Source organism: Cervus elaphus, chromosome 11, assembly GCF_910594005.1.
Source record: "Cervus elaphus chromosome 11, mCerEla1.1, whole genome shotgun sequence".
In the NCBI taxonomy this organism is placed as follows: Eukaryota; Metazoa; Chordata; class Mammalia; order Artiodactyla; family Cervidae; genus Cervus; species Cervus elaphus.
Window position 1 is genome coordinate 44,547,660 of NC_057825.1, and position 144,179 is coordinate 44,691,838.

At 43.3% G+C, this 144,179-nt stretch overlaps 1 long non-coding RNA gene across 1 annotated transcript; it reads right to left on the minus strand.

Moving 5' to 3' along the window:
- Positions 1-1,132: 1,132 nt before the first annotated feature.
- Positions 1,133-115,937, minus strand: LOC122703420. Its single transcript, XR_006343486.1, has 4 exons — positions 115,766-115,937; positions 109,718-109,968; positions 75,460-75,602; positions 1,133-2,952 (listed from the first exon to the last, which is right to left on the minus strand). It is a non-coding gene; the product is annotated as an uncharacterized LOC122703420 (long non-coding RNA).
- Between the last annotated feature and the right edge of the window lie 28,242 nt (positions 115,938-144,179).

Here is a 144,179-nt window from a genome sequence, read left to right on the forward strand (position 1 = left end):
ATCCCACATGCGACAACTAAGACCCAGCACAGCCAAATAATTAAATAAAATAAAAAACAAAGGTGACCATAAAAACTCTGCTACTCCACTCACTGAAAGGTAGAGTCTTCTTATTCTCCCCTTGCATCTGCCTGGCCTCAGTGACCAACTTGATCAATGGGCCACAGCGGAAGTCACATGGCATGACACCTGAAGCTACATCAAGACTATTCAGCTTCTAGCTTGGTCTCTTGGTCTCAGGAGAAACCCAGCAACCTTGCAGAAATCTGACTAAAGAGTTCTCAGGACTATATAAACAAGGACACATTGCATCTAGCCCTCCAGCTGTCCCCCTAACATTCATATTATGAATGCCGATAAGGAAAGACATCTTGCACCCTTCAGACCAGCCCAAGTTTCAGCTAAATACCACCAAGAAACTTCAGTAAATCCCACATGGAATCCCACAGCAAGAATCACTCCTCTGAGACCTGCCTAAATTTCTGACCCACAAAAATGAGAAGAAAAAAGTGGCTGTTTCTTTAAGTCACTAAGTTTTGGGGCAGTTTGCGATGCAACAGAACCAGAAAACTGTCTCAGCAGCAAAAGGGCACAGAGCACCACTCAGTCTTCTCCCTTTAAGGAGGCCTGCTACGTCTGTGCTCTCTCTTCTAGGCTGTGGTGGGGAGCAAGTTCCCATTCCTCCTCAAGTAGTGAGGACCAGCCATCGCCCCACTGGAAACTGCTTCCTCAGGCTCAGGCTGGGAAGCACTTACTAAACTTCTAGATGGGGGCTCTCTTGGTGGTCTAGTGGTTAAGAAGCCTTCTGCCAATGTAGGGGACACCAGTTCAATCCCTGGCCTGGGAAGATTCCACATGCTGTAGAGCAGCTAAGGCCCTGTACCCCAACGATTGAGCCTGTGCTCTAGAGCCCAGGGATGCCAGCTATTGAGCCTCCACACAGTAACTACTAAAGCCTGTGTGCCTAGAGCCTGTGCTCCACAAAAAGAGAAGCCACCACATGAGAAGCCTGCGCACCGCGATGACAAGTAGCCCCCACTCACCACAACTAGAGAAAAGTTTGTGCGTAGCAATGAAGACCCAACACAGCCAAAATAAATTAATTTATTTGAAAAAAAAACTGCAAAGAACACTCAACATTAAAAAAAAAAAAAACAACTTCTAGATGCCAGCTCTGCTCTGGCCAGACTTGGAGAGGGAGCCAGGAAAACCAGTGAGCTCTACAGAAGGAATGTGTTAGTCACAGGAAGCTTGAATGGCAGCTCCCAGGGAACACAGCAGAGAGGCCAGCAGCCACTGTGCTCTTTCCCTGATGGGACCAGACCGAGGGGATGGCCGGACTCAGTCTCTGTCTGAGACCTTCCCAGTCTCAAGGCAACTGTAAACTTGACACCGGCCGTGAAGCTGGCACAGGCCGCCACCCTGGTGTCCCAGAACCTCTGCGGTAGGCGAGGGTGGGAATCCCAGTGAGGGGCAGCGGTGGCTAGAAGAACCTGGTGGGGGCCGTGGTCAGTGTCACTCTGGCCCAGCCTTCCAGTGGCTCTGTGGCCAGCCCCTCTGGACTCCAGGAACTGTATATTGGGTCTCTTTCTGTAAGATGCTCATGATTCCATGAGGAGACACCCTCAGCAGTCATATTCAGGGGCAGGCTGTCTGTCCTGGCTCTGGAAAGGGTGAGGTCAAGGCCATCCAAGGGACAAGCTATGGCTCTGCCTCAGAGGGAGTCACTTGAAGACCATGGAGAGAGTAGGTGGTAACAACACTCCACCACCCGGAGATGCAGCCACCTGCAAAGGTGATACCGGCCTCCCTGGAGATGAGCCCAGCACTTAGCCAAGGCCTCGATGCAGAAGTAGGGGTGTCTGCAGGACCAGCAAGAATTCCGCAGAGTCAGCCAGACAGCTCTCAGCTTGGACACAGGAAAAGAGGACTTGGCAAGGTGAGAAAGCTGTGTGACGAAGGGAGAGAGATGTCCTGCCCTCCAAGGACTGCTGGGCCTCAGCAGCCACGCCTGCCCTTTATTCCATAGGAAGCGCGGTGTTTCACCAGGAAAGACTCTTGTCAGGACAGGCGTTTGTTCATTTGCTGGCACCCTCCAGGATTGCTCTTCACCTCTTGGGAAGGGCTGAGAGAAAGTGGTTGACTGATCCCATCCTCTAAAGTGCCTTCTAGGCTTCTCCATCCTACAGAGGAGGACCAAACTGTGAGTGGCTGCCAGGGAGCTTCTTATAGGAACCACAGTGCTGGAAGGGCTTCACTGGCTGAGGGCCTGGCAAGGCTATTTTCTCTGGGTTCTCTGGCCACCTTGGATCAGAGACGGCTGTTTCCACTGGGGCTGGAGCAGAGGCTGTTTTTCTAAAATCCTTCACATTTGCTTCTAGTGATGTGGTGACCAGGCTGTCATCTTCTGCAGGTTTGCTGAGGAACATGAAGAAGATTGTTCCGGAAATGCCAGATTTCCTCTCTGCTTGAGTTTATGGTCCAGTATTGCTAGCAGTGGGTTTGGAGGAAGGTCTCTGAAAAGGGACGAGGAGACTGTGATCGTGAGGCTTCACAATCCTTTGCCCTGAATCTGCTCTGGGATCTTGGAAGACATAACACTTCCCCTGGAAGGCCTCATCTCCCTCCTCGAGCACAGTGCTGAGACAGTGGGACCACAGGACAGCCAGAGCTTGAGTGACGTCAACATGCACCCTTTTCGTCCAACGGGCAGGAACCACCTTGCTTTCTGCCATAAGGGAGACCCCCCAAAACACTATCTTGTAGGAATTCACCCTATAGTCATCATTTCCTGTGACCATAAAGCCACTGACATGGACTTTGGGGGCCAGACCAGATGGTCCAGCTGCATCAGATGTTCTGAGGACACTGACTCTGCATCATCAGGTTGGAGAATTCACCCATCTAGCCTTTCAGGACAAAGGGGCATTTCTGTCCAAGAAGGTCCGAGTCCTGCAAGAGAAAAACAACCATGTAGAGGCACTGGGAAGAAACCCTGTCCAAATGAGTGCTCTGAGGAGCAAAGCTCATATTTTTCTTTTTCATACTTCTCCTGTGCCTGGCCTAGGAGACTAGCACCTTTAATCTGTTGAGGGGATGATATAAGGAGAGATTGTTTAAAAAATACGAGTAAAAAGACATCACATGCAACTTGTGGGAGATGATGCTCCCTTCAGCTGGCAGTCAGGACTGATTCCCTCAAAGGGGAGGGACATGGGGGGATTAAGGATGAAGGCACTCACAGGGGAAAAGCATCTTCATAGAAGACATTGCAAAGGCAGCTCTGGTACCTGCTCAGACTAGATGGGTGGGGACAGGGGGACAGGGATGCTCAGCATGAAGACAACCTGAGAAGTTATAAGGGCTACACCAAGCTCAATCATTTTGCCACCTGTGGTATTGTAATTTAAAATTGTATGTTTGGTCTTCCCTGCTCCTGGCACAGAGCTTCTAAAACTCTGGCTTTTAAGTGAAGAGACTCATACATGTGTCTTTTATATTAATAACATTTAGACAGCACCTAAGGATGGGGCTGGTTTCTAAGGGAAACCAACCAGGTGATTAGAGGAATGGAAATTTCAGTCCCACCACAGGAGCTCCGAGGAAGAAAGAGGGGCTAGAAACTGAGTTTAGTTACCAGTGACTTGGTCATTGATGCCTATGTAGTGAAGCCTCCAAGAACATCCAGAAGGATAGGATGCAGAGAACTTCTAGGTGAAGAAAGCCCAGAGGTGCTGGGAGAGTGGTACCCTCAGAGCTGGAAGCTTTGTGCCCCTTGCCCTATGCATCTCTCCCATGCGGCTGTCCCTGAGTTACAGTAACCAGGTTACTGTAATTAGATTACAGCAACCAGTAATCTAATCAGTAACCTTTTTCTGAGTTCTATAAGCCACTACAGCAAATTAATCAAACCTGAGGAGGGGTCATGGGAACCTCTGATGTACAGCCCGTAAATCAAAGGCACCAAGAACAACTTGGAGCTGTGACCTCTAAAGTGAGAGCAGATGTGTGGGGCAGAGCCCTTAACCAGTGGAATCTGATGCTGTCTCTGGGTAGATAGTTTCAGAATTGAGTTGAATTGTAGGCACTCAGCTGGTGTGGAGAATTCTTTTGTGGTGGACACACACACACACACACACACACACACACACACACACACACACGACCATCCAAAGCTCCCTAGCAGGCAGGAAGCTCTCTTAAGGGGTAGCTATTATCAGGCTAGTAGCTTCACTCCCTGAATTTCAGTTTCCTTGTCTTTAAGACTGCTGTTTCTGATATCCTATGACATCCCTTATATGTGGAACCTAAAAATAAATGATACAAATGAACTTAAATTTACAAAAGAGAAAGAAACTCACAGGCTAGAGAAGGGAGTTACCTTTCCCCGGGGGAAAGGATAGGGGGAAGGGATAGTTAGGGAGTTTGGGATGGACATATATATACTGCTATATTTAAAACAGATAACCAATAGGAACCTCCTATATAGCACATGAAACACTGCTCAATGTTATGTGACAGCCTGGATGGGAGGGGCATTTGGGAGAGAATAGATACATGTGTCGGAGAAGGCAACGGCAACCCACCGCGGTACTCTTGCCTGGAAAATCCCATGGACGGAGGTGCCTGGTAGGCTGCAGTCCATGGGGTCGCTAAGAGTCGGACATGACTGAGCGACTTAGCAGCAGCAGCAGATACATGTGTGTGGATGGCTAAGTCCCTTCACTCTTCACCTGAAACTATCGCAACACTGTTTGTTAATCAGCTATACCCCAATACAAAATAAAAGTTAAAAAAAACACAAAACTTTAAGACTTTGCAAGAAAAGCAAAACAACAAACCAAAAAAAGACTCCATTTCTGCTTCACAGGGTTTTGCTGCTGCTGCTGCAGCTAAGTCACTTCAGTTGTGTCTGACTCTGTGTGACCCCCGACGGCAGCCCACCAGGCTCCTCTGTCCGTGGGATTCTCCAGGCAAGAGTACCGGAGTGGGGTGCCACTGCCTTCTCACAGAGTTTTAGCCAAGGTTTAACCCATAGCATGATTTTCTATGTTCTCACAGCTGTTTTTATTCTATTGGGAGTGGATGTGGTGGGGGCACTCAGAGAAACTTAGCTATAGCCTTGAGAACACAGTTCAATTATGGGAAAATCATGACATTTATAAGGAAGAAGCTTATAAGGTAGCCTCTTATGGCCAATGTGGAGTTGACAGAAAGGAACCCTTCTGGGTTCTTATCTTTTCTGTGGGTGTGGAACTGCAGGAGGACAGAGGCCTTAAGACTAGAGAAAAGGGGGGCTCTAGTCACCCAAACTCAGAAGCCATTGTTGAGCCTTCTCCACCCCAGAGGAATCCATCCACCTGGCCTCTTGCTCCCTCCTTCAGAACACCTGGAATCAAACTACTTTTTACTTCTACCTCTATACCAGGTCCCTCACATGGATTATTCTAACACTTTTCTAACTTGCCTCCCTGCTTCTACTCTTATGGAATGGTCCATTCTTCAGAGTGATTCTTGTTCAGAGAGACACCACATCATGCAAACCTTCAACACCCTCCAGCAGGCTGCCCTTACTCCCAGGCAAGTCACCTGAACAGGATCAGTAAGGCCTTTCTTGACCCAGCCAGGTGTTACGCGGCTCTCATTGCTGATGTCTGCATATTAATGTCACCTGGCCCCACTCAACACCAAGTCAGTCAGAACCTCTAGGAGTGACACCCAGGCAGGGCCTTGATATTTTTTTAAGATGTGGGAGTTGGACCATAAAGAAGGTTGAGCACCAAAGAATTGATGCTTTCAAATTGTGGTGCTGGAGAAGACTCTTGGAAGTCCCTTGGACAGCAAGGAGATCCAGCCAGTCAATCCTAAAGGAAATCAACCCTGAATATTCATTGGAAGGACTGATGCTGAAGCTGAAGCTCCAATACTTTGGCCACCTGATGCAAAGAGCTGACTCATTGGAAAAGACCCTAATGCTGGGAAAGATTGAGGGTGGGAGGAGCAGGGGACAACAGAGAATGAGATGGTTGGATGCCATTACTGTCTCAATGGACATGAGATTGAGCAAACTACAGGAGATACTGAAGGATAGGGAAGCAGGGAGTGCTGCCTCACATGGGGATTACAAAGAGTCGAACATGACTTAGCAACTGAACAACAATAACAACTCTGAAAGGACACCTCAACCCTCTGTATCTGCCCCTGCAGGGTCACTGTAAGTTAAGAAGGGGTCTGCCTTCCTTAGAAATATGTCACCACTGCTTACAATTTCAAGTCAGATTACAGCCCGTGGGCTTCTTCACTGGATTGGGCTCTGCATTTCCCTGGCTCTCTAACTAGTGTAAACATCTTCTCCTATCTCTAGAACTTTGAGTCTCATTCTTAACATACTTCTCGAGGTTCTCAGGATCATACATCCTCATAGACACCAAAATGCTGCCCTGTTGAACCCTGGTGTCTCCCTTGGCTTTGTCTGACTTACCCGTCAGGACTTCAGACTCATTTTCCGGACAGTCTCCTAACTGGTGCCCTGATTCCAGCTCTAATCCCTCCACACAGTTTCAAGAGGATCTTCCCAAGATGCAAGACCAGGGCACACCCTGCTAAGCCCTCCCCTGGCCTGGCACAGAAGGCCTGGCTCACAGACACCTGCCTACCCGTCCTGGGTCTATCTCAGGCCACTCCTACACCACAGAAACCCATCCACCCACACCCAGCTCTCCCAAGGGCCTGCTCAGTGCTACACCCTGGACCAAGCAACTTCCGTGCTTGGGAATAATATACTGGGACAGCCAAAAAGTTCAGGTTTTTCCATAACACCTTTCCATAACCAAATGAATTTTTTAGCTGACCCAATATGTGTGTGTGTGTGTGTATGCTTAGCCACTCAGTCACGTCCAACTCTTTGTGACCCCATGGACTGAAGCCTGACAGGCTCCTCTGTCCACGGACTTTTTCAGGCAAGAATAGTGGAGTGGGTTGCCATTTCCTACTCCACAGGATCTTCCTGAACCAGGAATTGAACCCATGTCTCCAGCATTGGCAGGTGGATTCTTTACCACTGTGCCACCTGGGAAGCCCAATCCTATATCCTACATATATATATATATATACACATATGGTATATATATATATATACACACCAGACTGGTGACTCAGACAGTTAAGAATCTGCCTGCAATGCAGGAGACTGGGCTCAACCCCTGGGTTGGGAAGATCCCGTAGAGAAGGGAATGGCTACCTACTCCAGTATTCTTGCCTGGAGAATCCCATGGACAGGGGAGCCTGGCGGGCTACAGTCCATGGAGTTGCAAAGAGTCAGACATGACTGAGTGACTTTCACTTTTCACATATATATATTCCATCTTAACCATTTTTAAATGATGCACTCTTCATCCAGTGGCATTAAGTACATTTATAATGGAGTGCAACCATCACCCGGAGAAGGCAATGGCACCCCACTCCAGTACTCTTGCCTGGAACATCCCAAGGATGGAGGAGCCTGGTAGGTTACAGTCCATGGGGTCGCTAGGAGTCAGACACGACTGAGCGACTTCCCTTTCACTTTTCACTTTCATGCATTGGAGAAGGAAATGGCAACCCACTCCAGTGTTCTTGCCTGGAGAATCCCAGGGACAGGGGAGCCTGGTGGGCTGCCGTCTATGGGGTCACACAGAGTCAGACACTACTGAAGTGACTTAGCAGCAGCAGCAACCATCACCATCATCAATCCACAGAACTGTTCATCTTGCAAAACTGCAACTATACCCATGAAACACTAACTCCCTATCCCCCTCCTCAGACCTGACAACCACCCTTCTTCTTCCTGTCTTTCTGAATTTGCCAACTCCAGGTGGTTTGTGTGAGCAGATGCTCTGCAGCCTGAAGAACCCTCTCAGGCCTCAGTACTGGGCATTTCCTCTGCCTGCAACACCCTCTCCTGACTCAGATTTCCATCCACCCTGTAAGACCTGGTGTTTCTCTTCCTCTGAAGCATCCCTTGACAACTCAGTCAGGCACATCCTACATGCCCTCACTAGGCGTTCCCAGCTGACCTAGCAAAGCCTTCAGTTTGTACACATCAGCAGTCATTTACAAACACCAAGCTCTGGGAGGCATGGGCCCTGGGCCTTTACTTTCTCACCAAGGCCTCTGTTGGTGCTGGAGAAGACTTGAGAGTCCCATGGACACCAAGGAGATCAAATCAGTGAATCCTAAAGGAAATCAACCCTGAATATTCACTGGAAGGACTGATGCTGAAGTTCCAATACTTTGGCCACCTGATGTGAAAAGCTGACTCATTGGAAAAGACTCTGATGCTGGGAAAGATTGAAGGCAAAAGGAGAAGTGGGTGACGGAGGATTAGATGGTCAGACAGCATCACTGACTCAATGGACATGAGTTTGAGCAAACTCTGGGAGATGGTGAAGGACAGGGAAGCCTGGCGTGCTGCAGTCCATGGGGTCGCAAAGCGTCAGACATGGCTTAGGGACTGAACAACAATGAGGCCTCTGCCCTGCGCAGAGCCAGGCTCATTCACTGTCCGATGCCCCCTCCCTCTGTCCCTCAGCCCCATCAATCCAAGACAAGCATGTCCCAGGCTCCACCCAGCACTCCAAGCATCTGTTTTTCATTTCATTACATTGGCAAAAGGCAGTTTAGCCACTTCCCAGGAAACCTGCCACATATCCCAGTAGCTTAGACGGCTTCTTCTCTAACAAGTGTGATTGGTGGCCCAAATGTGTCCACTGGCCCGGGTCCTGGCCCCACAGGGGAAGTGCAGACAGGTGCCCATGATCAGCAGACCCTGACAGGACCAGCACGACGTCTCTGCCTAGCATAGCTGAGTGGAGAGCAAGCAAAGTACAAGAGTCACAGTTGTTAACCCTCTCCAAGTAATCATTATGGTTGTACATTTGTCTCCAAACACCCTGTGCGTGAATGCACCAGTGTGGGTGGGAATGGGTGGTCTTTGCACTTGAAGGAGGTTATAGTGGAAGATGCAGAGAAGGAGGCAAGAGGAAGGCAATGAGAAAGAAGGAGGCAATGAGAAAGAAAGGGAGTCTCTAGCAGGACGGTCGGACAAAGGCAAACCCCAAGCCCATGGCCCTTCAGCCTTCAGGGTCACAGAAAGTATGAAGGCTGAGGGGCCTGCCTGAGATGTAAGATGACACGCCACAGCAGGACTGGGTATCAAAAACACATGATCCTGAGGGAAAAGAAAGCATCACAGAAGAGGCATACGTTCTATTTATACACATTTTTAAAAACTAGCAAAAATAAATGGCATATTGTATTGGAATGCATACAAAGGTGGTAACGCTGTAAAGGAAAACAAAAGAATGATGTGCTGAAATTCAAGTCTCAGGGAAGATTTATTTCTACTCAAACCCAGTGTGGAAAGCTCAGGGGGACAGGTCTTCATTAAACACCCAGCTAAGAGAAATGCTTGGAGGTTGAAAATATTCTGGTCACACAAACCCCTGATTCTTGCTGGCACGGTGGCCAGTGTTGTGGCCAAAGATAGTCTACGTCAGAATTTCTGGCCCAGTGGTCCCCGGGCTACTTCTCTGAGAGAGGGGACCACAGGGGACTTCAAAGGTAGCAGTAACTGTCCTAAGAGGTGGGGGGTACTCAAGCATGGTTCTAGATACATAATACATATTACTTTGCATGTATGATATATTGAGGTTTTTAAACACACATAGGCAGTAATGAACAGCATGAATAAAACAAACCACTTGGTCATCAAAATCTGAAATACTAGGAAAAGGTGTCACCTTCTGGAATTTGTGGCACGTACAGCTTAAGCAAAAAAAATGAAGCCTCACTGACCAAGTAATTATGAATGTTCAGCACTTGTGTGGACTGACTGAGCCTCCAGGATAGCGATAGGCAGGCGAATGCCTGGGGAGCTGACTGGGAGAGGAAGTACCTGTCTCTTGTCCAGGGCTGAGAGCCAGCTCAGCACCCACCTCCACAGAGTCCTCTCTGTTCCAGAAACGGAAGTGGTTTTGGACCCACTAACAGAGGGAAAAAAATGCCGTTTCCATTTATAGGTGCCTTATTCATTATAGCCTTTGCTAAGCGTCTGGCATATCCTTAAAAGTTCCTTCAGAGACTTCCCTAGTGGCCCAGGGGCTAAGATGCCATGCTAACAATGCAGGGGGCCCAGGTTAGATCCCTGGTCAGGGAACTAGATCCCACCTGTCGCAACTAAGACCCAGCACAGCCAAAAAGATAAATAAAATTTTCCTTCAAAGTAAACAGGAAAGGATTTTATCTAAGAAAAGATCCTCTGAACTCTCCGATGTGACAGTGCTTCAGTGAACAGTTCAGAATGGGCAAGACAGCAAACACGCTCAGCTCCCTGCCTGGGTGGGGCTGGAAAACCTCCCCATGGGCCATGCCCATCATGCCTCTTCTGTTCCTTGGTGCCAGAATGGGATTTGCCAGCACAAGCCAGCACAACAACCCATCAGTTTCCACTCACTTGTCACTTGACAAGGATTTCCTTTCAAGTATGGTTTCCTTTCCTAACCCCAGAGTTCACAAAGGCAACAGCTCCCTGGTTCTCCCCTCTGGGAGAACCAAGTTCTCATTGCTTTTGCCCCATTTTGTGCAATTCACTGTACCCTGCTGTAGGACAGTTCTCAGGCTACTTGCCCCTCAGGTTATTTACTCCTCCCTTGCATTATTATTTTCTACGAATAAGAAACCAATAGCCAGCTATGCCTATGGGCACTTCCTGCAGATTTTTTGTAGGAAAAAGATTGTGCCAGCCCTCCTCCTAGCTCCTCCACCACCTCCTCCTCCTCCTTGGATGGCTGTTGGTTTAAATTATAAAGAGCACTTTCTAAACATTTCTTCTAAAATGACTTTTATTATCATCTTTTCTCTGACTTTTCAAAAAAGAAATTTGTTGTGTAAGTTTCCTATTGCTGCTGTAACCAACTTCCACAGACCTAGAAGATTAAAACAACACAAGTTTATCATCTTAAAGTTTTAGATGTCAGAAGTCCAGAACAGATCTCCCTGGGGTAAAATCAGGGTGTTGGCAGGGCTGAATTCCTTTTCCAGGAGAGAACCCGTTCTCTCGCCTTTTCCAGCTTCCATGAGTCACTGGCATTTCTGGGCTCCATGTTCCCTTCCATCTTCAATAGATGGTGGAGCCTTTCTCCCAAGACATCTCTCTTCTGCCTTTCTCTTCCACATTTAGAGATCCCTGTGATGACATTGAGCTTCCCAGGTAGTTTAGCGGTAGCAAATTCACCTGCCAATGCAGGAGATATAGGAGACACAGGTTTGATCCCTGGGTAGGGAAGATCCCCTGGAGGAGGAAATGGCAACCCATTCCAGTATTCTGTCTGGGAAATCCTGTGGACAGAGGAACCTGGTGGGCTACAGTCCATGGGGTTGCAAAGAGTTGGATATGACAGAGGCAACTGAGCATGCGCGTGATGACATTGGGCCCACTTGGATTATTCCATCAGCTCTCTGCTTCTCCAGGTCAACTGATTAGCAGTGACGACTTCATCTGCAAACTTAATTCCCTTTTGCCACGTAAGCTAACATAGTCACAGACTAAGGATTAGGATGCACATATCTCTGGACACTAATCTTCTACACGTTCATTGTAGAAAATTTAGAAACACACAAAAAAGCATACAGGAGAATATAGGAATCACTTCTAACCCTATTTCCCAGCGTGCGTGGGGCTCAGCCGCTTCAGTCATGTCTGACTCTTTGTGAATCTACGGATTGTAGCCCACCAGGCTCCTCTGTCCATGGGATTCTCCAGGCAAGAATACTGGAGTAGGTTGCCATGCCCTCCTGCAGGGGATCTTCCCAACTCAGGGATCAAACCTGGGTCTCTTGCATTGCAGGCAAATTCTTTACCACTCAGCCACCAGGGAAGTTCCCACTTCCCAGAGATAACCACAAATAGTTTAGTATGTATTCATTCAATCCTTTATTAAATGCATATGTTTCTTTTTCTTTGTAAACCAGGATTGAATAATACCATAACTCTATATATAGATACCTATCTATCTGTATATATAAAACATGGTGTTTAGTAATTTTCCCTAATAATATGCAAGCATTCTTATGCTATTTACTATTTTGCTACACTTCACTTTTAATGGCTACCTAGCATTCCACTATGTGGAGGCACTATAATGTACTTAACTAATTTAATTAATTGTTTATTGTAGGACACATAATTTATCTCTAACTTTTCTTGGTGCCTAGTAGCCCTGTGCTAAACCTCTCTGAAGCTACATCTTTGTAAACATTCTTAGGATACATTTCCCAAAGGTATCCCAAATGCTGGGTGGTCACATCACTGATCCCCCAAAGCAGGACATTTTTAAGAATGAAAAAGGGTAATCTTAAAATTTAACAGTAACTGATAACTCACAATAAGCCCGAAAGGACCTGGGCATGATACATATCACCAAACTGCTTTCATGAAATGTTGCCGTGGTTTATAGACAACCTGTGGGCAGCACCCTAAGAATCCTGCTCTAAGCCCTTATCAAAATTTCCAGGCCTCTCTGTGCCCCCAATTCCCAGCCTCCATCTTCCTAAAACTGAAAACCACACAGAGGCAAATGTCATCCTCACCCTTGCTGGAGAGGTGGCAATGGCAGGGAGGGGACGGCTACATCCTCCTTTGCCCTGGTAGCCAGTGTTTTGACTCTCAGTGAATCTATTAGAGCTTGTGATCCAGGCCAGACTGGGTTAGCTTCAAGGCAGCAGTGACCAGCCCATCCTCCCTACACACAGGCCCAGGTACAGGCTGAACCAAAGCCAAAGCTCCTCATAGGGACTTTCCCAGACCCAGGCAGGTGCCCCTTGTGGAGCGCTGTGACAAGACAGTACTGCCTGAGCAAACTGACCTGCCAAACATATGTGAGCAGGAGACACTTGGAGAGCCGGGAGGAAGAGCTTGGAGCTACAGTCAGCCCAAGTTTCCTAACACTGGGAATGTTACAAGGAGCAACTTACACTTTCTCATCAAAGGACTTCTTCTTGGCTAGAACCCTCTGAAACCATCAAGTGTCAAGAACACGCCCAAATAAAACAGTCACCAAAACCACAAAAATGAAAAGACTGAATTCACTGTTTCATAACATTCCAGTGGGCCTTTGTTTTGGTTTGGTTATTTTATTTTGTTAGCAGTTATTTGATCTGGCCACCACCAGGCTATAGAACGCTCTCTGGGAACAGACCGGGGCCCCTTGCACAGGATGGTGAATGCAAACGCTGAGAAAAGCTATCAAGTCCTCAGGCTTCTTGTTTCGGGCATTTCAGACCTTCTGAGTCAAAGAACCTGATTAAATCAGTCACCTCATCTACCCAGAGGCCACTCAGGAAGCTCTTGACTCATTCTTGTTGATTCATGTGCTGGAAAAGCCAATCCAAATGGGCTGTGATAACAATCTAGTTTGGAGCAGTTTTACTTGTAAGCAACTGGCTCCCTGCCTACAGAGACTATAATGCTTCAAAATCAAGAATAAAAGCCTAGTTCCCTCCTCCCTACCCCCAAATAATGTTCCAGGTGATATTTTGTAAGCACACCTGCAAACTGTGCCCTGTTAACCTGGAAATAGAGCAAAACACACCTGGACACTGTGTGCTATTTGTGAAACGAGCAAGGGGCAAGAGTAAGCCAGCCTGGAGCACGAACTGGCCAACAAGCAGATCTTGAACTCTTGGGCATTCTCTCCCTCTGAAAGACTGTTTTTTTTTCACCTTTGCATTCTTAGTTGGGACGTTCAGCTGGAGATCTGTACTGTTTGATAGAAGTAAAGGCAGAGCTGTGGAATCACCACTGGCCACAATTTTGGGGCCAACAATTTGGGGAAAGAAAACACTGAGCCAGACAGCAAAGCATGTTGGATTTCTTACATCAAAAGTCAACTTCTTAAGTCTGGTGGGAGATGGAGGAAGAGTAAGATGTGGAGATCATCTTCCTCCCCCACAAATACATCAGAAATACAGGTGCATATGTAACTGTTCCTACAGAACACCTCCTGAAGGGTGGCAGAAGACCTCAGACTTCCAAAAAGGCAGGCCCACCTCCACATAAAGAAGGCTGAGCACCAAAAAATTGATGCTTTTGAACTGTGGTGTTGGAGAAGACTGTCATTGGACTGTAAGGAGATTAAACCAGTAAATCCTAAAGGAAATTAACCCTGAATATTCACTGGAAGGACTGATGCTGAAGATGAAGCTACAATACTTTGGCCACCTGATGCAAAGAGCTGACTCATTGGAAAAGACCCTGATGCTGAGAAAGATTGAGGGCAGGAGGAGAAGGGGATGACAGAGGATGAGATGGTTGGATGCCATTACTGTCTCAATGGACATGAGTTTAAGCAAACTCCAGGAGATGGTGAAGGACAGAGAAGCCTGACATGCTGCAGTCTGTGGGGTCGCAGAGTCGGACACACTTAGTGACTGAACAACAATAATATCTGTATAAAGTGATAGGGAAACAGCAATAAGAAAAGAAGAGTTAAAAGGAAACCAGATGGGTCCTGATCCTTGGGAAGGGAGTGGGGAGGAGGAAACGTTTCTGCACACTCAGAAACCCCTTCTCTGGCAGGAATGGGGGAGCTCCAGAACCTCAGAGGGGAATGCAACAACAGGTGCTCAGAAGGGAAAACAGAGAATCCACCACAGAGATCATTCCCGACCAGCACTTCCCACCTGAGAAGCAGTTTGCACACCTGCCCAGCAACTGGGGTCTGTGTGCTGAGGCTCAGGCTTCGGAGGTCAGACCCCAGAGAGAAGACCAGGGTTGATTGCTGTGAAGATACTCTGAGGGGGCTAGTGCACACAGCCAAGGGAGTCCAGGGAAAAGAGACTGGGGCTGCCAGAGCGGCCAGAGATCAGTGTCAGGGGACCCTCTAACTCCAGGGACCCGCTAACTGTGTGTTTCCAGACTGCAGGACCTCACCTTCACAAGGTGGGATGAGCTGGCTGCAGCCTTTGACCCCAGAGGTGGACACACCTCTGGACCTGCTGCTGCCGAGGCTTACATGAGCAGCAGAGGTGAGGGGCCAGTGGAACTGGGGCCTATGAGCCCAGAGGTGGCCACGAGGGCCCCCACGGCAGCTGCCAAGCTGTGAGCAGGTCACTACCCACACCCTCCTGGGAGCGTAAGCAGGTTGGCTCTCTCTAGCGACCCACAACTCAGAGCCAGTTCCTCTGGGATAGGGCATGACCCAACTCAGATTGTAGCACCATCCACTAGACCTCTCCCCCTGCAAGCACTCACTGCACATCCCAACTGTGGTTGCCATAACCCTCCCTCTCCCAGCCTGACTGAGCAAGTGAGCCCGAGTAAGCCTCAGCCGTCACCCCATGGTGTCCGGGCAGGGAGCAAATACCAGAGGGTGGCCTACAAGTAGAGGTAGGGCCAAAACCAAAGCAGAGCACCAAAGGCTGTGTGACCGAAGAAGAGGAAGGGAAGCCACTCCGACTGCCAGAGGGGCAGCAGATGAAATCCCTGCAGTGAACCTGAGACTGTGGACACTGGGGGCAACTGTGGGCTCTGGGAGCAAGTACAAGCTGGAGCAAGGCCAGGTCTGACCCCACAGCTCCCACAGCAGGTCAGAGACCATCCTAGAAATACTGGAGGACTTCCTGAGAAGGCAGATTGCCTGGAGCACATTGTGTGGGCACAACTGACGTCACAGGATAGTATTCTTCTTACTACCACTCTCTCTATGTACACATTTTTGTTTTTTTATTTTGTTCCATTGTTGTTCCTTTCTTAAAAATAATCCTTTTTATCTTTACTTACTTTTTCCTTTTTTAATGTTTTATTTTTAAATAAGTTCACTTCATTTGTTCCCCATTTCTATATCACCTTTTTGTTATATTGCATTTTGTCCATGTTTTTGGTTTTGTATTTTTGCTACTCTAGTTTTTAGTGTTTGTTTTCATTTATGGATTTGTTTATTGATTTGATTGGTCTCTTCTTTTTTGGTTCCCTCTTATTCTTTTCTTGTTTTTTTCTTTTTGTGAGTGTGAGTTGTGTGTTCCTGTCTGATTAATGTTGCTTTTACCATTTGTTTTGGGGTTTTGTCCATCTGTTCTTTTTTTTGTTTGTAGGTTGGTTTGATTTTTTCCCTATTTCTTCCTTTCTTTTCCCTTCTGCACTGTGAGGCTTGTGGAGTCTCGGTGCTCCAGCAAGGGTTCAGACCTGAACCTCTGAGGTGGTTCCTCATATTGGCTCTGTTACCTGAATCCAGGGTGCTGAACCACCAGAGAATCCCTGATTGGCTGGAATACAAATTGGTGAGAGCTCTTCCAAAGGCTCAGCACTAAGACCTGGCCACACCTAAAGGCCAGCAAGGTCCAGTGCCAGATGCCCCATGCCAGACAACTAGCAAAATAGGAACACAGCCCTACCCATCAGCAGACAGGCTGCCCAGTCACACCAAGCTCACAGACACCCCACAACACACCACTGGGTGTGATATTACCCTTTAGAGAGACAAGATCCAGCTCCACCCACCAGAACACAGGAACCAGTCCCCGCCAACCAAGAAACCTTCACAAGGTACTGGTCCAATCCCACACACTGGGGACAGACTCCACAAGTAAAAGGAACTATGACCTTGCAGCTTGAGGAAGAAGACCCCAAACACAGTAAATTAAATAAAATGAAAAGACAGAGAAACATGCAGCTGATGAAGGAGCATGGTAAAAACCCACCAGACCAAACAAATGAAAGGGAAATAGGCAATCTACCTGAAAAAGAATTCAGAGTAATGATAGTAAAGATGATCCAAATCTTGGAAATAAAATGGAGGCACAGATAAATAGAATGGAGGCATGGATGAGAAATAGAGAAAAAGAAATAGAGGAAAACAATGGAATGGGTAAGACTAGAGATCTCTTCAAGAAAATTAGAGATACCAAGGGAAATTTTCATGCAAAGATGAGCTCAATAAAGGACAGAAATGGTATGGACCTAACAGAAGCAGAAGATATTAAGAAGAGGTAGCAAGAATACACAGTAGAACTATACAAAAAAAGATCTTAATGACCCAGATAACCACGATGGTGTGATCACTCACTTAGAGTCAGACATCCTGGAATGTGAAGTCAAGTGGGCCTTAGGAAGCATCACTATGAATCAAGCTAGTGGAGGTGATGGAATTCCAATTGAGCTATTTCAAATCCTAAAAGATGATGCTGTGAAAGTGCTGCACTCAATATATCAGCAAATTTGGAAAACTCAGCAGTGGCCACAGGACTGGAAAAGGTCAGTTTTCATTCCAATCCCAAAGAAAGGCAATGCCAAAGAATGCTCAGGCTACTGCACAATTGCACTCATCTCACACACTAGCAAAGTAATGCTCAAAATTCTCCAAGCCAGGCTTCAACAGTATGTGAACTGTGAACTTCCAGATGTTCAAGCTGGATTTAGAAAAGGCAGAGGAACCAGAGATTAAATTGCCAACACCTGTTGGATCATCAAAAAAGCAAGAGAGAAAAAAAAAAAAAAGCAAGAGAGTTCCAGAAAACTTCTGCTTTATTGACTATGCCAAAGCCTTTGACTATGTGGATCACAAAAAACTGTGGAAAATTCTTAAAGAGATGGGAATACCAGACTCTCTGACCTGCCTCCTGAGAAATCTGTATGCAGGTCAGGAAGCAACAGTTAGAACTGAACATGGAACAACAGACTGGTTCCAAATAGGGAAAGGAGTAATTCAAGGCTGTATATTGTCACCCTGCTTATTTAACTTATATGCAGAGTACATCATGCGAAATGCTGGACTGGATGAAGCACAAGCTGGAATCAAGATTTCTAGGAAAAATATCAATAACCTCAGATATGCAGATGACACCACCCTTATGGCAGAAAGAGAAGAAGAACTAAAGAGCCTCTTGATGAAAGTGAAAGAGGAGTCTGAAAAAGTTGGCTTAAATCTCAACATTCAGAAAACTAAGATCATAGCATCTGGTCTTATCACTTCATGGCAAATAGATGGGGAAACAGTGGAAACAGTGACAGACTTTATTTTGGGGGGCTCCAAAATCACTGCAGATGGTGACTGCAGCCATGAAACTAAAAGACGCTTGCTCCTTAGAAGAAAAATTAAGACCAACCTAGACAGCTTATTAAAAAGCAAAGACATTACTTTGCCAACAAATGTCCATCTAGTCAAAGCTATGGTTTCTCCAGTAGTCGTGTATGGATGTGAGAGTTGGACCATAAAGAAAGCTGAGCACTGAAAAATTGATGCTTTTGAACTGTGGTGTTGGAGAAGACTCTTGAGAGTCCCTTGGACTGCAAGGAGATCCAGCCAGTCCATCCTAAAGGAAATCAGTTCTGAATATTCATCGGAAGGACTGATGCTGAAACTGAAACTCCAATACTTTGGCCACCTGATGAGAAGAACCGACTCTTTGGAAAAGACCCTGATGCTGGGAAAGATTGAAGGCAGGAGGAGAAGTGGATGACAGAGGATGAGATGGTTGGATGGCATCACCGAGTCAGACATGACTGAACGACTTTCACTTTCACTTTCAAAAAGAAACACATCAAGACACAAATTAATCAAACTAACAAAAATTAAACACAAAGAAAAAATATTAAAAGCACCAAGGGAAAAGCCACAAGTAACATATAAAGGAATCCCCGTAAGGTTAACAGCTGATCTTTCTGCAAAAACTCTGTAGACCGGAAGGGAGTGGCAGGATACAGTTAAAGTAATGAAAGGATAACACCTACAGCCAAGATTACTCGACCCAGCAAGGATCTCATTTGGATTTGATGGCGAAATCAAAAGCTTTACAGATAAGCAAAAGTTAAGAGAATTTACAACCACCAAACCAGCTCTACAACAAATGCTAAAAGAACTTCTCTAGACAGGAAACATAAGAGAAAGAAAAGATCTACAAAAACAAACCGAAATCTAAAGTAAATAGTAATAGGATCAGACATATCAACAATTGTGAAAGTGAAAGTTGCTCAGTCATGTCCGACTCTTTATTACCCCATGGACTATACTGTCCATGGAATTCTCCAGGCCAGAATCCTGGAGTGGGTAGCCTTTCATTTCTCCAGGGGATCTTTCTGACCCAGGAATCGAACTAGGGTCTCCTGCATTGCAGGCAGATTCTTTACCAACTGAGCTCTCAGGGAAGCTCTGTATTAACAATTACCTTAAATGTAAATGGACTAAATGCTCCAACCAAAAGACACAGACTGGCTGAATAGACACAAAAACAGGACCTCTATATATGCTGTCTACAAGAGACCCACTTCAGACCTAGGGACACATACAGACTGAAATGAGGGGCTGGAAAAAGATATTCTATGCAAATGAAAATCAAAAGAAAATGGGAGTAGCAATGCTCATATCAGATAAAATAGATTTTAAAATAAAGACTGTTACAAGAGACAAGGAAGGACAGTACATAATGATCAAGGGATCAATCCAAGCAGATATAGCAATTATAAATATATGTATCCAACATAGGAGCACCTTAATACATATGGAAAATGCTAACAACTATAAAAGGGGGAATCAACATTGACACAATAGTAGTGGGGGACTTTAACACCCCACTAATATCAATGAACAGGTCATCCAAACAGAAAATTAAGAAGGAAACACAAGCCTTAAGTTAGGTCTATCTATTGGAAGACCTATAGGACAATCCATCTAAGAACGGCAGACTACACATTTTTTCTCAAGTCCACACAGAACATTCTCCAGGATAGATCACATCTTGGGTCACAAGTCAAGCCTTGCCATAAGATTAGACATCAATTACAGGGGGAAAAAAAAATCAAAACCTTGTACAAAACACAGACACATGGAGGCCAGACAATGTGCCTCTAAATAGCCAAGAGGTTGCTAGAGAAATCAAAGAGGAAAGAAAAAAATATCCAGAAACAAATGACAATGAAAACACAACAACTCAAAACCTATGAGATGCAGTAAAAGCAGTGCTAAGAGGGAAGTTTATAACAATACAAGCCTACCTGAAAAAATAAGAAAAATATCAAATAAATGACCAAATCCTATACCTTGAGCAACTAGAAAAAGAAGAACAAAAACCCCCCAAAGTTAGTACAAGCAAAGAAATCATAAAGATCCAAAGCTGAAATAAACTAAAAGGAAATGGAGGAAACAATAGCAAATATCAATAAAACTAAAAGCTGATTCTTTGAGAAGATTAAACAAAATTTACAAGCTGTCAGTCAGACTCATCAAGATAAAAGGGGAGAAAACTCAATAAGATTAGAAATGAAAAAGAAGTTACAACAAACAATGCAGAAATACAAAGGATCATATGAGACCATATGAGCAACTATATACCAATAAAATGGACAACCTGGAAGAAATGGACAAGTTCTTAGAAAAGTACAACCTTCCAAAACTGAACCAGGAAGAAACGGAAAACATGAACAGACCAATTCCAAACACTGAAGTTGAAACTCTGATCAAAAATCTTTCAACAAACCAAAGCCCAGGGCCAGAGGGTTTCACAGGTGAATTCCATCAAAAGTTCAGAGAAGAGCTAACACCTATCCTGCTCAAACCATTCTCAAAAATTGCAGAGGGAGGAAAATTCCCAAACTCATTTTATGAGGCTACCATCACCCTGATACCAAAACCAAAGATACCAGAAAAAAAAGAAAATTACAGGCCAATGTCACTGATGGACAAATCTTCAAGATGCAAAAATCTTCAACAAAGTTCTAGCAAACAGATTCCAACAACACATTAAATAATCATATGCCATGATTAAATGGGATTTATCTCACGGATGCAAGGATTCTTCAATATACACAAGTCAATCAATGTGATACACCACATTAACAAATTGAAAGATAAAAACCACATGATCATCACATTAGATGCAAAGAGGGCTTTCAACAAATTTCAACACTGATTTGTGATAAAAAAAAAAAAAACTGTCCATAAAATCAGCAAAGAAAGAACCTACCTCAATGTAATAAAAGCCATATATGACAAACCCATGGCAAGCACTATTCTCAATGGTGAAAAACTGAAAGCACTTCCTCTAAGATCAGGAACCAGGGTGCCCAGTCTCGTCACTATTATTCAGTATAGTTTTGGAAGTCCTAGCCATGGAAATCAGAGAAGAAAAACAAATAAAAGGAATCCAGATTGGAAAAGAATAAGTAAAACTCTCACTGTTTGCAGATAACACCACACACACACAAAAATATCTACTAGAGCTAATCAATGAATTTAGTAAAGTCACAGGATATAAAATTAATACACAGAAATCCCTTGAATTCCTACACACTAACAATGAAAAATCAGAAAGAGAAACTGAGGAAACAATCTCATTCACCATTGCAACAAAAAGAAAAAAATATCTAAAAATAAACCTACCTAAAGAGACAAAAGACCTGTATGCAGAAAACTGTAAGCCACTTGATGAACAAAATCAAAGACAACACAAACAGATGGAGAGATATACCATGTTCTTGGATTGGAAAAATCCATATTATCAAAATGACTATACTACCCCAAAGCAATCTACAGATTCAATGCAATCCCTATCAAATTACCAACAGCATTTTTCACAGAACTAGAACAAAAAATTTCACAATTTGTATGGAAACACAAAAGACCCCCAAATAGCCAAAGCCATCTTAAGAAAGAAAAACGGAGCTGGCCCTGGCTTCAAATTATACTATAAAGCTGCAGTCATCAAGACGGTATGGTACTGGCACAAAAACAGAAACATAGACCAATGGAATAAGAGACAAATCCATGCACCTATGGGCACCGTATCTTTGACAAAGGAGGCAAGAATATACAATGGAGCAAAGATAGTGTCTTCAACAAGTGGAAAACTGGACAGCTACATATAAAAGAATGAAATTAGAACACTTCCTAACACCCTACACATACACAAAAAAATCTCAAGATGGATTAAAGATTTAAATGTAAGGCCAGAAACTATAAACATAGGCAGTACACTCTTTGACATAAATCGCAGCACGATTCTCTCTGACCCACCTCCAAGATTAATGGAAATAAAAGCAAAAATAAACAAGTGGGACCTAATTAAACTTAAATGCTTCTGCACAGCAAAAGAAACAATAAACAAGATGAAAACACAACTCTCAGAATGGGAGAAAATAATTGCAAACAAAGTAATTGACAAAGGGTTAATCTCCAAAATATATAAGCAGCTCATACAGTTCAATATCAGAAAACAAACACCCAATCAAAAAATGCACAGAAGACCCAAACATTTCTCCAAAGACTTACAGATGGCCAATAAACCCATGAAAAGATGCTCAATGTTGCTCATTATTAGAGAAATGCAAATCAAAACTACAATGAGCTATCACCTCACACCAGTCAGAACTGCCATCATCAAAAAATCTACCAAAAATAAATGCTGGAGGAGATGTGGATAAAAAGAAGCCCTCCTGCACTGTTGGTGGGAACGTAAACTGATACAGCCATTATGGAAAACAGTATGGAGATTCCTTTAAAAACTAGAAATAAATCTACCATATGACCCAGCAATCCCACTACTGGCATATACCCTGAGAAAACCACAATTCTAAAAGACATACGTACCCCAATGTTCATTGCAGCAATATTTACAAAAGCCAAGACATACAAGCAACCTAAATGTCCATGGAAAGATGAATGGATAAAGAAGTTGTGGTACATTTATACAATGGATTATTACTCAATATATATATATATATATATACATGGAAGCTAGAAAACTGGTTACTGATGAACCTCAGAGAATGGACTTGTAGACACAGTGGGCGAAGGTGAGGGTGGGACGAATTGAGAAAGTGGCATTGACATATACACACTATCATGTGTGAAATAGATAGTTAGTGGGAAGTTGCTAAATAACACAGGGAGCCCAGTCCGGCACTCTGTGATTACCTAGAGGGACAGGATGGGGGAAGCAGGCAAGTCTCAGGAGGGAAGGGATATCTATATAATTATGACTGATTCACATTGTTGTACAACAGAAACTAACACAAATTATAAAACAATTTTCCACCAATTAAAACAAAAAGTCAAATTCTCAAATAGGGGAAGACATACCCAAAAGTACTAGATGTGCTTGCCTCTGGAGAAAGGGACGAGGAGGCAGGAAGGATGCTCTTTTGTATTACGAACAACCCTAACCAACACTATTGAATTTGAAACTATGAATACATATTATTTGTTTAAAAAAATTAAGTGTTGCTAAAAAAAATAAGAAAGAAAGAAAGCAGAAATGCAGCCCTAAGAAATGGGGTCAGTTCTATTTTTATGGAGTTTTAGGGACATCTTTCATTTGAGACTCTAGAAATTATAATTTTCTTATTGCTTGTTAATTAAGTTTCTCCATCCAAAGGAAAAAGTCAGCTTCTGTATTTGGAAGGATGGGAGCCAGAAAATGTCCTGACTGTGGACCTTTTCCATAGTCAGCCTGGCCTGATCATGGAAAGCATGGCCTCCCCACGTCATCTGTGGGTCCTGGGCAAGTGGACTTCTCTAAAAGCATCTTTGGATGCCAATGACAGGGCTGGCCACAGAAAGGATGCATATGAGATCTATTCTTAGCCCCTGGACTCCAGACCCCTAGATCACCTCCATGTCATCTCCTACCACTGCTTCTGCTGGAGCCACAGCCCTGAGAAGATCCACAAGAGGCTTCAGGACTTTGCATGGCTCAGCCAGCTCCCTCACCTCATCCAGGCCTCTGAGCAGATGTCAGCTGCTTATAAAAGTTGTGCCTGGTCAATTACTACCTGAGAACCTGAAATAGCCTTACAGTTCCCTCACTCGATTTCTCTTCCTTACACTTATTACTACTTCCCATTATGTGATCTACTTAATGTGCCCAATATGAGAGAGACAGAAAAGGAAAGAGGGAGGGAGACGGAGAGACTGTAATTCCTCCTCGTGGCCACAAGATGGCACTATTGCTCAGAGTCTTTACTTCGAAAAGTAAATAAGGGAAGCAAAATCTAAGGCTGCTTTGGGATTCCCAGCTTCCCCCTGTCCATCTGTGTTTCAATCTTCTTCCTCCTCTCCTTGCTCCCTCTGCGGCGCCCCACCCCCCACTTCAATACTGACTTACTGATTATTGACCTTCTGGTGGGCTTGGCCAATATGACAGCAGAGGCCCTTTCGTGACCCTTGGAACAGCAAAGATTCCTGAGACTGATGTTTGTCTACACAAAATGCAGTGGTTGGTTCATTCAGTATGACTAGAAAGGCTCAGTATACCTGCTTTTATTCTCTCTGGCTCTTGCTGATACTGCCCGGGCCCTGGCCCACAGCTTGGCGGCTTCAGGGACAATCTGTTCTCTCACCCTTCCCCTTCTTACCATGTTCGCCCCACCTCCCAGCACACCCATCTTGCAAGCTCCTGCCCTGAGATCTGGTTCTAGGGGGTCATCGGAATGACTCTAGAGAAACTGCAAACACGTACAGCCTGTCTCCTGGTGGGGTTTCTGAATTCTCCTTTGTATTTTAGCCTGAGGAAGAAGCAAATCAGTGGCTTGGGGTGGTGGGTGGAGCTTGCAGTATTTTTCTAGATTTTTGTAGTTGGGAAATAAATCTCCAGGGATGGTCAGGGTTGCAGGCTAATTCCAGTACAGCAGGATCGGGGCTATGAAAACATGCACACAAAGGAAACTTCAAAGCTCTTCCTCGAATCTGAATGGGAAGGGGCCTTCGAAAGGTCATGTTAACTTTGCACCAAATGCCCTCTTGCTTTCCGATGGCCCTGCACTCTGCAGACATTTCTGGTCCAACCCGCTCAGTGGGGTCAGGATTCAACAAGACCCTGAAGACAAAGACAGAAGGTAAAGCCTAGAAGCTGGGGTCTGGGTCTAACTGTTCTCTGGCTTTAAATGCTAAGGCCCGATTTCCTCTTTGCAGACTGAGCTCCATCACTGAAGGCAATCACTCCCACTTCAATCCAGTCTCTTCCCCAACCCTGGTCAAACCCTGACACAGGTACTTTGCAAGGGGTGGTGAGAATTACTACTGTGGCTAGGTCACTTAAGGTAATAATTAGAACAATCATTAATTTCTGAGGCCTAAGTGACTCATTTATCTCTGACATGCACAGGGATCAAAGCAGAGTATTTATGACTGAGAAACAAACCTCCCATTCTTTCCCCTGCTATAGTAAATAGTGAAGAGCTTCCAAGCCTGCCTTCTTCACCCATCTCTCCCTGGGATTTTGTCTTTAATGTTTGTGTACAAAACCAACCCGCCTCTCCCTCCTCTCCACTCCTCCGTTTTTAAGAACCATGGCATGTCAAGCTGCTCTTTGCCCAGCTCAGACTCTCGGCTGAGAGTGGGGGGTGGGATGCTCAGCCCTCCATCCCAGTGGAGCACACCAAACCCCTGACCTTCGGCAGGCCCGGGGTAGGTATCAGGTGGGCTCTCCCTGGAAATGTGCCATCTTGATTTTGCCGAGGTATGTACACAAGTGCCAGTCAGTCTGCCTGGGTCGGCTGGAAATCTGGCCCCATCTCCTGTTTGCTGTGTGACCTTGACACACAGGTTAAGATCCTTAACCTCTTTAAACTTCAGTTTCCCAATCTCTGAAATAGGGATAATAATAGCATCTAAGGCTGGCTTATGAAAATTACCTAAGATAAAAGATGTAAAATGCTTACTTAGTACAGAGCCTGATACAAAATCATGTTAGCTACATGTCAGCAGCTCAAAATTCTTATTTCCAAGAACTTGGAGCTGCAGTGCAAACTGTCTTTCATGTTCTGATGTGGGCTCTAAGAAATGCTTGCTTGAGGCTGCATGCTCTCCCAGGCTCCCCCAGGACCCTGGACCACCACTGTGACAGAAATCCGATCCTCTGTGTGTGCGTGTATGTGTGTGTGTGTGTGTGTGTGTGTGTGTGTGTGTGATCCCCAGCCTTACAGAGGCTGTGAGATGGGCCCAGGTCATTTTCTCCACCTTAGCACTACTGACCTTTTTTTTGGAGCTTTTCCTATACATTTCAGAACATCATTTAGCACCATCTTCGGCCTCATCTCGCTAGGTGCCAGTAACAGCCTTCTGGTCACAACAATGGAAAATGTCTCTAGACATCACCACGTGTCCTTTGGGGGCAAAATTGCTCTTGGTTGAGGACCACTGGCCTGCGCAGATGGGGAAGTGTGGGGGCCTCTCCACAGGTACCTGGCTGAGCCAAGGTGAGGTGGCAGGAATGAGCATGATCAGAGAGGAGGTCCTCCGGCCCCAGGCGAGGCTCAGGCGGACTCCGGGGACTGAGTACAGAAGGTAAACCTCTGTGGTTTTCCCTAATAAGGAGATGGCCTGGTTTCCTTAGGAGGCAATGCCCTGCTTGCATGCGGACCTCTGGATTCCCCATAGCCAGAACTCAAAATTGTAACCCAGTCTGGCCCCAGGAGCCCCGGTCAAGAAACAGTGCCCTAGTGCTACAGAACGGTCACCGAACGGACAGTTCTCATCTCAGGACAGCGTGCACAGCCAGGCTGACCAGGTGTGAATTCCCACTCTGCTACTACTCACTGTGTGACCTTGGGCAAACTGCTTAACCTCTCTGTGCCTTTAGGATCCTTATCTGTAAAATGAAGACAACAAGGTTGTTATGAGGATTAAAAGACTTAATGCCCATAAAGTACTTAGAACACAGCCTAGTACAGAGCAAGCACTAAGTTTGCTAAATAAGCCAAGATCTGAAAGGCAGGCCAGGAGGTGCGGCTTCTGTAAATCAGAATTTGCCCCTGCTGTGACCTCAGGACATGCAGTTGTGTTTCTGGAGGTCCCTGGCCACCTGTGCCAGGGGTGAGGTAGAGAATCCCTGGGGCAGTTCCCCTGCAGAGGTAACTGTTTTTAAGGAAAGTTCATTTGAGCAGAGAGCAAATTCAGTGCAAAGAGTTCCAGAACTTCCCATTCTACAGGTCTGGGGATTAGAGTAATGGGAAAAAAACTTTTCTCTACCAATTTAGGGATTTAGGTTCAAGAGTTGGGGGTTGGGCCAGATTAACAGGAGGAAAGAAGTTTATGCATACCCTGAGTGCAGTGTAATGAGTAACTCATGAGGAACCAGAGGTAAAGGTTCATAGACCAACTTAACACAAGTGGGCAGCAGGGGGACGGGTCTGAATAGGGCTCTTCCCACCAGCAGAAACCTCTCCCCTATTATTCTCCCTCTCTTATTAACTCTATTTATCCCTTTAGACTCAGCTCAAAGAGGACCACCTCCAAGAAGCCCCCCATCTGATACAGCTGCCCATCTCTGAGGTCTCACAAATCCCTACTATGCTTGACCACACTCACTGCTTGCTCCCCACTAGACTTGACTCTCCTTGAGGGCAGGTGACAATCAGATTCAATATGCCTTGTGCACACTCAGCACTGAATATATGTTTGTAAGAAGAGGAGGTAGGGGAAAGGAAGAGAGAGACGATAGATGTATTCGCGAGACAGCAAATAACTCATCATCTCTCTTTCTTCCCTTCATTCCCCAGGAGTGAGGCTCCAAGTGGAACCAGGACTGTTGTCAGAACCACTCTCCTCTGTCCTCCACACCCCAAGCAAAACAAGCTGGACATCATATAAGTCTCAGAGACATCATGTTTGCTGCTGAAGTTGCACAAAAACGGAGGGTTCAGGCGCTGGAAGAGTGTGTGTTCCCAGAATATCCTGACTTTGTTGGAGGAATTTAAGGCTGATAACAGATTGAAAACACAACATGCTTGGGGGCAGGGGGATGGGATGGATTGGGAGATTGGGACTGACACACACACACACACACACACATATCTATACTACTGTGTATAAAATAGATAACTAATAAAAAACCAACTATATAGCACAGGGAACTGTACTCGGCACTCCGTAGTGACCTAAATGTGAAGGAAATCTAAGGAAGAGGGGAAGGAAATCCAAGGAAGAGGGGATATATGTGTATGTGTGGCTGACTGACTTTGCTATACAGCAGAAACTGACAGAACATTGCAAAGCAACTATGTGTGTGTGCTCAGTCACGTCTGGCTCTGCGACTCCATGCACTGTAGCCCACCAGACTCCTCTGTTCATGGGATTCTCCAGGCAAGAATACTGGAGTGGGATGCCATTTCCTCCTTCAGAGGACCTCCCCAACTCTGGGATCAAACCTGTGTCTCTTAAGTCTCCGGCATGGACAGGTGGATTCTTTACCACTGCATCACCTAAAGCCAACTGAACTCCAGTTTAAAGAAAGAAGAGGAAAACAGCCCATGGTGACAATCTCTGTGGGGAACTCTCGGGATCGAGCAGATTTCCTGAGAGCAGTCAGTAGTGCTGGGAGGAGGCTGAAAGTCTGTGATAGAAGCAGCTCAAGGCCAAGCTATGGGGTGACCCAGCAGGAGATCTGTCGTGGGAATCTCAGAGCTTGTAGGACTGCTCTGCCACTTCTGGGCACACATCAGACCTCCAGTTATTCACAGACTTCTCTTCCCACAGGCATCAGGTTAATATTTTAAACATTAACTCTGTTTTGTTTTGCTTCCGTTTTCTGTTTGTTGAGACCACCTGTGCTCAGGAGGGGTTAGCCATACGCGTGCCATCTTTATTACCATATGCAGAGCTCACTATTGTCTTACTTGATATTTTGACCCCTTCATTCCATCTCCAACCTCATTTTTCTCTTCTATCATTCTTTTTGTCCAGCCAATCTGTATTTCTATTTGTATCTAGGCCCAAGATTAATATTATTTTGTGCATATCTTTGAAAATATCCTTCAGTGGTCTTTTGGTTTACATGTCATTCTTTTCTCACTTTTTTTTTTCCAGTCAAGATTATGAGATTTTGAGATGGTTCCAAGTTAATATAAAAGAAAAAATGGACCCCTTATCTGCTGAATGGTACTCATCATTTTCATATAACAATTTATTTACCTACTTTTCCTACGAATAAGCTTCTAGGTGTTTCCAAATCTTCACCATTACAAACAATTCTACAAGAGCATACCCACACATTTCTTTGGGGGCCTGGGCAAGAGAGTCTCTAGGCTCAGCATCCCTGAGTGCAGGGTTGTAGAATTAATTGGTCCATATTCCATTTCACTTAACACTTCAATCTGCTTCCCAGAAAGACTGTACCCGTTAACATTCCCAGGAGGTTTTCTGCTTTCCTTCACCTTTGGTGGCACTTGATATCATCCAACTTTTTAACACTTGCCAATCTGGCATGTGTAAGACCCATCTCTCCTTCTTAACCACATTTTCCTCCTGTCTTGGTCTCCTGCTTCCCCTTTCAAAGCCTCACATTGTTCTTTCTCACTGGCTCAGGGAAGGGATATGAAACCTGAAGTACCAGAAGGACGGAGGAGGAAGAAGTATCTCCTTCTAGCTTTTGAGTTTCAAAATCCTTCACTCATGGGGGACCAAAGAAGTTTCAGAGCACAGAAAAGAGATTTAGGAGGAAAATATTATGGAAAAAAGGGGGAAGTCAAGCAATCACTTTGGCCCAGCCTGACCTAAACCATGATGGCTGGGCTGAGTGAAGTAGAATGTCAAAAAAGAAGGAAAGAAAAGTTCTGTGGTTTGCAAACCAGACACTGATGTTGAGGCAGCAGCATAGATACAGGAAGTGGGCTTTAAGGGCACTAAGGAGGGTCGGTGTCTGTGGTTCCCTAGATGGTGTCTTCATGTAATACTTCTCAATTTGGCTAGTTGTTACAGATAATGTATTATTTTACCAGATAATAATATTACCAGATATTTTCATTTTCCCAAAAGAATCCAAAATTAGAATTTTTATGTGGAAGCTCGCCTTCAAAAAAAACAAAAGGTCACTGTGGGAAACTACAAACATATTTAAAGTTAGGCAAAAAAATAAAAATAAAGTTAGGGAAAATGGTAAAATGAACTTCCTTGTACCCATGACTAAGTTTCAACAGTTATCAACTCATGACCAATTTTGTTTCTTTTATAACCCCACCCTTCTCTAGTCCTGGATGAGTTTAAAGTAAATCCCAGACTCATAATTTTCTTTGTAAAGATAAGAACTCACTTCTTTAAAAACCATAACACAGTATCATAACTAAATAAACCATAGTAATTTTCAAATAGTCTGTCAGTGTTAAACTTTACAGTTTCTCATGGTAGTTATAAATGTTTATTTTACATTATTTTTATTTTTGTAATTTGTTTGAAATAGGATCCAAAGTCTATACAGTGCAAGTGATTAATGTTTTTAAGCTTCCTTTAATCTCTAGATTCACTCCCCACCTTTTTGACCCTGGTGATATATCTGTTAATGAAGGCAGGGCATAAAGTGTTCTACAGTCTGGATTTTTTTGTGTCATTTAGTATGTTTCCTCTGTCTTCTGCATTTCCTGTAAATTGGTAGCTGGATATAAACACTAGACCTCTCATTTAAAAAAAAAAATGTTCATAATCTTTTCAAAAGAATCTTTAAATACTGTCTGAGCCAGATAAAAACCTCTTGGACTGGATCTAGCCCGTAAGCTACTAATTTGCTACCCCTGTCTTAGATGTTAGTAGATCACAGACAAAAAGGTTCAGAGAACTTTGTCCTGAGCAGAGACCCCAGGGAGAGAACAAAATTCTGAGTGAACATGTATAGCAGACCTGTGTCTCATTTTCTGGGCTTCCTAGGTGGCTCAGCGGTAAAGAATCTGCCTGCTAATGCAGGAGACACAGGAGATGCGAGTTCGATCCCTGGGTTGGGAAGAGCCCCTGAAGCAGGAAATGGCAACCTGCTCCAGTATTCTTGGCTGGAAAATTCCATGGACAGAGGAGCCTGGCAGGCTACAGTCTATGGGGTCACAAAGAGTAGGACACAACTGAATGACTGAGCACACACCCACACCTCATTTTCAGACAGAATCCCATTTGGAGAGGCATCAAGACCTTAGAGAAGGGAGGTGTGTGCAGCATGTCGAGGCAGACAGAGCCCGGTGTAGCCCGGCAGGGTGACCTGTGGGCACTGAGGGGCAGCACAGCGGTGGAGGGAGGCCCAGTCCTGAGGGACCCTGCGCCCCCAGAGAAACCAAGAAGCACCCGCCCTTCATCTCATGCCGTGGGAAGTCCTCCAGAACTAGACACCCTGAGGAAAGAGGAGCAGACCCCATGTGGCTGAGATGAAGACCGAGACATTGATGGCATGGGAAACTGGAACTAGAAGTTCAGTTGTGTCGAGGAAAGCAGAGAAGCTTATGTTATTTCCTCACTTGAGTCTGTGGACTGAGGTTTGTATTCGTGACAAGGGGATTCCCGAGAGACTTCTGACAACACACCTCAGAGCTGAGGCATTTGAAGGCAGTGGCCTCTTTCTTCTCTGTGGAAGAACTGGATTGAGGAAATGAGGGGCCCTCAGAGGCTGCTCATGATTCTGGAAATCCTCCTTTCTCTTCTTTCTGTAGTGGCTCAGAGGGTAAAGAATCTGTCTGCAATGCAGGAGACTAGAGTTTGGTCCTTGGATCTGGAAGATCCCCTGGAGGAGGGCATGGCAACCCACTCCAGTATTCCTGCCTGGAAAATTCCATGGACAGAGGAGCCTGGTACGCTGCAGTCCATGGGTTCGCAAAGAGTTGGACACAACTGAGAGACTAACACTTTGATAGAAATATTTGTCTAACTTTCTGGACTTTGTCTTTTAAAAACCTTTGAGTGTACCTCATAATTTACTAACAGATTTTGTTTTTCAATCGGAACTGGGGCACTTTGTTTACAGTAGAAAAATTTTTACTATATTCATTTACTGTCATGTTTAGTCATTTTCTGGGTTTATATTTTATTTTTACATTTCTTTATCTCTTTTCCATTAAGTCTTTTGTTTACTTGTATCTTGCAAGTTAAGTATATGTGGTAAGTCAAATATTCTTTAGCAGTAATGGGCAATTAACTTAAAACAAACAATAAACATTTTCTTTTCTACCTTTGGTCCTAACAATAATCAGAACTTTAATTCTTTTCTATGAGAAAAAAAAATTTTTTTCTTTGCTTTTCATTGCCTACCGAATGGGCTTCCCAGGTGGTACTAGTGGTAAAAGAACCTGCCTGCCAATGCAGGAGACATGGGTTCAACCCCTGGTTGGGGAAGATCCCCTAGAGAAGGGGATGGCAACCCACTCCAGTATTCTTGCCTAGAGAATCCCATGGACAGAGGAGCCTGGCAGGCTACAATCCATAGAGTCGCAGAGTTGGACACGACTGAAACAACTTAGCATGCACACATGACTACCAAATAAAAGCAAAAAGTATTCAAAAGAACGAAAAAGATCATCATAGTGGAAAAGACATGTTTGATAATAAAAAATTAAGAACACTGAGTATTTATGATCTTAAAATATAGCTATAAAATACAGAAAGGAAAATGGACATAAATATAAGAAACTTTCATTTTAGAAAAAAAATTACAGTAAGAGATTTTACTGTCCTATCCTCAGTGAGGCTTGAATTCAACTGCACAATAAAAGAAATGCAAATATGGCAGCTTAATCAAAGAGAGTACTTTTCCTAACTAAGGGGAAGTCTAGCAGGCCTCCAGAACCTGTAGAGTATGGAAATTATCACGTGTTTGGGCTCCTCCTAACTTCAGGCTGTGTGGAATTCGTGACCTTGAAGAATAGCAGAACATGCCACCCTGACATATGCCAGAGATCCACCCCTATCTCCCTATCCCCTCTTCAGCTTCTCTGCTTGTCTACTGTTGGACCTGCCTCACCATGCGAGTGACACAACATTTCTCCATCTCTCTAGCCTGTCCCACCAGCTCTTCTCTTAACTAGTCCCCTCTATTTCAGCAACATACTCCTAGGCTGTTTGAGTGGTGACATTCCCAGATGAGCCTGGAATCAGGATACCCTTGTGAATACACCCTTGAATGTTCTTCAACTCTCACTTTAGCCCCTGAGCCTATCCCAGCCCTGAAGAAAAAAAAATCTCTTAGAGATATAATTAATAGATATCTTGTACTCTGTATAACTTCCAACTGCCCATGGCAATTGCCCATATGGTGTTATACATCACATGCTAAGCCACAGACAGGATCTCTATTAGTTCAAAAAGAACAGAAATGATACGTGCTATATTCTCAGGCCGAAAGAGGATGAAATATAAAGTAACAACCAAAACAAAACAAATAAAAATAAACCAAGTACTTGAAAACATAAAAATTCTTACTGAGTCAACAGTTGAATTGGAAAGGAAATCAAGAACACATAAGGAGTTTATTCAGAAAACAATGATGTTTAAAACATGCCACAGTAAAATACAAAAAACAAGCAAAAAAAAAAATGCCACAGTAATCTCTGTGGAATGCAGTGAAAACAGTACTTTTAGGAAATTTTATGTTTTAAAATTTTCTTATTTTTGGTGGTTGGTAAAAGGGAACATTTCAGAAAGAATTCAACTACAATAGAGGGAAGAAGAGAGCCAGACTAAAGAGGAAGAAGAAAATATGACCATAAAAGCTGAAGGACATCATTTTGAAAGTGAAAAATAACTTCTCTAGATCAGTAAATGAAAACAAAAGCTCAGTATTTGAAAAGTAAAGGCATTTCAATAAAATATGAATTGCGAAAGGAGATAATAACCAATATATAAAAATTTTAAATGAAAATAGAACACAAAAGCACATGCTAATAAAATTTGAACACATGAATGAAAAGTACAATTTTTTTTATAATATATTAAAGTCCATATTTAACCTAGTAAATATTAAACCAATAACTTGGGGAGGGAGAAGGAAATTTAGAAAATTAGAAGGAAATTTAGCCATTTAATCACGTCCAACTCTTTTGTGATCCCATGGACTACGGAATTCTCCAGGCCAGAATACTGGAATGGGTAGCCATCCCCTTTTCCAGGGGATCTTCCCAATCCAGGGATCGAACTTAACCCAGGGATTGAACCCAGGTCTCCCACATTACAGGCAGATTCTTTACCAGCTGAGCCACCAGGAAAGCCCAAGAATACTGGAGTGGGTAGCCTATCCCTTCTCCAAGGGCTCTTTCCAATCCAGGAATCAAACCAGGGTCTCCTGCTTTGCAGGCAGATTCTTTACCAGCTGAGCTACTAGGGAAGCCCCAAATATATAAAAATTTTAAATTAATATAGAACACAAAACATATGCTAATAACATTTGAACATGAAAGAAAAGTACAATTTTTTTTTACAATATTAAAGTCCATGTTTAACCTAGTAAATATTAAACTAATAACTTGGGAAGGGGGAAGGAAATTTGAAAGTTACTCAAATGGAAGTATATAGGTGTGTGTGTATATATATACACACACACACACACACACACACGTGTGTGTATAGCAATGGTGTTCTGTTGCTGCATAACAAATTACCACAAATTCAGTGACTTAAAATAACACATATTTATTATCTTACAGTTTCTCTGGCTCAGGAGTTCAGGTGCAGCTTAGTTGGGTTCCTGGCTCAGAGTTTCATAGGTGGTAATCAAAGCATTCACACCTGGTGACTTGACTAGGGGAAAATCTAGGGGTTCCAAGCTCACTGATTGTTGGCAGAATTCATTTCCCTGTGGCTGTGTGCCTAAGGCCCCAGCTTCTTACTAACTGTTGGCTATCTTCAGGTCCTAAGGCCACCTATGGCTCCTTGCCACGTGGCCTCTCCATTGGCTATTTGCAACATGGCAGTTTGCTCCTTCAAGGCCAATCAGAGAATCTCTCCAGTCAATCTGTCTATCTATCTATATCGATATCTATCATATGTAACTAAGGAGAAACATCTCATCACCTTTGCCATCGTACACTATTGATAGTTAGAAGCAAGTCACAGGTTCCACTTGCATCTAACAGGAGGGGATTGATTATACAAGAGTGTTATTTATTGGAGGTCACCTTAGGGTGTGTCCACCATAGTATGTGAGTGTGTGTGTGCACGTGTCCTCAGTTGTGTCTGACTCTCTGTGACCCCAAGGACGGTAGCCTGCCAGGCTCCTCTGTCCATAAAATTTTCCAGGCAGAAATGCTGGATTGGGTTGCCATTTCCTACTCCAAGAGACCTTCCTGGGATTGAACTCATATCTCCTGCATTGGCAGTGGATTCTTCACCAATGTGCCACCTGGGAAGACCCCACCACAAAATGGGTGAATGCTAAATCCTCCCAAACTTTCCAAGACTAATTACCTACTTTGAAAAATGGAAATCGAGTTCTAGCCCTTTAAGGCAGGACTAACTCTTCAAAAGAGACACGAGCTGCAGGCAATATATTAATACTAAGCCTTTGAGAACACAGCATTACTGGTTGGGGCATAGACTTGGATTACTGTGATATTGAATGGTTTGCCTTGGAAATGAACAGAGATCATTCTGTTGTTTTTGAGATTGCATCCAAGTACTGCATTTCAGACTCTTGTTTACTATGATGACTACTCCATTTCTTCTAAGGGATTCTTGCCCACAATAGTAGATATAATAGTCATCTGAGTTAAATTCACCCATTCCAGTCCATTTTAGTTCGCTGATGCCTAAAATGTTGACATTCACTCTTGCCATCTCCTGTTTGACCACTTCCATGAGAAATGCTGGACTGGATGAAGCACAAGCTGGAATCAAGATTTCTAGGAAAAATATCAATAACCTCAGATATGCAGAAGACACCACCCTTAAGGCAGAAAGTGAAAAAGAACTAAAGAACCTCTTGATGAAAGTGAAAGAGGAGAGTGAAAAAGCTGGCTTAAAACTCAACATTCAGAAAACTAAGGTCATGGCATCTGGTCCCATCACTTCATGGCAAATAGATGGGGAAACAATGGAAACAGTGACAGACTTTATTTTGGGGGGCTCCAAAATCACTGCAGATGGTGACTGCAGTCATGAAATTAAAAGACGCTTACTCCTTGGAAGGAAAGTTATGACTAACCTAGGCAGCATATTAAAAAGCAGAGGCATTACTTTGCAAACAAATGTCTGTCTAGTCAAAGCTATGGTTTTTCCAATAGTCACGTATGGATGTGAGAATTGGACTATAAAGAAAACTGAGCACCGAAGAACTGATACTTCTGAACTCTGGTGTTGGAGAAGACTCCTTGGACAGCAAGGAGATCCAACCAGTCCATCCTAAAGGAAATCAGTCCTGAATATTCATTGGAAGGACTGATGCTGAAGCTGAAACTCCAATCCTTTGGCCACCTGATGCGAAGAATCATCTCATTGGAAAAGACCCTGATGCTGGGAAAGATTGAAGGCAGGAGGAGAAGGGGACGACAGAGGATGAGATGGTTGGATGACATCTCTGACTTGATGGACATGAATTTGAGTAAGCTCCGGGAGTTGGTGATGGACAGGCAAGCCTGATGTTGCAAAGAGTTGGACACAACTGAGCGACTGAACTGAAATGAACCGAACTGAGAACGCAGCCTTGGGCTCTCATCCATATGTACTTTAATACTGAAACATCCCAGTCTACAGCTCAGTCTGTGACTCCAACCTCTGTCCTCCACTTCTCTCTGGGTTCAAACCCTATTGTACTGTCAACCCCTGGGTTCACTTTCTTGGCTTTATAAGCAGCTTTCCCTATGGAATCTTGTTCTCTCTGACTGTTATACTGTCCAGCTAAGGCCATATGCACAATGCTTTAGGAGTCTAATAACATTCTAGGTCATCACCTCTTGGTTTCCTCTCCTGTCCTATAACCTCTCTTTTCCACTAAGTATTGCAAACTTTCTGATTCACATGCTAAAGGGCCTGTGATTGACATTATGAAGAGCTGTGGGCCACAGTTTACAAAGTCTTGCCTAGCAAAGGCCTTCTAGGGATGGACTGGAGTGAAATTGGAAAGCCCTGGGGCTGACTTTGTTAGTGATGACAAAGGTCAAATGTATTTCTTGGTCAGTCTTTATTAGGGTGTTCACAGGGGAGTCGATGAACAGACTTGGTCTTCACTTAAAGCAGCTCTGCTAGTCCACACCTTGTTTCTGAACCTTGAAAGTATGGCCTATTGCATAGTTTATCCCAAGATATAAAAACACACAAGGCTTGATCCTGAAATCTAATAAAGGTAATGTACAAAGAATACTATAGGCCATGTATTCACAATGGAGTGACAGTTCAATGTAATCTGATGGAGCAATTTGATTCTCGAGGGGGCTAAAAAATCTTATTCATTTTTACATAGAAAGTGCAGGTATACAGATAGTATATACATAGTATACAGTGCAGGTATACAGACAGCAGATACATAGTATATCTGTGGAATTAAAATTACATGGGGGTCAATTAAGAAAAAAATGTCAAAAATCCTTATTATGGGTATAATAATGAGGAAAACGGTAAGAAGCACTGCTTTAGGTGTTGTGGAATCCGGTGTTGCAAAACACACCTCAGAGGACACTCAAGACTGTGGAGTACAGTTTATTACACCAGCGGGTCCAAGGGGAATCAGTTCCCAACAAGGACCCTGATGTTTCTGAGAGGCCCAGTTTTATACCCCCTGCTATGTGACTGGTTACATGTTAGCAACCTCTTTCTTGTATATGATTGAGTTTTACAACAAGTAGGTGCTAGGAGAACAAGCAATTAAGGTTAAAGGTGGTGGGAGGGAGCAGCGGTGATGATTATACATCAAGGGGGATGTCTCCATGGTTAATCTAACAGGGCCAGCCTGACCTCAACTGTAATCTCCGTTTGTCATCTATAGGGAGAGAAGTCTCCAGGAAAGTCTCCAGGAGAGAATAGCATTTATGTCTTCTCCACTAGCAATGGTTTCCTCACTCTTGGGCAGGGTTCAGGCCCAGTTCGCATCCTGTCTTTAAAATGGATGACAGGTGTCAAGATGGAATCTCTCCTGCTTTCCTCACACTGGCCCCAACATAGGGAATCTTCACCTGATCAAAGCCACCCACAAATCTCACATTAAAATAGACATAGATTTCACTAATATTTATTTATGGCCAAAGAGGCTTTATCCCAAGAATGACTGAAGTGTTTGACACAAAGGCAACTGTTATTAATAATTACAATAAAATATCACACAATTCACTGGATTAAATAATGAAAAATGTGATGATTTCAACAGATGCTGAAACAGCATTTGATAAAATTCAATAGTCACTTTTCACTTATAAAAAGAGGAATAGAAATGTATTACAATAACTTGATACAGAGTTACTTAAAACAAAGCTGGTTTTATCTTTAATGTAAAGCAGACAATAAAAATAGAAGCAAAACAGGAAGCCCTATGAGTCCCACTTCCACCCCAGTCACCCAAAATGATCATCTGGCCACTGCGGTAATATGGAGGCTTCATGTGAATTAATGAAACAGTTTAGTAAAGTGGATGAATATAAGATACAGTGTATATTCAAAACACAATTCCTTTGAACTCATTAGAAATATTAATTAAAAATGAGATCCTATTCACAATAACAAAAAAGAAAATACCAAATTTAGAATTTCAGTCATATTCAGTATGATCTAATTCATGTTTTCAAAAATCATGTAGGTTTCATGTGTTTATAAATGTATTTAAATGAATAATGGAGACGCCTGGAAGTCTGAAACCAGTGCTTTTCCCAAAAGAAGGGAAAAGGATGGAAAGAGTAAGGAAGGGCTTGTCAGCATCTGCTGAATTTCTTCTAATGATAATGTATTAACACAGAATTTTTATAATTTTTAAAACTTTACAGAACAGAATTCATGACCCCATTTTGTCAAATTACAGATACATTTGTGTATACTTAGAAAATCTCTCAAAAGATGATCACTCAAACTTAAGAGTAGTTACATAGAGATGGTGGGGTTTTCAATGATTTTCATTGTGATTTTTCTTTTCAATATTGTTTGATGTTTTACCATGAGCATATGCTATTTTTATAATAAAAAGTCACAGAGATATCTTCATTTTGAAAAGAAACCAACAGAATCTAAGGAGTGCTATTCATGACAAACAAGGACACTTTTAAGACTAAGGAAGCAGAAGAATATAAACTAATGGAAAAATAGATGATGTTCCTATTTATAATTTATAGCACACTCACATATAAATATAATACAGATAAATCTTCTCAAGCTATAAATAGGCTATATAATCAATTAGCCTTTCAAAACAAGAAACTTCCTGTTAAAATATTTATCCTACTCTCCTTTTATGAAACCCAATGAACAAAGCAAAAGAAATGAAAAATAGAGGGAGACTTCCATTTTCAAAGAGAGAGGGAAGGGCCAAACCTGTCAATGAGAAGCTGTTAAGTAAACCTGTTGATTACTGAGGGATCAGAATCAGAACAGGGAAGAGAGATGCCAGGTACCTCCTTAGATCCACGGTAGGACCCAGATCTTCTCAAAGAACCATGATGGAAAGTTGGCTGATGACATCTTTATTGCATTTATGAGTTATGGTAGCACAGGCTGCCTGTAGAGATTGGAGAATGCCCCACAGAGAGTGGGACCTATACTGAAGAGGCTCAGAAGAGGCAGGGCTGCAGGAGCCACCTGCTGACCTCACGTGCAGAGGGGGAGACATGTGGCAACAACGCACGGGATGAAGTAAGGGGTAGAGGAAAGAGAGGCAGGGCCCACCAGACTGCATTACAGGAATTTTATGAGTCTAACACGGGTTTCCAGAATACTAAAAGCTAAGAGGAGATGGTCCCCAAGGGAAAGGAAATAACTGAAAGGGTGTTTGAAACAATAAGAACTGTTGAAGTTGAAAGACTTTAATTCCCTCACCAGCTTCTCTACTTGTCATACTGTTATTTAACCAGTAGCAGACCTTATTCAATGACAAGTAATAATCAAAAAGAAACCACCATAGGGACTTCTCTGGCAGTCCAGTGGTTAAGATTTTGAGCTTCCAATGCAGGGGGCATGGGTTCAATCCCTGATGAGGGAGTTAAGATCCTGTGTGTCTCATGATCAAAAAAACCAAAAACATAAAACAAAGCAATATCGTAACAAATTCAATAAAGGCTTAAAAAAATGATCCATACCAGGAAAAAAAAATACCTACTTAAAAAAAGAAACCTTAATGGGATTTACGCATAGAAATTGTAGAGAAAGGGAATACACACAAAAGCTACTTAAAAAATAAATATCACAAGAGGAATTACCCAAAGAAACAGAAGAGATATTCAGATAAATTTTCTATATTCTCAAAGAAATTTCAGCTAACACATCTTTCTAGAAGAGGACCCCAAAGAAAAGATACAAGAATTCGAAGAAGTGATTTTAAAAATGAAAGAAAAAGATTAAAAGCAAGCTAGTAGATGTAGGATAAAAATGGAAGAGTAAGACTCAATAGAGATGGAATCTACATTAGATGCAACAGGACATAGAATGCAAATAACTGACCGAGCAGTTGGAACCATACTGGAAAGAATCCAGGAAGTTACACAATATGAATAACAGCAACAAAAAAAACACAAGATTTGTTCATGTTTCTAGAGTAAACTGCTTGTTACAGAAGACCAATAGGGATCCTTGGCATTTCTGAAGAAGGAAAATACAAGGAATTAAATATAAATTATTTTCAAAAATAAAATAGATGAGAACTTTCTTGAAACAAAGATGACTTAAACCTACAAATCAGAAGGGCATATACTGATACATTCCAAGCAAAACTGGTATAGACTCTTCAACATCAGAATATATCCTATTGAAGTTATAAAACATTAGCAATAAAGAAAGTTTCATGTGGATGGTCAGATAGTTAGTAAACCATATAAAGAGAGAAAAATCAAGTTTCTTCAGGCTCCTTCCCAATGCCAAAAGACAGAAGACCAACATCTAGAAAAGTCTGAAGGAAAGAAAATATGATTCAAGGATTGGGAACATGCCAAGTTATCCCTCAGGTAACTTAGGCAATAGACAAACAATCTTAGGCATGCAAAAACTTTAGGGAATAAAGTGCTCAGGAAACTTCTAGAAAAACAACTTTTAAATGAAATCCATTCAACCAAACAATGAGTGAAAATAAATTCTAGAATATAGAACCTAGGTGCATTCGTTTCCTAGGGCTGCCATAACAAAACACCACAAATTGGGTGGTTTAGAACAATATTGTGGCACAATTCTGGAGTCTAGAATTCTGAAATCAAGGTGAGGGCCAGGCCATGCTCCCTCTGAAGGAGCTAAGGAAGGCTCCTTCCTTGCCTCTTCCAGATTCTTTTAGTAACAGACATTCTTGGGTTTGGGTCAGCATAACTCCAATCTTCACGTGATGTTCTCCCTACATCTCTTTACATAGTCTTCCCTCTGTGCAGGTCTAGGTTCAAATGTCCCTTTGTATAAGGACACCAGTCATATTGGATTAAAGCCTACTCTAATGACTTCATTTTAATTTGATCACCCCTGTAAACACTCTATTTTCAAATTGGTCACATGCTGAGGTACTGGGAATTAGGACACAAACATACCTTTTTGGAGAGGACACAATTGAACACATAACAATGAGGTAACATGGAAGGTAGCACTGAGTCCATTAAATATAAAGCCAAAACTAAACAACAGCAAGAAGTACATTTAGAGAACAAAATTAAGTGAGGTAAACATCAACAAGGGAATATAATAAAGGTCAAGAGATAGAGTTGGATATGGTCTAAAGTGTAAGTGTGGGAAATTCCTCATCATTCAAGCAGAAAGTCATTAGATACTAAATACTTAAAATTGAAACTTTTCTTTTTTTTTAAAGCACAACAAATTCAATCTTTTAATGTTTTTCATTCTGTTTTTAATTCTAAGAGAATTAACCTGTTAAGAACTTGTGGTGAAGAAACAACCAGTTTAGTCATTTCTAAGTTTTGCTTCAATTCCCTCTAACATTAAATTTAAGTAAAACAATACTAAATTTGTTTTTCATCTAAAATGGTGTGCAGAGTATAATCCCATTTTTTAAAATTCTTTTAGTTATTCTATTTATCCACATACACACAATAGAGTCTCTAATGATGTTTTGTAAATGTTGGGAATAGTTATAGGATTCATAGTGAGTTTTTTCACAATTTTTATGGTACTTTTTTCTATATTACTTGAATTTTTATAATGAATATATGTTATTTTAAACAAAAAACAATAAAATCATTGTTTCACATTATTTTCCCAAAAGCTTGCTTGGTAGGCATTAGGAGTGGGACTCAACTTCAGGTCCTAGGAGGTGGCAGATCCAGGAGGCAGGGGGTGGGATCTCAGGGTGCTGTGACAGCCGACTCAAGGTGACTGGGCTATTAGAAGGCCCTTTTCCAGCTGGGGTCCAGTTTCACAGCAATTGTGGCAGAAAACCCCTCAAGGGCAAATGCCACCACACGCATTAAGGACTTTCCACAGTCAGACCCAGTCCCCAAAGAAGACACATGGCTTTAAGTTCAGCAAAATGAGCCAGGACTGCCTTCCAACTTTTGACAAAGTCGAAGTTTTTGCTTTATTGTGACATTGAAAAAGCCAGCGCCTCCAGTAATCAAACCAGAGGCTGGCTCCATTCTTCTGGACTCCCAGCAAGAAAGCTGCCCACGAGACTGTCCTGTGTGACCACAGGACACAGCTGAGCGGCCAAGTTTCCACTCCATCTTACAAGCTAGACTTTTTTGACAGGAAGGGTTTCTGGGCTCATAACAATCATCATCATTTGCATATTAGATTGTTACCATTCTTATGTCTGGTGGTCACCAAATGTTCGACAAGAAATTTTTCTTTGCCTACTTTTCTTCCTGAATTTTAGTGGAGGTTTCCGTGGATATAGCAGGCAGCCAACTGAGGTTTTGTGAGGCGGAGTACACCCCAAAAAAGTTGTAGGCTTCCAGCCTTACTTCCTAAAAGTTGGTGCTGGCCCTCACATTCCCTCTGTCTAGCCTACATAACACAACAGAAGTCCCAGCAGGAGACACCAGCTTGGCGGCAGCAGGAGGTGCAGGGACAAGGCAGAGGCGCAGAGGCAGGCCGTCTGCAGTGGGAACAGGGTCTGACTTCACCAGCAAGTCCTGTGGGGCCTGAGGCCCTAGGAGAGCTACCTAAGCCTGAACACAGGCTGAGAGCAGACTGGGCTCTGCCGTTGGGCTGGGGATCACATGCAACTAGTGTCTTCAGGGGACAGTATCCCTGGACAGGTTGTCAAAGTAACACACTCACAGAGGCAAGGGTAGGCCTTCGAGAAGCACAGAGAAACACAGCAGGAGTCTGAGGGTAGCCCCTGCCAGCAGCCTGGAAAAACTTTGAAAATGTGGTCTGTACTCACTTTTTTTACAGCCAGAAAGATAATAAAATTATTTGTTAAAACACACAGCAAGTGAATTTATTTGAAACAAAATAATATTACAAATACCATGATGCCTATGTTCTGAATCTAAGTCCTAGAATTGTCTGTTGCGATTTGTCCATCTCCTCTTTGCCCTCTAAGTAAGCCTACCAGGCTCCTCTGTCCGTGGGATTTCCCAGAACTTTGTCCTCTAGATACATCTAAGACCAGGGTTGATTATTCAGAGAGGCCGCGTCTCAGAGGTTATTGCATTCAGACAGGCAGCAGAGGCCATTTTACCTCCTGCCCTGACCTTTGGATTACTTGTGGCTTCCTCACCACCCTGTACCCTTCAGTTCCTTGGTTCCTGATCGATTTCTTCTGTGTCACTACCTGGCAAGGCTTTTTCTTCTGATGGCTCTAGTTTGGGCAGATGGCTTTTGCTCATTTAGCCAAATCTTCTCTATACCAAAATTTATATCTCTAGAGAGCCCCCTCAGCTTATTGAAAACATGATTTTATTCATTGAGTGAAAGTGTGTGTGTGCTCAGTGTGTGCTCAGTCACTTCAGTCGTGTCGGACTCTGTGTGACCCCATGGACTATAAAGCCACCAGACTCCTCCGGCCATGGGGATTCTCCAGGCAGAATACTGGAGTGGGTTGCCATTTCTTCCTCCAAGAGATCTTCCCAGCCCAGGGATCGAACTCGAGTCTCTTGTGTCTCCTGCATTGGCAGGTGGGTTCTTTACCACTAGCACCACCTGAAAAGTCTGAGTGAAGGTAGATTTTATGAACCAACAGCAAAGTGAATATGGTCTTTTCCCTACAGTCTTCCAGCTGCCCACAGTAAGAGCTGACAGAAATCTCTACCCATTCTGGTTTCAAATCTTGGGTGACTCTGTTCAGCCATATTTATGTGAGCCAATTCCTCAGCTCATTCACTCCTCAGCCTGCTCGTATTGGCTCTGCCTCCTCTATTCCACTGATATACTCTTTCAAAGACCATCAATGAGTCCCTATTCATGCTAAAAACGATTGACATGCTTCAGCTGTCACTTCCCTAATCCATCCGCTCACATGCGAAACTACTTTCTCTCTGTCTTTAAATTCCCTTCACCATTGATTTCTCTCACATTTTTCTGTCAGTTTTTCTCACCAGCTTCACAACCATTCCTCCCACTCTTCAGTGGGCTTCTATTCCTCTCCAACCCATAAGCTTTCAGAGTTCTATTCTCAATGAGCAAGCTCTTTTATCTTCACATTTTGACTACTAAATATTTCCTAACCCAGACCTTTCCAGAGTTCTAGTTCCACTCAGGGGTCCCCAGCCTCTGGGCCATGCAACCTCCTATCTGATCAGCGGCAGCATTAGATTAAAGGGCACAACAAATGTAATGTGCTTGAGTCATTCCAAAACCATCCCTCTTATCCCTAGTCTGTGGAAAAACTGTCTTCCATGAAACTGGGCCCTGGCGCCAAAAAGATTGGGGATCACTGCCATATACCCAAACCCTACAGGGTTGCCTTAATTTGCCCCGAATGAACATACCATGGTGCCCGCAAAGCTCCCTCTCACTTCCTGGATTATATTTCTTGCATTGCATCATGCACATTTCTGCAGCCCAGAGATATGTGTCCATGAATAGAATCAAAAACCATTCTGGGTCCCTAAAGCAGAAGTGAATCAGAGCCACAATTACTGTTTGATCGGAAATCATGGCCTCCAGGGAATTGGCAGATAGTGACTTCAAAGAGGAAGTTTAATTGCTCTTCCTCCTGTGTCTGTGTCCCTTTTGAAGTCTTTTATCTTCCCAAGTCGAAAATGGAGAAGAATAGCTATGCTTCTCCTTTGCACAAGTGATATTATCCTGGAGATGGGTATATGTGAAAACACAGAGTGGGGAGCTCAAGTAGATGAAGAGTGAGCTCAGTAGGATTTTCGCCAAAGCTCTAATGTGTCCTGAGAATACAAACTGGCCAACTCATTTAGTTCTGAGCCCTGCAGCTTTAATCTTTCAAGAACATACTTCCTTCCTGTATTTCTAGCAACTACTGTTTGACTTTTCTGGAAATCTTACCAGTTACCCACTCTCTTTCAAAAGAATTGAGTCACAAAAATAGAACCATGAGAAAATTTAGATTGACCCCTTTGCTTTCTGGAATGTGCTGAGTTGAAAAAGACTGGGGAATTGGGTTGGGGTGAGGGGCAGGGATGAGGGGTGGGGAGAGTTCTTCCTTAACCAATTCTTCCATCTCAAGGAAAAAATAAATTGAGGGTAAGAATTTTTTTTTTATGCTTTAAATTAGTCATCCACAGGAAAAGGATTTTGTGGGAAAGAATTTATACTTGGACTATTCTAGTATTTAGAGAAGGAATTTTTAACCTGAGATCCTTGAATGGGCTTTATCAGAATATATGATCTTCAAGAAACTGTGTTTCTGTGTCTGTGCATTTTTCTGAGATGGTTCATAGCTCTTACGAGATTCTCAAAGGGGTTCCTGATACCTCACCAAAGAGTAAGAACTACTTACTTAGAGGTCAACTTAGTCACATTGGTTATCAAATGCTGTATAACAAATTATCCCAAAACTTAGCAATGTAATACAGCTAACATTTATCATCTCACAGGTTGAATGGATAAGGAATTGAGGAGAGGTCTAGCCAAGCGACTTGGCTCAGGGTCTCTTGTGATTTTGCAGTGAAGAAGTCAGATGGGATGCTATCATCTGAAGGCTTGACTAGGGCTAGAGAATCTGCTTCCAATAATTTGGTATGTTCATACGGCTGTTGGCAGAAGTCCTCACTCCTTGTTGGCTGTGGGCAGGGGGCCTCCATTCCTTATTACATGGACCTCTCCATTGGGCTGCCTGAGTGAGTATCCTCACAACATGGTAGCTGGCTTCCTCCAGAGAAAGTGAGCAGGAGAGAGAGCAAGGAAGAAGCCACAATGCCTCTTATAACCTAGTCTCAAGGGTCAAACATTGTCACTCCTGCCATATGTTATTCCTATAAGCAGGCCAACCCATACTCAAGGGGAGGTATTTTGGCTCCACACTTTGAAGGGATTTGTGAATATATGTTTGAACTACCAAAACAGTTAAGAGGCCTTACTTTATAGTCTTGCTGAGAAGCAACCCCAGCCCCACCTCCATATAATCCTTCCCTGTCTTCTACTAGATCATTTTGCAGTGTTTGGGATTTCCCTCAGTGTAGGGCTCCTCCTGACCCTGGACAAATTACTAAACTTCATTGTGCTGTAATTTTTCCACTGGTTTGGGGGTATAATAATAGCATTTATAACTACTTTAATAGGATTTTTCTATGATGATGAAGAGAAATGCTAGATTAATAAATGCTAAAAAATGTTATCTGTGATAATGGTACCCCCCCACTCAGATCTATAGCTTTCCATCTCCACTACCTAGAATCATACATTTTCAGATACATCTTCCAGATGGGGAAAGAAGTGATGGTCTACTGAGAATTTATTTGTAGAGCAGGTGCTGTAAGGCAGAGAGATACAAAAGAAGCTAAAAATAGACCCTGTCCTTGATAGGTCTAAAATGTAGTTGAGGAGAAAAGATATCTATCCAGAGGAATGCTCTGGGAATCCAGTGACACTCATCTCTTTGAGAACAGGGGAATGTTCCTGCATTGAGTGTAATTTCAAAGATTAAGATTCAGGCCGGAGAGTGAGTAAAACCTTAAGGAACGATGGAGGCTGAAGTTTGAAGGGGAACAGCAGGAAGCTTTGTAGGGCAGGAAAAAACAAAGGGGAAAAGAGAAAGATTACGAGGTCAAGATTTTGCAGAAAAAGGAATGGACTTAAAGAAAAAGGAAAACCACAGAGATTCTCCAAGGGAAGAATTGGTTTGTGCTGTGGTGATCACAGAAGAAGAGCTTTATCATATTTATCAATCTATGTATTAAAACAAAAGGATATCCTGTTAACCTTTTAAGGGCAAGGAGCATGTCTATAGGCTTCTGTAATCTGGCACAGTGTGGAGGATACTTGTAAAAAATACACATACTGAAAAGCTACTGCCGTGACTAATTCAGACTTGAGACTAAAATGTTCACTGGCGAGCATTCCACAGGGCTGGTTCTCTGTAGCCCAGCTTTTCTGTGTGTTTCCTTTTTGGGAGGGGCCAGACTTATGGGAACTATTTGATTCTACCCAGCACATTCTCAGACCTCACAGGCAACCTCCAAGGCTAGGGGAGAGAAGAGAAAAGAGGCGTCTCCAGTCTGGTCTCAAAGGCCCATGGGCGGCAGCAGCGTGGAGGGTACGGGAAGAAAGGATGATAGCATGCATTCTCCTGAGGCCTTCAGTTACCACCTCTCATCCCTGAGGCCTGGCTCCATTCTCCTATTGTTGGGAACTGACCTAAGATTGTTTTAGTCCACAAGTAGCCCAAACATTTGGAAGTGGGTGAGAGTCAGCTGCTCACTCATTATTTGGCTATTAAGTTATAACGGAAGCAAATCTCAGACCAAAATGTACCCCCTATATGTGTGTGTGTGTGTGTTCAGTAACTCAGTTGTGTCTGACCCTTTGTGACTCCAAGGACTGCAGTCTACCAGGCTCCTCTGTCAGTGGGATTTTCCAGGCAAGAATACTGGAGTGGGTTGCCATTTCCTCCTCCAGGGAATCTTCCTAATCCAGGGATCAAACCTGCATCTCCTACATTGGCAGGCAGATTCTTTACCACTGAGCCACCTGGGAAGGCCAAACCCCCTCAATGCCCTATATAGCCATTTGTAAAACAAACATTCACAAACAATTAGACACAGAAAATTTCATGCAACTGGTTCCATGGGTTTCATAAAGTTCCAGCTCTTGTCCTTTCAGGCGTTCCAACCACTACCTGGCATGTTGTTGGAGGCAGAACCAACAACATTTCGGAGACACAATTTTGTTATCTTCATGGTAGCAGCATCACACAACCAGAATCCTCCTACAGCTACATCTGGAGACAGGGACAGCTCAGGACAAAGTGTTTGGCACCTGTCTTCACAGGTTTGTGCTGGGCTCTTCTACTCTGTTCAGGCAAACATGAGGAGCACCTCTAAAACATTTTACCTTATTCACATACCTTGACTATCTTTAACTTTGTCAGTGAGAGTCCTTTTCTATCATTCTTCATGCTAATTACCAAGGCACTAGTTCCATCACATCAAATCCATTTCGGATATTCACTGGGCTGATTGGCAGTGTCTGCTGTGGATCAAGGTATAAATTACTCAAGCACTCATAGGGGCCACCTTGGTAGATGGCCTTCCTGATACAGCTCTAGCTGACACCCTGGGGTATAGACTGCCCCTAGAATTGAAGCTTAATCTAACTTGTAAGTACGCAGTGTTACACCATCAATGCTGTAGTAGTTTCAAGTAAATTACTGACATCAAGACACTTGCCTTGGTCTGAGAGGAAAAAAAAAAACAATCATTTTCATAAAGTTCGGTGGAAAGCTAGTCAATACCAGGACCATCAGTTCCAGGTTCTGTGACTAATTTCATCAGTTGTAACTTCTATCTAGAAAGATGATGATAAATATAAGATATGATTGAAGTCTGTGAGATTGTATTGGAGACTCCAAATTTGTAAGCATTATAATACAGGGAGACACTTGTTACTTCATTGATGTTATTTAGTGCAAGTAGAAGGAAATGTTATTTCAAATGATTCTTATGGAACTGGTTACTCACAAAAGTAGTTCAGGCTATAAACAATATAGCCTGGGCTAAATCAAAAGTCATAAAGTTTCAGCCCACAAAAATGTTTTATTTGGCCCGAGAATTATTATAAAATTATTTAATTTGATAAATAGCCAATACTTAAAAATCAATTACCATTCCCATTAAAATCTGGATTTTCAGCTTTTCTTGGGGAAAAAAAGAGATCTGTCAACACTTGGTCTGCGTTCCCTGCTGACATCAGGCAGTTGGAATGGAGAACCCAGGTAACAGGGCTTTCCTCCCTAGTTTGCCAAAGTCCTCACTGTGTGCTAACATTCCCCATCCCTGAGGTCCTATACCAGCTGCCAGTTACACTCTCAGCTCCACTGCCATGCTTCTTATCGCAGAGTTAAGAGAAATGTCAACTCTTTCTTATACCCTGATGAGCACTGTAGCATCATAGTTAAAAATGCTAGAGGCTAACAGCCCTTAGTATTCTTTTGAATCTTGGCTCTTTTACTTTCTAGTTATGTGACTTTGGGTAAGTTGCTTATGTTCACCAAACCTAAGATTTCCTTATCTGTAAGATGAGTATAATACTGTAACCTACTTCATAGGTTACAGTAGGGGGTTCTTTACTGACTAAGCCATCAGGGAAGCCCATGGGCAGCCTCAAATAAGCGCCTCTGAGAGGGCCACACGTCCTACCCAGCCCACTTTAATCTTTTATGTCACTCACCTGGTTCCCTGCAGGCATGAAGTTTGCGATCTCTGGTTTAAATAAATATGTGTATATCATTTCATAATAAATTATGTTAATAATGCAGAGCATGTCCAGAAGATCCTCTTCATCTTTGAAAATCATTTTATGGAGTAGCTCTCTACAATCTGCATCAGCTGAGCCTTGACAAAAAGTAAGAGATCAGGGTCCTACGGGGTTTGTAGCTGCCTTAGAGTAAGGTGATACCCCACCTCAGTAGACACATGTCATCATGAAAACACAAACCACAAAGTTGGAGAAGACAATTACAACATATCTAGCTTCAGAGGATTAGTACCCAAAATAATACAAAAAATTTTTACATACTAATAATAGAAAACTCTATGGGAAAATGGGCAAAAAGATGAACAGGCAATTCACAAAGGAAGAAACAGAGTAGATCTATAAACACAGGAAAAGATACTCAATTCCATAAGAATCCAGAAAATAAAAGTTAAAAATACAATAAAATACCATTTTACACCTGTCATATCAATAAAAGTTTTACAGGCTACCAGTACTACCATCACTACCAAGTCTGTGCTTTGCTGGTTGAGTATAGATTGGCCTGACCTCTTTGAAGAGCAGTTTGTAACTCTCTGAAGAAGCTAGTTATCTAAGATCCCCCGGGTTTCACTCCTAGGAAATCAGTTCTAGAGAAACCCTTGCAAAAATACACCAAAACACAGGCACAAAAATGTTTATGGCCACATTGTTTGTAATAGCCAAAACTGATAACAACTTAAATGTTTATCAGCAGAATAAATTATGACCTATTCATACAATAGGATAGTATGCAATCACTTCATCCATCAACCAAAACAGTTCTCAAAACCTCTTAGATACAAAAAGTAAGTTGCTGAAGAATACAAGCATTATGATGTCATGTATATAAAATAGCATGCAAAGGAGTACTACACAGTGTTTGGAGACACAGGTACAGAAAATGTATGGGGATAATAAATAACAATTTTAGGATATCAATTACCTCTGGAAGGAAGAGAGGGAAATGAGATTCAGATTTTGTGGATCTGCAAGAGGCTTCAGTTGTATGAGAAATGGTTGATTTTTTGAGTTAGGTAAGTATATCTGGTTGTGTGTTATATTCACTCTATACCTTTTTGAATATATTAAATACTATAAAATTTTCAATAAAGTGTGTTTGTGCTCAGTCATGTCCAACTATTTTGTGACCCCATGGACTGTAGCCTGCCAGGCTCCTCTGTCTGTGGGATTTTACAGGCAAGAATACTGGAGTGTGTTGCCATTTTCTTCTCCAGGAGACCTTCCCAATCCAATAATCAAACTCACGTCCCTTGAATCTCGGCATTGGCAGGTGAATTCTTTACCACTAGAGTCACCTGGGAAGCCCTTTAAATAAATAACATTTCTTAATTTCTATCATGAAGTTTTTCTTTATTTCAGAATTACAACTTAATCCAGCCTGCATTAGTTCCCTGTTGCTGCTTGGTATTTTTTTAAATATTTATTTATTTGTATATTTGGCTGCATCAGGTCTTGTTGCAGCATACAGGCTTCTCTTTAGGTGAGGCACATGGGCTTAGTTGCCCCATGGCATGTGGGATCTTAGTTCCCAGGGATCAAACCCACATTCCTTGCATTGACAGGTGGGTTCTTAACTACCGGACCACCAGGGAAGTCCCCCTGTTGCTGTTTTAACAAATTACCATTAATTTAGTGGCATACACATTCATTATTTTAGAGTTTTGGTCCCTTTCCTCCATCCTCAAAGCCAGCAGCCTAGCCTCTTCAAATCTCTCCCTGGCCTCTGTCTCTGGTACCACATGTCTGAACCTGACCCTCTTGCTCCTCTTCAAGGACCCTTGTATTTCACCAGTTCATTCTAATAACCCAGGATAATCTTCCCATTTCAAGTTCCTTTACTTGATCACAACCTGTTTTGCCATATTCAGTAACACATTCACAGGTTTGGGAATTAGAACACAAACATTTTGGGGGACATTTTCTGTCTGCCACACAGGCCTTAAATATTTTATAGTCTCTAGGGCAGCGCCTGTTATGCCTGGTGGAAAGCCCCTGGCCTACTCAGTTCCTAAGTATCTGAACTGGTTTCCCTACCGTGGTAAAGACCCAGATGGCTACAAGGCAGTTAAAGTTAAGCCCTCAAGGAGGGGATTCACAGAGGCTGGAAATTCCCAAGATAAAGAATGAATGGGGCTAAAACTATCAATACTTTCCTTGGAACAGCCAGAGTGATTGCTTTAAAACATAAATTTGATTGTGTCCCTCTCCAGTGTGAAATCCCATCATGGTTTCCCCCTGGCTTTAGAATAAAGAACTAAGCCCTTGAAGTGGTCCCACACAAAGGTTTCTCAAGCTCAGCATTACTGACATTTTGGACTGGGTCATTGTTTGTTGCTGGGGCATCCTGTGCACTGTAGGACATTTAGCAGCATCTGGGTCTCCACCCACTAGATGTCAATAGTGGTGGCTCAGACGGTAAAGCGTCTGCCTGTAATGCGGGAGACCTGGGTTCGATCCCTGGGTCAGGAAGATACTCTGGCAAAGGAAATGGCAACCCACTCCAGTACTCTTGCCTGGAAAATTCCATGGATGTGTTAGGGGAAGCATGCTGATTGAAACCGCCCACCCTGGCCAGGCATCATAGTAACTGTTTGCATGAGCTGTTTTATGACAGGAGATTCTGATAAGGAATATGGAACTAATAAGCCACCATCAACTGGAGGAGTTTGGGAAAGGTCGAAAGAAGACACTGCGCGTCCGTCCGCTTCCCAGAATCCCTCTCACTGGTATCCATCTTGGCTGAGCAATGCGTGCGCCGCCAGGAAAGACTCTGAATTAGAATGATTGGCCAAAGACCCCCTGGCCATCACCATAAAACCCTAGATTGTGGCAGAGCTGTTCTCCTGGGTTCCCTTACCCTCCTGCTCTCCACCCGGGTGCCCTTTCCAATAAAATCTCTTGCTTTGTCAGCACATGTGTCTCCTTGGACAATTCATTTCCGAGTGTTGGACAAGAGCCCAGTTTCAGGCCCTGGAAGGTGTCCCCCTTCCTGCAACAGAAGGAGGAGACTGGTAGGCTACAGTCCATGGCGGTCACAGAGTCGGACACGACTGAACAACTTCCCTGGTTCCCCAGCCCCACCCCTCACCACACACACACTTGTGACAAATTATGACAACCTTGTTAAATATCCCTGGGGGATAAAAGCATCCCACCCACGTTAAGAACCACTGTTCAAAAAGGTCCTGTAGGATCTGGGCCCTGCCCATTTCCCCACCCTGGTCTCTCTTCTTTAGCCACTTAAAGGGCATCCCCCAGCTGAACACAGCAGGGTCCCTCTGGCCTCCGGATTTCTGCACACACTATTCCTTCTTTCTGGATTGCCCCTCCCCACATCTCCTCACCTGGCAAACTCTTTCTATGTGTCTCTGTCTAACTGTCTCCTGCCCTGTCTTAGACATAAGAGCTGAGTGCTGACCGCGGCTGCCCACCCCCTCATCCTGCAAACCCTCTCCACACCTCCATCCTTTGTCTGCCTTCTCCATCGGACTGCTGCCTCCAGGAGAGCAGGACCTGTGACTGTCTTGTCATGCTGACGGCAGTGCTTACTGATTTGTGGCCATGTGGTCTGTTCCATGATCAGAGGCCCCGGAATCAGACCATGAAGCCAGGTAAATCCCGGGTAGATCTGGGATTAATTATCTGCTCCGTGTTGTGTCTGGACTCTGTCAACCCCATTAAAGATTAAATAGTAACTCTGGGTGTGATCTGGAAAAGAGCCTTTTCCTAAGAGCAGTGAACTGAGGAGTCAGAGGGCTGAGTCGCAGGAATCCTTTGCCCCAGGGGCTCCTGTTACACTGGGGAAGGGTGGCCCTGCGCCCTGGCACAGGCTGCCAGGACTCTTTGGGAAGAGAGCCAGACAGTGGTCACCACAGATGGGGAACAGCCCAGCAGGGAGAAGGCTGTCACTTGTCAGCTCTGGTACAACGAACCACTCAAAGCACAGCATTCCCAAATAAGAGACGTTTAGACCCCGCCGGGTTCCCTTGGTCCACCCCAACCTGGGGCATGTACTTGGCCTCATCTTCCCAAATGATCAGTGCTTTACATGACTCAAAACTTGTAAATGAGACTCTGAAACAGAATCCTCTGAACAATGCTGAAGGGACAAAGCCCAGCCCCAGGGCAGTAGGCACCTGAACTTCCCCCAAGAGGAAGGCTGTCCTTGTCCTCCGCCTGGGTTCAGTCTGCTCCCTCCTCCCTCTTCTTCAGTCTTCCAGAGGGAGCCCTACCCTGGCTGTCAACTATGTTGCCAAATCCATAGTCCTTGTGTTATTCTACACTTAACGTGTTCCTTTAAACATGCATTCCTTCTTCCTTAACAAAAATAGTTATTTTCTGATTATGTAAAGAATGTATGCTCATTGTAAAAAAATGCAAACTACAAAGTTTAAGGAAGACCAAAAAAAAAAAAAGAGAGAGAGAGATCACCACCATCAACATACCTCTCTTTATCCAAATACACACAGAAATGTGACTTTATATATCTAGGTGAAATTCTGTGCTCAAAATACATGTATCAAAAAAGGAAACTTTCTGTTAGCATCACTAACAGCAAACTGCCATCACTTGCCAGAAAAGAAGACAGCCCTCCCAATATAAGTACAGTGAAAACAAGTGTGATTAACTATCTAGTCAGATAAGGAGAAGGAGGTGACAGAAGAAGGATGGTTGGATGGTATCACTGACTCAATGGACGTGAGTTTGAGCAAACTCTGGGAGATAGTGAAGGACAGGCAAGCCTGGTGTGCTGCATTCCATGGGGTCACAAAGAGCCGGACATGACTGAGCGGCTGAATAACAACAGATACCATAGCTACCAAGGCTGCAAAGCCTGAGGTCCAGCCTCTAGGAATTAAAAGAGGGGATTAGCAAGTATTAGACGAGTCAGACCAAAGGGAGACTTTCTCTCAGATACAATTAGAAGGATTGAAAGAGAATTGAAGGAAAAAAATCTTTCTCTATTCTGTTATCTGTTCCAAGTCTATGCAGTAGCTTAAACCTCTGGGTGCCCTCAAGACCTCCCACATTCTGTGGAGAAGGCAGGGGCGGGACCCACAGCACTGACCCTGCAGGGTTTACTCAAGACGTCATGGAGGGGAAAGGCTTCCAAGCACCAGCCACTTGCCATGCAAGCCTCAGAAAACAGCACTTCCAGGACTCTAGTCCCAGTACTCCTGCCCCTCACCCCGCCCCCTCCAGTCCCAGACATCCCTCCTTCCCCGACTGGAGATTTCAGGGCTCCTTTCCCTCCCTCTTCATAAAGAGGCTTCTGCCTGGAGAACCAACATTCCTGGGCAGGAGACCCAAAATCCTGGTGCGTATTATCAGGACAAGCCTTCCTGCCACAGGCTGGATCCCCTGGAGGGAAGGGGAGAGCGACCTCAGGGCCTGAATAGGGTGAGGCAAGCAAGGCACCCAGGACACAAAATTGAAGAAAGTGCTCACTCTGTGCTGCAGACCCTCATGCCCCTGAGAGTGGGCACCTCACTTATACCACCCTCTCCCAGGTGGAGCACAAGTGCTGAGTCTTGAACCACTCACTGTGTGGTACTGGGACAATTTGGTATCCCTTTGGAAGAGAGAAAATTGGAGCCAATCTGATTCTTCCTTATCTTACACCATATAAAAAATAAATTTAGTATGCAAAGACCCAAAGATGAAAGGAAAACATGAAAACTTTTAGAGGAGAAATCAAACATAGCTTTATGATTTGAAGGCAAGAAGGATTTCTTAAAGTAATAACAAAGAACAAACCATAAGTATAATAAAAATGCTGATAAATTCACCTATGTTATAATTATCTGCTTGCTTTTCTAAAGTCACCATTGACAAAGTTAAAAGGCCAACTACAATCTGGGAAAAAACATTTGCACTGCATGTAACTGACAAAAGATTAGTAACCAGAATCTACAGTGGGGGCAGGGGAGTGGATTTTTTAACAACATAAGAAAAAACAGACAAACTCACAGAAGAGGGAACATGACTATCCAATCAATACAAAGAGATGTTCAACCACATTACTAACCAGGAGAATGCAAATTAAAATTACAGTGAAATATCAATTCATACCCATTTGGTTGGCAAAAATACAGAGGTCTGATAATGCCAAATGATTGTGAGGTTATGACCAAACCAAGGTTATGATGGAACCAAGTGATGGTGAGATTATGACAGAAGGAGAACTCAGCCGGCTGGTTGTGAATTAGGACCGTCCTTAGGAAGGCAGCAGAGCTGTCCAAGGGCAAAGACGTCTGGGCGTGGCCCCATAACTGGCTTTTTTTTATCCTCAGTCCTGAAATTTGGCATTCTACTTCATCTAGGGTTCAACTCTGAACATAACCCTTTCCCCTTAAGATGCCTTCAGTGGTCCCCCATAGCCAACAAACAAGCATCAGATTCTTTATGACATTTTTGTGATGTGACCAACACACCATCCAGGGTATATCCCACTCTGTGTTACATTCTTAATGATCTTCCTGTACACCTAACTGCACAGGCCGAAATCTCTCTCAATCTTTCATCATATGAATCATACAAAATGTATAAATATGAAAGAGGTGGACCTGGGGTATAATCTCATTGAAGACCTCCATGTTACACATGGGAATACTGAGGCCAGGCAGGCTGAATGTCTACCCAAGGCCACTCCATGAGACAGAGAATCAGAGGAGACCCCAGCTTTTCTGAATCCCTGATCAGGGATCTTATCACTGTTCATCTCCTCTCGGGCGGATGCATCGCAGGCCTGGCAATGGGGGTGCAGGGAGCCCAATCCCCTCTGCTCCCTCCACATCACCCTCCCTGACACAGCTGAACAGTGACAGCACCATTTGTCAAGAAGTAAAAATATGCCAGGGAGCTGGGCAGGCAAGTACTTGCTGCGCTAGCAGCTCGCTGGTCCTGAAGCATTATATCTCTGAATTGGGATGCCCTTGTGTTCCCCTTGTCAGCAGGGAGCAGCCAGATCTCTCTTTTTACTGTAATTGGGTTAGTCTTGTGGGTTTGCCCTCCTCCCAGCTGTCAAAAGAGATTATACAGAAATGTACTGCAGCATCGACCACAGTTCAGGTGCCAGCTGAGGCCGAAGCAGGAGGAAATTTCCAAATGCATTCATTAATCACCCTAAGTACCCCAGGGGCTGCTGGCTGCACTGCCTTCTTCCAGCTGCAATCACTTTTGCTCCAGCCAGAGCTCAGAGGTCTCCTCATCAGCTGCAGCACCCCGCAGGGGCCTGGGCACGGGCTCAACAAGGGTAGGGGTTGAGAGACCCCCAGAAGCCTGGGAGGGTCTGTCCTCACCCTGAAAGTGTCCCCTTCCTGAGAGGGCATGACACTAAATAGCAAATTTTAAAACACATGATAAGACAAGAAGAAGACCACAGAGAAAAGAAAAAGGCTTTCCTCCTGCCTTTTGAACAAGGCACCCTGCATTTTCATTTTGCACTGGATGGCCCTGCCCCCTAACCCAGCAGTATCTTCATCTGTTTGAGCTGCTATAACAAAATAGAACACACTGGGTGGCTTAGGAACAACAGAAATTTTTATGTTACAGTTCTGGAGGCTGGAAGTCTGCGATCAGGGAGCCAGGGTGAGGGCCGCAGACTTCTCATGGTCTCCTCTCCAGGTGAAGACAGCAGGGAGCCTCCTGTATAAAACCACTAATCCTACTCAAGAGGGCCCCATCCTCAAAACTGAAGCACCTGAGCAAAGCCCCACCTCCTAATACCATCATTTTGTGGGTTAGGATTTCAATATACAAATTTGGGGAGACATAAGCATTCAGAGCATAACAAGCAGTCTCTAACAGTAGAAGTGAAACATCTGACTACTCAAAACCCCATCAGTTCTGCTGCTTTGTGGGGCCCAGCCCTCATACCTCCTGCATCAGTACCTGGACAAGGGTGAGTGGGGGGAGTCTGTGGAGCCAGGTCTGTGAAGACCTCTGACAGTCCATCTCAGTGATCCCCAAACTGTTGGGTGGAAAATCACCTAGCGAATGTGTTAGGCAAATTCTCAGGCCCCAGCTCCAGAGATTCTGACTCAGTAAGCCAGGGGCAGAGCCTGAGATTTTGCCCTTCAAACAGGCTCCAGGTGATGCTGTGGTCCACACTTGGAGGGACAGCGGTAACCGCTCCACTTCACAGAGGAAGCAGCAGAGACTGGGTGCCCTACCTGATGCACACTCCTTAAGGGCAGGCACCACAGAACCCAGAGCTCCACACTCGTGACACCTCATCATGGATCAGAGTCTGAGGAAGGAGGATGTGAGTTACGACCAGGCTCTGAAAGTTTCTATTGATGCTTATTGAGCAAACTAGCATATCAGCAACGGAATAAATTCACTTCTCCCTTCCACCTATGAGGCAAGGTAGGGAAAGACCCTAATGCTGGGAAAGATTTAGGGCAGGAGGAGAAGGGGATGACAGAGAATGAGATAGTTGGATGGCATCACCAACTCAATGGACATGAGTTTGCATAAACTCTGGGAGATAGTGAAGGATGGGGAAGCCTGGCATGCTGCAGTTCATGGGGTCACAAACAGTCAGACACAACTTAGCAATGGAACAACAAACAACACAACCAGTGTACAGAGGCAGAATTTTAACAGATGTGCTCTGAGCTACAGTCAAACTCCTCACCATCCTACCCTAAAGAAACCACCTTGTTGGGGACCAAAAACTCAATGCTGGCTGCCTTGCTGGAGGCCATCCCACCTTTATGACCCAGCTCAACCACAGCTCCCTTTGAAGACTTCCTTCAGAGGTGGGGTGGTTCTGCTCATTTACACTCTGTGGGCAGCACTCTGGGTCTGATCCAACCCACCTGGCCCTCAGCCAGGCCTTCTCATGAAGGCTGCTGCTGCTGCTAAGTCACGTCAGTCGTGTCCAACTCTGTGCGACCCCATAGACGGCAGCCCAACAGGCTCCTCTGTCCCTGGGATTCTCCAGGAAAGAACACTGGATGCAAGTGAATGCATGAACAATGCACGCAAGTGAAAAGTGAAAGTGAAGTTGCTCGGTCATGTCTGACTCCTAGCGACCCCATGGAAAGCAGCCTACCAGGCTCCTCCGTCCATGGGATTCTCTAGGCAAGAGTACTGGAGTGGGTTGCCATTGCCTACTCTGTCTTATGAAGGCAGTGCTGGCCTTATAGGAGGTGAGAATGGCTCCTGGCCCTGCCCTGGGCTTTGGAGGGCCTTGCTCTGCCCCTTTTCTAGCCATGCCCTTTCCAGGGGGTTGGGAGCCCAAGGAGAGAGGGCAAGGACCTGGATCCCCTCTTATAGAACGTTCTGAGTACCTGGGAGTACTTGAGAGTCCCTTGGACTGCAAGGAAATCCAACCAGTCCATCCTAATCAGCCCTGAATATTCATTGGAAGGACTGATGCTGAAGCTGAAATTCCAATCCTTTGGCCACCTGATACGAAGAACTGACTCCTTGGAAAGGACCCTGATGCTGGGAAAGATTGAAGGCAGGAGGAGAAGGGGACAACAGAGGATGAGATGGTTGGATGGCATCACCGACTCAATGGACATGAGTTTGAGTAAACTACAGGAGTTGGTGATGGACAGGGAGGCCTGGTGTGCTGCAGTCCATGGGGTCGCAAAGAGTTGGACATGACTGAGCAACTGAACTGAACTGAGTACCTGGGACCCTGGAATTCCCTGCATGAATTGTCTTGCAATCATCCCCTGTCCCACTCTTCCAAGGGGACCATTGCTCCCATGGGTTACACCAGCTTAGGATGTGCCCTCACTCTAGGCCTGAAGGATGTCTAGCAGCAGGAAGCAGGGGAGACAGAACTGACATGAAAAGTGGGTGTCTATAAGAATGAACACAAAGTCCCTCAGGGCTCAAAATAAAGAGAGGGTGGGAAGAGAATGTGAATAACTAACTGGGGGCTGGGACTGAAGGACAACTCTCCCAGCAGTGTCATTGTATTCATTTTCTGTTGTTGTGTAACAAATTACTGAAAACTTAGTGACTTAATACATATTTATTATCTCACAATTGCTGTGTTAGGAATCTGGGCAGAGCTTAGCTGGGTACTCTATTTCGGGGTCTCTCACAGGGTGCTATCCAGGGCTGAGGTCTTACCTGAAGGCTTGTTTGGGAAAGGATCTGCTTCTAAGATTGTAGCTATTGGCAGAATTTCAGTTCCTCTAAGGTCTTGGACTGCAAGCTTTAGTTCCTTGCTGGCTGTTGGACAAGACCACCTTTGTGTGCTTGTCACATAGGCCTTTCCACATAGCAACTTGCTTCATCAAAACCTGGAAGGGAAAGAATCTACTAGCAAGAGAGAAACCACTATCTTGTATAACCTAATCATAGATGTGCTATCCCATCCCATTTAATACATTCTATTGGTTAGAAGCAATTCATGGAAAAACCACTATGCTTCAATTAAAAGATAAATAAATGTGGACTTTCCAGTGGTTAAGAATCTGCCTGCCAGATTCTTCCCTGGTGGTCCAATGACTAAGATTCTGAGCTCCCAATGCAGGGGGCCAGGAGTTCTATTGCTGGTCAGGGAACTAGATCCCACATGCCACAACTAAAGATCCCATGAGCTGCAACTAAGACCCAGCGAAGTCAAATAAATAAATGTTTAACAGCAACAAAAGAATCTGCCTGCCAATGTAGGTGACACAACTCAACCCCTGGTCCAGGAAGATCCCACAAGCAGTGAGGCAATTAAGCCCACCCGCCACAACTACTGAAACCTGAGCCCACACTCTGCAGCAAGAGAATTCACCACGAGCAGAAGCCTGTGCACCAAACTAGAGAGCAGCCCCTGCTTGCTGCTACTAGAGAAAAGCCTGCTTGCAGCAAAGAAGACCCAGCACAGACAATAAATAAGTAAATAAATTAACAAACAAATAAAGAAGTAAGTGGTGCTTCACGTCCACACTCAAGAGGAGGGGATTACACAAGAGCATAAGAGATGGAGCTCACTGGGCACCATCTTAGAAGCTGCCTGCCACAGCCTTATCCAAACAGAACTCCAAGGAATCACAGACGCAACTTTACATTCAAACCTGGCCTTCTCTGGGACTTCCAAATTACATTTATTACAGGAGGAGAACAGATAATATTTTAGTCAACAGTGTGGTGGCTTGAGTTACAGCTTTTAAATCTTTAGACACATGGGATGTGGGCCTCTATTAATACTCTAATCCTGGCCTCATAAATATTAGGACAGGCCTGCTTCTGTGCATTCGTCCTGGCTGCCACTTCACACAGGCAAGGCCTTGTTGGCAGAGTCCCGTCTCCTGATTGTTTTTCCCACACACAGCCTAGCATGCCGTCGTGTGGGAGGCACTCAATGAAGTCTGTCTGAGCATCTGCTGGCAGCTGCCCGGCTCCAGGGGTGGCCCTCCTCCAGGCATAGACATGAGGTAGCTGGGCTGATTTTGAAACCTCAGGGGTTGGGCTTCCTCATGAGCAAGAAGAGAGGATCCCACAAGACACAGGAAGAAAGGGACAGGAGCAAAAGCCACATCAGCAAGGCAAAGCTAACTCCTTCCAGGGGAGCAAGAGCTCTACCTTTAGAGTAAAACATGATTATCAAGTTTCTTTTCCCTTTTTATTATAAAAATAATGAATATGGTTTACACATTTTTTAATCTAAGAGACAAAAGCACTATAATTCTATCAGTAAACTCCCTTTAGTGTTGCCTGGGCACATAACATACACATATATATGTACATGAGCTTCAAGGAGGCTAGTAGGCTACAGTCCACGGGGTCCCAAATAGTCAGACACGAATGAGCATCTTCACTTTTCCTAGGTGGTGCTGGTGGTAAAGAACCCACCTGCCAAGGCAGGAGACATAAGAGACATGAGTTCAATCCCTGGGTTGGGAAGATCCCGTGCAGGAAGGTGCGGCAACCCACTCTAGTATTCTTGCCTAGAGAATCCCAATGGACAGAGAAGTCTGGCAGGCTACAGTCCTTGGGGTCACAAAGAGTTGGACACAGTGAATGAGACTTAACACACAAACATACACACACGTATATATATTCATATATGATTTATAAATATGTATTTTAATTTTATAATGTAATATATTACATTAACATAATTTTGTATTTAATGTACTTTACATTTCCTTCCTCAGAAAGTTTTTTATGCATAACTACTGTTGCTAGTGTTAAATTTGTGTCGTTGAGGGCTTTAAAGAAAAAAAAGATTGAACTATTCATTTATATATCTACTTTTTCAGGACAGTGAATGTTTTTTCTAGATTAAAGAGACAGAATTTAAAAATAACTTAAAAATAGATGATAATTTCACAAGTTCAGAAAAGTACACAGTGAAAAGTTTCCCTCCCTGTTCCCAGGTGATACCCCTGCAAGTAATCAAGGTTAACAGATCCTTCTATGTTATTCCAAAGATAGTTTTATATACAAAGCAAATATACAAATATTTCCTTTATTCCATCTTATACATAGTGGTAGTATATTATGCATACCATGCTGCACTCAATATATCTTAGAGATAGTTCCATGTCTCTGTACACCACTGGTTCTCAACCTTGGTTGAACATTAGAACTATCTGAGTAGCTTTAAAAAGTTCTGAACGCCCAAGCCACACCCAAACCAATTAAATTAGAATCTATTGGGGTGAGGCACAGTCCTCAGGATTTTTTACTCCTTTAGATGCCACCAAGGTTGCATACCATTGTTAAAGAAAAAGCTTCCTGATAAAGGAAGTGAAAGGAAGAGAAAATATGGTAATTCCATTATTGCTAAAGAAAACTAGGGTGACCAACTGTCCTGGTTTTCCAGGGATTGAGAGCTTCCTAGGACATGGGACTTTCAGTGCTAAAACCAGGATGAGCTTCTACAAAGAAAATTCATAGAACTTCAATGTAATATACTACTAGATGTCTTAGCCAGAGTGAAAAAGAAATAAAATGCATTCAAACCAAATTGGGAAAAAGGAAGCAAAATTATTTCTGATTACAGATGACATGATCTTATATATGGAAAATTTGGTGAGGGGTAAGATAAATAAGACTGTCTTGTTATGTAGTTAAAGAGTCTCAGGTGATAAGCATTGTCTCTAAAGTAGCTTTCTTCTTGGTATGGAGACATCTTCACAAATGGAAATTTCCTTCATAACTATAAATTTCCTCTACAAAAGGGGAAATCCTTTATTTTTAGGCAAGTGGAGAAGGTAAAGAGCTTTTTCTGCATCTTCTGGTTCTCAATTGCCTCTCAATTAGCTCAAAATAATCCGTATGTGCCAAAGTGGCATATTTGGGGGTAATATTCTGATACCCTCCATAATTCTTCAATAAGAATTTATTTAACATATCAATAAATCCCAAAAAGTCTATAGATACCATTCTCTAGTCATAATGTAGCAAAACTAGAAATTAATTATAGAGCCAGAAAATAATAAGATCTTATCACTTGGATATTTATAACTATCTCGCAACTCAAAAAGCCCAAAATCCTCTTTGCTTTGTTTAGCCTAAGATAAAATATAAGCCTCATCTTCTGGCCTCCTCCTTGAGTCTCATATCTTTGTTAAATGCCCTCTGTGCATCAAATCTAGGAGGGTGTAGGAAAAAAGAGAAATGCCAGTCAAAATCACAATGAGATTCAACTTCTTGTCCACTAGCATAGCTGTAATAAGTAAACAAGTATTGGCAAGGATGTGGAGAAATTGGAACCCTCCTCCATTGTTGCTAGGAATGTAAAAATGGTGCAATCACTGTGGAAAACACTTTGGCAGTTCTAAACATAGAGTTACCATCAGACCCAACCATCCACTCCTAGGTATAGAGCCAAAAGAATTGAAAACATAGGCTCACGTAAATATGTGTACCCAAATGTTCACAGCAGCATTATTCATAATAGCCAAAAAATGGAAACAACCCAAATGATGAATAGGTAAATAAAATGTGACATACAGTTGAATATTATTAGGCAATAAAAAGAAGTGCTAATGCACGCTACCGCATGAAAATTGAAAACATTATGCTAAATGAAAGAAGCCAGTCACAAAAGACCACATGTTGTGTGATTCCATTTATAATAAATGTTCAGAACAGGTAAATTTATAGAGGCAGGAAGTAAAGTAACAGTTGCTTAGGACTGGGCAGTGGGAAATAGAGAGTGTCTGCTAAACGGACCCAGGGTTTCTTTTTGGAGTGGTGAAAACATTCTAAAACTGATTGTGATGAAGGTTGCACAACTTTGTGAATATACCAAAAACCAGCCACTAGTTCACTGGAAATGAGTGTACAGTTCTAAGATAAGAACTGCTCTTATCTAAGATAAGAACCACCCCTGCTCTTCCTCGATGACTCTTTTGCTTTAGAAAGCCAAAAGTTTTCTTCTTCTTCTTTGAGACCTCTCTCCTTCATGAACATTTCCCCTATTGCCCTAGCCTAAAAAAGATTATCTCCTTAATTGTCATGTGCATTTTGCCCTAGAAAGTATTTAGTCATAGGGAGCTCTTTTCGAGGACTGGTGAGATTTTGTTACCTAGAGAATCAATGGAAGTGCCAGTGGTCTTATCTTGGAATTCTGGGTCTGAACAAGCTGGTGCTGCCTGTGTGAGCTTTGACAGTGTGTGAAGCACATCATTGTTCGGTCCAGCACAGTACATCTGTTCTGTGAGTCAGGACAAGTTGTGGTTTCTGCTTTCATTCTCAGTGATCTGCATTTATCCGGTCCCTGGTAAGAGTTCAATGAATATTTGTTGAATACTAAAAAAATCAATATGTTGTTAGCTCTGGGGCAAAAATAGTACAACTTCTTTGTTGGTTCCAGCCTGGCAAAATCTGTAAAAATTACAAATACACACCACCTTGTCCTCCTAGCAATTCCACTTCTAGGAATTAATCCTGCAGACAGCTCAACTTCCACACGTGCAAAGGGTCACCTGATAAGGTTATCCATTGCAATCACAAGAGCTTGAAAGTCTCCAAAATTTCCAGAGACTGCTTAATTAAACTATCACACACACACACTGGAATAAAATGCAGATGTAAAAAATAATGAGAAATAATGAAACAGAATATCTGAGATGTAGTCACTCAGTTCCAGCTACAATGGCTACCTTGATCTTCACGCAAGTCCCCTCCTCCCTCAAGGCCTTAGCATGGGAAGTTCCCTCTGCCTCCAACCTTCAACTCCAGACACACGCATGGGTCACTCCTCATTTCTTCAGGCCCTGGCTCAAATATCACTTAATCTGCAACGCTTTTGCTGATTACCCCATGTATAATAGCAACAGTCCCCCTAGAAACATACTGAGACACACATATACTACCTATCCCCTTTTCCTGCTCTTTTGCACAGCACTTACCTCAAATCACTCTATACTTATTTATTTATGGCCCCCAAAAATGCAAGCTTCGTGAAGGGAAGAAATGTTTTGGTCACTACCAAATTCCAAATAACTAAAAGAGTGCTTGGCACATAGTAGGTACTCAGTAAATATTTATTGAATAAATGAATGTATTATGTGAAAAAAAAAAGATGCTGGCAAATGTTTTTCAGTATGCTTCTATTTATGTCTTTCTTTTAAAGACTATCCATGTATACGCTTCTATGTGCATGAAATATCTTTTAAAGGATTACATAAGGAGTAAGCCAAGCTCATCAATGCAGGAAGGTGAACTTGGTGGCTGGGAGACAGAATGGGAAGGTGTAGATTATTAGTTAGCTAAAGACTTTAAAAAGGAAAGCTCTTGTGTCATTTCTTTTTTTAATGGCTCTGTAGTAGGCTGCTGTGTGTTTGTAAGATAAGCCATTTCATCAGTCCACTTTTGATGGACAATTAAGCTTATTTCCAAACTTCTGCTATTAAAAACCAGGGAATCTGGGACTTCCCTGTTGGTCCAATGGCTAAAACTCCATGCTCCTAATGCAGGGGTCCTGGGTTTGATCCCTGGTCATGGAACTAGATCCCACATGCCACAACTAAGAGTTTGCATGCCACAACTAAGACCCAGTGCAGCTAAACACGTTTTTTCAATTAAAAAAAAAAAAAATCAGGGAGTCTGGATACTTTTCAAATGTCATAACAAAAAGGATGCTGAGGTCTTTTTATGACACCCTAACTTTGGTTTGAAATCTATGCAATTGAAAGTGTAACCCACATCCCAGACTGAGCAAAAGTCTCCTACAGGGTTTAATGACTGGATGTGTGATGGCTTCAGGAAGCAGAGGGTCCTAGAAAAGGGAGAATGTCATTATATTTATTTAACATTTTTATATTCTAACCCATGGATTTACCCAAATCCCTGAGCCCGTGAACATTTACTAATTACCAATATAGAGTTGTCTTATGAAAAAGGGAAAAACCAAAACAACAAGCTTCTACCAAGATGTGAAGACAGCTCAGTAGTCCTAATTCACACAGTGGAAGAGTCTGAACTGGACACTGAGAGTCTTAGTTCTGCTGCTGAAGAGCTATGTGATCTTGAAGAAACCTCTTCCCACTCTGGACCTCCATTGCCTCAGTCCAGGGATGAGGAACCTGTTCTACTTCCTCCCTCTGCACTGATGCTCCAACACTACACTGAGTGACTTGTGGCAGTTACTAGATGTACCAGATCCAACAGGGACTGTCATTTTGCGGTGGTTCCTGTGGGTAAATAGGGCTCTGGGCTGCCTGTGTTAGGAGAAAAGTGGAAACAGAAAAGCAGCTGCCTTCATTTCCAGAGGTTACACCAGTACCTACTCCAGATGACAGGGGTGCAGAGTAGGTAAGGGGCAAGAGCATCAGACATGGCAACATCAAGACCCACCCTCTAGCGGGAGTCTGCATGGCTCTCTCTCCAGCCCCACCAGGAGCCCAGAGCATCCCAGGAGGCGCATCCCTCCTGAAGAGTCTGACAAGCACAGACTTCCAGGAATGACTCTGCCCTGTTCTCCTGCCTCATCTGAGAATAGACTGGAGAGAGGCTAAGGGGGCACATTTTCACCACCCACCCCTAAGTCTCTCAAGTGCAAATGGAGGCCAAGTACATTTTCATTCTGTAAGTAAATCTTCATTCAGTAAAAAATATAAAGTTGCAGGGATTTCATTCAACTTGTTCAAAATCATGAATTTTTTAAAAATGTATTTGGATGTGCTGGGTCTTAGTTGTGGCAAGGGGGATCTAATTTCCTGGCCAGGGATCGAACCTGGGTCCCTTGCATTGGGAGTGTGGAATCAGCCACTGGACCACCAAGGAAGTCCCTCAAGTCATGAATTTGATGAGAATATTTTTCTTGCTCATTTTCACTTTTTAATCAGCAATAAAAAGTGTGCTTAGTCACTCAGTTGTGTCCAATTCTTTGTGACCCCACGGACTGAATAATAATAAGTACATTAGATAATTTGTGAAGTTCTCTGTTCACATATTTTATGAAAAACCACCTCAATAGAAAATTGCTCATGTTCAGTGTTTTTGGTTTGTAAAAATTTAAGCAGATTACCTTTTTGGCTTTCCTTTTCTGGCTTTGTCTTTTTTGAGTTGCACTGTCATATTTTCTAAATTGATCCCAACTCAACTTTGTACTCATTCCCAGTGATCTAAGAGTTTACAAAATAAAATCACTCTTTTAAAACATTCAAATTTATTAATATTACAAAGCAAAACACAACTTTAATAAATATAAAATTTTCAAATCAAAAGTATTTAAATAAAGATGAATTATTTATTTATGTATTTTACTTTTCAATTAAATCATATTAAATATTATTATAAAAATAAAACTTCAGGAACTTCCTTGGTGGTCCAGTGGCTAAGATTCAGTGTACCCAATGCAAGGAGCCCAGGTTTGCTCTCTGGTCACGGAACTAGATCCCACATGCTGCAACGAAGATCAAAGACTCCGTGTGCTGCAGCTAAGACCTGGTACAGCCAAATAAGTAAATAAAATATTTTTTAAAAAATAAAACTCCAGAATTCTCCAACGGCAGCTGGTCAAGCAGGACAAAATGGTCCTGACAGGTCCCATCAGTAAACTCAGTCATCAGCTGGCCAAGATCAGAGAACACGATCTCAAGAACATTCTTTGCAAAACTGAGTACAACTTAATCTGCTGTGATATCCTTGTCCAGGAGAGGTACTTTTTCTCCATTTGCTGGAATGATTCAATTTTCTACCTGTTCCAATGAAAGAAGAGGTTCTGAGTCTGTTGAACAGATAGGTCTTAAGAATCCCTCAGCAGTCTAGCATTTAGTTGATCTTGATCCAGTCAAATTCTTATCTAAACTCCGTTCTAAGGTGGCATTGAATCTACAGGATGAAATTGATGGTATTTTGGATGGACTTTTTATTTTTTCTTCAAAAGTTCCTGAACTATATTCTGCATCTTACTAAACCGGTCAGAGTGGTAACTCTTTGAAATCAATCAATCTGTTAAAATATATTAATAAATATATTGGTTTTACTGGTTGATTCTAACGAAAGGGACCTTAGATTTTAAAAAAGAAGAACTCCCCTCCCTCCACCCTGCAACATGTTTTTCTTATGTTAACTTACATGAATTTTATCTTAATTCTCTTCCTCCACTGTTTATAGAGAGGAGGACACTTGTGTATTTCTGCTTTTTTGGTCAAGGAGCATAAAAGATGCAAATGACTTTCTTTTTGAGAGACTAGTTTGACAGATTATTTTTTTAACAATAACAGCAATTTTTATTGAGCACTCATTCAGTTCAGTTTAGTTCAGTCGCTCAGTTGTGTCCAGCTCTTTGCAACCCCATGGACTGCAGCACGCCAGGCCTCCCTGTCCATCACCAACTCCCGGAGTTTACTCAAACTCATGTCCATTGAGTTGGTGATGCCATCCAACCATCTCATCTTCTGTCGTCCCCCTCTCCTCCTGCCCTCAATCTTTCCCAGCATCAGAGTCTTTTCACATGATCTAGTTCTTCACATCAAGTGGCCAAAGTATTGGAGTTTCAGCTTCAACATCAGTCCTTCCAATGAACACTCAGGACTGATCTCCTTTAGGATGGACTGGTTGGATCTCCTTGCAGTCCAAGCAACTCTCAAGAGTCTTCTCCAACACCACAGTTCTAAAGCATCAATTCTTTGCGCTCAGCTTCCTTTATAGTCCAACTCTCACGTCCATACATGACTACTGGAAAAACCATAGCTTTGATGAGATGGACCTTTGTTGGCAAAGTAATGTCTCTGCTTTTTAATATGCTGTCTAGGTTGGTTATAACTTTTTTCCAAGGAGCAAGCGTCTTTTAATTCCATGGCTGCAATCATCATCTGCAGTGATTTTGGAGCCCCCCAAAATAAAGTCAGCCACTATTTCCACTGTTTCCCCATCTATTTGCCATGAAGTGATGGGACTAGATACCATGATCTTAATTTTCTGAATGTTGAGCTTTAAGCCAACTTTTTCACTCTCCTCTTTCACTTTCATCAAGAGGCTGTTTAGTTCTTCTTCATTTTCTGCCATAAGGGTGGTGTCATCTGCATATCTGAGGTTATTGATATTTCTCCCGGCAATCTTGATTCCTGTTTGTGCTTCATCCAGCCCATGAGCAGGGCTCATGATGTACTCTGCATATAAGTTAAATAAGCACGGTGACAATATACAACCTTGACGTACTCCTTTTCCTATTTGGAACCAGTCTGTTGCTCCATGTCCAATTCTAACTGTTGCTTCCTGACCTGAATAAAGGTTTCTCAAGAGGCAGGTCAGGTGGTCTGGTATGCCCATCTCTTTCAGAATTTTTCACAGTTTATTGTGATCCACACCCATTACTATGGGCCAGATATTATTTAAATGTTTTATATTTGCCTTTGGGGGCTGTGTTCTTCATACAGAGGTGATCTCTGCCCTGCTCATGATTTTGTTACAGGGTCCAGTCAAAATGCACTACACATGGTTTACTGATTAAAATCAGAGTCAAAGGAACAAGGAATGAATTCCCAGTTCTGCCACTAGTTGTGACCTTGGCTAAGGTATTTAATCCCTCCAGGCTTTCATATTCTCATCCAAAAATTGGTACAATAAGCGAGAACATCTTACAGGATTTTTGTGAGGCCTGAGATAGGTGTCTGGACAGGGCTCAGCATAAGGCCCAGTGCATATTAAGCACAGAATCCTTGTCTGCTACTGTTACTTGTTCTTTTTGTTTTTAATTAATTAATTTTTATTTATTATTTGGCTGTGCTGGGTCTTCACTGTCACAAGAGCTTTTCCTAGTTGCAGGAGCAGGGGCTACTCTCTAGTTGCAGTGCGAAGGCTTCTCACTGTAGTGTCTTCTCGTTGTGCAGCACGGACTCTGCATGGGCTTCAGCAGTTTCAGTTCCCAGGCTCTAAAGAACAGGCTCAATAGTTGTGGCACTGGGGCTTAGTTGTTCCACGGCATGTGGGATCTTCCTGGATCAAAACCCTTGTCTGCTGTATTGGCAGGTGGATTCTTTACCATTGAGCCCCAGGGAAGCCCACATGTTGTTCCTGTTGTTATTTAATGTCCAGTATAGTGCCTTGCTCATGGGAAATATTTTATTTGAAGAAAAGAAAATGCTCTTGAAATTTATGTGATTCAGTAGTAAAAGTATCTTTTTTTAATGTGGTTTTGCTGATTTAATCTGTTAGACCCTGTTTTTCTCTACGCTGGTACTATTGCTGTGATCCTCAGTCCAGCTGTTAACAGGAATAACAATAGCAACTGCCATTTACTGAGTTCTTGTGTGATTGCAATTTTTAACAATTTCTGTCTAAGCCATAAAAAATAAGGTAGGACCTTAAATCATGAAAAAAATTAAAAAAACCAAAACTTCGCAATCTTGGGAGTTTGATATCCACTTAATAAGCAAAGCAAGGCATCTGCATTAAACTTCAAATATCTTACAACTATAACCACATGTACACAAATATAAGAAAAATATAAATTCTCTAATATGGCAAAATGTTCCTCAGACACATGGTATATTCTTACACAATAGTCCCCAATGCATCACACCTTCCTGCATCCAACTCCTTCGCAGTATGATTTTTTTCCTGCTTCCCAACAAGAGATAGAGACTATTATCCCTGGTACCTCCTATCTTGGATCTGGGTATTCCTTAAGGCTTCATTTAGTAGATAGAATGAGACAGAAGTAACACTGTACAACTCCCAATTCCAGACCTTAAGAAGCTTTTGCTTTTGCCCTCTTCAAACGTTTCTACTACTATGTGAAAAAAAAAAAAAAAAAACCATTCTAGCCCAGAGGATGAAAGGCTATTTGGAGAACTGAGGCATCCCAGTCAATAGCCAGCATGACTGCCAAACTTGTGAACAAAGTCATCTTGGACCATCTAGTCCCAGGTGAGCTGAGTAGCTGCCTATGTGACTTCAAAGAGGATCAAAGAAAAATTTCCCAGCTGCATACAGCCCAGGGTCGAGAGCAAATAAACTGCTATTATTTTAATTGACCAACTTTCAGTGTGGTTTGTTACACAGCAGTAGATAACTGACACAGACACCATGTACAACTTTGGAGAATATTGAACTAACTTGTGACTGCCTCCAGACTTAAACCAAAAAAAGAAGAAAATGGACCCCTGGAACTATTGAAAAATAGTATTTTGTTATGGTAGTACCTACTGAACCCATACTCTCTGAGAGGAGGGACATGACAAATGAGTCTTTTATCTACAAATATCAGCCCAATAAGTTCTTTCTGCCTCCAAAGCAGTGACTGTCTCCTAGGTTAGCAGGGGTACAACCCACAAGACTTCACAGCATTTGGACTCAGCAGTTTTCTGTTTCAAGAAAATAGGAGGAAATGGGGAGACGGTGTTAATCACGAGCTTTCACATTCAGGGTTGCAGGTCACACTGTGCCAACCCAGTGCTCGATGCAGGATCCCAAGTAAGAAAAAGTCCTGTGTCACCATTAATAAACTTGATTTTTTTTGTGTTTGTGGCATACAAAGCCCTCTAAAGTGTACAGGCCTAGGACAGAGCCCCCCTTTCCTGACCTAAGGGCAATCTTACCCTGGCCTCAGTTTGGGGAAATGATTGAGGCCTTTTTTTTTTCAGGATTTGCCTTTGAACTGTGACTAAGGAAAATTGGTAATGGCTATTAAATGTAAAATATGCCTATCTCTTGATACATTAACCCAGCTTTAGGGAAAATATCCTATAGAATTAAAAGAACCAATATATTAAAGTGGTGGGTGTTAGTCACTCTGTCATGTCCAGCTCTTTGCGACCCCATGGACTGTAGCTGGCCAGTCTCCTCTATCCATGGGATTCTCCAGGCAAGAATAATGGAGTGGGTAGCCATTTCCTTTTCTAGGGGATCTTCCCGACCCAGGGATCGAATCCATGTCTTTTATGTCTCCTGCCTTACAGGCAGATTCTTTACCATCTGAGCCAAGAGGGAAGGCCCATATATTAAAGTAGCTATGCAAAAATGTTTATCACAAATATTGTTTAAAGTAAGAAAAAATAGAAAAACGTCATTAATAGTGCCTGGTTAAGTGAATCATGGTCTGTCCATATTAGCAAATGCTATGCAACTGTTGAAAATGTTGTTACATCTATTGGCTTGGAGAGATTTATTCATGTTGTCATTCATTAAACATTTACCCAGCATCAGCCATAAACCTGGTAGTCTTCTAAGCACTAGTGATGGCAGGGAACAGGACAAGGTTTATTGCTTATGGAATCCACATCTTAATGAGGAAAGACAGACCATAAACAAATAAAGAAGTAATATGTCAGATGGTGGTTAGTGCTATAAAGAATGATAAAGGTGGGTCAGGAGACAGAGTCTGGAAGGAAGTGAGGGAAGGGGCTCTGTGGCAACCAGGAGGAAGGGCAGCTGAGGCTGAGGAAACAGCAAGTGCAAAGACCTGTTTTGGGAGTGTGGTTGGTGGGAACAGAGAGCTCAAGTAGGCCAGGATGGAGCAGGTGAGATGAGAGAGAAGAGAGGGAGAGTTGGTGTGAGTGTGTGTGTGAGTGTGTGTGTGTGTGTGTGTGTGTGTGTACACACCCAGATCACATAGGGTCCTGTGGCCCCTGGTGAGAATTTTGGTTTTACTCTGCATAGGGTGAGAAGCCACTGGAGGGCTTTGAGCTGAGGAGCAACAGGACCTGACTTAGGATTGTTTTGTGTTTTTTTAAATTAAATTAAAAAATATTTTTGACTGCACTGGGTCTTCATTGCTGCACACAGGCTTTCTCTAGTCATGGCAAGCAGGAGCTACCATTTAGTTGTGGTGCACGAGCTTCTCATTGCCGTGGCTTCTTTTGTGGAGCACGGGTTCTAGGCACATGGGCTTCAGTAGCTGTGGCTCATGGGCTCTAGAGCACAGGCTCAATAGCTGTGGTGACTGGGCTTAGCTGCCCCATGGCATGTAGGATCTGTCCTTGCATTAGCAAGTGGATTCTTAACCACTGGATCACCAGGGAAGTCCCCTGACTTACGGTTTTAAAGGATCCCTCTGGCTACTCTGAGGACAGTAGACCAAAGAGGGAAAGATTAGAAGCAGATAAGAGTGAAGAGGCTCCTGGCCTGAGAGAGAGAGGGTGGTGCTTACACCAAGGTGGAAGCAGTCAGCTGGGAGAAGCAATGGGATTCTGGATAGGTTTTTGAAGAGGAACGGGAGCTGTGGATGCCATAATGGAATTGGAGGTGGATATGAGTAAGAAGCCAGATGGCCTTTACATTTTGTTAATGAGAAAAGCTAGTTCCACAGTAATATAATTATAGGATGATCCCATTTCTGCTCAAATAAACAACAAATAAAACACCCTCTCTGTGTGGAGAGAAGGGAATCCTCCCGCACTGTTGATGGGAATGTAAATTGGTACAGCCACTATGGAGAACACTATGGAGGTTCCTTGAAAAACTAAAAATAGAGCTACCATATGACCCTGCAATCCCACTCCTGGGCATATATCCAGAGAAAAACATGGCTCGAAAATATACGTGCACCACAATGTTCATTGCAACACTTTACAATAGATAAGACGTGGAGACAACCTAAATGTCCATCGACAGAGGAATGGATAAAGAAGATGTGGTACATATATACAATGGAAGACTACTCAGCCATTAAAAAGAATGAAATAAGGCCATTTGCAGCAACATGGATGGATCTAGAGAGTGTCATACTGAGTGAAGTCAGACAGAAAAGGAGAAATATTACATGACATTCCTATTATCTGGAATCTAAAAAGAAATGATACAAATGAACTTACTTACAAAACAGAAAGAGACTCACAGACTTAGAAAATGAACTCATGCTTGTTGGTGGGGGGAAGGGATGGTTGAGGACTTTGGGAAGGTCATGTACACACTGCTATATTTAAAATGGATAACCAACAAAAACCTCCTCTGTATAGCATGTGGAACTCTGCTCAATGTTATGTGCCACCCTGGATGGGAGAGGGTTTGGGGGAGAATGAATATATGTATATGTATGGCTGAGTCCCTTCACTGTTCACCTCAAACTATCACAACATTGTTAATCGGCTACACCCCAATACAAAATGTGTTTGATGTTTAAAAAAAAAAAGTTTTCCTCCTTGTGCCTGGATCTTTTCATCCAGGTTACATGAGTGTGTTAGCCTCCTAGGGCTGCCATAGCAAATTGCTACAAACTGGGTAGCTTAAACAACAGAAATGCAGTTCTGGAGGCCAGAAGTCCAAGACAAAGATGCCATCAGGGTTGTTTGTCGTGAGGTAGGCCTCTCTTCCTGGCTTGTAGATAGCTGTCTTCTCACATGGCCTCTGCTCTGGAAGGCTCCATCCTCAAACCCTCACTGAACCTTTATTACTTCCTTATAGACTCCATCTCCAAATAAACACACTGGGGGTTAGGGATGAATTGGCGGGGGGCGGGGGGGGGGGGCACAATTCAGTCCATAACAATGAGTATAGGAAAAGTTTTGAAAGGTGACCCACAAGCAGTTAACATCGATCAATGTTAACCACCCTCCAGTGAGGGTGGTTTTTATTGTTTTTTTCCTTTGAATAGTTTCATTGGGTACATATCCATTTTTAAAATTTTTTGAGAAGGTATTTAATAAAGAATGACTTTAAGAGAGGGAGAAAAAAAAGCTACCTTGGCTTAGAATTCATTCCTGCACATATTTTTAAGGCCACCAGTGGCCTCTGGCTCTGAGCCTCTACGCTCAGCCCCTGGTTCACTCCTGGCCTTGGCCAGGGAGCAAGGATACTCAGGCCAGCTCAACACTTGATCAGAAGGTTAAGGAACCCAGGAGAAAGGAAGAGGACATGACTGCCCTACCTGAACAGATGTGGGGTATCCATGATAGGACCCCTCCCTAGCCCTGCAGGTACCTTAGGGCAGAGGGTCTGAGATGGCAGTGACTGTGAGGAAGGAAGGCATAGTGAGGTCAGTGTAACATCCCTCCTCTGAAGCTTTAGGTGATCCTACCCACCCCTGCCCTACCCCGCACAAGTGACTCAGAGCTGGCTCCAGCTGGCACCTCCTGGACTCACTGACCTAGGCCAAGCTGCTTGACTTTGCTCATCCTCAGCTGAGAGTTGGTGGTGAACATTCAGTGAAACAATGTGGGGACCATTTACCTGTTTCTTCCTGTATCGATTGGGACCTGTCTCTCAACACACTCTCATGACAGCAACACCTTAGCTTGTAGCAGAACCTGCTGTGTGCTGGCACCCCAATGGTACTCCACACAGGTTCTCTGGATCCTTGTGGAGACCAGGATCCCATTTTACAGCTGAAGAAAAGTAAGGCTCAGGGCACCCAGTGACTGCTCATGAATTCACCACTTACCTGCTTTTATGCCCATCACTGAGCTGAGTCCAGCCATGTGGCTCGGTCGGTGAAGGCATGTTGGGCCTTTGCTCCTGAGTCCCAGGTGTGCTCTGGGGAGGCTTCATGGTGAGGAGGGCTGCAGGGCCCCACAGAGGGCACAGCTGTAAAATAAAGTGGAACCTGTCACTGCTTAGGGTCTTTTCTGCTGTAAAGTTTTGCAATCCACAGAGAAGCTGCCCTGGGCTCCCTCATCCGGGAGTGGAGGCCTCACGGACAATCACAAGGCTCGTGGCTTCTAAAAAGCTCACCACAAGATACCAGAGCTCACAAATCCTGCCATGATCTCCCAAACCCAGCTCATGGTCTGACCTGCCTTGCTGTTCCAAATCTACTCTTACTTCTCTTCCTGTTCCTTATATTCTGGGAAGAAAGCCCTTCCCGTTCCAGGGACTCTCCCCACAGTCCCTCTGCCTAGAACACCTTCTGACTCAGGAGTATGAGGCCAGCTCCTCCTTGCCCTTTGAAATTCCACCTTCACAGTGAAGGGGTCTGGAATATACCACGCTGAAAAGGTTTGTTCCTGAACTCATTTTTTCTTCCTAAAAGAAGAGCCTCCCCAAAGAATTCAACTGTCATGTGACTGATCCATGTTGAGGTCTGGCAGAAAACAGCAAAATTCTGTAAAGCAATTACCTTTCAATTAAAAAATTAATTAAAAAGAAACAGAACTCAACTGTGATAACTCTTTTCCCTAAGACGTATGCACCAGGAAAGATTGACTTCTTTCACTCAGACAGAAGTTGCAAGGGGATAAGAAATCTCTTAGACGTTGTCACAAAACTATATCACCTCTCCCATCTGTTCTCTGGAGGGCCATATATCTTTTCTAAAAGTCATATATTTTCCCATAAGTGCTTTTCTCCCTCTTTCCTTCCTCTATTAAGATAGTATGTAAGTCCTAAATTGTAACAGCCTCTTTGATTCACATTTTTCTGTGAACTCCTGCATACACACAAGAAAAAAATTCTGTCTTTTCTCTCGCTAATTTTTTTTCTCACTTTAGTTCACAGGCCCCTATTACGAAACCCAAGAGGGGAGAGGAGAAATTTTTCCTCCCTGACATTTGTCACCACCTAAGAGGGGTCTTCCCTAACCATTTTATCTCTGCCACCTTTCATAGCATTTATCATAACTTATGACTTTATCTATTTGTCTGCTTATTAAGTTTTTGTCTGAAATTCCATTAGAGTACAAGGTGTATGGATGCAGGGACAGCATCTGTCTCATTCATCACTGAATACTCCTGGCCCACTATAATACTTGGCATATAATAGTTCATTAAATACTCAGTGAATGAATGGATGAAGAACTCCATCCACAGCTCAGGTATGTTGAGTCTAAAGCTCATCTCAGTTCCATACTCACTCACTGAGAACTTATTAGGTACCATGATAGTGCTCAGTGTTAGCAAGCCACAAAGATCTGCTCCCTGTCATTGGGGAAGTGAAGTGAAGTAAAAGTCACTCAGTCATGTCCAACTCTTTGCGACCCCATGGACTATACAGTCCATGGAATTCTCAGGCCAGAGTACTGGAGTGGGTAGCCTTTCCCTTCTCCAGGGGATCTTCCCAACCCAGGGATCAAACTCAGGCCTCCTGCATTGCAGGCGGATTCTTTACTAGCTGAGCCACAAGGGAAGCCTGTCATTGGGAAGCTTACAGGAAAATATGCATCTGTGCTGGGTCCTATGTGGGGCAAATATGAGAAAAGAGACACAATTCCTCCCTGGAGAAGTCTCCTGATGGAGTAGGGGGAGGAGAAAATGGAACACATGTGAAATTGAGCTTGGAAACAAATACATCTCCAAGTACAGTTATTTAGTACATAGATAAAATAGACTGTTTAGCTGTTCTCTTGGCCTTTGTTTAGGAAATAATTCATGTCATTCTACTAATTACATTGGATGGAGCTCATGCGACTTCTGCTTCATTTATACACCTGAGCCTGAGGAGTGCCTGTGCCCCTGGCACTCAGACCCACTGACAGGCATCACTGGTCTCCTCTTCACAGCTCCTAGGACAGACATGTAGATTCTAAAAAGTCTTGCAGAGCAGCCTCCGTGCCTCAGTCAGGACCCCTTAAGCCAGAAGGGCCAAAAACATACTGAAGTTAACTCCTTCACCCTCCAAAAAATAAATAAATAAGAGGGAGAGTTTATTGCAATTTTTCAGTGCACAGGAACCCAAGAGAACCTGACAGCAAGACGAGGCCTAGTGCATGGTCTCAGGTCTTTAGATTCCCATGTTCCAATTTCCATTCTCTCGTCCTTCTGCATTTGCCCTCAACACCTATATGTGGCTGACCTGTGGGCAGAAAGCCCTGGATCAGATGTCCATAGCCTGGTGCAATTAGCCTACCTCTGGGCAAGGATGCAGGTAGCAGACCAGGCCCCTAGACCAGAGAAGACAACCCCAGAAGAAGACTGAAGTAGGTAGAGTGGTCAACCTTTGTCCAGGACTGAGAGAGTTCAATGAAGATGACTCCAGAACTAAAACCAGGAAAGTTCCAGGCAAATCCAGGAGAACTGATCACCAGTGCAGCCGACAGCACATCTGTTTCATGCCCATAAATATTATTAATTCTGAGGAGCACATTTCTGCACATTTAACATCACTGAAATTGGGATGTGTCTTAAAATCGATGGTATCCTATGATGGCTGTCAGCCAGGAAAGCAACCTAGTTCTCCAGGAGAGGATGTGTGTTTGGCAGTCACTTCTGAGGCACTAACAACATGAAATGACCTTAAGTTAATTTTCTGCTTGAGTTTTCTAGAACATTTGTTGTTTTTCAGTCACTCATGGCCAACTCTTTGTGACTCCATGGACTGCAGCATGCCACGCTTCCCTATCCTTCACTATCTCCTGGAGTTTGCTCAAACACATACTATTGAGTTGGTGATGCCATTCAACCATCTCCTCCTACCTTCAATTTTTCCCAGCATCTGGGTCTTTTCCAATGAGTCGGCTGTTCGCATCAGGTGACCAAAGTATTGGAATATTTCTAGAACATACTTAAGAGTGAAATCAAACCTGCATGAGGACAGACTTGTGGTTCAGATTCTCAGAATTATTTTTTCTCCTTCCACATAGTACCAGGATTAAGACAAGCATGTTTGCAGCCAATCTTTTCTTTGGGAAAATTCCTTAATCTCTGGTGTCCCAGCTCTGATGTGCAGTCTCCCTCTTCAGCGGTTTTTCTTGCTTAGTCATACATAAAAAATGGTACAGTTTACAGTTGATGATATCTCAAAATGGATGAAACATGAGTAATCAACCCCCAAAAGTCTGCATGGGAGTAGTGGGGTGGTCACTGCTGGTGCTAGAAGGAGGCACAGTGCTGGATGCCCTGGGCACTCAGGGCTGGATCCAGAGACTGTAGAAACCATCCCCTCCACCCATCCAGGCCTTTTGGTCCTCATAAGCCTTGTTCTAAGCTCAGGGGTCACTCCATGGACCTGTACAGCCCAGCCCCTTATTCAAAAAGCTCTTTCTTCTTCACCTGTTTCTCCAAGGAGGTCGGTATTTGGAAACATCAATAGCTTTCCCTATATCAATGAGCGGAAAATTTCCCCCTACCCCTCTTAAGTCTTTTGGCTAGTGCAATAATTAAATTGACACAAGACAGGTTAATAGGAAGAAAAAACAAATTTAACTTCGTATGTACAGAGATCATAATATACATAGCTATGAGACCCAAGAAGTGACCAAAGCAAGCTGCTTATATACCTTTTAGGCAAAGAAACAGTAAGTCTGTAAAGAACTGACAAGACAAACATACTTAGGTTTATATACTAAGTAGTGAAGAAATGAGGGCTCCCCTGGTAGCTCACCGGGTAAAGAATCCGCCTGCAATGCAGGAGACCCCAGTTCGATTCCTAGGTAGGGAAGATCCCCTGGAGAAGGGATAAGCTACCCACTCCAGTATTCTTGGGCTTCCTTGGTGGCTCAGATGATAAAAACAATCCGCCTGCAATGAGGGAGACCTGGGTTCAGTCCCTGGGTTGCAGTAGACCCCCTGGAGGGCAAGGCAACCCACTCCAGTATTCTTGCTTGAAGAATCCCTGTGGACAGAGCCTAGTGGGCTACAGTCCATGTGGGTGCGAAGAGTCAGACACGACTGAGCGACTGAGCACAGCACACAGCACAGTGAGGAAACGTAGAGAGTTTGTTTACAAGCCTTCTGGCCTTGAACTCCCTGTCTCTGATGATAAGGATGTCTCTCTACTTCCTGCTGCAGGGAGGATAACTTTCACATGGGAGATTTATTTCTGGCTTTCAAGGGGACAGAGGAAGAACTATATCTTTCTTTGCACGGGCTGTTTCTCAAGTAACTTTAAAATCATCAGTATGCCAATATTGATCGCTTATCAGAAGATCCATCAGTTTCCTCTTCTGAAATATCTCTGGAAGTTTCATAATTAAAAGCTGAGTTGATTGTAGAGAGTAGAATAGATTAATAGCTGAATAGTACATATCTCAATAAACCAGTTTCTTAGCCCTGAGAATAGGTCAGACCAGCTAAACTCAATTTAGGAGGCAATGATGCAGGTGGGCTCCCAAGTTTAGGCCTATAATTGGATGATCAACCAGGTATTTAATAAGAGGCATTTACATGGAAACAAAAGAAAAACAATGGTTAATAATTGGAGCAAAGTATGAACACGTTTCTGAGTTCTGAAGATAGCCAGTCAAGATGATTTCTAGATGTTAGGTTTGAAGTCTCTTTAGATGGAGTGACAGCAAGCAGTGGTAATCTGATAGGTTTTCCTGGTTTGTACTTTGAATGTCTCGTGTTCTTTCTGAGAGGCTACAGAGCAACAGGCATGAAGACTGTCCACACACAAGCTGCTGGACTGTTTTCTCCGAAGTTTACATCACATTGTCCAACCTTAATTTACATGGCTTCAGAAAAAGGGTGTTGTTAGTTCTCATAAGTCAGAAGGGTGGGAGATAAATTGGAAATGTTAGTTTGGAAAGTTATAGCCAGATATTGGAAAAAACTAGAATTTTAAGATCTAGTCAGTTTACAGGTAGAAAAAAAAGCTGAAAGACAATTAACAGAACTAGAATTTAATATTCATAAGTACATATTATATCTTCTACTGAAAAAATCTTTCTCTTATAATTACCCTCATTTTTTATCAAAAATAACCATAATAAGACTACAGTAAGTACACAAATCTTCAAGTTTCAAACTTTCAAAGATCCAGATAATAAATGCATTTAGTCTTATTGAGCTTGATCACACATAAAATTCCTTTTTCAAGATTCCATTTTTACAAAATTTGTTATCCTTTAAAATTTTTTTTTCTTTTATATTGGAAGATAGTTGATTTACATTGTTAGTTTCAGGTGTATAGCAAAGTGATTTGGCTTTATATATACATATATCTATTCTTTTTCAGATTCTTTTCCCATTATAAGTTATTACAGAGTCTAGAATTGAGTTCCCCATTCTATATAGTAGGTCCTTGTTGATGATATATATAGAAGTGTGTATATGTTACTCCCAACTTCCTGACTTATCCCCCGCATGTCTCCCTTTGGTAACCATAGTTTGTTTTCTAATTCTGTGACTCTCTGTTTTGTAAATAAGCTCATTTGTATCTTTTTTTTTTTTAGATTCCACATATAAATGATATTTTTCTTTCTCTGATTTACTTCAGTTAGTATGACAATGTCTGGGTTCATCCATGTTGCCACAAATGGCATTATTTCAGTCTTTTTCATGACTGAGTAGTATTCGATTGTATATATGCACCATATCTTCTTTATCCATTCCTCTGAGATGGACAGTTAGGTTCCCTCTTTGTCTTGGCTACTGTAAATAGTGCTGCAATGAACACTGGAGCGCATGTTTCTTTTCAAATTATGATTTCCTCTAGAAATATTCCCAGTTGTGTAATTGCTGGATTATATGGTAAATCTATTTTTAGTTTTTTAAGAAGCCTCCATACTGTTCTTCATAGTGGCTGTACCAATTTACAGTCTCACCAACAGTGCAGGAGGGTTCCCTTTTCTCCACACCCTCTCCAATATATATTGCTTATACACTTTTTGATGATGGCCATTTTGACTATTGTGAGGTGATACCTCATCGTAGTTTTGATTTGCATTTCTCTACTAGTGATGTTGGGCATCTTTTCATGTGCTTTTGGCCATCTGTATGTCTTCTTTGGAGAAACATCTATTTTAGATCTACCTATTTTTTGATTGGCCTGTTTTGTTTTGTTTTTTGATATTGAGCTGTATGAGCTATTTGTGTATATTGGAAATTAGTCCCTTGTTGGTCTCATCATTTGCAAATATTTTCTCCCATTCTGCAGGCTGTCTTTTCATTTTGTCTATGGTTTTCTTTGCTGTGCAAAAGCTTTTAAGTTTAACTTGGTCCCATTTGTTCATTTTTGTTTTTATTTTCATTATTCTAGAAGGTGGATTCAAAAAGATATTGCTGTGATTTATGTCAAAGAGTATTGTACCTAAGTTTCCCTCTAAAAAATTTATAGCATCCAGTCTTACATTTAGGTCTTTAACCCATTTTGAGTTTATTCTGGTATATCATGTAAGAGAATGTTCTAATTTCATTCTTTTACATGTGGTTTTTCAGTTTCCCCAGAACTACTTATTGAAGAGACAATCTTCTCTCCATTGTATATTCCTGCCTCTTTGTCATAAATTAATTGACTACAGGTGTATAGCTTTGTTTCTGGGCTTTCTATCCTGTTTCACTGATCTATGTTTGTCTTTGTGCTGGTACCATTGTTTTAGTTTTTAGTTTTTTGTTGCTTTTTGTTAAGGAAAGGGAAATTTAAAAAAAAATTTTTTTTTAATTAAAAAAATTTTTATTTTAGCTGTTCCAGGTCTTCATTGCAGCATGTGGGATCTTTAGTTTTGGCATGCAGGATTTTTAGTTGCAGCATGTGGGATCTAGTTCCCAGATCAGGGATCAAACCCAGGCCCCTTGCACTGGGAGCACAGAGTCTTAACACCAGGGAAGTCCTAAATACCATGCTGTTTTTATTACTGTTGTAGTTTTATAGTATAGTCTGAAGTCAGGGAACTTGATTCCTCTGTTCTTCTTTCTCAAGAGTGCCTTGACTATTCAAGGTCTTTTGTATTTCCATACAAATTTTAAGGATTTTTTATTCTAGATCTGCAAAAAATACCATTGGTAATTTGATAGGGATTGCATTGAATCTGTATATTGTCTTGGGTAATATAGTCATTTTGACAATATTGATTCTTCCTAAAACTTTTTTTTTTTTTTTTTTTTTTTTGCACAGGGCCTGCCCCCGGGCCGGCCGGGGCGCGCGGGGCCCGCGCTGATTCTTCCTAAAACTTTTATACATTTTAATGCCTATTTTAGTTTGTCAGTTGTTCTCTTTTGCATTCAGAAATAATCAGCATTACTTTAAGATAAAATTATTTCCTTTTCCTTCAATAAAAATGCATCTCCATCCCTCATACCATTTTTTAACCAAAATAAACATATTCTACTTTTCTTCCATACAGAGTTGTTTCCCCTTATTATTTTTAGTAGCTTTAATTACATATACAGGCCTGCCTCATTTTATTGCATTTCACAGATTTATTGTGTTTTCTACAAATTGAAGGTTTATGGCAACTCTGTACCAAGTTAATCTGTCAGTGCCATTTTTCCAAGACCAATTGCTCACTGCATGACTTTGTGTTGCATTTTGGTGATTCTCACAACATTTCAAACTTTTTCATTTAATAAATATTTGTTATGATCTGTGATCAGTGATCTTTGATGCTACTATTGTGATTGCTTTAGGGCACCACAAACCATGCTCATATAAGACATAAACTTAATCAATAAATGTTGTATGTGTTCTCACTGCTTTACCAACTGACTGTCCCCCATCTCTCTCCTCAGACCTCTCTGTTCTCTGAGACACAGCAATACTGAAATAAGGCAAATTAATAACCCTACAATGGCCTTTAAGTGTTCAAGTGACAAGAAGAGTCATATGTCTCTCACTTTAAATCAGAAGCTAGAAATAATTAAGCTTAGTGAGAAAGGCATATTGAAAGCCAAAATAAACTGAAAGTTACACCTCTTATGCCAGTTAGCCAAGTTGCAAATGCAAAGGAAGTTTTTGAAGGAAATTAAAAGTGCTATTCCACTGAACACATGAATGATAAGAAAGCAAATTAGCCTCACTGCTGATATGGAGAAAGTTTTAGTGGCCTGGGTAGAAGATCAAACCAGCCACAATGTTCCCTTAAGCCAGACATAATCCAGAGCAAAACCCCAACTCTCTTCAATTTTATGGAGGCTGAAAGGAACAAGAAAGATGCAGAAGAAAAGTTTGAAGCTAGCAGAGGTTTTTCATGAGGTTTAAGGAAAGAAGCCATCTCCACAACATAAACGTGCAAGGGGGAAAGAGTCAGTGCTGATATGGAAGCTGCAGCAAGTTATCCAGCTCTAGCTAAGATAATTGATGAAGGTGGCTATGCTAAAACACAGATTTTCAATGTAGACAAACAACTTCCTGTTGGAAGAAGATGCCATCTAGGACTTCATAACTAGAGAGAAGTCAGTGTCTGCCTCAAAGGACTGACCCTCTTGTTAGGGGCTAAGGCAGCTGGTAACATTAAAGTTGAAGCCAATGTTCATTTACCATTTCAAAAATCCTACAGCTCTTAAGGATTCTGCTAAATCTACTTTGCCTGTGGTCTATAAGTGGAAGAATAAAGCTTGGATAATAGCACATCTGTTTTCCACAGGGTTTCACTGAATATTTTAAGACTACTGTTGAGATCTACAGCTCAGAAAAAGAAATTCCTTTTAAAATGCTACACTGGCAATGTAACAGGTCATCCAAGAGCTCTGATGAAGACGTACAATGAGATTAATATTGTTTTCATACCTGCTAACACAACATCCATTCTGCAGCCTGTGGATCAAGGACTCTTTCAACTTTCAAGTCTTATTATTTAAGGAATACACTTCACAAAATCATAGCTGCTGCAGATAGTAATTCCTCTGATGGATCTGGGCAAAGTAAACTGAAAATCTTCTGAAAAAGATTCACCACTCTTGATGTCATTAAAAACATTCACGATTCATGGGAAGAATCAAAATATCAACGTTAACAGGAGTTTGGAAGAAGTTGATTCCAACGCTCATGGATGACTTTGAAGGGGTTCAAGACTTCAGTGGAGGAAGGAAGTGCAGATGTGGTAGAAATGGCAAAATAACTAGAAGTGGAGCCTGAAGATGGGACTAAATTGCTGTAATCTGATAAAACTTTAAAAGATGAAGGGTTGTTTCTTGTGAAAGAGTGAAGAAAGTGGTTTCTTGAGGTATAATCTTCTCCTAGTAAAGATGCTGTGATAACTGCTATAACAACAACAAAGCACTGAGATTATATAAACAGCAGCATGGTTTGAAAGGTTTGACTCTAATTTTGAAAGTTCTACTCTGGGAAAAATGCTGTCAAACAACACTGCATGCTACAGAGAAATGGTTTGTGAAAAGAAGAGTCAATTGATGTGGCAAACTTTATTGTCATATTTTAAGAAATTGCCATAGCAACCACCATGCTGATCAGACAGTAGCCATCAACATTGAGGCAAGACCCTCTACCAGCAAGAAGATTATGATTTTCTCAAGGTTCAGATGATAGTGAGCATATTTTAGCAATAAAGCACTTTTAATTAAGGTATGTACACTGGCTTCCCAGGTGGCACTAGTGGTAAAGAACCCTCCTGCAATGCAGGAGATGCAGGAGACATAGGTTCGATCCCTGGGTCGGGACGATCCCCTGGAGGAGGGCGTGACAACCCACTCCAGTAATCTTGCTGGGAAAATCCCATGGAGAGAGTAGCCTGGCAGGCTGCGGTCCATGGGGTCATGAAGAGTTGGACACGACTGAAGTGACTGAGCACACACATGTACAGTGTTTCTTTAGACATAATGCTATTGCATATTTAATAGACTATACAGTATAGTGTAAATATTACTTTTATATGCCTTGAGAAACCAAAAACTTCTTGTCTTACTTTATTGCAATACTTGCCTTATTGCAATACCTGCCTTATTGCAGTGGTCTAGAACCGAATTCCAAGGTATGCCTGTATTAACTTGAATTCTCAATTCTTCAAAGCCTTAATTCCTAGTAAAAAAATAAGTAAGCAATTGTGAATTGCCTGTTACACAAGCATACTTTAGTTGGGCAAATTTATGAATACCTTTAATAATTTCTTAAAACATACATTTCCTCATAGCTCATTTTTCATGGCACAAAACATGTTTACTAATACACTCAAATATCTTTAGTCTCCATAATAAAAGGTCAAAGTAGATAAACTTAGATTGGTTTAGCAATTAATGTTTCAGTATTCTATCTTATTTGAAAATGATACAGACATTCAATGAATTCCCATCGTTTAATTTAGCTTAGCAAAATTCTAAAGTAACCAAAGAGATATGGGAAGCTAAGTAGACTTATCACAAAGCAACCATGGCTAAAAAGTTTACCTAAAACACCTCTTTAACATCTATCTAGTTAATTTTTTCTTGACAATTATACTCATGAAATGCTCATGATACATTAAAACAGGTAATCATCACATTAAGTTATTTTTCTTGCTGAAAACTTTTGTAACAGAAATAACATGATCTTATTTCACTTAGGTAAATTAAAAGTGTTATACTTAATGTTGATTACTCTAAAACATGCCTGAATTATTTAAGTCAACAAACCTAAATTACTTTTTATTTACTGAAAATTATCCTTGATCATGTGCACTTGAAAAATATTTGTATTTGTTTCTATTATATTTCTGAGACTTAGACATAATAAGTGCTTATTTAAGCCAATTAAATAGAGCTCTTTAACAAACTAAGTGTGGCAATGCTATTCAAAAGTAGAAAAATACTATATCTATAATGCACATACACAGACATACATAAAACACACAGAGGTGTTCACTTTAAAATGTTAGCCATAAATCAAGTATATTGATTCAAGTAACAACAGTATATTCTAAGTGAATTTATAAATAACAGTTGGAAAAAGTTGAGTTTATCCATTCAGATAGCTAAAGCTTTTTACTATCTGTGGAGATAACTTTTAATATTTGTATTTGTCTTTGACAAGTAATCTTAAAGAGCTGTGGTCTAGGATTTGGGCAAGAGAGCCCTTTTAGCAGTTTGTATTTTTAAAAGACCTACTTCCTCCTTTTAAATATTTTTTCCTTTAGTCTCCAGGCAATGAGGGCTATATTTACTTTTCAAAGACATGATAAGATTTACAACTTTAAGAGACAGAGAAAGAATGTAAATTTTCTCCTAGGAATTTGGGGTTTATTTTTCTATTACCAGTAGTTTAGAATATTTACAATCTTAAATTTTCCTTCCATTTTTCAAGTACAGGACAACTGTATTTCCAATGTCCTGTTTTTTGTTTTTTTTTTTTTTACAGTATCTGCAAATATCTGAAGGCAATTAGGAAGAGATATGCTTGGAGCTGCTTTTCAAGTTATGCTTTTGTTCTTGTAAAAGTCAAGTTGTTGATTTTAATTCTTTTTTCATCTGCATTCCTGCAAGCTACCTTCAAAGAACTGGGGAGGCTTTTCCATCATAATGTTTAGAAGTTGATTTGCCCACTCAGTCATACTATCTTGAATTTGCCTTTTTATACCACAGAGAAATTTTCCAGCTAAATAGAAATAAAAGATTTCTATGTTCTGTGGTCCAGGAGACATAACTTCTTCAGGTGGAGATCTAGAATATATCTGCAAAAGACGTTGCATAGGAAGGCCCAATGCCTGATTATGGAGCTGAGCAAAATGAGACTTATTGTCCATCCCAGAAGCTTCTGCTAAATTTATTTCCTGGCTTTTAGCATTTATACGAGTTACTTGTAAACCCTGGGCCTAGAGATTAGGCTGGAGGGTTCTCTGTAAATCTTGTAGGGAAAGGAAAGTTAAACAAGCAGCTGAGTGTTTCAGGGATTTTCTGGGGAAGGTAGAGGAGTTTGGGGAGTTAGAGGAATTTGCTGAGAAGATGGGGTCAGATTTTTAAGAAGGTGAATGTATGTAGAATGTATGTAGAACTAATTTTTTCTAAGTTTAATTTTTATTCTTCCATCTTCTTACAAGAGTTGCTAAACTAGATGTTATATTTCTCTGTCAGTTGAGTCACTCAGTTGTGTCTGACTCTTTGCGACCCCATGAACCGCAGCACACCAGGCCTCCCTGTCCATCACCAACTCCCGGAGTTCACCCAAACTCATGCCTTTGAGTCAGTGATGCCATCCAACCATCTCATCCACTGTCGTCCCCTTCTCCTCCTGCCCCCAATCCCTCCCAGTATCAGGGTCTTTTCAAATGAGTCAGCTCTTCACATCAGGTGGCCAAAGGATTGGAGTTTCAGCTTCAACATCAGTCCTTCCAGTGAACACTCAGGACTGATCTCCTTTAGGATGGACTGGTTGAATCTCTTTGCAGTCCAAGGGACTCTCAAGAGTCTTCTCCAACACCACAGTTCAAAAGTATCAGTTATTCGGCGCTCAGCTTTCTTAGTCCAAATCTCACATCCATACATGACTAGTGGAAAAACCATAGCCTTGATGAGACTGACCTTTGTAGACAAAATAATGTCTCTGCTTTTTAATATGCTGTCTAGTTTGGTCATAACTTTCCTTCCAAGGAGAAAGTGTCTTTTAATTTCATGGCTGCAATCACCATCTGCAGTGATTTTGGAGCCCCCCAAAATAAAGTTTTTCTGCTGTTTCCACTGTTTCTCCATCTATTTCCCATGAAGTGATGGGACCAGATGCCATGATCTTAGTTGTCTGAATGTTGAGCTTTAAGCCAACTTTTTCACTCTCCTCTTTCACTTTCATCAAGAGGCTCTATAGTACTTTTTCACTTTCTGCCATAAGAGTGGTATCATCTGCATATCTGAGGTTATTGATATTTCTCCTGGCAATCTTGATTCCAGCTTGTGCTTCTTCCAGTCCAGTGTTTCTCATGATGTACTCTGCATATAAGTTAAATAAGCAGGGTGACAATATACAGTCTTGAATTACTCCATTTCCTATTTGGAACCAGTCTGTTGTTCCATGTCCAGTTCTAACTGTTGCTTCCTGACCTGCATATAGGTTTCTCAAGAGGCAGGTCAGGTGGTCTGGTATTCCCATCTCTTTCAGGATTTTCCACAGTGTATTGTGAGCCACACAGTCAAAGGCTTTGGCATAGTCAATGAAGCAGAAATAGATGTTTTTCTGAAACTCTCTTGCTTTTTTGATGATCCAGCAGATGTTGGCAATTTGATCTCTGGTTCTTTTGCCTTTTCTAAAACCAGCTTGAACATCTGGAAGTTCACGGTTCACATATTGCTGAAGCCTGGCTTGGAGAATTTTGAGCATTACTTTACTAGCGTGTGAGATGAGTGCAATTGTGCCGTAGTTTGAGCATTCTTTGGCATTGCCTTTCTTTGAGATTGGAAAGAAAACTGACCTTTTCCAGTCCTGTGGCCACTGCTGAGTTTTCCAAATTTGCTGGCATATTGAGTGCAGCACTTTCACAGCATCATCTTTCAGGATTTGAAATAGCTCAGCTGGAATTCCATCACCTCCACTAGCTTTGTTCATCGTGATGCTTCCTAAGGCCCACTTGACTTCACATTCCAGGATGTCTGGCTCTAGGTGAGTGATCACACCATCGTGACTACCTGGGTCGTGAAGATCTTTTATGTATAGTTCTTCTGTGTATTTTTGCCACCTCTTCTTAATATCTTCTGCTTCTGTTAGGTCCATACCATTTCTGTCCTTTATTGAGGCCATCTTTGCATGATATGTTCCCTTGGTATCTCTAATTTTCTTGAAGAAATCTCTAGTCTTTCCCATTCTATTGTTTTCCTCTATTTCTTTACATTGATCACTGAGGAAGGCTATTTTCTCTGTATCCACTTTTTAATTTGGTCTTTAAGAAAAAAAAACAGGAACAAATAAAATGATTAACAATTCTCCAAAAAAATTTTTTTCAAATATAGAAGCTTTTCCACTTTAAAAGATTCATCATATGGCCATTGACAAGTAGTATCTATTCATCTCAATAACAATTCAAACCTATAAACCTTTTTATAGCTTAACCAAGAATGCAAGAAACTTCCACAAAAGACTGCAAAAGAGATACAACCCTCACGAGATCCAGAAAGTTCACTCTCAGGTAGCCTAAGAAAGCAAAGGCCTTTGTTACACAGGTGGTAAGGATGGTGTAGTGACAATGGGGAACGTGAAACCCCTCCATGACAGACTCACTAATCTGTGACACCAGGCAGGCACTACTGGAATGGGACTTTTCTAGTACTAACTAAAAAACAAGAAGGGTGGAGATGACAAAGTCCTCTTATGGATTAGGACCCTTTATGAAAAAGTTCCCTGAACGCTAGCATAGTTGCTTGTGAGTTCCTGCTTTGGAACCCCAGTCTATTAAACCGACCACCAACGGGCACCCTAGACAGAATGGGAAAAAGCAGACAGAATATTCTCATTGGTCAAAAAACCAAGCTTTCAGAACACAGAACAAGACAAAGAGAAAAACCTCATCTGGTTTTTACGTTAGGGACCCACAGTATGGTTGGTCTAAACAGACACCAGTCTGGTAAGAACCACGAACTTGGCAGTCTGTGAGGCCAACTCCAACAGCAGGCTTATAAGGCCCATGCCTGTGTTCTGCCCTAAGAAACAAAGGAAAATAGTGACCAAGTCTGGGAGGAAAGGGCTTCCCAGGTGGCGCTAGTGGTAAAGAATGCACCTGCCAGTGCAGGAGACATAAGAGACTCGGGTCAGGTCCCTGGGTAGGGAAGATCCCCTGGAGGAGGGAGTGTATGGCAACCCACTCCAGTACTCTTGCCTGGAGAATCCCATGGAAAGAGGAGCCTGGCAGGCTACAACCCATAGGGTCGCAAAGAGTCGGACACGACTGAAGCAACTTGGCATGCACACACTGGGAGGAAAAGGATCAATTAAACCAAGATACTCATTTATCAAATCTTTACTAGAATTTCTGTAGACAAGGAATAATTCCACAAATATTTTCTTCTGCTAATTTAAATTTTAAAAAAGAGGAAAAGAAAAAAGGAGAAATGGAGGCAAAGGACTCTTACCCCTTTCGCTTCCATTAGATTCCACAGATCCAGAAGGCTGAAGTGGTAAGAATTCTCGATTTCTGCCAGGTTTGTGTCAGAGGTTCTAGGATTTCTTTATTTGCAACAGTCCCAGGAGCAGGCAGTACCCAAGCAGTATCCAACCAATTGGACCAAAATGATCAGGGAGGGGAAAACTTCCCCTACTCCTCTTGGTTCTTTTGGCTTTTTGTTTTTCAGTCGCTAAGTTAGGTCCGACTCTTTGCAACCCCATGGACTGCAGGATGCCAGGCTTCCCTGTCCTTCACTATCTCCCAGAGTTTGCTCAAACTCATCCAACCATCTCATCCTCTGTTACTCCTCTTCTCTTGCCCTCAATCTTTCCCAGCATCATCTTTTCCAAGGAGCTGGCTCTTTGCATCAGGTGGCCAAAGTATTGGAGTATGGCTTCAGCATTAGTCCTTCCAAGAAGATCAGTTCTGGGTGTTCATTGGAACGACTGATGTTGAAGCTGAAACTCCAATACTTTGTTAGGGGAAGCACACTGATTGAAACCTTCCACCATGGCCAGGCACCATAGTTACCATTTGCATAAGTTGTTTTACAACAGGAGGTCCTGGTAAGGAACACGGAACTAATAAGCCTCCACCAACCAGAAGAGTTCGGGAAAGGTCAAAAGGAGACAACACAGGTCCGACCACCTCCCAGAATTCTTCTCTCTGGCATCCATCTTGGCTGAACAAGGCGTGCACCACCACGAAGGACTCTGAGTCAGAATGATTGGCTAAGGGCAACCCAGAAACCAATCCCATCACCATAAAACCTGAGACTTTGAGCCAGGCAGCAGAGCCGTTCTCCTGGGTTCCCTTACCCTTCTGCTCTCCACCCAGGTGCCCTTTCCCAATAAAATCTCTTGCTTTGTCAGCACATGTGTCTCCTCAGACAATTCATTTCCAAGTGTTAGACAAGAGCCCAGTTTTGGGCCCTGAAAGGGGTCCCCCTTCCTGCAACACTCTGGCCATCTGATGTGAAGAGCTGACTTATTTGAAAAGACCCTGATGCTGGGAAAGATTGAGGGCAGAAGGAGAAGGGGACGACAGAGGATGAGATGGTTGGATGGCATCACCAACTCAATGGACATGAGTTGGGGTAAACTCCGGAAGTTAGTGATGGACAGGGAGGCCTGGCGTGCTGTGGTTCATGGCGTCCCAGAGTCAGACACGACTGAGTGACTGAACTGAACTGAACTGATGAATACTTGGCTGGTCTAATAATTACATTGACACAAGGCAACTTAACAGAAGGGAAAAGAAATTAACTTTGTATATGCAGATGTCTCCTAGTTATAGGACCCAATAAGTAGTCAAAGCAGACTGTTTATATACCTTTTATACAAAAAAACAATAAATCTGTAAGGAACTGACAAGACAAACAAGCTTAGGTTTATGTACTAAGTGGTGAAGAAATGAAGCAGAGTGTGTTTACAAGCCTTCTGGCCCTGAACTCCCTGTCTCTGATGATAAGGATGTCTCTCTACCTCCTGGTGCAGGGAGGATACCTTTCACGTGGAGGATGTATTTCCTGCTTTCCAGATGACGGAGGAAGGTCATAGTGTCCTCCTTGCACAGGCTGTTTCTCAAATAACTTTAATTCTATTTAATCAATATGCCAAAGTGGTAGCATATCCTGAGCCCCATCACCTACACAGAGTCCAAGTGTTTGAAATGTTGGTAAACCCCTCCCAACTGCTGCCCTATGTAGAAAACCCAAGGAAGAAGAATCATCAAAGAGAGAAAGAGGAAGAGGCAGTGTTTAAACTTGGAAACCAGTATCCTCATCTTCTGTACCCAGATTTTCTTTCATTTACCCAGGCCTGCTCAGCATTTCCTGGTTCTGTGATGTCTGGTTTCTTTTATTAGTTCAGTGAGTTGACATTTCCTGAGGGCCTGCTCCGCCCAAAGCACCTTGTCCTCAGGGTCAGCTCACCTCCTCTGGGATTGTCTTTCACAGTATCATTTCTCAGCTTCCCGCACTAAGTAACTTCCACTCCAGCCCAAGGCAGGGACTATGACCTCCTGCGTTGCTCAGAGGCCACAGTGAAGGCCTGAGGCATGTGCTAAGGCCCCATGCCCTGGAGACAGATGCACCTGCAACTTCCAAAGGACTTGCTAGCCCTGCTTAGCAACCTGGTCTAGGAGAAGGGGAGGAGGACAGGTATGCCAATTACAGGCTGACAAAGAGGAATATAAAGTATGAGATTTCTGTGAGCACTGGGAATCCAACATACGCAAAAAAGAGCTTATATTGTCTAGTTTAACCTAAACCCATACCGTAAGAGTTGAGGGTGTTGTATACAGTGAGACTAATGTTATAAGGAACTGTTGCAGGAAAAAGAATGGGGCGTGGGAGGATGGTCACATCTTAGGTCACATCTGAGTCCCTGGGATGGCAGCCAAGTGTGGGTTCTTGGCTTTTCACAGGAAAGAATTCAAGAGCAAGCCATAGTCCGGTGAAAGAAGGTTTACTCAGGAAGGAAGCACACCCATAAACATAGTGTGGGCCATCTCAGGAGGCAAGAGAGGCATTAGGGTCCAGGGTTGTCAATTTTTATAGGGGTGAGTAACTTCATAGGTCAATTAGTAGGAGGAGTATTCCAGCTATTTGGGGAAAGGGGTGGGGGTTTTTAAGAATTGAGCCACCACCCACTTTTTGACCTTTTGTGGTCATCCTCGGGACCATCATGGCACCTGGGATGGGTCATTTAGTGTTTTGATGTGTTATTGTTGTTGTTTAGTCACTAAGCTGTGTCCGACTCTTTGAGACCCCCTGTGGACCATAGCCCGCCAGGCTCCTCTGTCCATGGGATTTCCCAAGCAAGAAACTGGAGTAGGTTGCTATTTCCTTCTTCAGGGGATCTTCCCAACTCAGGGACTGAAACTACATCTCCTGCATTGGCAGGCAGATTCTTTATCATTCAGTCATCTGGGAAGCCCTTTGATGTATTACAGTAAGCATATACTGAGGCTCGAGGTCCAGTAGAAGTCAACTAGTCTGCCATCTTGAACCTAGCTGGTTCTAACGAGTTTATATCCCATCCTCAGGCTATGTCATTCTTTTAAAGGTTGTACCTGCTCACTTCCTGTCTCAGGAAGTCACACATTGACCGAAACTGCCCACCCTGGCTAGGCACGGGAAAAATAGCTTGCATGAGTTGTCTTATAACAAGAGGTCCCAAGAAGGAACACAGTGCTGCCACCAAAAATAACCAGGAGAATTCAGGAGGAGCCAAAAGGAGGGAGGAGACACCAGCCCATGATATGTCCTGCCAATCTCCCAGAAACCCTCATGCTAAAAATCCATTTTGGCTGAGAGATGCACAAGACACCAGGAAGGACCCTGAGTCAGACCAAATATGGGCACAAGCAAGATGATAGGCCAGAGACAACCTGGAAACTAACTTCATTAGCATAAAACCTGAGGCTGAAAGTCATGTGGCAAAGCACTTCTCCTGGGTTCCCTTATCCTGCTGCTTTCCACCAGGTGCCCCTTGCCAATAGTCTTTTTTTTTTTGTCAGCAAGAGTGTCTCCTCAGACAATTCATTTCCGAGTGTTAGACAATAGCCCACTCTCAAGCCCTGGAAGGGGTCCCCCTTCTGGGAACACTAGGAGTCTGGTTTGAATATAAAGAACACTAGATTTAGATTCAGAGATTTGCATCCACAATCTTCCCTTTCTGGTCACAAGACAGAGCAAAGCTTCTTTAACAGTTTAGACCTTGGTTCCCCCATTTGTAAAAAGGAAGTTATTATTCCCATTTTAGGGTTGTGTGAGGATTAAGTGGGATAAGCTATGCTTTAAAACCTGCTTTGCAAACATTAAAGGATTACACAAATACTTATCTGATGCTTGGGAGGGAAGAGAAGGGGCTATTCTGTTTAGTGCAGTGCTTTTCGAAGAGCAGGTTGTGAGTCATCCGCAGGTTATGAAAAAAATTTAGTGGGTCCTGATCACCATTTGAAAATTTTAGGAGAATAGAAAACATCAACAGGTATCCCAAGTATTAAGTATAGGTATTGTTTCTTTTTTGATTTATGTTGCATGCGGGTGTGTATTAATTAGTACATGTTGTGATGTAAAATCTGTGTCTTTTACAAAACAACATACGTGCTAGCACTTTATTTCTGTTGTAAACAATGGAACTGGAAATAAAAGGAGCTGTTTGTGCTTTGTTATATTTTTTTAACTGCAGCATTTCCACATTCCAAGAGTAGGAGAAGAATTCTTCTTGGCAAAGAATCTTATCTTTTGTTTGGGAAACACTTTAATGGGCCCTTTGGTTATGCAAAGGTAAGCCCCTGGGGCCAGGTTGAAGTGAACTGTGGCTAAAAAGGCTCCCCATAATAAAGTCAACATTCAAGGGCTTCTTTTTCCTTTGATGGTCCTGGAAGCAGCAGTTTGGGCCTGGAGTCTCAGAGAAGACAGGGTTTGAGCAGAGCCAGAGAGAAACCATGAATAAAGTCCTCAACACTGTATGACCAGAGGATTTGGGGGCTCTCTGTGCTGAGTACTGGCTGGAATTCTCCTGGCTTGTGTTGTTAAAACCCTTACAAGGGAGATTAAGTATCCTAAAACCTGGTTCTCTCCAGATAGCCCTGCCTGAGAAATAATGGGCATGTCCCTGTTTGAAAGCAAAGCAGCTCAGAGGGAATGAGTTGTGTATAGAACCTGTGATGGGATGGGGGAGCAGAATAGAGTGAAAGAAGACAGACCGTGAGTGTGGATGCACATCCGAGAATCCTTAGCAATACTTGAGAGGGGACTGACTTCCTCTGATCTCAGAGCATGAGCTATTTTCTTTGAATATTTAAGTAAAAGGTAATTCTGGAAGACTAGAAAATGTGGGACACCAGCCACTGGGTTGATGAGGCTTGTCAACTACAAATTGGCACTTGCCAAGAGTTGCCCGTAACCGAACAATAGCAAGGGCATTTGCCATCTGCCTCTGGTGGCTCAGACAGTAAAAAAATCTGCCTGCAATGCAGGAGACATGGGTTCGATCCCCAAGTTGGGAAGATCCCCTGGAGGAGGGCATGGCAACCCAGTCCAGTATTCTTGCCTGGAGAACTTCCATGGACAGAAGAGCCTGGTGGGCTTCAGTCCATGGGGTCACAGAGTTGGACACAACTAAGCGACTAAGCACAGCACAGCAGAGCTCTGTGGAGATTGAACTTTGTGTTGCTGCAGCTGCCAACCTTTAACAACCCCTGAGAGAAATTCAGGGTGGAGACTGAGGCATTCTGTGCTACAGGGAAACTGGTGGAACAGGTCTTTAGATAGATATTTTCAGGAACTGATTGTAAGGCATAGTTCCGGCGAGGCAGAAAAGGAAAGACGACCTCAACAGAAGTAGGTTACCTTTATTCAGGCAAGGAGGGGAGACAGTCGGCCTAACGACCAGGCTGAGCGCCAAAAGGGATCAGGGAGGCTTCATACTTATAGGGAGGTTTGTGGAAGCGATGAGGGAAACGTCAATCAGGCGGGATATTTTGAGTATTCTTTTGTTGAGATGACACTTGTAGTTGGGCAGGGGGTGATAAGTCTTCTGGGCGGGTGTAGGGGGTGGTAGGTTTCCGGACAGGGGGTGATAAGTCCCAGATAGATGCAGCTGGCCTGGAGCATCAGGATGGAACTAAAGTTATGCTTTGTTTTCTCCGAAGTTAGATGATTCAGCAAGGGGCCTTTGAGACTGTTGTTCTCTTTTCTAGGCCCAAAAGACTCCTTCACTGATTTCATGATCCCAATCCTTGCATCTCTTCATCCCTAGAAAAGCACTAATCCCCTTCATGGTGACATCAGCTCCTCATGACTAGCGCTTGACTGCATTGAACTCCCCCTTCACCAAAATCTTATTTATTTACCTTTCCCCACTACCTCTTTGGAGCAGCCTCTCAGGGCTATCTGAGGGGCTGAGATAGCACCTGGGAGATCCAGGTTGTAGTCCTCATTTATGCCTGAGATAAAACTTTACTCACAGCTCTTGCATTGTGCATCTTTTTCAGTCGACAGCATCCTATCACCAGAACCTGTGAATATGTTAGCATATGCAACAAGGGGAAATTAAGGTTGTGGGAGAAATTAAGGTTGGTAATCAGCTGACCTCAAAGTGGGGGAGAGAATACTGGATATCCACGTGGGCCCAGTGTAATCACAAGAGCCCCTACAGGTGGATGAGAGAGGCAGAACAGTGAGTCTGAAAGGGATATGACTTGAAAAAAACTTAACCAGCCACTGCCAGCTTTGAAGATGACCATGAGTCAAGGAATTCGGGCAGCTTCTAGAAGCTACAAAAGGCAAGAAAACTTTTTCTGGAGCTCCCAGAAAAGAACACACCCCTGCTGACATCTTAGTTTTAATCCAAAGAGGTTCTGATCTCCAGAATTGTTAAATAATAATTTTTTTGGTTTTGCTTTTTGACTTCTTTTTTTTTTTTTTTTTTTAAAGAATGGTTTTAGGAGGTTTGGTCCCTGGTTGGGAAAACTAAATCCTGAGTGCCACAACTAAGACACTCAGTTCAGTTCAGTTCAGTCACTCAGTTGTGTCCGACTCTTTGCAACCCCGTGAACTGCAGCGTGCCAGGCCTCCCTGTCCAACACCAACTCCCGGAGTTTACTCAAACTCATGTCCATCAAGTCGGTGATGCCATCCAGCCATCTCATCCTCTGTCATCCCCTTCTCCTCCTGCCCCCAATCCCTCCTAGCATCAGGGTCTTTTCCAATGAGTCAGCTCTTCACATCAGGTGGCCAAAGTATTGGAGTTTCAGCTTCAACATCAGTCCTTCCAATGAACACCCAGGACCGATCTCCTTTAAGATGGACTGGTTGGATCTTTTGCAGTCCAAGGGACTTTAAAGAGTCTTCTCCAACACCACAGTTCAAAAGTATCAATTCTTCAGCGCTCAGCTTTCTTCACAGTCCAACTCTCACATCCATACGTGACTACTGGAAAAACCATAGCCTTGACCAGACGGACCTTTGTTGGCAAAGTAATGTCTCTGCTTTTTAATATGCTGTCTAGGTTGGTCATAACTTTCCTTCCAAGGAGTAAGCGTCTTTTAATTTCATGGCTGCAATCACCATCTGCAGTGATTTTGGAGCCTAAAAAAATAAAGTCTGACACAGTTTCCAGTTTCCCCATCTATTTCCCATGAAGTGATGGGGCCAGACGCCATGATCTTAGTTTTCTGAATGTTGAGCTTTAAGCCAACTTTTTCACTCTCCTCTTTCACTTTCATCAAGAGGCTTTCTAGTTCTTCTTCACTTTCTGCTATAAGGGTAGTGTCATCTGCATATCTGAGGTTATTGATATTTCTCCTGGCAATCTTGATTCCAGCTTGTGCTTCTTCCAGCCCAGTGTTTCTCATGATGTACTCTGCATATAAGTTAAATAAGCAGGGTGACAATATACAGCCTTGAATTACTCCTGTTCCTATTTGGAACCAGTCTGTTGTTCCATGTCCAGTTCTAACTGTTGTTTCCTGACCTGCATACAGGTTTCTCAAGAGGCAGGTCAGGTGGTCTGGTATTCCCATCTCTTTCAGAATTTTCCACAGTGTATTGTGATCCACACAGTCAAAGGCTTTGGCATAGTCAATAAACTAAGACACTGAGCAGCCAATAAAATAAACATTAAAAAAAAAAAAAAAGAATGGCTTTAGGTTCACAGCAAAACTGTCAGGAAAGTACAAGGAGTTCCCATATACCCCATGCCCTCACACAGGAATACCCTCCCCCATTACCAACATCCCCCAGCAAAGTAGCACATTTGTTACAATGATCCTATACCAATACAGCACCATCACCCCAAGTCCACAGTTCATGTGAGGCTTCACTCCTGGTGGTGTACACTTGCTGGGTTCTGACAGATGTATCACGACCTGATTCGTCATTACCATCTCATACGAAGTGCCTTCACTGTCCTGAAAATCCTCTGTGCCTGCCTATTAACCTCCCTGCCCAACCTCCTGGAAACAGCTTTATGTTTTTACTGTCTCCATAATTTGGCGTTTTCCTTTTCCAGGACATCAAATAGTTGGAATTACACAGGATGTAGCCTTATCTGATTGACTTCTTTCACTCAGTAATGTGCATTTAAGGTCCCTTCCCTGCTTTTTATGGCTTTGATAGCTCATTTCTTCTTAGTGCTTAACAATATTCCATGTCTGGAGGTATCACATTTAATTTACCCATTCACCTATCGAGTATCTTAGTTGCTTCCAAGTTAGGCAAGTATGAATAAAGCTGCTATAAACATTTGCGCACAGGTTTTTCTGTAGACATAAGTTTTCAAAACCTTTGGGTGAATACCAAGGAGTATGACTGCTGGATTATGTGGTAAGGGCACATTTAGTTTTATAAGAAACTGCCAAACTGTCTTCCAAAGTGGCTGTACCATTTTGCATTCCTACCCACAATGAATGATTTCCTGTTGCTCTATATCCTCACCTGCATTTGGTGTGGTCGGTTTTTCAGATTTTTGTAGTGGTATCTCAGTATTTAACTTGTTATTTTCATTAATTTGTGTTGGTTTTAAGCCACTAAATTTACGGTAATTTGTTATAACAGCAACAGAAATCTAATATAATGACATCTTGCAAGGAGGTGACAAAGACCAGGAGATAGGAGGCCTGACTCAGTGCTGCCACCAGCTCACTGTGCTTCCTTGTGGAGGTTACCTTTACCTTACTCATCAGGGCTCATGACTAAACCAGGAGCAGTAATTCCTGCCCTAGCTATAGCAGGAAGCAGTGAGTCAATCTGGGGTATGATGGCTATAGTAGCAGTAACATGGGAAGCTGTCAGTGAAGAAAGCTGGAAAGGTCAAGGGGTTGGTTCTGTGCCTCCATCAGTATTTGGTGTTTTTGGTGGGTTCAGCCTCTTGGGGAGGCTATGAGCCCATGTCACGTCTTAGCCCATGATGACTCAGTACCTGTGTAGACAAGCAAGTAGGGACAGGAGCTGGGCCTACTGGAAAGCCCAGGCAAGACATGAGTCAGGCATGGTGTATACATGGATGAAGTTGGGCAGGGCTTCCACCCAGACTTCCTTTCTAGAGTAGGAACCGCTCAAGGGCAAGGCCTTGCCGACATCTGGATTTGGTACAACTTGAATTCCTGACAGACCATGCCTACTCACTGAAAATATGTAGTGCTCAGCAGGACTTGAGCCAACATAGACTCATAGAAGCATCATTTAATAACAATGGCCAGGTGTTCTCCCCTCACAGTCCCTAATCCTCCCAAGAAGACTGTGTAGGTATTCACCTTTGACAGAGGTGTGAACAGGTTCTAGAATTGACACAAGGGCCCGCAACCATTGAGAGTCAGAACCAGACGTGAATTCAGATCTGCTTGGCCACAGATATCCAGCATCGTGTGTACTGAGCTGGGAGAGAGCATGATATCAATAAGTCCTGGCCCTCATTTTACAAATGAAGAAGAGAAATGACTTGTCCAAGTTTGCCAGCCTAGTTAGAGGCAGCCAAAGTTAGGACTCAGTTCTTGACTACTGGTTCATTACTCTTTTCAGTAACCTTTGGGGGTCATAGACTTCTCTGACAAGCTAGTACAATTTGCACCCTTCCTCTCCCAAAATGAACATCTACACACATTTTGCCTACAATTTGGGGGTGACTTTGTGAATCATCTCCCTCTATCTAGGAAAAATGAAAGTGTTAGTTGCTCAGTCAGGTCCAACTCTTTGCAACCCTATGGACTGTAGCCCACCAGGCTCCTCTGGGCAAGAATACTGGAGTGGGTTACCGTTTCCTTCTCCACAGGATCTTCTCGTCCCAGGGATCAAACCTGGGTCTTCTGCACTGCAGGCATATTCTTTATTGTCTGAGCCTATCTATGGACTTAAGTGCTCCTGCATTGTTTCCTCTGCCTCTCTTGAGTACAGGGCAATGGATAGGGTGGGAAATACAGGGTGCCTGTCATTAACCAACCTTGCAAAAGAGAAGATTTATTCTCCTTGTATGTCATATACCAACCCCACCCTTCTTCACCAACCTTTACTTTTTTATAACAGCTTCATATATATTGTAATTGAACAGTACTCTGTGGAGTCTTCCCAGGGCAGGCCTTCTCCCACATTTCCTGAGTTGTTTCACAGATGTGAACACCCACCACCACCACCACCACCACCACAGATTTCCCTACCAGTCCAGTGGTTAAGACTCTGTGCTTCCATTGCAGGGAACACAGGTTAGATCCCTGCTCTGGGAACTAAGATCCCTTATGCAGAATGGCAGAAAATGTTAACTACTTGATGACCATTGGCACACAGACCTAGGCCTCCTGGTATCTAAGGACTGATAATGTTAATTCCTATAACACAGCCCTATTACCTCACCATCAACCAATCAGAGAATTGTGTAAGAGCTGATCACAGATCCCGTGACCCCTTTCCTTCACCTGACCTTTGAAAATGCTTTGTAGAAACCAGAAACTCAGGGGGTTTTGGAGGGCCTGAACCACCAGCTCCTTGCATGGCCCTGCAAGAAACCTTCCTCTGCTCCAAACTCTGATGTTTTGGTTTGTTTGGCCTCACTGTCCATCAGGGACACAGATTTGCACTAACAATATAACAAGTTCTGCTGTTGCTGTTGCCTCTGTACATCTGGACAATGAGGATAACTCTACAACTCCTTGCATCATCGAATTGCTAAGAAAACATATAAGGTCATTTGTATGTGGTAATCATTAGCGCTTTTTCCAAACAGTCATTGGGCACATTTTAGAACTATACTTCTTCGTGTCCTTACGGCCAGCTCCAACAGATGATTTCCTTTGGCTAATGAATTTTGAGCAGAAGGAATACATGTCATGTGCAGACCAAATATTTAATTTCTGAGTGAGACCTACTGTGACATTACCACTATACTAGCAATGTTCTGAATAGTGGCTGCTCCTTTGTCCCAGGTCTTGGAGGAGGCAAAAGGCAAGGGGACAGAGGACCTAACACATAGGTAGGAAACAGGCTGTGAGAAACGAACCTCTGCTGTTTCAATGTACAGGAAATTTTTTTCTTTTTTTAAAGCATAACCCAGTCTATCCTGACTGATAAAATGTATAACTGTGCTTTAAAAGCTATAGGATACCACATATAAGGGATATTTATTACCCCTAAATGTACCCTCACTGCAGCTCTTCCTGAATCGCCAAAGTCGTCACATTAGGACAATGTAAATTCTGTCTAAATGGATGACTGCTCATCAGTGCCCTGAGGATCAAAGGGCTGTTTGCCATGGTCCCTAGAGTAGAGCTAAAAGGGGGACATTTTAGACTCCTTAGGGGACGGTAGCAGTACTGACCAGTCACTAAAGAAACATCCGTTGATTTGAAGAAAATGGGTGATTTCATAGCCCCAGAAGGAGTTTGGGGTATCTGTGCTTCTCATTTTACCTGATCTCTTCTATCTAAACTCAACCAAAATACTCTTGATGCTGTCAGCAGCCTGGCAAAAGTTAAAACAGGTCATTCTAGAGACATTCTCTACTAAAGAGCCAAAATAACCAATAAGGTAGAGAATGACACAGAAAAACAAGTTTTGGGGTCAGATGGACCCCTTTGGTTCAGATCTCAATTTTGTCACATGCTGGCAGTAGTGTCATCTTGGACACATTGCATCAAAGCCTTGATTTCTGAGTCTATAAAGACACCCTCCACCCCACAGTAAACCTTGCCTCTTCACAGTATCCACAGTCTTCTGTGGTTCCTTCCCGCATTAAACGGGGCTTCATATAATGACCAACAGGGTGCAGCAAAAGTGATGCTGGGTCATAAGAAGCCTTGGTCCCTTGGAACACTAGCTCTGGGGAAGGCAGTGGTCATGTGGGTCGAACTACCTGATACTATAATGTTGGGAGGAAGCCCAACAGGGAGAGACTATGTAAAGACAGGGATGCTCGGCAAGCCTCCAACCGCTTCCATCATCACAGCTAGGGCATCAGACATGTGAGTGAAGAAGGCAGCTTAGACATCCAGCCTCATTGACTCCAGGTCATGACACACGGTTTGAGGGCATTTGTCTGCTGTGGCCCGCCTTTGTCTGGCAAGGCAATAAAGCTATATTTTTCTACTTCACCCAAAACTCTGAGATTCAATTCAGTATTGGTACACAGAGGCTAAATTTTGGCTACAATGGCAACCACGTGTGACGGTTCAAGAGTGAACCACCCAGCTGAACCCAGACAGCTAATAAAAGTTTAAGCATATGATTATATTGACTTATTTTAATCCATCAGATGTGGGGACGATTGTTACAGATAATCAGAATGCCATTTGAGAAATGAGAATAATAATCTCAAACTAAAAATGTGTCTAAAATGCCTAACACAATGCTTTTGCACTTAATAGTAGCTATTTGTATTAAAAATAGCATTTCTGCATAAACACAACCAAATAAAGCAATTTTTATAATTGAAAAACACTGACATCCATTGTGAGGTCATTCTTGTAATAAATACACACATGGAAGGGGGGGAAGCTAGAAACAGGTACAGTTGGGGAAAGACTGAGGCTTTTGAAGGTCATAGCAGAGCCAAGGAGCTATGGGTCAAGATATACGTGAAGATGGAGAGTGAGACACCTGAGGGAACTCTGAAGCCCGGGCATATATTCCCTGCATATCAATAATATGAGGGGAAAAAATACAATATTTATTTTACTACATTCTCTGTAGAATATGGCCATTTAAACTTTAAGTTAGTTCTCCGGATGACTGAAAAGAGCATTTATATTCTAAGTGAACCTTCTGCTGCTGTTTAACTGGAGAACAGAAATGAGAAATAACCCTACAATGGATTCTAAACAGCTCAAGTTCAGCAAGGTCTGTCAGCCTCCAGAGAGCTGCTCCAGATAATGTTCACGCTTTCAAATGTCAAGGACACTGCTGGCCCAGGAGCTCCACAATTAAAATTCAGATTTTTTTTTTATTCTGGGCTAAAAGTCACATTTCACTATGCTCTCAGCTTGAGAAATGTCATGAGTAGCAGCTGCTTGTCTCAGGAATTATGCTGAAAGAAAAAGGAATGTTTTGTCCCATCACTCATACTACAATGTAAATGTAGGTGTGGAGACACCATGGGAAAGGATGGGTGGGAAAGGGGGTAGGAAGGGCTGGGGATGAGGCTGATCAGTCGGCTTGAGGAACAGCAGCACTGCCGCCCTGAATATCTCCTGGGTCCTTCCTCCACCCCTCTCCCTCTCTTTGAACTCATGCTCTGCCCTGTATATTCCTTATTAAAGCTCTTCTCAGGATGGAATTTAACAAGCACCCTTGTGCTGAGTGGATTGGATCACCATAGTTTAAAATAAAGACTTGTTCAAGACCTAGGAGATCTTTGAGCACAGAACAAAGCCTCAAAGCAAAGCACTTCATTTCTCATCTTGATTTAAAGATCAGTGAGCAGACAGGAGAAATGTTCTCAGAGGGACATTTGGTATGCCTGAAATGGCCCTTCCCATCCCACCCACCAAGAGCTGGTCTCATTCTCACTCTCTCACTCTATTCATAGGTTGCCTAGTTACATTACTGTAACTGAGTTTGTTAATAAAATCTTCTACTCCTCTAGGATTTTATTTATTTTTGGCCTGCTTGATTCTTAGTATAAAGAAATGTTCTTAAATCTCTCACCATAATTATAAATCCAAACTTAGAGGATAAATTACTAGCCACTCTATCATTATTCACTTAGATTTAGGTATACAAAGGCATAGACTTGCCAGGTGGCACAGTAGTAAAGAACCTGCCTGCCAATGCAGGAGACACAGGAGATGTGGATTTGATCCCTGGGTTGGCTTCCCAACCTGAAGGAGGAAATGGCAACCTACTCCATTATTCTTGCCTGGGAAACCCCATGGACAGAAGAGCCTGGTGGATTACAGTGGATGGGGTTGCAAAGAGTTGGACATGACTTAGCAACCAAGTAGTGCTTCCCTGGTGGCTTAGGTGGTAAAGCGTCTGCCTGCAATGTGGGAGACCTGGGTTCGATCCCTGGGTTGGGAAGATCCTGTGGAGAAGGAAATGGCAACCCATTCCAGTACTCTTGCCTGAAAAGTTCCATGGATGGAGGAACTTGGTAGGCTACAGTCCATGGGGTGGCAAAGAGTCAGACATGACTGAGTGACCACTTTCTTTCTTTCCAGCGACCGAGTATACACAAAACACAGTAGGCTTATTTCTGTTACTGTTTCCTCTCTTCTTCATCTTCCCCTATCCTGAGATGTTTGCTTTGATACATTTGTTGCTTCAAAAAGGGTTCTTCATTTCAATAAATTGCTTAAATGACGCATGTGGGTGATATACTCTCTGCAGTCCATCATATCCACCCTAACAGGAAAGACTGCCAGGTGAGGTTACAGAATTCTTAGGTCAAGGTCCTCTTCTTTCATTAGATGTTACTGATAGTCTTCTGATGTCCAGTGTTGCAGATGAAAAACTTGATGACAGTCTGGTTCTTTATTATAAGTGATTTATTCTTTCTTTCTGGAAGCTTATAGAGATTTCTTTTTATCCTGGGAGTTGAGGAATTTTATAAGCTATTACTACATATATGCTTTTTCCCTCAATCCCAACCTGGAGTTCACTGAGCCCTTTTCTATTTTTTTAAATTTATTTTTGGGTTTTTTTTCCTAATTCATTTATTTTATTTTAATTGGAGCCTAATTACTTTACAATATTGTAATGGTTTTTGCCATACATCCACATGAATCAGCCACAGGTGTACATGTGTACCCCATCCTAAACCCCCCTCCCACCTCCCTCCCCATCCCACCCCTCTGGGTCATCCCAGTGCACCAGCCCTGAGCACCCTGTCTCATGCATCAAACCTGGACTGGTGAGCTATTTCACATATGATAATATACAAGTTTCGATGCTATTCTCTCAAATCATCCCACCCTCGCCTTTTCCCACAGAGTTCAAAAGTCTGTTCTTTACATCTGTGTCTCTTTTGCTGTCTCACATATAAGGTCATTGTTACCATCTTTCTTTTTTTTTTTTTTTGTTACCATCTTTCTAAATTCCATATATATGCATTAATATACTGTATTGGTGTTTTTCTTTCTGATTTACTTCACTCTGTATAATAGGCTCCAGTTTCATCCACCTCATTAGAACTGATTCAAATGCATTCTTTTTAATGGCTGAGTAATATTCCATTGTATATATGTACCACAGCTTTCTTATCCATTCGTCTGCCAGTGGACATCTAGGTTGCTTCCACGTCCTGGCTATTGTAAACAGTGCTGTGACAAACATTGGGGTACACGTGTCTCTTTCAGTTCTAGTTTCCTCGGTGTGTATGCCCAGCAGTGGGATTGCTGGGTCGTATGGCAGTTCTATTTCCAGTTTTTTAAGGAATCTCCACACTGTTCTCCATAGTGGTCACTAAGCCCTTTTAAATTGCAAATCTTTCTTAAACTAAGAGGCATTTTCCTGTATCACTTATTTAATTCCTACAGCTCTTCCAATTCCTTTTCTCCCTCTTAAATTTCTTTTTCTCCTATTAGGTATCTTGGATCTGTCCCCCTACTTGTTTATCCTGGCAGAATAGCATGGCTATTAAGAAGCAGAAAATATGATTAAGAACCGTCCCTAACAGCACAGTCACTGAAGCCAGACTACCTGGGACTGAATACCAGCTCTGCCACAGCTGAGTGACCTTGGGATAATTCCTTAACCCTTCTGGGCCTCGATTTCCTCAGCTGTACTATGGGTTGAAAAACAACAGTAGCCAACACACACTTTTTCCATTTTGCCCATGCAAGTTTCAAATTAATCTACTGAGTTTTTAATTATAAAATCACCATCTTAGTTCCAGGGGAAAAAAGCACTGATGCCTCTTAAGTCTTAAATGCTCTGAGCTAGATCTTTTCACAGTTCCCAACCATTTTCCCCCTCTGTGAGATGTTTGTTATTTTCTACTCCACTGACAGTGTGTTTGGAAGACAACTTGCGCTAGCCAATGAAATGTGAGAAGAAGACCCACAGGCCACTTCCAAAAAGAAATGTCAAGAGATTTCACATGGTTCTGTCATCTCATTTCCCTCCTCCATAAGCTGAACATTCCAGGTAGGGGCTGTTCTTTTATCTTGAGTCCAAAATGAAAAAGGTATAGACAGAGTCAGAGCCAGCTCATAAAGGAGAGGTATTATAACTGAGAAGAAAACCTTTCTTTTCATAAGCCATGGCATTTCTGGGGTTGGTTGCTATCACAGCATCACCCAGCAAAAGCCTACTAATACTGGAGAAGGTTACTTTTTGTTCAAACATTGCATGTATCCTCCAGCAGTTATACTTGGCTCAGAGCCATTTATTCTGAGTCCTCTCCTAGATTTCATTTTCCTGGTTGCTGGGTCTCTCTGAGTGTGTTATTCTTATTTGCTTACATGGCTCTAGTCACCTTTAGGGCTCAGGTCCACCTGACTAGGATTCCTTAGGTGTAGCACACTTGCAGTCTCCACTACCGCTATCGAGTGGTAGTCCCCTGTCTAGGCAACAGGCTCTGACACTAAAGGTAGATTTTCTTCTTTTACACCTTCTTTTACATCTTACACTAAAGGTAGATGTTCTTTTCTTCTGCAAAGGCCAGTGCTCACCCAGCCTCACAGGTAAGGAGGAGTCTGGTTCCTATTTAGCTTCACCCAACACAGAGCCAGATACCACCATCTCTTCCTCTGGATTCCAGTCAGTTGCATTTTAGACCCTTTGATAGTGTCCTACAACTCTCTCTCTCTCTCTTTTTTTTTTAAACAAGCAGCTCTTTTTAGCATTTTATTTTTTAATTTTCTTGGCTGCAGCATGCGGGACCTTAGTTCCCCGACCAGGGATCAAACCCACACCCCTTGCACTGGAAGCGCGAAGTCTTAACCACTGGACCACCAGAACTGTCCCCTTACTACTCTTCAGTACTCTATTTTTCACTCTATTCTGTGTTTCATTTTGGACAATTTCTACTGGTGTATATTCAAGTTCACTGTTTCTGTCCTCAGCTATGTGGTGTACTTATCAGAGGCATTCTTTGGCATTCAGCTCGTTTTGGTTGCCTTGTGACCTTGGTTCTCTCTGGTGGATTCAGGAAGACTTATGATGTGTAGACTTTTTTCTCATTGTTTGGGTAGCGGCTATGTTCTTTATTCTCTTACAGCTTTCTACATCCTAAGTAGAAGCAGAATGTTTTCTGTTAGAATTTATGTGGGGCCTCGAAGGGAGGTAAGAAAAAGCTGTGTTTGGCTAGATTCCCAGCCAGGGGCTAAGTTCGTGGTGGACAAGTGATTATCTCTGGGTGGTGTGACTCTTTTGTTCTTCTTTTAATTTGATTGTAATTTCCCAAATTATTTTTACAATGAGCCTACTTGACAAAAACCAGAACACCAAACTTTGAAGCAGTTCTTTTAAACAGTTGTTTTAAATGAAAGGGAAACAATTCCTGAGTGCTCCTTTCCTGGACTCACCAGAGAAAACAGTATACTCAGAGGCACGATGGGTTACTGTGCAGAAGGTACAGACAGCAAGGGAAGAGAGTTTTGCTGCTCAAGGACACAGCTCCCTCAGCCCCACCTAGGCTCAGAAGGCAACTCTGGGTATTTCCTTTCAGAGCCACCACTTCCCCGCAGCTGGGGAGGGGGCCAGGATGCCACCCCTGTTCCTTCGCTCCTACTCTGCCCAGTGGGAAAGGGTCAGATGCCAGCCCAGGGGGTAGGTGGTTGTTCCATGCTTTTCTAGCACCCTCTCTGGCAACTGCCAAGATCTTAGTGATAAAACCACAGCATGGTGTGAGAATGCTACTCAGGGAGTCAAAGTCTTACTCTCAGCTCTGCCACTGAGTCTGTGACCTTGACCAATCACTGAGTCACTCTGAACCTCAGTTTCCTCACTTGTAAAATAAAGGTCACAATCACAACCACCTCACAGGACTTCATTTTAGGAGGATCAAATGTGATGATGTTACCCAGAGCATTTTGTAAACTCTAAAGAACCATCATCATTCATTTTGTTAAGTAAATTAGGCCTGGGAGTAGAATAGGATGGGAGAAAATAGGCCCCCAGAGTCACTTGCAAATCTCACAGTTTGGGGCCAAATTTGGAGATACAAATAACCTCTCTCTGTTCTCTTGTCTCTTAACCGCCTGCTCCCCACCCTCCTTCTGTGGACTCTCAGTGTGTGGGTGTGGTTGCAGCTGCAGGTACCCCTGTAATTACAATACTCAGGGGGCCTCCTTCCTTCCTGTCACCTCTACCCTGGTTCAGGGGTATGTGTGCTGCAGGAAAGTCTTACTTATATAAGAGCGAGAGGAAATGATGAAGTACCCCGCAAGTGTTTCTCTGCCAGCCCAACACTAATCCTTTAATTGAAAAGGAGGGTCCCATTAGTAACAATGGTGTGACATGTTCTCTGTCTCTGCCATTGTGTGCAGTGAAGATGCTGCCTAGCTGATTTCCCTGGAAGGAGGGGGAGCTCATTCCTCTCATGGGAGGTGTGCTCCAGGCCCCAGGCCACAGAAACACCCTCCCTCTGCAGCTCAACCAAATATGGACTCCCAGATGGTACTGCCCAAGACCGGGAGGAAGCACAGCTGGGTTATGCTGTGATGGGCGCTGTCTGAGGGAGGACTGAGTCAGGGATGGAGCTGACACCACTGGCTGGTGGGTGATAGAGCACTTTTTTTTTAAGTATTTATTTCTTTTTACTTATTTGGTTCTGCCAGGTCTTCTTTGCAGCAAGTAGAATCTAGTTCCCTGATCAGGGATCAAACCCAGGTCCCCTGCATTGGGAGCTTCGTGTCTTACCAGTGGACCACCAGGGAGGTCCTGATAGAGCACATTTGAAAAGAAGCTTCCCTTTCATTAATTTTTCTTGGTGTCATAGAGTCTGACCACTCGATCACTGGCAGATACTACCCTTTTTCTTTTTAGCATGAGAAAAGGCTGTTTTCAATCTTATTAATTCATTTCAAAGCTATACATATTTGAACATCTGTAAACATGTCTCAACCCAAGATATAAAATATTAACAGTAAGTTACTTTACCTATATGTTTCTCTTCTGGGTTGTGGTTTCCATGAATCATGAGGCCAAGATGGAATCATGAGGTCAGGAGGCAGGACCATGCTGTGCGTCAATGAAGAGGGCAAGGCAGAAGTTTTACTGACTCATCTGCCCAGTTATGGGTAGAAATGGAGTCAACAGTCCTGCCACACTAGCCTAAGGTTTGGTCTAGTAGTGCACGGTTCTGAAGACCAACACTGAATCCTCCCTTGCAGGAACTCCCCCTCCACAATCTAGAGAACGGAGGGAAGATGTCCTTAGAAACATGTTTCCCATGGAAGATGAGTTCATAGATAAGAATTACAAAACCTACAAGGAAGACCAACAACACGAAAGTCTTTAGACCCCCAAAACAAAATTCGATCTTGTATAATATCCCACTGTGAAAGTATCAGTTTATTTATCTATTTACCTGTCAGTGGGCATTCTAAGATATTTCTGGGTTTGTTTTTTATTATTATGTAAGGAGCTATTAAGAGTATTCTTATACATGTATCCTGATGTACACGCTGACTCATGGAGAATGGATATTCAATTTTATAATATATTTAACCAGATCAGATTTATCAATCTTTCCTCTCTTTGGCTGGTGCTTTTTTGCACTTTATTAAAGAAATTACTCTTTTCTCTAGTGCAAAAAAAATAGCCATTTATCTTTTCTGCTAAGATGAACTTATGAAGACATGCTTTGATGCTATCCTTGATCCATTTAGTGTTGATTTCACGTATGTGGTGTTAGGTGGGTATCCTGTTGCAGTTTTATCCATGTGAATGTTTTTCTAGCTTCAGTTATTGAATAATTACTCTTTTCCCCACTGATATGACATAACTATTAATATTATATTTCATACTGATTCTTCACAGGAGAAATAATTTTTACTCATAGTCTCAGGAAAACATTATGTCAACATATTACCATTTTAAAAAGTGGTTGAAAAATTATCAGTTCCAGAAAATGTACTCCCCACTAGCTATGCTTCCGGTCCTTCCCTCACAGCATCAGGCAAGTACCTGCTTGGTCCATTGCTCTTCAGTGAGGTTCTGAGGGCATGAAGCCACAAGAAGGTTCTGCTGTAGGGTGGCAGGGGGCTCTGGTTTGCCTGACAGAGACGGAAACAATTTACAGGCCTGAGGGAACCAGGTCTGGGGACAGGAATGGGCTAGGTCAAAATAATTCTGAACAATAAGGCACTGTTATGAGCTGGGTTGAACTGTCTTCCCTCCAAAGATATGCCCTAGCCTCTGAACCTGTGGACAAGAACCTATTTAGAAACAGCGTCTTTGGTGATGTAATCAAGTTAAGATGAGATCATCCTGGATCAGGGTGGACCTTAATTCAGTGACTGGTGTCCTTACAGGAAGAGGGAAGTCTGAGCACAAACACCCATGGGAGAAGCCACATGTGAAGACGGAGTCTGAGATATCAGTGATGAATTTACAAGCCAAGAAATGCCAGAGACTGCCAGCAATCATGAGAAGGTGGGAGGAGGCAAGGGAGGATCCTCCCCTAGCGCCTTCAGACAGAACGTGGTCCTGTCAACACCTTGATTTCTGACATTCAGCCTCCAGAACTGTGAGGGAATCCATTTCTGCTGTTTTGAGGTGCCCAAAGCTTGTGGTACTTTGTTAGAGCAGTGCTAGGAAATGAAGACAGGCACCCTGTCCCTTACCAAGCAAGGGCCAGGCGGTGTGAGGAGACACAAGGCTGACGGGTTCCCAGCCTTTCCCATTCCCAGGAAAGGTGGCTCCATACCCCTCCGTCTCCTCTAGACCCCATCCTCCAAGGGAAGGAGCCCAGCTCTGCCAGCCATTCTTAACATAAAAATCCAGAGAAGGAAGGAAACAGCCAGGGGAGGATCTGAGAGCCAGGAAAAGGATAGGGACACCTGCAGGGAGAGCAACGGGGGCAGGGCTGGGGGAAGTGGGAGAAATGTCTCTCAGTTCATTTAGCCGTTTAGGAGAAACGCAAGTGAAAGCAGAGTTATTTTTAAATGACTTTTCGTTTCATGACCTCTTGGTTGCGCTGGGGCCCCTAGCATGGAGCTGAGCCCCGCAGCAGAAGCTCTGGGAGCTTTGGGGCTGAAAGCTTGGTGGACACTCCTCTCTTGCTCAAGCAGCACTCTGATGAGGGCACTGACCTCCGTGATAAAACTGAGGCTGTGGAGCCTCTGCTCAATGGCCAAATTCAAACAGCTCAGATTGCCCTGTGCCTGGCTCAGACCTGGAAGTGGCCGGGAGCTTCAAGGAAGCTCGAGGCCAGCCCTCACTGGTCTGCACCCTTGGCACAGCCTTGCCTCCTCTGGTGATGGCAACTTGGTTTCCCTTGAGGAGACTGAATGACAGTGTGTTTCTGGCACTGAGGCTTGACCAGGCAAGGCACGCAGAAGGGGAGGCCACAAAAGGGGCTCTGGAGCCAAACTGCCGGGTTCCCCCCAGCTCTGCCTCTTCCTAGCCATATGAGCATGGTATCCAACTGCCTGGGCTTGTGTTTCCTTATCTGTAAAATGGACATGATAATAGTTCTCACTTCAGGGAGACTGAGTTAATACAGCAAATGATGCGCTGGGAACAGCACTGGCACAGAATAGACACTCGATAAAATCCAGCTCTCATAAGTGTTAAAAGCATGATGCTCTTGTCAGATCTGACCAGACCTTAGCTACAAATAATATATATTATCAAGAAGAAGACTCTGATAGGTTGATTACATTCAGTATAAGAATAAATTTCTCCCTAATTATACATGTTATACCATAAATCGTACATATATATATCTTAAATTGTACCTTAAAATATTAGCTAACTATAACATTACATGTATATTTAAAAATATAAATACTGACAAATCTCTCCATGCAGGAGAATTCCAAATAATTTACGCAGATACCTCACCCTGGAGGGGAACATAACTTCTTAAAGAGTCTCTAAAGGGCTGCACATAGTGATTTCCTTCCAAAGAACACAGTATGGAAGAGAGTGGAGGTAATTTCACAGTGGAAAAACCTGCCCAGCATTACCTCAAGCAGAGGTCAACCCAAGGTCAGCACCAACAGTCATAAGTCACATTGATGGATGTACCCTCGACCTGATGTGATGAGGTAATGCTTTATCTCTGTGTTCTTCTCCCCAGAACCCTAAATACCAGTTTTCAATGAGAAAAAGCTCAGACAAATCCCAGTTGAGGAACAGAAGCAGTCTACAAAATACCTGCCCAGTACTCCTTGTAACTGCCAAGGTCATCGAAAACAAAGTCCGAGAAGCTGGCACAGTCAGGAGAAGTCCGAGGAGACACAACTAAATGTAATGTGGTGTCCAGATGGGACCCCAGATAGAAAAAGGAAATTTGGTAAAAAATCAAGGAACTATGAATAAAGTATGAACTGTAGCTAATAGTAGTGGGTCAACATTGATTTGTTAAATGGGACAAATGTGTCATACTAAGGTAAGATGTTACTTTGGCCACCTCATGGGAAGAGTTGACTCAACTCATGGGAAGAGTTGATGCTGGGAGGGATTGGGGGCAGGAGGAGAAGGGGATGACAGAGGATGAGATGGCTGGATGGCATCACCGACTCAATGGACATGAGTTTGAGTAAACTCCAGGAGTTGGTGATGGACAGGGAGGTCTGGTGTGCTGCGATTCATGGGGTCACAAAGAATTGGACATGACTGAGCAACTGGACTGAACTGAACTGAAGGTAAGATGTTAGTAAACAGGGAAATTTTTTCCCTTTTTCATATGGGAGTTTCATATGGGAACTCATATGTGGTATTGACAAAAATTATATAAAACTGCTCTGAAAACCAAAGTCTGCTTAATGAAAATATTGGGAACACATGCCTTTGATGATTGATAGGATGTTTGAAAGTCTACACCACTCATTTGTAACCCACACTGCTGCATGGTCTCTCCTATGGTTTTGTCATGTGGCCATTTAACACAGGAAACCTGGCACAGAGTTGGCTGTTTGGAGCTGACTGTGCCATAGTCTATAGCTGTGTGACCTTGGGCACGTTCCTAATCCTGAACTTCCCCTTCCATCTGTGAAGTGAAGGAGGTATACCAGACAACAGTGATGATATGAACAATAATTAATAACATTTACTCAGTGCTTTCTAGTGCCAGGTCCTGTTCTAAATGCTTCACCTGAATTAACTCACTGAATCCTTACAATGACCCTATGAGAAAGGTATTAGCAGGATCCCCATTTTTCAGAGGAGGAAATGGTTCATAAAGTCCTTCCAGCTCATATGAACCACAAGGCTTTGGTCCCTTTCTCTGAAGGCATCTCTCAAGGCAAATCACATGAGCTCTGGAGTGTGGCCAGCAACAGCTGATGGACAACCAGCACAGTCACGACCCCTCCAATTGCTTCCGTTGGAGGGGGACTGCATTCCACCTACATCTACAGAGATTTTGTGAGCGTGAGAATACAACCCAGAACTCACAGCAGTTGATGAATAGGTTTACCTCCTTTGTTTAAAATGGCCAAGCTCATATACCCTCAAAATAGGTGCAAGAGTGAGGAGACAACTAGTACATGTGGTAGGAACAGGTGGCCTGAGTCCAAGGCCAGTCAGGAGAGGGTTACTGCCCACCAGCTGCATGGCAGTCTGGGATGGCTATGGGGACATTGTGGCTGATCCCTAACCAGCCTGCTGACCAAAGAGCTGGATCAACCCAGCTTTGCTGCAGTGGGTGGTGGGGCTTTTCCCCACACCAACAAGCAATTTTATGACACCAGCTGGGTGTTCTACAATTCAACTCACTTCTGACACTATCTACCTGAAGACAGTGTCAGATCCTAGAGGTTAAGGACTCGGCCCCACAAGACTGCCCTCATCCCCCGTCAACTTCAGATGCCAAATGCAAGCCCAGACTGTCACCTGTGCTTCTGACCAACTGGCTCTAGATTAGAGGTTCAATGAAACCCCTCTTTGGGTTTGATTAATTTGCTAGAGTGATTCACAGAACTCAGGAAATCCATTTACTCACTTAGATTACAGGTTTATTTATTTATTTATTTATTTTTCTCTTTCTTTTTTTTTTTTCTTTTTTTTCTTCTTTTTTTTTTTTTTCTCAGCCATAGATTTACACTTATTCCCCATCTACAGGTTTATTTTAAGAGGCTATAATTCAGGAACAGCCAGATGGAAGAGATGCACAGGGCAAGGTTCAGGGAAGGGGCCCTCTCTGAGTGCCCACTCTCTTCAAATCTCCACATGTTCACCAGAAGTGCTCAGTTCATTTTTGTTGTATGAGTTTCACAGCTAATGATTATAGAAAACATGAGATGGTAAAAAGTAGCAAGCCTGGGGAAGTTACAAAGTCCTCCCAGGCTGGATCTTGACTCTGTAAATAGGAAGTATCACTCCTGAAGATTGTGGCAACTCCCAGGATGTCTGCATTGAACACGAGACCCAGACAAAGAGGAGTGGGCCACTGGCAGAAATTCCAGCCAGTGCCAGATGCCTGCAAGGAAAGACAGAAGGGAGGCAAATGGCTTCCACTCTTCATGAAGGACACGGAACGAATTCCATATCATAGAAATGCCCAAACCCTCTCAGTTCCCAGGCAAATGGTGATCTCAGGTACCCTGGCCTCTTCCTCAAGAACAGCAGGCTAGACACCAAAGGAAGACTTATTGCCTAGTGCAAAGATGGGGGAGCAGAAAACTTAAGCCAAGGAGTGCTGTGCTTAGTCGCTCAGTCGTGTCTGACTCTTTGCAACCCCTGGACAGCCTGCCAGGCTCCTCTGTCCATGGAGATTCTCCAGGCAAGAATACTGGAGTGGGTTGCCACACCCTCCTCCAGGGCATCTTCCCAACCCAGGGATCGAAGCCAGGTCTCCCACACCTCAGGAGGAGTCTTTACCATCTGTGCCACCAGGGAAGCCCAAGAATACTGGAGTGGGTAGCCTATCCCTTCTCCAGGGGCTCTTCCCAACCCAGGAATCAAACCCGGGTCTCCCTCATTGTAAGCGGATTCTTTACCAGCTGAGCTACCGGTATCTTCCCCGAAAGTACTTACTTGAAATATTCACCAAAATAAGTCACAGAAAGAAAACAGAGAAACCAGTGAGATGTGTAACCAGGCTCTCCTTTCTGTTCCATGAACCAGGGAGAAGTGATGGCAAGAATACCAGTGAGCAGAGCGTGCTCTGCAAGGTCCCAGCTTGAGAAACCCGCACACCCCCACACTTCCGGCCTTGGACCAAAAGAGTAAGAGGGGAAACGAAACTGTGCTCAGACAGAAAAGCTCCCACAGGAAACCAGCCCTTGGTCCAGATAACCAATGGCCACCGGCTGGCTAGTGCTCTCCTCCCTTGAGAGAGAACGGGCTTGTAGAGGCCACATGTGTCCTGCTCCCTAATCCCAAATAAGAGGCCTTGACCTTTGACAGCATCAAATAACAGCACTTCCTGAGCATTCCCAGCTCATTTAATCCACCTCTCAAGGGAGTTAGATCCAGGGTGTTTTTATCTGACAGGTTAGGAAACTGAGGGTTGGAGACATGAAGTACCTGGCCTAAATTTACATGACCAAGAAGCAGCTCAGATCCAACCTGAGACTTTAAACACCAAGTCCAGGATGTGTTCTCTTGCACTGCTACTGTTGAATCAGTAGCCAGCGGCTTTTTCAAGGGTTCTCACATCCACGAGCTTATACATTCTGGGTGAGAAATACCAGGCATGGATCACGCCTCCTCCATCTCCCACATCACAGCTGAGAAAAGACCCTGCAGGGAGGTGGGACTGCCAGCAGCTGCAGTCTGTGTGGTTAGGTTAGCCAGCCTCTGTGTGACCGTGTGTACTCAGTCGTGTCTGATTCTTTGCAACCCCAAGGACTGTAACCCACCAGGCTCCTCCTCAGAGCATCTTCCCGACCCAGGGATCAAACCCGCATCTCCCAAGCCTCCAACATTGCAGGCAGATTCTTTACCAGTACAGCACCTTGGAAGCCCAACCAGCCTCTGACCGAGACTCAGATCCAGGGTTTTTTCCATGATACCAGCTGGCTGCCTCCTCCCCATCCCACCCATGCCCCCCACCAGTCCTTTCCCACCATCACATCTGGAAAATTGACTCAGGCAACAGTGGGCTCCTCATCCCCATGTAGGAAGATGCCATGACATTTATGAGGCTCTTCAAAGTGGGAACACTTGCCCTGGCTTTTCCCCAGCCCTGTGTTAAGTAAAGGTCATGATGTTTGTTAAAATGTGAGCACATGGGTGCCCGGCTCACAGGAAAGTGTTTCAGAGGCTGTGCCTGAGATAAGGCTGACTCCTGGAGGCTTCGCCACAGACAGGCACGACTCCCCCAGGCCCCCACCCCTTGTTAGAGAATAAGACTTGAAGCTCCAGCTCAGTCCTCCTGCTAGAATTTGGGGAGCCCTAAGTCTGATGGGACTGCCCCTTTTCTCACCTACCTGAGGTCTGTGCTGCAGAACATTCCAACCACTCAAGAAAGGCAGGAACAACGAGGGGTTCAAGTGCAAAGATGGTTTCCAGTCTCCCTCTGGAAGAGCAGTTTTTCTGGCTATGAAGAAAGTTTTCAATCCATCTCCACAGAGGATCCTAAAGTCATTCCTCATTCTGTGAGGCTCTTGATTCCAGACCCAGGGCCCCAAGGGTGCCTGAAGCCCTCACTTGGTCATTGCATTAAGAGACAGCTTATGTATTTGCCCAGCACAGAGGTCAGGACAGCCGCAGCAGCCTCTCCGAGGTAGTAACTGGAAATGATCCCCCCAGCGACCCCCTCCCTCCACGCCTCTCCCAGCAGGTGAAAATCATAGAGGTGCTAACAAATAGCAGGGAGTGAAGCGGGGCTGGAGCTTTAATAGGCCTTGAAACACCCACTGCTCCTGCCTTTTTTGAGTGGTTGGAATGTTCTACAGCACAGACCCCAGGTGGGTGAGAAAAGGGGCAGTCTTGTCAGACTGCTCACAGAAGCCAGGCAGGAAGGACCAAGCTGGAGTTCTGAGACTTACTATCCAATAAGAAGTGGGGGTCTGGGGGAGTCGTGCCTGTCCGCAGAGAGGCTTCCAGAAGGCAGCCTTATCTCAGGCATGACCTCTGAAACTTTTTCCTGTAAGCCAGACACCAGTATGCTGAAAAACAAAAACAGTTTTTTTTATTAAGGCATTTATTAAGAGCAGTATTAGGTTCACAGCACAGTTGAGGGGCAGATACAGAGATTTGCCATATATGCCCTGCCCCTATATATGCATGGCCTTCCCTGTTATCAACATCCCCCACCAGAGAGGTATGGTTGTCAGAAGTAACGGACCTACACAGATCTATTGTAATTACCCAAAGTCCATAGTTTACTTTAGGGTTCACTCTTGGTGTTGTCTAGTTTTAATCATGTCAAACAGCACTTGCAATCAACCAGATATGAGGCAAATAGCCACGGCTGTTCTGGAGGAAACCCAGATAGGATGCTGTGATCCAAGAAGTGATAGGTCTTACTTGGGAACACACATTGAGCACAGGAACAGAACTGGCCCAGACAAATTAGACACATGTTTTAGTTTCTCTCTTTCCTTATATACAGGTGTAGACTGCTCTATGGCTGAAAATAATTGTTGGTTCCTTGGAGATGTAGCAATTGAATAGTTCAAGATGTGTTTGTGGGAGATGAGGTGACCAGATGACGGCAGACTGACCCTCTCCACACCCCAGGAGAGAGAAAAGGCTGTGACAATTCACTGGACAGAGTCTGTTGCTTCTTGGACTGTCCTGTGGCTGAGACCAAGACCTTCAGACTGGAGACAATTATGGTTATCTTCTCTGAGCCAAGGAGATCAGGCCACACCTTTACCTATGTGGTGGGAGGGGGTGGGGCATGGGGATACTGCACTTACCATAAAATGTGCTCTCACAGTCATTCATCCTGTGGCAGGCAAGGGAGGATGCCTTAGGCTGGGGGAGGAAAGGATTTCCCCTCCTCTCCGTTTGGTAACTGGGCTTGGAGACTGCTGTTGGTAGGGGCTGAAGCGGCCCTTGTGGGTACCAGACACACTCCTCTTCTAAGGCGGATGGAAAGTACTCTCAGGAGCCTGTTGTCAGAGAAGCTGTAGGGCTGGGCGCAGGGGCCATGTCCTCTCCCCTGGGCCTGTCAGAGTCACCAAGGGATCAGTCTTATGAGCATAAAGGCAGAATGAAGGCAGCAAGGTGAGAAGGCTGGATGAGAGAGGTTTTGTGGAGCTCATGCCAGGCTGTGCCTCAGGAAACTCTCAGAAATCCTGGAGAAGGAAACTCGACGTTTTGACTGTAGGAAGGAAGTAAAATTTCATTTTAGATACAGTGAAATTTATGAAAGGTGAACAGCATAATACAACACACTCACTTCACAGATGAAGAAAGCAGGGGTCAAAGGGTGTAAGAGAGAGTCTGCTGTCTGAGAAGCATGAACCAGTCTCTGATGGTAGCAATAACCCTGGGATCCTGTGCGGCATTCTCGACAGCTACATCTGCTCAGACTTTGGGTAAGAGTGGTACAAGTGATGCTGGATTGCACAACCTCCTTCTATTTCACTCATTTTTAAGTGATTGAAAAATAATTTGGGGGGAAAGCCAAACATTAATCACAGTCAATCAAATATGGAAAATAGTACAACCTTATAAGACTGAAAATGTGTCAAGATAAATGAAACAGAGAATTCTAGAATGGAATGTTAGTTGTCTCTCTCCTTCCACAGCCCTGGCGCTGAATGAGAAGAGGTTAGAGAATAAGACCCCAAGGAGTATCACCAGCACCCCATGATTTAGCAGACAGGGCTGAGAGGGTGAACAGGCAGCCTGGGGAAAGTTGAGGAGAAATCCCAGGGAAAAACCCATCAGGGAGGCCCAGAGGAGGTGGAGGAGAAGCTGCACTTGTTTTTTGGGTTTTTTTTTAGGGCTCTGCGCTGCCTTCCAGGAATGAGCCAAAGCGCCTGGAAGAGACCACATCCCTGCTAAGTGAAGAGGACCCTGGTGTGGGGCACTGAGCGCATTTCAGGAGAGAGAGCAGAGCCCTGTCACCCACCTGTCGCTGTAACACTCAGACCTCAGTGAAGCAGGAAGTACTCTCATCCCCCAAACTCTAGAGTCAAAGGACTGACAGGTAGGTAGAAAGGTGTCACGAGGGCGCTCACACTTTCAGAGCACTGGATGGTCTGGCCAGACTTACTCATGCAAAATCAAAAGAAATGTTAGGGAAGCTAAGCCAACATGCTAGATGTTTTTAAGGAACAAAAAGAAGGCAGAGGAGGGGAAGAGAAAAAAATAAGAAACAGAATATGAAAAGATAAACAAAGCAAGTCCAGAGGTAATCACTGTCCCAGTCATAGAAGAAAACTCCTGAGTGCTTCATGCTATAGAACCAATATGAATATTTAATTATATTAATTTAATAGCTAATTACATTAATTCAACATTTAATAAATTATATCCATTTAGTGTATAATGAAACATATTTGGTATGTTTTTTAAAAAAACAAAAAAGAGCCCAAGGATGAGTGGATAAATTAACTAAATAAAAAGGAAATTGGGAGTGAAGGCAAAAAATTAAGGACAAAAGCAAGACATTTATAGATCTATTAGATAAGTTAGAAACATCAAAGAAGCTAACAAATTTTCTGGCTCAGAGGGAAAGCTTGAGATAAATTACAGTGAACATGAAGGAAAATGACAAAGCAACTAAAGCAATTAAGTACATGTTGTTCTATGGAAGACAAGCAAAACCATCCAACACAGGGATAATTGGTATTGAATTTAAGGTCAAATTGATGAGCACTACTCCCCGACAGCCCTAATGTCCTATTGCAAATACATAGAAAAGCTTGATTTTCAAATACAGAAACACCATTTTAAAATGTTATCGCCAAGCTCCAAGCAAGCAAGGCAAGTCTTTAAGGACAGAGTAGGAATATTACCAAACGGAATCTGGATGTGCTCTGACATATAGCAAAGCCAATCTACTGACACCAGGTTGTGGTGAAAGAAAGTACAGCTTTTATTACAGGGCACCAAGCAAGAAGAACCGGTAGTTCATGTTCAAAGAGACCCAAACTCCCCAATCCCTTCCAGGGAAGGGTTTATAAAGACATTATGAGGAGTAGGGTTGTGGGGTGTGTGATCAACCCAGGCACAATTCTCTGGTTGATGGTGAGGTAACAGGGTGATGTTTTGGGAATCTCAATTATCAGTTTTCTGGCTCCAACTAGTCTGGGGTCCATGTGATGATGGTCAGCATGTAGTTAACTTTTTCCTCCTGGTGGGTGTTTTAGTATTTGCAAAAACATTCAAAGATATGGCTTAAGATATTATTTATAGCCCTTGAGGGAGAACTAAAGGTCTTTGACTTTGTTTTATGGCCAAACTATTATTTCATCTTGCTTGACTGTTTTTATTTGTTTCTGTATTTTCTCATCTCTCTAATTAAAATTGCTCTTTGTAACTCTAGCAAGGCCTAGGAGGCTAAAGCTTTTCTACAAACAACAGGCAGGGGACCCAGGGGAAGGGGGTGGTCTGTCCCTGGGAAGGTCCCACAGGGTCGTGCTCAGTGTCAGGAACAAAGATGTAAATAAGAGCTGAAGCAGCAAGACCCACAGGGGACTCAGACTGGGTGACTGCAATTGTGGTTTCAGTGAGTCATGAGCTCCAGATGTAGCAGAATCTTGAGGTCAGGAGATAGGACCATACTGCTTTTCAATGAAGAGGACCATTCAGTACAGTAGAGGCTGTACTGAATACACCTATCAGCCCAGCTATGAGTAGAAACAATCCTGATCCACTAGCCTAAGGTTTGGTCCAGCAGTGCTACATCCTAAAGGACAACACTGAAACCTCCCTTGCGAGAATCCCCCCTCTATAACCCAGAGAACACAGGGGAGATGTCCTTGGAAAGATGAGTTCCATGGAAGATGAGCTCATAGACAAGAATTACAAAGTCTATAAGGAAGACCAACAACACTAAAGTCTTTAGACCCCCAAAACAAAAACATTTACACTGGAGATAATATGCAGTCTTGAAGAGATTTTAAATTAAAATGTATATAAAACTTCAGAGAACTAAATGAATTAATAGCCACCATCATAAATAGGAACAGATGGTTATGAAATAAAAACAGGCAAACATTCTACACAGTTCAACTATTAGAAACTAATAATGTAGTTATTGAGATATCTAGACATAACCTTCTTTGTGTTCTATAGGTATGTGAATACTTTTTACACACAAGTATTCACGAGTCCATACATAGAAGATTTGGAAGAATGTATACATCAAGTTGTGAATAGTGGTTAACTCTGAAAATGGAACTGTGGTATTTTAAATTTTCTTCTTTTTGCCCATCTGTATCTTTTAACTTTTTTTTTAACAGTGAATGTGTAATATTTTATCAAAAGAAAAATCAATAAAGGAGATATTTTAACCTTAAAAAGATAGGGGGAAGTTTGCAGTGCTTCTGAATCAGCCCATAATCATGAGTTAAACTGTGAGAAGTTAATACAATTGTATTATCACATGAAAACAGTTGAATAATTTCTGAGCAAATGTTTAGAGTATATTCAGTATTGTCTAACTTTATTTGTAGACTAAGTTTTATGCCCAAAATAATTCACTTCAAGGAGAAATAGGCAGGCATCTTCCAGAGTGGTTACAGCTGAGGTCCACTTGAGAGGCTGGTATAACAGCAGAGAAGGGGCACCTCTCCTGTATAATCAGACCCTGAGGACAAAGAAAGCAAGTTTTGAGTGTGAGCCAAGTATCTAAAGTCACGAGAGCAGGTGCTTGGAATTCCGGGCACTGATTGGAGTTCAACCTGCTTTTCACATGGGAAACTGATAACTTCTGGGTGACGAGGAACAAAGATTTAATTTAATGATGAAGGGTGAGTCTCCCTGAGCAGCAGGTAAGGCCACCAATAGTAAATTTAAATTATTTCAAGAACACGGCCTTTAAAACCGTTTTTCTAACCCCAGTGTAGTATGTTCTCCCCAGACATAGAGTCCTAAGGGAACAGGGCACAACTGCAGTGTGACAGAAATATCTTTGACTCCAGTCCCCACTCTGTCCTTCCGCAGGCAGGACTTCAGTATCTTATCAACACCACCTCAACCAATAAAGCCTTTCTGTACTTCTCTTTGGTGCCATTCTCCTCTCTGCTTCAATGGGATTTGCTGGGGCTTTTGCCATGATTGCCAACCTAGCCATCACCAAGGTCAATGACGACTCCACACATCACTGCCAGTGTTGGCCATTAACCACACAGCTCCCAGGTTTTTGTTGTCATTGTCACTGCCCAGTAAGGATGTCATCACCCTGTTCTCTGACCATGGCCACCACTACTCCATACTGTGCCCCTGAGCCACTTAGACCAAAAGATGCCCTTTCTCAAGATGTCCAGTGTCTTCTTCTACCAGGAACTGTCATAATTTCCTGATTTTGTTTCTATGCACACTTGACTGCCATTTGCTGTTAAGATTTGTCTGTAATGTCTGTTTATGTGAATACACGCCTTCAATGTGGCAGAGCACAGACTACACAGCCTTCTGACCACCCTCAGAAGAGGTGTGTCTCCTCACAGTATTCACAGCTTCTTTGTAAGACTCCAAAAGGAAAATCCCAGCTATATTCATTTACTTATGGCCTCCTGGCCTCTTCTACCTAGAGCTGGGTCAGAGGTCCTCAACCATCAAATGTACCCAAGGGTACATTCAAGAGAATCCTCCCCATCAAGTTCAAGCCACAGCCTTTAACATCGGAGTGAACTCTTTGCCCATGTGGGCATACTCTTCAGAGGTCAAGGTCACCGTTATTTTTTCCCTAGAGATGTCAACCTGCTCTCCTAGGATCCAGCAGTTAAGACTTAAAGGTTCTTTTCATTTCTTCCAGCAGCCCGAGCAGGTTCTCATGCAAAGCACAGACCTGAAATCCCACTTGGATATCCCACAAATACACCTTCCCTTGCATACAGCTGTGGTCCCAGGGGATTCTGCCACACAATTGTGACTTGTCAGACATGCCCTATGCTCAGCAGCCCAATCCTGAAAGGGTCCACTTCCCATTATGGGGGCCCTGCTGTCTCTTTGTTTATTCACAACTCTTTTAACAACCAAAGCCAACCCAACCTACATTAAGGTATTTGAACTAAACCTAGAAGTCTCTCCCTCTAAATTTGCCCTGAGTTAGATTTCCCGAGAGGTGGACACCAGTCAATGTTCACTGAGCATCCCTGTGAATTTAAAGCTCTGGGCTGGATACAGATGGGACTCTAAGAGGGATAGACAAGGCTTCTTCATGGACGAAGCTCCCAGTTTATGCATAGTCCCAGTATAATCAGTATTTGCATACCCTTTCACTCTTAAAAATGTCACAGTTTGGAAGCTAAAAGTTTCACAGTCACCCTAGAGATGAAGCACAGTCGTATGAAGAGGACTCAGAAATCCAGAGTGGAAATACCATCAAATGTTGGGTAAAGAGTTGTCATAGTTTCTCAGAAGGGAAACTGAGGCTCCAAGTGTTTAAGTGGCTCCCCAGGACCATGAGGCCTTTGGGCATCACTGGAACCAGTATCTGAGGTTCCTTCCCTTACCAGCCCCATCACACATCTCTCCCCATGAGGAAAATGAGGCTTCCAGAGAGGGAGAGAGATACCCAGCAGTAGACACAGCACATCCCAAGAAAGTCTGCTTTCATTGCTCATAAAGACAAACAAAATGTTCAAAAGATTTTAAGGGGGCACTAGGGAGAGTTATGGATTTTAGACTTGTGAAAACTACTTGGCATTTACACGCATCACAGTTTCTGAATGCTGAATGGAAAAGAGTTCAGGGTCTGTGTGTGTATGCTGCACAAGGGGAGGGGGTAAGAGTGGGGAGGGGGTAAGAGTGTGTCTAGCTGACAGCATTTTAGAGGCCCGAGTATATCATTAGACGTTTTGTCGGGGGCTCTGGCCCTGCACTGGCCCTGCATCTCACACACACGCTCATTCCCAGGCTTGCCAAGCTCCTCCTGTGCCCACGTTCCTGATTCTCCTTGTTGAGGAGGAAAAAGGTGAAGGTTCTCTTATCGTCAATGTCTTTTGCCTTTGTCTGAAGAAAGGAGCTAATTGAGGGACATCTGGCTTGGGTGCCCATGTTTGGTTTAATTATTTACCCTTTGTGTGGTTAACCCCACCACCCATACCCAGAGATGTCCCAAAGCACCCTGCTGATCGGGGAGTTTTCTTCTGTTGAGTTTAAGTGCAGCCTGCAAGGGAGGGCAAAGCAGTGGGGCAAGGAGAACAGAGACCACTCTGAAACCCCAAGTCTTTCCCCAGGCTTGACAGAGGGGGCAGAGAGGGAATCCCCACAGCCTGGGGGGACTGACAAAAACAAGCCAGCAACATCCCAGTCACTGACATCTTTCTGCATCTTGTCAAAGAATAATTTTCAAAACATCAAAAACATGGTTCAACACAGATTACCCTTGAGGACATTATGCTAAGTGAAATAAGTCAGTCATAAAAGGACAAACACTGCAATAATTCCATTTAAGTGATGTGTCTGAAATAGTCAGATTCACAGATCTAGAAAGTAGAATGGTGGTTGCCAGGGGCTGCTGGGAGATGGCAGAGAGAAGTCGTTGTTTAAGGGGCTGCTGGGAGATGCCAGAGAGAAGTTGTTGTTTAAGGGGTATAAACTTTCAGTTCTGCAAGATGAAGAGGTTCCAGAGATCTGTTTTACAATGTAGATATCCTTAACGCTACTGAACTGTACACTTAAAAATGCTTGAATTTGATGTGCTTTTTTTTTTTTTTTTTCCTTTTTAACCATCAACACAAACACACACGAAGTCAAAAACATGACTGTAGGGATGGCACAGGGAGTGTTTCAGGATGTTCTGTATCCTGATTGTGGTGGTGGTTTCAGTCTTTAAATGGGTTCAAGTGCATAGAACTGCATATGAAAAAAGTACCATATACCATTTTCCTACATGGTAATTTTTTCATTAGAAATTTTAAAACATAACTTTTATACAAATGTAGCATGAACCTATAACAAAAATGTATTTCATTAATTAATGAGAGAACCAGAAGGAGGGTTCAAAATAAAACAGGAGACACTGAAATATTTCTAATAACTGAAAGGAAGAGTATTGAAATGATTGCTAGATTACGGTGTATATAAGATAAAACCTTGGTCATTTGATTAAAATATTATCTGCATCGATGTATAACAGTCCTGCATTGCTATTAGTTTTCTACACTTTTCTTATAAAGTTGTAAAATACCCTAATCAATAGTAAACACAAGTTAGACAAAGGTCCGTGGTGATTTAGTTACTAAAATCGTGTCCTCTTTGCAACCTCATGGACTGTAGCCCGCCAGGCTCCTCTGCCCATGGAATTTTGCAGGCAAGAATAAAGGTCTACTCCTGCAGACAACATTGTAACTCAGATGGTAAAAGTATCTGACTGCAATGCAGGAGACCCATGTTCGATCCCTGAGTAGGGAAGATCCCCTGGAGAAGGAAATGGCAACCCACTCCAGTATATTGCCTGGGAAGTCCCATGGACAGAGGAGTCTGGCAGGCTACTGTCCATTGGGTCACAAAGAGCCAGACACTACTGAGCGACTGACACTCTCACTTTGTTTCCCATAGACAACCAGATAACCCTCCTAGGGCAGCCCTGCTGGGTGACTCCCACATCTGGCATGACTCCAGGGCTTGTAGGAACCCCTCTGGTCCCATCCACTAGTCTTAGACAATTTTTCCTAACTATCTAGATGAAGGGAAGCAGGGGGCTATCAGGCCCAGAGCTGAGCCAGGGAGGAAAGAGTAAGTGGTGCTATCAAAAGAAGTGAGGGCCAGAGATACCCTGCCGCTCCAGCTGGTCCTCGTCTTAGCAGAACATCAGTTTTCAAGAATATGGGCATTGAGAGGAAGGACTATAGGAAAAAAAACCAGGAAGTAGTTGTTGGCTCCCAGAACCACCAGATCACCCTCAGGCCCACCAGACGCATTCTTGCCCAGGATTCTAGACCCAAGACAGAGCGGCTTCTGCTCGGGCCTGGCCTCTCTCCCTCCAGATTTCATAAGCACCATCTGATCTTGACTTCGGGTGGATCCCCCTGCCTCCTTCCCCAGGCACTGGAAGTGGGACTGTTACGGGGCTTCCCTAACCCTAGCTGCTCAGAGGGTAATGCCAGAGTAAGCTCATAGCAGATCTGGGAGGATCTGGCCTCCCTGCTACACCTCCGGCCGAATGGGGGTCAAGGTGGGAGGGGTGGTCTTGCCAGCCAGCCCCAAGCTGACACCTGAGCACAGGTAGACCCGGGAGACTCCATGGCCCCTGGTGGCTGCAGGGCCTTCCTTTGCAGGGAAGGGCGATGTGGAAAATGTGTGCGACAGAGGTGAACTGGAGCCTGTAAACAAAAGGCTTTGAGAAACCTGGGGCCTGGTGACAGGAACCGCCTGGGCCAGGGTCCCTCCAAGGCCAGCCAAGTGCCCTTTTACAACTCTGGTCACAGCGGGGCAGCTGGCCCTGGCAACAGCTGAGAGAATAGAGGTGATAAGTTCTCCTCGGCACTGGTGCCAGCGGCCTTTCTTACAGGGCTTAATAATTCAGGCCTCTCAACCTAGCCGGCCCGCCTACCCCAAGGCTGTGAGCCAAGGCCGTGGTGGTGTCCGTTTCCCCGGATCTTCCTGCACAAGATCCCAAAGCCAGCTTCCCTCACCTCTGAGGTTATGGGGGCAGGCGGAGGGGGCAAGGAGGTCTTAGGCCAACTCTGTCACTGATAAGAACCTCCTTAGCCCCATCCGCCAGCCCTAGTCGTCCTGACCGACCTTCAGCCTTGGTCTCAGCTGCTGCCCGCCGGGCCCTGGGGGCCGTCCCAGGTCTGGTTACTGTTCTCAGGCAGCCACTCAACCCCTCCCCTGGGAGGCTGGAATCACACCTCACTGGACACAGTTCAAAGAAGGGACGTTCTCATTCCTCTCCCTCCCTGCCCTTCTCCTCGGCTCCCCACCCTGTCCTACTCCCCCCGACCCCACCCCCCCCCCCCCCCCCCCCACCCCACTCGCCTCATCGAAGCCCCTCTGTTGTTTCCTGACCTGAGCTCACTGCTGTGGAGGAGGGCAAGACGGCAGGTCTCCGACCCTCCCCTCACTGGAGCCCCCAGACTCTGTTCTGCAGCTGTCAAGAGAGCCCCAGACCACGGCGGGAGAGTGGGCCAGCAGGGAGGGACCCTGTGGACATCAATCCCTCGGGGAGGGCAGAGGGAGGGGTGGGTTCCTGGCATCCCTGTCAGGGGCCTGAGGCAGGAAAAGTGGTCACTGAAAGAGCGTCCACCCCAGACACAGGCTGGTGGGGGGGAGGGTCCATCGCTGATCTGGGTGCTGGGTCTCCCCACCCCCACCCCCAAGCAGGGGTGTGAACCGATCAGAGGGAGAGGATTCCTGGGGAGTGGAACTTTTCACAGGGAGCCAAACAGAGGCGTTGCTGCAGCAGCAACAAAAAACAGTCAGCTCACTCACGTGGACCAGGTAAGAAGCCTTCTGCCCTGGCACGTGCAGCTGCCAGCAGAGGTCCTGGCAGGGGCAGTCCAGGGCTTGTAGAGAGAGTGGGAGGGGCCTGGGTGGCAACCAGGAGAAATCTGGGAATGCAGAGAGGGGACGGGGTCCCTAGAGGATCCCCAGGGAGCCTCCTCTCTCTGGGAGAGCAGCAGCCGTCTGGGCCGGGCAGGGGCTGAAAGTTTCTGTGCCTCTTCAGTGAGAAAGAGCAGAGCGCTGCTTTGCTGACTTTGGCACCCAGACATGGCCTGCTGGATGAGAGGCAGGGGAAACACCTCTTACACAACCTTAGTTCACAGTTGAACTTTGGGAATGCCACAGCATGCCACCAATTCATAATAAGATCACTTTGATCTGGGGCTGCTCCACAGTTGATCTTATCACTAAGCCTCCTTTTCACTACAGAGTCTCCCCACCCCTGACCAGCGGGGGTGCCAGGCCTCGGCTGGCCCTTCACATTCTCACTGCTGCCTTGTGAAGGGGGAATTAGCACCCTGAGACAAGGGAGGCCCCAAGGTCAAGTTACAATTCATATAATCTGTGCCCTTCTTGAGTTTCTGCCAAGCACGTTTTGGATCCAGATATAGGTTGTCACATTTCCATTCCATTCATATGAAATGTCCAGAATAGGCAAATCTATAGAGACAGGAAGCAGATTAGTGGTTGCCTGGGGCTAGGAGAAGAATGAAAGGATGGGGCCGTAAAAGGCCCAGGATTTCTTTTTTGAATGAAAATGGTGTAAAGTAGATTGTGAAGATGGTTGCACAACTCTGTGACTATCATAAAAGCCATGAATTAGATAGTTTAGATGGGTGAGTTGTATGGTATGTGAATGATATCTCAATAAGCTAGTCAGGAAAAAAAATAACCTTGGCAGATTTTGACTCAAAAGATGATCTGTCACTTAGCAGTGGTACAAAGGGCTATTGTCACTCACCCTCACCCTCCCCTCTGTGCTCATGACCGTCACAGGAGCCAAGCCTCAGCTGCAGCAGGGCCCCACGGAGCCCCATCGATGCTGCCATGTTTACTCAGGTGGAGAAGGTTACAAAGGCCCAACGGGCTTCCAACCTGCCTGCGCTGCCTGTGAGCCTGGAAGAAAAGTGAGCTGTTTGGGTTAAGAACGTGACAGGAAGAGAGGATGAGAGGCTCCAGTTGGAGAGAGGACAAAACTATGGAAGCTGCCCTTGTACCAGACTCGGCACCCAGAGCTCTGGACTTGCACTAGGCTGGTGGTAAACAAGGCCTTCCTTCATTTCCAAAGAGAAGTCAACAGAGGATCTCTCAGAGTTGCACATGCTTCTGTCTCAGGGTGGGTGCAAGGCCTTTGCATGGTCTCCTTAAAGGATAATGAGTCATAAGATACTGATTCTCTGGATTTCCCTGCTGGTACAGTGGATAAGAATTCACCTGCCAATACAGAGGACATGGGTTTGATTTCTGGTCCCAGAAGATTCCACATTCCTCAGGGCAACTTAACTGGTGCGCCACAACTCTTGAAGCCCACAAACTGCAACTACTGAAGCCCTTGCACCCTAGAGCCCATGCTCTGCAACAAGAAGCAACCACATTGAGAAGGCTTCGTTCATGGCCACTAGAGAAAGCTTGAGCACAGCAAGGAAAACCCAGTTCAACCAAAAATAAAAAATTAAATTAAAAAAAAAATTTTTTTAAAGATTGGCTGTGGCCTGGGATGGCACAGCTCCTGGGCAGGTAACCACAGGCTGTCAACACCCTGGGCTAGGGCTCCAAATTTCCTGCAGTTCACCCGAGTGACTGAACCAGGTTGTGCCAAGAGGTAAAAATAGGTGAAATGGTTGCCTGGACTAGGGGTTCTCAAAGGGTTATTCCAGGACCAGCAGCTTCAGGCATCACCTGAGGACTAAGGAATGCAAATTCTCAGGCCATCCCAGACCTATCAAATTGGAAACTCCAGGGACAGGGCCTGGCGATTTGTGTTCTAACAAGCCATCCTGGGGAAGTCTGATGTGCATTAAAGTTTGAGAACCGTGACATAAATTCCAAGGCCCATGAGGCAAGGGACATGTACCTTGTTCTGGTGTTATCCTCAGCTCCTCACTAGGTCTGCTGGTACAGAGTTAACAGTCATGGACATTTTTACTTAATGAATGAATGGTTTTAGCTCCACTTGTCACTAACTGCTTCTCTCCAATCATGTGCCAACCAGGACATTTGCAAGCTGATAAAAAGAGAAGGGTGTGAGTATATCTGATAATTCACTCTACCTTCTTGTTATTTCAGTTTGGTCTTTGAATTATTAACGAGGACTCGCAGCCCATTTCACGTTTTCTTTTTACAGATGAGGCCTTGGCTCTTTGACAGTTTTGTTTTGTTTTGTTTTTTTCCCTAATATCCAGAAACAAAAGCACTTTCCATCTGATTTCAGAACCAAGCTCTTCCCCTACATTATCCTGACACTTAAGGAAAAGGAGGATATAGCTGGAAGGATGTTTTTACCTTTTCAAGTTAAAATGTACCCACATTATTATACATCTGGTCCCAGGAGAACCAAGAAGTAGAGACCAAGTATTTCTTAGAAATCCTGACGTGGGCAGGTTGCACACAAGGAATCTATCTGCTTCTCTTCAGCGCTCAGTAGGTGGTCAGAGGCTGGGTGGGGTTCTGTGCCTTCCATCATCTGATTCTGAATCACCAGCCAAATTTCAAATTCTCTGCTACTGCAACCTCCTTCTATTGCCTCAAGGCCCGGAATTCTCCGGGATCAGACCTCCTGAAGTCACCCACTTTGTCACCCAATCCAGTTCCCTTTCACCTGTAACCACACATATTTCAACTGGCAAGATGCTGACCTCAGGCTGGCCAGGCACAGTGCCAGGACACTGAGATGCTGTCTGTTTCCAGAGCTGTGGCTATCTGCCACTGGCCCTCCCCTTAGCAGGTTACACCACACTTGACTGACACATACTGACCACTGTCTGGGCCACCCACTGGACATCCAGCACCTTCCCTGTTTTGTAAACAAGACGTCTGCAGCAGTGTGTAACAGCCTACCATGTTGAGAAACTAATTGGCCCTTGTTTTTGGCTGGCTCTAGGCTCTTAAGAAAAAAAATCAAGTACCCCCCTTCCTCCTAATGGATAACCCATGCTAAAGTCCTGGGCTCTGAGTTTCCCTTGCCCAGAGAGGTGAGTCTTTGCTCTTATCAAGTGGCTAACAATAAGTGGTGGGAGGACTTGCAAGGTGGCTGGGGAGGGGACGGCCCATAGTGCAGAAGGGAAGAGGGGCCTGAGTCATCATCACATGCTCCTGACACATAGGCAGCAGCACCCCAGGAAAGGTGGAGCCTTGAGGATGAGAGAGGGTGGCGCCAGGGGCAGTGGCTGGAGATCCTCCAACAAGCTGCGTACTCACTTAGTTCAAAAGAGGGGGAGCCAAGAGCCCAGAGGAGATAGTGAGGGCTGTGGAAAGAGGGCACTAGGAGAAGCCACTGATGTCAGCCTGAGACAGGGACTCTTCTCAGGCCTGTGCAAGCCTGTGGTTCCTCCGCACCCCCACAGGCTGGGTGGAGAATGGAGGGTAGGGAGATGGAGTGGGAGAGAAAGGAGGGAACCCCAACAAAACACAGAGACTGTCTTTCCTACCAAGCCTAGCGGGTGGGGCCAGTGAGATATTTATCATTTCTCACACTGGAGCGCAGGGATCTTGAAGAAAATTTCACTTCTCCAATAGACGATGAGACAGGGGGTCACTTTTTTTTTTTGAGACAGGGGGTCACTTAACACCACCCCAGTACTTAACAGTGACAGGCACCCATATTATCCAGCAATCCCACTCCTGAGCATATACCCAGACAAAACTATAACTCAAAAAGATATACATACCCTTATGTTCATAGCAGCACTATTTACAATAGCCAAGACATGAAAGCAACCTAAATGTCCACTGAAGATGAATGGATAAAGAAGATATAGTGTGTGTGTGTATATACACACACACACACACATATATATATATACAATGAAATATTACTCAGCCATCAAAAAGAATGAAATAATGCCATTTGCAGCAACATGGATGAACCTAGAGATTATCATACTAAGTGAAATTAAGTCAGAAAAAGAAAAACAAACACTATATACATCACTTATATGTGGACTCTAAAATACAACATGAAAAGAATCTTTTTATTAAAAAGTATATGTATATGCATATGTATAACTGATACTTTATATCAGTTATACAACTTGTACACCTGAGACTAACACAACATTGTAAATCAACTATACTCCAATAAATTTTTTTTAAATGCACACAAATGAACATACCCATAAAACAGAAACAAACTCATGGACATAGAGAACAGACTTATGGTTCCCAAGGGGGTGGGGTGTAGGGGAGGGAAGGAATGGGAGTTTGAGATTAGCAGAAGCAAACTCTTATATATAGAATGGATAAACAACAAGGTCCTACTGTACAGCACAGGGAACTATATTCAACATCCTGTGACAAATCGTAATGGAAGAGTATGAAACTATATATATATATATATATATAATATGTATAACTGAGTTACTGTGCTGTACAGAAGACATTAACACAACATTGTAAATTAATTATACTTAAAAAAAAAAGAGTGACAGGCACAAGGTAAGGGATGAAATAGCTGAGAGTATGATCATGTCTATGTGCTAGTTTTCTTCCTCCTCCTTCTCCTTTCCTCCCTCCCCCTACTCCCCTTCTCTCCTTCTTCCTCTTCTTCATTCCCCTTCTCTTCCCTTCAGTCCTCCTTTTTTCTTTTTCCTTCATTTTGCTATTCCAAAGATCTCTCCTTTTCTTCCACTTCTCTTCAAAGCAATTTGTTAGGTGTAACTTACACACATTGAAATTTACCCTTTTTAGTGTACCATTCTATTGGGCTTTTTGGCTTATAAATATTTATTAAAATTGAAAGCTGAATTCCCTGGCAGTTCAGTGGTAAGGGCTCTGCGCTTTCACTGCTGGGGGCACAGATTCGATCCCTGGTCGTGGAACTAAGATCCTATATAGTGCATGCCGTGGCCAAAAAATAAAACAGATTTCTATTGATTTTTATAGACCCATCACAATCAAGTTACAGAACGTTCCCATCATCCCCAAAGGTTCCCTTATGCCCCTTTGCAGTCAGTGCCTTCCCAAACATGCAGTATCACTGTTTTTCTGACAGCTTATTGGAAAACATGTGTGTATGTGGTGGACTTTGGTTTCAGACCTGTTTCCAGCATTGGTGTAAACTATGAATGATCCCAAAGTAGCCACAAGAACCTGAGACTCGCTGAATGGTCACATCAGTTTCTATGAGTCCCCACAGGAAGGAAAAGAAAGGAACCATTCCAGGCAAACTATACAGAATTGTTGTGTGGATGTCTCCAAATGAGAATTCTAACTGAAGGAAAGATGCCTTCTCGGTTTTGGACGGCATGGCCCATATCAGGCCCCAGGGTAGGCTGGAGCTCTGCATAGACTAAGGGATGAGGACCCTTAGTCTCAGAACTTCTCCTCCATGGTAGCACCTGGCCCTGCTGCTGAGACTCTCCCAGACCTGCCTCTGTTCCACCTGCCACCAGGAACCCTACCTTAGACTTGAATTTTCCCTCTATAATCAGGACCCATCTCTGATTCTTTTCCTCCTGAAAATGTGCCCCTTAACCAGGGCCAGAGGGATCTCTGCCACTCCAGGAGAGTCACACCTGGCCAAGTGGGTGAATCCTGCCAAGGATTCACCTGCCAAGGAGCCAACACCCACGATGGTGGCTCTGCCTTCAAAGCGCTCCAAAGAGGCCTCTATGCAGCCACATCCAGCCTTTATCCTTATTCTTTCATTCATTATTACACAAGCAACCCTTGTCATTACAAATAAATCAGAAATGTGGAAAAACAAAAAGAAAGCATACAAAATCCCACCAAGTGACAAAGGATATGAACAGACATTTCTCCAAAGAAGATATATAAATGAACAAGTACATGAAAAGATTGTTCAACATCATTAGTCATTCAGGAAATGAAATTCAAAGCCACAATGAGGCATCACTTCACACCCATTAGTATGGATATTACCAAAAACACAGAAATTAATAAGTGTTGGGACTTCCCTGGTAGTTCAGTGGTTAAGACTCCATGCTTCCACTGCAGGGGGCATGGGTTTGACCCCTGGTTGGGGAAGATCCCCCATGCCTCATGGAGTGACCGAAAAAAAAAAAAAAAAGGAAGAAAAAGAAAGAACTTACAAGTGTACAAGTGTTGGTGAGGATGTGGAGAAATGGAAACCTCATATATTGCTGGTGGAAATGTAAAATGGTGCAACTGCTGCATAAATAGTTTGACAGTTATTTCAAAACTTAAATATAGAATTACCATCAAAAAAAGTGAAAGTGTTAGCTGCTCAGTCGTGTCTGACTCTTTGTGATCCCATGGACTACAGCCCGCCAGGGTCCTCTGTCCGTGGAATTCTCCAGGCAAGAATACTGGAGTGGGTTGTCATGCCCTCCTCCAAGGGATCTTCCTGACCCAGGGATCAAACCCACATCTCCTGCAGCTTCTGCATCGCAGGTGGATTCTTTACCACTGAGCCACTGGGGAAGCCCCAAGGAAGCCAAGCAATTCCACTCCTTAGTACGTAACCAAAAGAACTGAAAATAAGTGTACACAGAATAATTTCACTCAAATATTCATAGCAACATTATTCATGATGGCCAAAAGGTAAAAAGAACCCAAATTTCCATCAACTGTCCAATAAACTAAATTTGGCATATCTGCGCAACACAATCTTATTTGGCAATAGAAAGGAATGAAGTAGTGGCACACACCACAACACAGTCAAACCTTGAGGATATTATGCTAAGAAGCCAGACACAAAAGGTCACCTATTGTTTGATTCCATTTATAAAAAATGTCCAGAATAGGCAAATCCATAGAAAAAGATTATTTGTTGCCAAGGGCTGGGGAGAGGAGTAACTGCTAATGGCTATAGGATTTCTTTTTCAGGTAATGAAAATGTTTTGGAATTAGACACTGGTGATGCACAACTCTGTGAATATACTAAAAACTACTGAATTTGACACTTTAAAAATGGTGAAGTTTTAAAGTGAATATTGAAGTTTATATTATGTGAATTATATATCAGTCAAAAGCACATCCTATCAAGTAACCATAAGCATTGAATACTTTAGCTTTCCAGGTTTATATTACATATATATGTACTTTTCACAAAGAGATTATAATATTTACATTATTTGTTACCTTGCTTTTGTCACATAACATTTTTGGAATATCTGTCAATAAATTGTCTACTTTTATGGCAACATATATACTGTCATATGGTTAAAACAATTATTTAGCCAATCTCTTCTTGTGAGATATTTAGTCTGTTTCCAGTTTTTAACTATGTATCAACAGCATCCTTCAATATACCTTTTGATTTATATTTCTAATTATTCTCTTAAGATAAATTTCCAGAGGGAGGACCATTGGAATTTCAAGATGTTGAGAGAGTAACTTGCCACCCAGAATTTTGTGTGATTTGTGGGCCCATTCAGAAAGCCTTCAGATCGTCTTCAATGCTAGGCACTTTTATTCACTCATCTTTGCTTATTCATAGGTGGGAAAGTGGTCCCACATTCCTATTGGATTTCTAACCACTTTTGCTGCCTGCCCCTTTCTTTTGCACCAAGACAATTTCCTGCTAAGTTGTCACATTTAATTTTCTAGACCCCCAACCCTCCTGAGCCATCTTCTCTTTGGTGGGATATCTGTATTTATCAAATATCTATATACATATTGAATACCTTTTTACTGGATATGTATTCACTTTCTTATTTATTAGATATCTTTATACTTACTCTATTTTTTTAATATTTATATTTATTTATTTGGCTGCTGAGCATGCACACATGCACACATTTGGCTGCACCAAGTCTTGGTCATAACAGATTGGATCTTTTTATTTTTATTTTTTAGTTACTTCATGAGAACTTTTAGTTGTGGCGTGTGGAATCTAGTTCCCAGATCAGGAATCAAACCTGGTCCTCCTGCATTGGGAGCCTGGAGTTTTAGCCACAGGACCACGAGGGAAGTCTCTGTCCACTTTATTGTTGTTGTTGTTCAGTCAGCAAGTCATGTCCGACTATTTGTGACCCCTTGAACTGTAAGATGCCAGGCTTCCCTGTCCTTCACTATCTCCCTGACTTTGCTCAAATTCATGCCCATTGAGTCAGTGATGCCATCCAACCATCTCATCCTCTGTTGCCCCCTTCTCCTCTTGCCCTCCATCTTTCCCAGCATCAGGGTCAGCTCTTCACATCAGGTGGCCAAAGTATGGGAGCTTCATCTTCAGCATCAGTCCTTCCAATGAATATTCAGGGTTGATTTCCTTTAGAATTGACTGGTTTGGTCTCCTTGCTATCCAAGAGACTCCTCTAGCACCACAATTTGAAAGCATCAATTCTTCAGCATTCAGCCTTCCCTATTCACTTTAATATTGATCAAGTGTCTCTTTTGTTGTGTCCTAATTTACTTTTCACAACACCCTCGGAAGTAGGTAGTACATCTCCTTCACAGATGACTGAGACTCAGAAATCATTGACCCTACAAGTGACAGAGCCAAGATTCAAACCTACCACTGTCTCATTCATCCATGACTATCTCATCCGCAACTCAGGACATGGGATCATGCCCACCCTTCCCTGAACTTCTTTGAAATGTCTCTTCCTAAGACTTAGAGTGCATTGATTGTACACATGTCACATGCTCTTCCCAAGGTTTCAAACATTCCCAGCAACAATTCCCTTGATGTCCCCACATCTGAGAGGGCAGGAGACCCCACCCTCAGATGCCCAGGCCCTGAAACAAGGCCTTATACCCTAAGTCCACCTGGATGATCATCACTGGAAGTCAACTTCCTCAAAGTATACAGCGCAGAGCTCAAAGGCCCAAAGAAACTGAGCCCCAGGATACCCACAAAAACAAGGAGCGTTTTTGTAAGAATGAGGTTTCATCGAAACTGTGCCCAAAATGTTGATACTTCTGCTACAGTTGGCAGTTTTCCACAGCAACTCAATTCAAGACCAGTGCGTATTTTATAAGAACTTGGCTCCTAAGACACAGAGTTCCTGTAAGTGAAACAGGAGTCACTGTAGTCAGTTTGCGAAGCTCTGCAGAGTAGGTAGATGAGGAATCCATCTCAGGGTGAGGAGCAAACCATATGCCTAATTACATCTGCTCTTCTGACAACATGCTAAGTCAACTGGGGCCACTCACTGCAGTCCCACTGTATAGACTAAGAAATCAAGGCTCCCAAATTAAATGTGACTTGGGATGTGAAGTAGAGCCTGGACAGTGGCAGGGCTTCAGCCCCCAGGTCCCAGACCTTCCCGGGACACCAGGAACTGAAGGATGCTATTAAACTACAGATCGCTGATCCCTCGCCCAGTTCCTGGAACTTGGCTACCATCCCTGGGCTGTTCTATTCATCAGTTTATTTCTGGGCCCGACCTTTGGGTTTAGAAACTTCCTCTACCCTCTTCTTCACATATTTCACATCCTTCTGATTACTTTTTGCTGCATAACAAATCACCCTGACCTAGCAACATAAAAACAACCTTTTCATTATGCTTCCAGATTCTGTGGGTTAGCATTCAGGGGTGGTTAGGTCACTGTTCGGCTGTCTTTTCTCCACACCATAATATCTGCAGTCTTAGCTAGGAAGACTCAAACAGGTAGGGGCAACTCCAAGAGCTTGTTACTGAAATCATTTGGAACTGCAGAGTCCAGTAGTAGCCACAGGTGACTACTCAAATGTACATTTACATTAAAACCCAATAAAATTTAAAATTCAGCTGCTCAGCGGCACTAGCCACATTTTAAGGCTCAAACGCTGCCTGTGGCTAGTGGCTACCATATTGGACAGTATAGACATAGAACACTTCCATTATCTTAAAAAGTTCTGTTGGAAGCCTGATCTGGAGGCACCTTCCCTTACATGCTTGGCACCTGGACTGGGATCTTTGAGTGGAGCATCTCCCTACATGAGGCTTGGGCTTCTCACAGCATGGCTGCTGGTTTCCAAGTGGGCTGGTTTCCTTGAGGGGCAGCATCTGTAGAACAAATATTCTAAGAGATCAAGACAGAGGCTGCAAAGCTTCCTTTAGCCTAGCCTTGGAAGTCACATGCATTTTTCTGTCACATTCTATCAGTCCCATGAGAGGAGGGTTGCCAGATAAAATACAAGTATGCATGGGACATACTTATATTTTTAAAAAATCACTGTTTATCTGAAATTCAAATTTAACTGGGCATCTTGCACTTTTATGTGTAAATCTGACAACCTTACATAGGAGTCACTAGGGTCAGCCAGATTCAAGGTGAGGAGAGTGAGACCCACTTCTTGATGAGGGAGTGGTTAGGTCACATTACAGAGAGCATGCGGGTTGGGAGATATTATCGTGGTCATCTTCAGAAAATTCAGTCTGCCACATGCTTCCAGATAGGTCCTCATAGAGTTCAGTTATGAGATTTTTAAGGCTCTCCAACACCTAAAACATGATATTTAAGTTTCATGGCCTGGGTTGATAGATTTGGGAGAAGAGATCCTCTTTCACCTGTTTTCCCTTTTACTCTGAGCGTTGAGGACAGCTATCCTCAGATAGTAGCTCCAAGTCCTATTGACAACAGGCATTGGTCTCTGCTGACATCATGATCAAAGTTACAAATAATGCTGACAGATATTCCACAGCACCACTGTAGACAATGTTTTTGCTAAAGCAAGGCTCCCTGAGGTGACAAAGTGCTGTGGACACATTGAGTAATCAGGGAACTTTGTTAGGGACAAGTGGCTTTTCATTGGGAGCTCACAAAGGTTCAGCTCAGCAGAAGACAGTTTTCTGTCCTCATTTGCCTGTGGTCAACACAATGGCACATTTGGTGAAGGTATGAGCAAAGCGCTGCGGAGATGGAGATGACCCCTCTCACCAACACCAGCTCTGCCTGTTCCTCGCACAACAGTTGGTGCTATCGGGTCATATAGAAATACAGGTGTCCTGTGGAGGCCTGCAAGGATGAGGCCAGGACTTTCTAAGACAGGAAGGGCACTCCCAGTGTTAAGCCCAAGTCTGTCTGAAGACTGTATTCTCACTCTTTTTTTTCTTATCTCTCTCTTTTTCTTTCTCTCTCCCTAAGTGTCCTGATGTCCTGGGAGTCTGAGTGGGACCCCCATGTAGAAAACAGTTAGGAGCCAGGAAGGCAGGACCTTCCCAGATTAAAGGTGACTTTTATCTCATTAATCACTTTATGGAGACTCAACATGTATCCTGTGCTACTTTGCCTTTCACTTGGACATGTGCGGAGAAAGACTGGGACCAAGAGGGGAACAGCAAGTTCATCATAAAAATATTAAGTGTTAAAAAACTGGAAATAGAACTGTCACACAACCCAGCAATGCCACTGCTGGGCATACACACTGAGGAAAACAGAAATGAAAGAGACACGTGTGCCCCAGTGGTTATCACAGCACTGTTTACAATAGCTAGGACATGGAAGCAACCTAGATATCCATCGGGAGACAAACGGATAAGAAAGTTGTGGTATATATACACAATGGAATATTACTCAACTATTAAAAAGAACACATTTGAATCGGCTCTAATGAGGTGGATGCAACTAGAGCCTATTATACAGAGTGAAGTGAGTCAGAAAGAAAAACACCAATACAGTATATTAACGCATATATATGAAATTTAGAAAGATGGTAACAATGACCCTATATGCAAGATAGCAAAAGAGACACAGATATAAAGAACAGACTTTTGGACTCTGTGGGAGAAGGCGAGGTTGGGATGATTTGAGAGAATAGCATTGAAACATGTATATTACCATATGTGAAATAGATGACCAGTCCAAGTTCGATGCATGAAACAGGGCACTCAAAGCCGGTGCACTGGGACAACCCAGAGGGATGGGATGGGGAGGGAGGTGGGAGTGGGGTTCAGAATGGGGGATACATGTACACCGTGGCTGATTCATGTCAATGTATGGCAAAACCCACCACAATACTGTAAAATAATTACCCTCTGCTTAAAATAAATAAATTACTTAAAAAATGTTAAGTGTAAATAGGTAGGATTGTAAACTAAATTATATATAATACAGTCTCAATTTTGTGTTTATATATATATACCCATACACATATACATCTATTGATTTTTATTTTCTTCTGTGTATTCTATATTTTCCTCAATGTGCAATCAGCATATAGTATTTTTATAATAATAAACACACAGACATTATTTTTAAAAAAGAAAAACAGACTGTTGGCAGAATTCCAATTTTAAAAAAACACTAACTAAAGAGCTATGAGTGGCAGTCAGAGATGATTGCTTACTCAGCTGCCCCTTCCTCTCCTTTCCTATGAACAAAAACCTCTTTTGATTCAGGGTAGGTATGCCCAATTGAAGAAGATTAATTATAATTGGTCCAAAGCTCTTCCTCTTTGTTAGTAATTGGCCTAAGGGTGACTGGTACATAACCCAGTTCTGGTCAACCAAACATAAGTGGAAGTCTGTTGGTAGCTGTTAAGGAAGCTTTTACTCTTTGGTTAAAAATAATAGAATCACAGGAGGGGAAAAAAAACCCTATTTCTCCTTCTTAACCTTCCTGTTAAGATGCTGTCATATGAAGACAATACTTGGTGCTATGGCAGCTATACTGTGACCAAGAGGGGAGACACTGACAACATGTTGAGATGGCAGAAAGAAAAGATAAGACTCTAGGTCTTCGACGACATCATTGAGCCACCAAATTCACCCATTGTCTGTATTGTTGAAGCTATTTTAATTGATATTCTACTATCTGCTACCAAATAAATCCTAAAAAATATTCACTATCAGGAGATAAGCTTAGAAACCAGGAGTTAAGTGTATATTCAAACGATTAAAACTAATAGAAGAGCTAGGGAAAGGCCATGTTGAGTGGGACAGGTTAGAGATGATATTCAAAATATTTAATAAAAAATAATTAAACATTAATGTTTAACAAATATTTAATTATTTAATAATAATTAAATACAACATTTAATAACAGTTAATAACTGTTTTGTTTACGGACACAAAACAATCTGAAAGAAACTGGCCCAATCAGAATGGACACCAGCCATGAACAATAGACACACCCAGGCCAACATGTCCCTGGTGAATATCAGTCCCAGGATACAAAAGGCAAATCAGGGGACTCAATCGGATCTATGCATAGTGATGAATTTGCTTGGATCAGACTCTGCCCACAGTGTGCCTCTTTTGCAAGTCCTGGCTCTACCTTCCGAAGCTAAGCCTTCAATCAGCTCAAAATGAACCAATGGCTAGTTCAGGTCCAAAGACGGTGCCCAGAAGTTGTCGACTCATACACTGAAGTGCTATTAATGTTGCTGTGGTGATGGTGGTTTTGAACTGTTGGTTTTTTGGTAGTTGTTTGTTTTTAATTGAAAAAGTAACACATGATCTCTATATAAAAGAATACAAACTCATAATAATAATAAAAATGAGTTTCCTTTCTATCCTGGCACCCCCAGAGAAACATTAACAAATTGCTGCGTATATCTGTATAAATCATACAAATATATATGTATGTATATATTTATGTCCATATTTGTTTTTAGCACAGACATGCACTTGTACTTTGTTATTCCCACTATCTCTTAGAGCTTGTTCCATATCTGCATATAAATCTATTTCCTTTTCACGACTGTGTAGAATCCATTGTATGGATGTTTCATAACTTATTTAATGAATGCTCAATTGATTAACATTTAGGGTGCTTGCCATTACAAACAATGCTGCAATAAACACTGTGTCAGCAGTGGTTCAGGATGAAAGGAACAGAATACAGAACTAAAAGTAGCTTAAACCATAAGGATTTATTATTTTACATCACAAGAGATCTAGAGCTAAGTGGTCCCAGTGTGGGTTAAGCCAGTGGCCCAACAATGCCATTAAGACGCCAAGTACCTTCCCTACTTCTCTTGCCATGCTCAGAGTGTGGCATTTTGCCCCCCAGGTTTGGGAATAAGAGGGCTGCCACTGGCCCAGACAGCCTAGCATCATACAACTCTGTTCAAAGAGAAGAAGTTAATTTCTCCTTATACATCTCATTTTCTCCAGGAGAAAAACATGTCCCAGAAGCTCTTCTGCAGACTCCCCCTCACACATCATTGGCTAGAACATGCCCGTCCATAAACAGTCACTGGCAGGGACTTCCCTGGCGGTCCAGTGCTTAAGACTCTACACTCCCAATATAGGGGGGCATAAGTTCAATCCCTGGTCAAGGACCTATAATCACACATACCACAGAGTGTGGTCTAAAAAGCAAAGCAAAAAACAATCATGGGTCCTTCCCTGGTGGTCCAGTGGTTAAGAATTCACCTGTTAATGTAGGGGATATGGTTCAATCCCTACTCTGCGAAGATCCCACATGCCCCGGGGCAACTAAGCCCATGTACCACAACTACTGAGCTAGCATTCTAGAGCCAGAGATCTGCAACTACTGAAGCCAGTGTGCCCTAAAGCGTGTGCTTCGCAACAAGAGAAGTCACCCGGAAGCAATAGTGAAGACCCAGTACAGCCATAAATAAATAAATAAAATATTAATAAAAATAATCACTGGAAAAGGGGAATAGAATTATTGGCTCATATCAATTGAGATTCATCCCCTGGATGTGCCACGGAAGGACATGCTTTCCCTGAGCACAATGTGGTCTGGAACCTGAACCAACTCAAGGTCCTACTAGCAAGAAAAAAGGTTGAAATATTTACTGCGTGGCAAGCCAGAGGGTCCTCCACTAACACTCTGGTATATCCATCTATGTGTATATATGCAAGTATATTCATGGGTCAAGGTCTTTGCAATAAACTTGCTGGGTCAAAAAAGTTTGTTCATTGACAATGTGGATAGACATTCGTAGATAAGTAGATAAACAAAATGCAGCATATATATAAAATGGAATATTATTCAGCCTTGAAAGGGAGCGAAATTCTGAAACATACTATGACACAGACAGACCTTAAAGACATTATGTGACATGAAATAGACCAGATTCAAAAAGACAACTATTGTATTCCCCTTACATGAGGTACCTAAAATAGCCAAATTTACAGAGAAAGAAGGGTTTCCCAGGTGGCGCTAGCAGTAAAGAACCTGCCTGCCAATGCAGGAAAAGTAAAAGATACGGGTTCAGTCCCTGAGTTGGGAAGATCCCCTGGAGGAGGGCATGGCAACTCACTCTAGTATTCTTGTCTGAAGAACCCCTCGGACAGAGGAGCCTGGTGGGCTACAGTCCATACGGTTGCAAAGAATCAGACACAACTGAAGTGACTTAACACACACAGAGAGACAGAAAGGAGAATGCTGGACTTGCCCAATGGTCTAGTGGTTAAGAATCCTCCTGTCAATGTAAGAGACACAGGTTCGATCCCTGGTCCAGGAAGACGTCACATGCCACTGAGCAACTTAGATCCTGTGCCACAACTACTGAAGCCCTAGCACCTGAAGCCCATGCTCAGCAACAAGGAAAACCACCACAATAAAAAGCCCGCACAGCAATGAAGAGTAGACCCTGCTCGTCCCACCAGAAAAAGCCCGTGGGAAGCATTGAAGATCTAGCACAGCCAAAAATAAATAAATATTTTTTAAAAAGAAAGAATGGTGATTACCAGGGTCTGGAGGGAGGGGGAATTGGAAGCTATTGTTGAAATTTCAGTGTTGAAAGAGTAAAAGAATGCTGGAGAAGGATAGTGGTAATGGTTGTACAACCATGTGAATGGACTTAATAACATTAAACTGTACACTTAAAATGGTTATTATATTTTATTACAATTTTTTAAAAATTCTAGATACTATCAAATTG